Here is a 131,101-nt window from a genome sequence, read left to right as displayed (position 1 = left end):
CAGCTAAGATGCATTAAATTGTTTACAAGTGGCGTAAAGACATTTATAATTTGTTGTGTTAGAAAATGTTTCTATTTCAAGTAAATGCTGTTACGGTTTACACAAAAGTTTTAAGCAGCACAACTGTTTTCATCTCTGATCATAGAAGACTGGAGTAATGATGCTGAAAATACAGTTTTGCCATCTCAGGAATAAATTACATTTTAAAATATATTAAAACAGCTATTTTCAATTGTAATGATATTTCTCAATATTAATGTTTTCACTGTATTTTTGACCAAATAAATGCAGCCTTAGTGAGCATTAGAGACTTCTTTACAGTTTTTTTGTTCGCTTTGGTACTATTTTCACAAGTTAGGTGTACATTTTCCAAACTCTTAGTGCTAATATCACAACAGATCATCAAAAGTGCACTTTTTTCAAACATTTCATTATGTTTTCAATTGTGTTAGTAGTACAATACACAAAATCACAAAGTATCCTTTCCACAACACAAAATAAGTGTTTCATCTACATAAATGTTTCATTCACAGTAACTGCCTTTCATAAAGCTCTTACTACCAAACTTTTGATTTGCATCTCTTCTTGTTCAGTTTAATACATTTGTCTATTATTTAATCCAACTGATCTTAATGGTTAATCAATGAATCATTTGGTACACCTATAGATTTCAATAGATATTGATTCTATATACAGTTTCTATAGAACTTGTTTGCAATTTCTGATATGGAAAACCAAATGTATTGAATTATTTTTACATAAGTGATTTATAGATAATAACCACCATCATGTTCAAAGAGTGTGAACACGCATGTGTGTGTGTGTGTGTGTGTGTGTGTGTGTGTGTGTGTGTGTGTGTGTGTGTGTGTGTGTGTGTGTGTGTGTGTGTGTGTGTGTGTGTGTGTGTGTGTGTGTGTGTGTGTGTGTGTGTGTGTGTGTGTGTGTGTGTGTGTGTGTGTGTGTGTGTGTGTGTGAGAGAGAGAGAGAGAGAAAGATACAGAGAAATTTGCCATTTGTGCAAATACTGTAAAGCAGAATAGAGTATAAGGGAGAGGAGACATTCAATGACTGTAAAACATCAGATTGATCAGAGATGCATCAAATACAGCATTTTACATTACAGTATGTATGCTATGTGATACTGTAAACGTGGTAGAGACATGGTAGTTAGATTACTGTAACTCAACCTTCATCTGTAAAGGTCCACTACAGTATATTCAGTCAAATAGTCAAAATCATTTACTGTATTCATTGCCAGCAAACTCTGTTCTAGCACAGAACATCATGGCTGTGCTTCATCACACCTTTTGATAACACACTGGATAGATACTATTACAAACATTATGGATAAAATTACATAAGTTAGGTTATGCACGTGTATTTTTCTAATGTGGCATAGCCTGTATTACTGTAATTATTTCAGCAACAAGGGTGATTTGAAACATGTATCTTGCATTGTTTGCTGTTGAATGAGCTGATTGTTAAAAGTACTAAATTGAAAGAAGATCATACTGTTGTGTTTCTGTGATTAAACCAAATGTTCTCATTACATATTACAATAATCTTGTGTTTGAAACAATGATTATGTGGACTGAAAACATGTGCAACTGACTGAAAGCATTACATCAGGTTTTGAAAGAATGACCAGCTGTGTTACAAGTGTGATCAGTTTGGATTTTTGTACTAAGAGTTTTGAAAATGTACACCTTACTTGTGAAAATAGTACCAAAGCGAATAAAAAAACTGTAAAAAAAAACATTATACATCACTACTGTTGTAGTATTATAATAGTGTGATATTATGGACTGATATTCTCCAGGTATTACAGACCTTGGATTGTGTGGCATTCATAGTAGAGTTAATGGGTTTGATTGTTGTGGGTGCACTGCTGTCCTCTGCTGGCGGTGAGAATCTGGCTCAGGAGTTGTATGTGATGTGGCATTGTGAGCACTCAGACCATAAGCACACCACACACACAGTCATGTGTGGCGAGCAAACTTGCAGCTATAAAAAGTGGAAATACTGCATAAACAGAATTTCCCAAAATATGTTACATGACCTTTTTGGGAATGTGATTTTGTAACTGACCAGATCCACTTTCTTACTGTACTGAAATATTTCCTTTGATATTTTTAATCCAGCCTTCATTGTTTCAAGTACAAAAATGTGTTGAATGTACTTATTTATGTATGTGAAAACCGAGTAACACTGATTACAGGTTATGTTTTAAAATATGTTGACATGTTTTCAATGAGTTTGTGTTGCAGTATGTGCAATTTTGTGTGGTTTTAATTAGTCCTTCTTAAACTGATTTGTACTGGACAGTTTGGGCTCTCTAAATATGATCTTTCCACAGCTGGGAAAAATTAAAATGAAGAGAAATTTCCTAGAGATGTGGCTATTTTTAGACAGGAAAATACACTCCATAAAGTTCGTTTGTGGTTTTTCCATTTCAAATAAAGAAAAAAATGCAGAACTTTTTTCCCTTAATGGGTACCAGGGATCTCCTCCCTCCCCCACACACACACTAAACTACTTCCCCAGTACGTGACATCTGTAGTTTTGATTGGTGAATCAGTACTTACTGTTGTTTCCTGTCGTTGTGTTTCTCACAGGTGGATAACGCCAAGGTTCTTCACTATGTTGGAGCAGGAGTGGCCTTCCCCACCAGTATGCTGTTTGTGTGTCTGCAGTCTGCACTGACCTACCGCCTGGCAAAGACTCAGGGAGAATATAATATGGGTCATTTGCGCCTCTTTATGACCCTGCTGGCTTTTGTAGCCCTGGTGCTTAGTATCCTTTACATCCATATTGTTTTTATATTATATATTTGGATTAGAGCTGTCAATCAATTAAGATTAGGGCTGTCACAATATTAGATTTTCATGGTAACACTACTCATTTATTAAAATTAATTAATGCATTAAAGGTGCATTGTGTAATATTTAGGAGGATCTGTTGACAGAAATGCAAGATCATATACATAACAATGTTTTCAGTGGTGTATAAAGACCTTACTTAATGAATGTGCCCTTACATTGAACATGTTTCTACAGTAGCCCTAAACGGACAAACGCTTTTCGTCACTATGTTGTTCTTCGTGCAATGAAGCTAGCTAAAGTCGGCGAATAAAACACTGACATGATGAACAAGTAACAATAATATTTGCAATAACAGATTGTTTTTCTGAATAATAGTAAACATAATTTCTTAATTTATCTTTGTAAAGAAACCTTAGTGCTTAACTGGCTACTCTCTGCTGTCTCAGACGACGACATATTTTCCTGTTGGCCACCGTAACTTTTGTTGGTTGCAATTCGCAAGCTCACCACTAGATGCCGCTAAAAATCACACACTGCACCTTTAACTAACATGAATTAACAATGAGCAATACATTTTTCCAGCATTTATTAACCTTTGTTAATATTCAGTCTTGACAACTCTCAGAATCGTTTTAGCATATTATTAAATATGGCGATATTAATGTATTTGGTCTTGACGTGCTACGCTACTGCTCCTGCTGTGCAAGTATGGACATGCTACTACTAATAGATACACAGACACACTGCTGTGAGCACGTAAGAAATGCTGCTGCATAAACATATATAAATCCTGTAGCAGATCTAGGCAGGTGGAGCTGGGGGAGGTGGAGGGTTTCAGAGAAACGCTGAAAGTAGGACTAGCTTACAGTGAAAATTGAGCAAGCAATCTCATTGGCTGCTGGATCAATCAGCTTGTGCCATGTGGTAATGATGTGATTGCTTGCAGATTGCAATCTAATAAAAACGTTCATGTTAGTTCACTGTGCAATAAATATTGTTAACAAATACAACTTTTGATTTGTAGTGCATTAGTAAATGTTGAGATTAACATTAGCTAAGATTAATAAATGCTGTAGAAGTACGTTTACTTTTATATTTAGTCATTTAGCAGACGCTTTTGTCCAAAGCGACTTACAATGTAGGTCTAAATTAAGCGAGTCATCGTGAAGAGGCAAACACAACGCAAGAAGTGCTCAAAATACGAAGTTCAGCCATTGTTCAGAGTAGCATAAGCCCTATAAGGGAGGATTAAAGGAAAAGGAAAGAGATTTTTTTTTCTATTGCTTCTACTAACAAGTATTGTTCATTAGTAGTTCATGTTAACTAATGTAGTTTACAATGTTAACTAATAAAACCTTATTGTAAAGTGTTACCATTTCCACTACACAAATTTACAATAAAGATAATAAATCTAAAGAAATTTTGGAGAAAAAAAATCGTTTTTAACTTTGTTAAAATGCACAAAAAATGCAAACATTGCAAATCTGCAATGTAATTAAATAATTTAACAGTGTTCCCATACTTGAGATGCTTTCATTTTAACAGCTTTAATCTGTATCTGTTATTTTTTTCATTGGTCAGGATTATTGTCACAATATTCTCAGATCTCACATATTCCTAGAATGTTTGAATATCCCATAGTGTTCAGCTTTTAGGTTTTGCTCTACTTTTCTTTCTCAGTCATTGAGTTCCTGCATGTTCTTCCTGTAATGCAGACAGGCCTGAGCATGAGTTTACAGTGTTCTCTATGATTCCTTGATGAAACTTTCCTCAGGCGGGGTGTTTTTTGTCCAGGAAAGTTTTGTCCTGCAACATGCGTCAGCCATTTTCGAGTGGGTCTTCTGCGTCATCATTATGCTGTTCTACGGGACTTTCGCTTTTGAATTCGCTGGGATATCTAGTGACACGATGATGGTGCTGGCCCGAGGGCAATCGCTACAGTCTGCAAGCCGAGACCACAAAATGGAGTCTCTTGGTGGAACCAGTCAGCACCAGCCTGAGAACCTTTCTATACTGTAGCTTCAGTGTCCTCCTCTCTCTCTCTCTCTCTCTCTCTTTCTATGCTAGAAATAAAAAAACACTACAACAGCAGAGGGAAAGGAACAGAAAACTGGACATGGCTCTCGTACAATCGGCTTACCTTTGCCAAAGAATCTTCTTCACTCTCTGGGGAACTTTTCAATCCATCAGCTTCCATGCTGGGAAAAACAAAGCTCATTGCCTGGATGTGTTGGAGTTTCCGTTAGATCTCTTTGGGATTTTTAAGTATCTGTGGAACTACAGACTGCTAGTTGGCTAAAATATCTGCATCCATTGGTGATACAAGAGGAACGCTACACCAGTGCTGTAGTAAACTAAACCCAAGCCTTTTGCAGGCTTTTTAACATGGTGCCTCAAAACAAAAGTTATTGTGTCAATTCCAGACATTGCAAGACAATAAATCCAAAAATGCTGATGTTTTCTGTGCCTTTAGTTGTTTTCAAAGGCAGAGATGGTTAAATCATATATTTTATTGTTGCATATCTCTGCTGTTGCATATCTTTTGCCTTAATCACCAAATGCTGTCTGAAACGTCTTGTTCAGGAGATTGTCATTACCAGCGTGCCTTAATACTGAAAACCAAATACAGATATTTATTAGACCTGTATGTCGATAGCCAAACATAGCATCTGAAAACTGCCTTGTATATATGGGGCATGTATTTTTTCATATGCAGCAAAAGTTGATGCTGACAGCTATAAACAGCTAAGCTGAACGAGATCAGCAAAAACCTCTCGCAAAACCGGCGCATAAGCTTATCAAATTAAGTTCTAGAAGTCATGTTAGAAGCAATGAGTATTGCTGTACATTGTGACCAAATGTAATTGAGAACAGCTCTAGTTTGTCTTGAGCTCGGTGTGTTCATAAGGTTCTCTTGTCACTGTGGAATTGTCAAGGTTTGTTACAAGGAAACGTCTAGTTGTGAAAGAAGATGCCCTTTAAGGTGAAGAATGACTAGTTAATGTGTTCACAGATGTACAGTAGTTCCATGTGAGCTGTTTGCAGACAAAATGACATGCAGCAGGACTGCAAGATCATAATAGTTTTTGTTTGTTTTGAGAGAAGAAAAAAAAAAACAGATAGTTTACATTGGTCAAATGTTTTCATACTACCAGCATGAAAAAAAAAATCATAATTTTATGGTTCCTTAATCATTATCAAGGGAGTTTTGTCATTTCATTTGTCAGGATAAGAGCCATACTTATGCTCATCAACATCTGACGTTGCTAGTGCCGTCCAGAAAACGTCTTTCATGTCATTTCAGTTTACTATTTCTTTACGCTCAGGAATTTCAGATCTGTTTCGTCACATATTTTCCCTCTGTGTTCAAGACTGCGTCGATCAACCAGATATGAGAAAAAGTTGTACCGTTTCAGTTACTTAGATCATTTCCTTCATGTAGCCATTCCATTATCTTGAAAAGGAGGTTTAAGTTGGTTTAATTTGTTGTTTAAACCATTATCTAATGTACCTCAGAAATATCTCTGATATTGCTTAAAAGAATAGTTCATCCTAAGATAAAAAATCATTATACTCATGCTGTTATTTTCCCTGTGGAAGTCAAAAGAAGAAATTCGAAGAATCACTAGGCAGCTCTATTCCACACATGACAATTCAAAGTAGTGACAACCAAGTAGCTCATGTGGTGTATTTCAAGTGTTTTGAAGCCATACAATTGCTATGTGTAAAGAACAGGTTAATTTGAAGTTATTTCACTGTTAATCTTCCCCTTTGCTTAAGCTCTGAAATCTCTGAAATCTGCCATGATGATGCATCATTCCATCAGTGCCATCAAATGAGATTTGCGTGATGTAGAATTAAGGGAAGATTTCCTGTGAATAATGACTTCTATTTCAGTTGGTTCTTCCTGTATCATAAGGCTTCAGAAGACTTGTAATATGGCACATAAGTCGTACTACAGAACATTTTTGTGCTTTTTGGAGCTTAACAGACATGAACTGAATTTTTTAAGTAACAAGCAAAAAAAAAAAAAAAAAAAAAGGCAAACATTCTCATGTTATTTTTCACAGGAAAAAAAGAGGTCACCATGAGGGAGAATACAATTGAAAGAATTGTCATTTTGGACTGTTCTATTAAAAAGGTTCAAAGTGTTACTTTTCTGTGTTACCTTTGGCATAGACTCGTGTTCTTCCATGTATTATCTAACCTGTTTGCTCAAAACGTAATACTGCAAACCGGCTGTCTACATTCAACAAACATTCACAAATCAGCGTTTAGTGGCATGTTGCAAATGAAAAATAAAACCCTTATGTGCCTTTGTTTCAACCAAGGATTGGCTCACTCATTGGAGAAATGTTTTTTTTTTTTTTGACTGAATGCATTTGATTGTGCTGTAAATTTGCCTTAAATGTATGGAAATAAAGCAGAATCAAACATTACTCAAATTTTTTCTCTCTGTGAATGAGCAATGAACTTTGCTTAAGTCATGTAGACAGTGTCACACAATTCCTGTTCGTGGTCACCGTGGCCTTTGAGTTTGCTCAAACATTGAATTTGGTTATTCTTGTTTGACTTGTCAGGTGTTGTGCTTCAGATTTTGGTGACCTATTGTAAAATTGTGAATATAGGCTAGTAAACGTATTCTTTATGCATTTGAAACTTCAATGTGCAACATAATGAAATTGTTTTTCATTGACAATTGACAAAAGAGTCATTCATTGTGTTTAAAGTTGTATCACCGACAGGGGTGGGTGTTGTGAGGTTTTGCGCTCGTGACGGCTGCACGCGAAAACCTCACAACGTGATTGGTTGGAACACTATTTATTTTGGTTTTGAGTGGTGGTGAAAGCTATTGTTTTTGTGGGCAGATCTCAGAGCCTAGGCTGTCTACAGAGACGAGTTTTTTTGACGGCATGCTTATTGGGCGGGCAGCTAGCGGATCGTTAGGAAAGATTAGATGAAAGTATGGCAAGCCTTTTTAACATTTAATCATTTCAACTGACTAGTATCTATTTTCATGCTACTAGTACTTATTTTTTAGATACTAGTATCTATTCCATTAAGTACTAGTACTTATTCATTAGCTACTAGTGCCTATTCTTTAGATACTAGTGCTTATTCTTTAGATACTAGTACTTATTCATACTAGTTCTTATTTATTATATAATAGTACCTATTAATTAGATACTAGTACTTATTCAATAGATACTAGTACATATTTCAGTAGTGACTATTAACTATTCTTTTGTTACTAGTAACAAAAAAAAATGCCATTGGATCTGTAATTCAGATATCAACTATTCGGTTCTGACTAGTATGTATTACACTTGTGACTAGTGCATATATATTAGATACTAGTAGTTATTTATTAGGTACTAGTGCTTATTTTTTACTAATACTTATTCATTCGATACTAGTACCTATTAAATAGATACTAGTTCTTATTAATTAGCTACTAGTACTTATTCAATAGATACTAGTACCTATTTATTAGACACTAGAATATTTTGTAATTGTTACTAGTAACTATTCTTATTTTACTAGTCACAACTGCTATTTTACTAGTCTTATGTTTTGACTAGTCAGAACGGCCACTGTAGAGTTAAATAAAAAATCTTACTAACATTTGGAATAAATACTAGTATCTAATAAATAGGTACTAGTATCTATTGAATAAGTACTAGTATCTAATGAATAAGTACTAGTATCTAATGAATAAGTACTAGTATCAAATGAATAGGTACTAGTATCTAATGAATAGGTACTAGTATCTAATAAGTACTAGTATCTAATGAATAGGTACTAGTAGCTAATGATTAGGTACTAGTAGCTAATGATTAGGTACTAGTATCTATTTAATAGGTACTAGTATCTAATGACTTAGTACTAGTATTTATTGAATAAATACTAGTATCTAGTAATAGGCACTAGTATCTAAAAAATAAGCACTGATACCTAATGAATAACTACTAGTATCTAATATATATGTACTAGTCACAAGTGGAATACATACTAGTCATAACTGAATAGTTGATATCTGAATTACAGATCCCCATAGAAGTCAATGGCAAAAAAATAAATTTGTTACTAGTAACAAAAGAATAGTTACTAGTCACTATTGAAATAAGTACTGGCATCTAATGAATAAGTACTAGTATCTATTGAATAAGTACTAGTACCAATTTAATAGGTACTAGTATCTAATTGTGGCGAGCAGGACGAGGTCGAGGGCCGTGGGAGGACGGCGCGAGGCCGGTGGCGTGATTATGATGAGCCACACCTGTGAGACGCACCGATCTCGCATCTCTCACGGAGGAGCGGAGGCATAAAGGAGGAGCGACGACAGTGAAGAGCGAGAGAGGACAGGCCTGTGTTTAAGTTGATGTTTTGTTTTTGGTTTGTGTTGCCAGCAGTCGTCCGTGAGGGGCTGCTGGCTTGTACTTTTATTTTGTATTTGTGTCATTTTATTTATTAAATATTGTTGAATGTTCGCCGGTTCCCGCCTCCTTCTTCCCATAACATCATACCTTGTTACATTGGTGCCGAAACCCGGGAAGAAGGAGGGACACGCTGTCGGAGAGCCCTTGCTGCTGGGAGGAATCGCGGTGCTGAGGAGGTCGGGTAGCACGAGGGAGCGTCGGCCGCCGATTGCTGCCCGAAGCGATGGTGCTGGATCGAAAGAAGATCAGGTGGGATGGAGAGCTCGCTGCCGTTCTCCTGGGTCGAGGAGGGATGGCTGCCATCCGCGAGGGAGCGGAGGAGTCGCTCCCGTTCGCCGTGGGCCGGAGCCTGTTGCCGTCGGCCATGATGGGGGTGGAGCAGGGGACGGGAGGCTCGCTGCCGGCTGCCCTCGACAGGAGGAGCCATCGCCGTCCGCCAGGAGGCGGAGGAGCGTCGAGCCGTCCCCCAACGGATGTCCAGTACCATCGCATGGCACCGCGAGTGACTCTCAGCTGGTTGAGGACCGAGCGGCAGTGTGTCCGGGAACCGGATCAAGATTTTTTTTTTTTTGTTGTTGTTTTTTTTCCTCTCTCCCCTCTCTCGTCTCTGTCGCTCCTCATGCTTCCGTCTCCTGTACTCTCGCCTCGTCTGTCCATACCCCCAGGTACCGCAGCCGCCGTGATCGGTCCCCCCCGGGGAGGGGGGGGGGGGGGAGTAGGCGCAGCCTCGGTGGTACCCCCCGGCCTGCGAGGGGCGATGGGGGTATGTGGCGAGCAGGACGAGGTCGAGGGCCGTGGGAGGACGGCGCGAGGCCGGTGGCGTGATTATGATGAGCCACACCTGTGAGACGCACCGATCTCGCATCTCTCACGGAGGAGCGGAGGCATAAAGGAGGAGCGACGACAGTGAAGAGCGAGAGAGGACAGGCCTGTGTTTAAGTTGATGTTTTGTTTTTGGTTTGTGTTGCCAGCAGTCGTCCGTGAGGGGCTGCTGGCTTGTACTTTTATTTTGTATTTGTGTCATTTTATTTATTAAATATTGTTGAATGTTCGCCGGTTCCCGCCTCCTTCTTCCCATAACATCATACCTTGTTACACTAATAAATAAGAACTAGTATCTAATGAATAAGTACTAGTATCTAATGGATAAGTACTAGTATCTTTAAAAATGTACTATTACCTAAAGAATAAGCACTAGTACCAAAAGAATAAGCACTAGTAGCTAATGAATAAGTACTAGTAGCTAATGAATAAGTACTAGTAGCTAATGAATAAGTACTAGTACTTAATGGAATAGATACTAGTAGCATGAAAATAGATACTAGTCGATTCAAAGGATTAAATGTTAAAACGGCTTGCCATATGAATGTGATCATTTATGTTTGGGCCTGAAATTGCTGATACAACCTTTAAAAGACATCCATAATGACACTGGACAAATATGAAGAATTTTCCACACTTTAATTATTCACAATTATTTACATGTCAGATCTTAAATTCAAACGCTAAAAATCTGAAAGAAAACTGTAATAATAATATGTTTACAGTGTTTTTAAGGATTAATGCCTCTGTTGAACAAATGAGATTTCACAGTGGCTTCCACACACATCTCAAGTGTACAACATAATCTGGCTTTGTTCATAACAGAAGTACTTACACATACATACACATGCTCACTCTCCAGTGGTGACAATCAATGTAAGACCAGCACAGGATCTGTACATGTAAACATCAATATTCTCATATTAATATCCCCCTGCCATTATCCAACAATAATGAGATGATGCAGTCAAAAATTAGACCCTTTTAAGACTAAGTATATGATGAGAGGAATATGATTCTCGGATCGTAGGACATGTAAAAAGCCTAAAGCTTGTAATGGTCCACAATTTCATGTCTCCTCACAACATGCTACTGAAACGCTAGCAGGTCACAGCCACGATGAAAAAGCTATGAAATAGTTCATTTGGCTCAAGACAGAGAAAAGGAAATTACAATGTAGTAAAAACTGAAAAATTATGATTTAAATAATTTGAGATATAAAGCTGAATTGCGTATGAAAAAAAAACAACTGCTGTGGTATGCTGCCAGGCCAGTAGTTGGCGATTTCACTTTATAAAGAAACTACGCACCTATAAACAAAACAATGCGCATGACGTCACCGTTTTCACAAATTTGCATTTTTGTGATTACACAGAGACAATAACGGTATCGTTTTCAAAAGTTTTGCCCCACACAAGCCCCCGAAACGCTGTAGTTATGTAAATGAACGGCCAAAACACATAATAAGTTGTCCATTTTTAGCTGAAAACAGCCTCTAATTTATGATGTACAAAAAAGAGCCACAGTGGTTTTCCCCCAATTGCAGCAACTTCTATTTTTCCCAGGAAGTGATTATTTTGTTCTCTCGAACACGTGGGATGGAAACAGTGCTTTATTCACTGATGTTTTATGCCATTTTCCAGTTTTTAAGTTAAAAGTGCAGTTATGTAATATTGACAGCTAGTGGTTGAAATGTACCCTGGAAATCCCGAAATCTTGTGAGAGCAAGCAAGCACTCTGGCAGAGTTACTCTGGCATTGAGTAATGATGCTCATTAGCTATGCCCTTGTAGCCGAGCTGCACCAATCACATCGGTGTATCTGATATAGGTGGGCCAGAGGCGAGCTAAACAGATGACGACAGCGCTAGTGACAGCGCTAGTGACAGCGCAATCACAACAGTGATTAGTCGTAGTGTTATCCAATTGCGTGTGCAGTGAGATTTTCAAATGCATGCTTGGTACCGCCCCTCGAGTTGGCCGATTTTCATTACTCAATGCCAGACCCTTAATCTTTCAGATTTGGGTCTGGATTTCCAGGCTAGTTGAAATGGGTATTGTAGTCCAAATTCTAAATATTGGAGAGTTGTTTCCCTGCCCCCTCCTTCTCAGACTCCACACTCTTGCAGGTTGCCAGATTGAGGACACGCAACAGCGTAATTGAAAATGGAAAGCTTTGAGCCTTAACCCCAATCTATACTTCTGCGTCAAGCCCACAGTGTAGCTACGGTGTGTAGAAATACTACTGGGTAAACTGGCAGTGGGTGGGATCACACAGACCAAGACAAAAACAGACATTCCGAAATGGAACGCAATTTCAAAGTAGAATAACATAGCACTGTTTTTCAGAGAAACAAAAATTTAAACTTAGCATGTTTCCTAAATATCTGCAAACGTATTATTGTATTTTCTTTGCTTTAGTACAGTCCAAAAAATGATATGCAGAACCCTTAATTTCACAACTTGGGTACCTTATCAACTCCTAAAAAGTTCACAGTAGTACCTTAAGGTATATATTGCTACTCTAAGGTGCTAGTATGCACCTTTTAGGGGTGAAAAAAATGGTACAAGACGTCCTTTTAAGGGTACTGCCCCAGTGAAAAGCTGTTTTTCACACATTTGTTCTGCTGAAAGATTTGAGTGTTGAGATTAGAGTACCAAAAGGTTTGGTAGCACTACAGATGAGTCACTGTATTTAAATTTTTCAGGTTTACTGATCACTTAAAGTTGTCTCTATATGCCATCCTCGGATAGGAAATAGCCTTTTAACACAAACAAAAAAAAAAAACGACAATTCAGCTTTAAGGAATGATTGATTGTCATGAGTGCTGATGTTGTGAGGGATCTTTTCTCGACAGACTTCTAAATAAATGACTGGATTTTCACGACATTTACAGTATATTTGTCTAATCTGAAATATAGCGTATGCCAGAGGAGAACCAAAATCAGAAGGGAGAGGAGCACAGAAGGAAAAAGCGACTGAATGACTGAAGGTAGGGCTTGCACGCCTCTCTCTTTAAACCTTGAGATTCTTGGCCATCTCCCATGGAAACTCTGATCGGCCAAAGTGACCATAGCAGGCTGTGCTCTGGTAGATCGGCCTCTTCAGGTTCAGGTCCCTGTTAGTGGAAATTAAGTTATTTAGCTTTTTAACAAACAGCCGACACCTCAATCCTACTTGAACCAAAACTGTACCAAATTTAGGTGCAACAGTACTTATTAAATATTATAATACAACTGCACAATTGAATAATTTTAATTAAAGGGATAGTTCACCCAAAAATTAAAAATCTGTATTTTACTCACCCTAAAGTTGTTCCAAACCTGTATGAATTTCTTTCTTCTGCTGAACACAAAAGAAGATATTTTGAAGAATATGGGTAACCAAACTGGCCCCATTGACTTCCATAGTATGGAGGGGCCAATCACCTGTTTGGTTAACGACATTCTTCAAAATATCTTCTTTTGTGTTCGGCAGTAGAAAGAAATTCTCACAGATTTGAAACAACTTGAGGGTGAGTGAATGATAACAATTTTCATTTTTGTGTGAACTATCCCTTCAAGAGAAACTTAACATAAAGTAGTACCAGGCTACATTGATGGTAGCGGTACTCCCTCTGGAGGAAAAATTGGGAAATGCCATGCTTTATATATTTTATATAACTATGAAGATAGAGAACAGGATTGTAATTAAGTTTTTTTTTTACGCTCTTTCCATAACACATTAAAACATAATAAATTACTAAAGTGTAAATAATTCACAATTTGTATTTCCATGCCATGGACTTGTAAATGTATTTTCTTGTTCGTATTTTAATGCTTTTTTACATCTTGGCCAGGGGACTACAGATGAAAAATAGCCTTTTGGCTAATTCTGGCTTTTTTAACCATGTTTGTTCATGTGTTTTATGAAATTGCACTGTCCCCTTTTAAATAAACCAATAAATCAAATCAAATCAAATCAAAATTTCAACAGTGTACTAATTATAGTGTTATTGTAAGAGCTTAAGGTTTCACAAGAACAGTTTCCACATGTTGTTTTTGTTAAATGTTGATATGTTTAAATTAATATACATTTTTAAAATTTGGTTTAAATGGATTTAATATTACATGGCATTTATTGCTCATGGGCAAATGTAATATCTAAGAATTTCCCTTTATTCCCTCTTATTTTAGTAAATCCTAAACTAAATAATGTTAATCATTTGCTTTAATTTGAACCCACCCACACAAAGTACTGAACGTACCGTAACCATTTGGGTTTTTTTTAACTGAAAAACTTGAAATGTTGGTTTACTTTGCCTGAAGTGGAACAATAATAAGAACATATTATCTTATTAATTGTTTACCTAACAATGACACCTGGTCGGAGGTCAAAGTTCTTGTTGACAATGTGTAGCAACTCCTTCTCTGGTTTTGCCGATGAGCCGTAGGTGAAGAGGGAGATTGAAAGAGGGTGGGCGACTCCAATGGCATAAGACACCTACAGAACACATTCATTATTCACGACCCTGCTCCAGACACCAGCTCATCCATTACAGTTTTAATCCAGATCAGATCAAATTGGTCAATAATGTGGCGAGTTGCTTGGATAAACTTTTTTGTCCAGGCACAACCTCATGCGTTTTTCAGTTTTTTTGTGAGATGTTATGGAAGATGTCTAGACTTTCATCTCACCTGAACCAACACTCTTCTGCACAGTTTGGCCTTCACCAGAGACTTAGCCACCCAGCGTGCAGCATAGGCAGCAGAGCGGTCCACCTTGGTGTAGTCCTTTCCAGAGAAGGCCCCACCACCATGAGCACCCCATCCACCATATGTGTCCACTATAATCTTCCTACCTGTAACACCAGCATCTCCCTGAAAGCAAAGATTATGATTTGGTTTAAGCAATAGTTCACCAAAAATGAAAACTCTGCCAATCGATATCTGATCCTCATGTCATTCAAAATAGTTGGCAGTTAGAGAGAAAGAGTTTTGTGAAGAATCATGAAACATCTCTTCACCTCTACTGAAGCTTGTGTCTAGTCTGTGCTTGTGCCTAGATGCAAAATGGCACACCATGGCTACAACAAATGTGAGAACCAGTGACGTTTTAGTGTGAATGACGTTGACACGACAACTTTGACAAATAGCAGGTGCATATTTTTAACGAATAATGATTTAATTCGGCCTGCTCCTCACACAAATCTATCATACTGCTTCAGAAGACTTGGAAGATAGAGCACAAGTAATATTGACTTTTATGATGATTTATTTTTATGATGATCTGTTGTTGCAAGACAAGAGATGCATGAAGATTCGTATAAAAATTCTAAGGTTTGGAATGACATGAGGGTCAATAAGTAATCACTGAATTTTCATTTGAAGTGAACAAATCCTTTTAAACTATTTCCCCATCAGCGTTTTTGAAAAAAGTTGCAAATCAGCGCCCGTATTTTTGATCATTTTCACGTTAAAGTTGAATGGCCCTCAGAATATTTTGTTGTATGAATATCTGAGCATGCAATATATCAAAATGCAATATTTAAACAAACAAACAAACAAACAAATTCTAGCTTCATGCATTCTTTTTTTTATCAACACTTGAATGAAAGTTTAATTTAAAAAAAGCAACATGAAAGAAAATTGCATCTTTTTTGTCAAAGACTACATCTCGATCAGATTCAGAACAATGATCAAACCAGATGGAGTAGATCGAGTCAATCAACACCCCCAAAACTTGCTCAGTCCTATACCTTGTCCTGGGCTGACATTTCATACACTGAAAAAAATTTGGAGTAGGATTTACTTGAAAAAAGCTAGGAAAGTTTTTTCACTCAGAAAATGCTAGTAAATTTACAAAGATTTGCCAAGTAAAAACCTAAACATATTTATCAGTAGCTTTAATTAGAAATCTTTAAGTTAAATTTACTTGGAATATGGAATTAAGTAAACTTTACTTAACCTAGTTAAGTAAAAGTAACAAAGAAAATAAGTAATTTTAACTTGGCTAGTAAAAGGTTGATTAATATCGATTTAGTTGAAATTTCCTTTGCATTACATTTCATTCAAACAATAATATTGAATTATACCAGTCATTTATAGTATATGCTTTACTTAGATTATTTAAGTAATTTATACTACAGCATGTCAGATGTTAAACTTCATGTGAATGCAAAGACCTCAATACTTGGTAGACAATACACAATGACGGTAACATTTGATGGATCGTTTTTGTGTTTGAATGTGTCATTTTGAGCAGAAAATTTACTCGAAATGTCACAAAATGGCAAGTTACTAATCCTGACAACAAAAGCAATGATAAAACAGTAAATACAGCTGGAAACCAGTGAAAAATTAACCTCATTAATTATTCAAGGTCCAGTGCATGATGGGAACCCCAGTATCAGAAAAGTTGAGTAATTTTTACTTAATTTTATTGAGTTGATATTTACGCTTTCATTTCTACTCGCTTGAATTAAGTACTGATATGGAATTTACTTCGTTTTTTTAATTCTTGCCTGAACTAACTTTTTCATGTAAATTACATTGTTTTTTTTCAGTAGTATTTACTTCACCAAAAAATCATTTTTTACTTTGATTCATATGCTGTTTAATTTTGATGATTGCATTATTTTACATAATATGCCTCTGCTTACATATGCTATCACTTGTTTCTGCTTCTTCTTCGCCTGTGTTTTGATCTAAAGATTCTACATACTCTTTCAGAAGATCCCTAATAGCGCCCCCTAACGTATAACAGTGAAAACCGGAAAATTCTGGATATGGCGAGAAAATAGTTAAAGTGCATTATACATACAACATATTAAACCATAGAAAGACAGAGGGTGCTCACCTGAGGCCCTCCGATGACAAAGCGCCCACTCGGCTGCAGATGGTAGACGGTCTGGTCGTCGAGATATTTTGCTGGCACCACAGCTTTGATGACCTTCTCCTTCAGAATACGCTTCTGCTCCTCCAGTGAAATGTAGTCATCATGTTGGACGGAGATGACCACTGTGTGGACACGCAAAGGAATCACAGCGCCATTCTCCTGCTTGTAATGCACTGTGACCTGGAATTGTGGAAAACATATAGGCAAAGTCATCAGAAGTAATAGTTTCAATTGACATGTACAACATAGGGAATGTGACAAACTTTGGACATTTCCTGCTGTATGGTCTGAAAATGGCAGAACTCTAAAATAGACCAGAGGTTTCAACTTCCAGTTGCTGGCATGCTCCTGAGATTGACGGGTGTACAGCCGTGTCCTCTGCCCCACTGGGAAAAGTAAGGATCAGGGGCCCTGGATGTCATGCAGGGGGTCATTTTCTTATAAGTGTTAAAAGAGGCCGCCTCATGGTCACTATCTTGCTCAACAGCCGTCACACCTATTGGCCAATGTACTGGTTCAATGAACACTGATAAGATAGCATGGTCAATGTCAGTCAGGGGCTCTGAAGTCTGAACCTGCACATTGTAGCTCTGAACACTCACAATTATATCAAAAAAAGCTATAGATTTGTGAAAAAAAAGTTGTTTTCCTTCTAAAAGTTTAAACTCTCATATTGCTGACCTGAGTTTTTGAGTCTGGGCGGAGCCATGGGATGGTGCCGTCCCGCCGCAGCTCGGCCATTTTGGCGTTGAGTTTGTGAGCGAGGACAATGGTAAGCGGCATGCACTCCTCCGTCTCATCAGTGGCATAGCCAAACATGAGCCCCTACAACACAACGGAAATGCAACATGAGGATGTTTATCACAAATGATGTGCTCAAACACATTTTTACACTTCCGTTGTGTTCGGACCTGGTCTCCAGCCCCAATATCTTCCTCATGTCTGTCAACATGGACACCCTGCGCTATATCCGGAGACTGCTGCTCGAGAGCCACCAGAACATTGCAGGTTTTATAGTCAAAACCTGAACAGAGGGAAGAGCAAAGCGTGGAAGAATAAAATTTGGTGGATGAGTCAGTAAAGATCTAAAGTACGAATAATTATCCAAATAATGATTCTGACCTTTTTCGGAGTTGTCGTAACCAATGTGTTTAATGGTGTCACGCACAATTTTCTGGTAGTCCACGTTGGCACGAGATGTGATCTCTCCACAGAGAAGTACCATACCAGTCTTACAAACAGTCTCTGATGATTAAATCAATCTTAATTAGTCAAATTATGGTATCATTGCCACTGTATAATTTATTGCGAGCTTGAATTTGGACATGGGGATGTTATCCATTTAAATGCCGTTAAACTTTAGGGATAGAAAGGGTGTAAGAAATTGGTCACTCTATAACCGAACAAGAGTCGAGATAAGTGACCAACTGTTGGACTATGAACTTTCAAACAATATTTTGACAGTCGTGTTTATACAGAAAGTCTTAACATGTTTATTTTGTTTAGGATTACAAAAGTTCACTCACCACAGGCCACTTTAGCATCCGGGTCCTGCTTCAAGTGTGCGTCAAGAACTGCGTCACTGATTTGGTCACAGATTTTATCTATAAAAAAAATTTAAATAATCACACTATTACAAAAACAAAGTTATGTAATGGCTCAGATTAAGGTTCAAGTGTGTGTTTAGTGTTATAACACCAGAAAGTTTCTGTTTAAGAGTTTTGATGTCTTTCCTATAGCAAGACACTCTATAGGACACAGGAATCCCAACAAAGCAAAACCACAGCTGAGCAGCTGGAGAACAATACCAGTGGTCCTCTCCTTTCAGAATCATTCACTCAGTCTATATTTGGGCTGCTAGCTGAGGCAACCGCTTAGGTGAGTTACATCAGAAACTATGCTGTCAAAAACAGCATCTCAGGTGATAATACGAAACAAACAAGTCAAATCTATGAGGTCTGGAACATTATGGAATCAATTTTCTGTGTCTTGAACATTTGCGCCTATTGATTGATCTGCTGAAATATGTGCTGATGGGAGATGTTTAGCAAGACTCAAAACTTGTTCAAGTGAACCAGACAGGTTAGTTTGCAGTGTTGCAAAATCTGTCTAGGAGATTATGTATTTAGAGTCATTAAAAATCATTAAGAGTTTTCTGTAAAGCGGCTTTGTAATATTGGGAAAGTACACTTGACATCTGACATGACTTGATGTTTCACTCTTGAAACTGTCTATAGCACTTTGGCCTTGTATCATGACGTGAGAGAACCTCAATATGGTTGATAAGAAATGTGAGGTCTGGCAAGTTCCCACATGAGACAGAAAAAAACTAAAGCAAAATCTGTTCATTGCATCGGTAAGTTCATTATTAAATAAGTTTCACAATAAATATGTAACTGAGAAAAGCCTCCTAGTGAGTGCAATTGAACACCCCCTGTAAAAGTCATGACCCCAATTGACTATTTTTGTCTACTACACTTTTACTCAATGAAATACCTGCTGAGCACATGGTACTGTGGAAGTATTGTTACTAAGTGTGAATGAACCCTACTGAACTGTTGCTTAACCAGCTTCCCACTTCTACAGTATATGCTCCAATCAATGACTTGTCGAGGCAGGTGAATTACGTTAGTCTGTCGGTGCATGTCTTTTTTTTTTCTCCATGCAAGTACACAGTTATCGAATCAATAAACAGTGCAACAGTTATATAGTAAAAAATTGTTTTACTATATAATAGTTTAAAAGTACATTTCCGAGAGTTTCATTTAAAAGTTCAGGGAAAGATTGAAAAATCACCTGGATGCCCTTCTCCCACAGACTCTGAGGTGAACATGAAGGATCCGTCATCATGAACGTCAATCAGTCCTTCCATGTTTTCCAGCAACTGAACAGATCTTCAAAATCAACAGGACAAAATAATCTATCAAAGGCTCATTAATTTTCCTCCAATTGTGGCAGAAGCAGGCCAAGTATGCAGAGCTGCTTATAGTCCCGAGGGCATAAAAGATAGAAAGAAAGAGAGGTTTGCAGATAGATCACAGACTATATAACACACAACCTCGCCTCGAAGCAAGTTTGCCCCTATATATGGCAGAAAGAAAACACACACACACACACACACACACACACACACACACACACACACACCAAGCTTTACTCACTCTCTCACTCACAAACATACACACATACACACACGTGTCATGTGAACGAGTGGGGCAGACCATTCCATGGGGTGTTATTTGGGGGGAGGAGATTCAAACTTTCAGAAACTCTCTGTTAACCCCTTGTGTGCTCAGCTCTGTCATTGGAAGGTTTTTTTGTGGGGTGGGAGGACTCGACTGCTGGTCATATATTTCTTCTAATCCGAATCAGGGTTAGAGTGCTTACAAATATCAGATCTGAAGAGGTGTGAAGTCTACTGTAGATGTGATTGGGTGATACAGCACTACTCTCATAAAGTGTTTTTGTTGTTGTTATGTAATACACGCATTGCAAAACTCTTTGCAGTTTTGTCTGTAGGCTAGTTGAACATATAACAATTCCAAGATGTGTTGTGGCGATCTTTGTTAAATTTTGAACTGTCTGCTCAGACAGTGCTTATAATGTGTAACGTCTGTCATCTTTTAGGTTTGGATTAATTTGTATCATGATATGCCCCCTTTTTATAATTATTTTTCTTCTGTCAGTTTCAACATTCTCATATAAAAGACCTCCTTCAAGGTAGGCTACCTCATGATTCAGTAATATGGGTCAAGCCCGGATGTAATCAAAGGGTCAAAGTGTCAAATTAGGCAAATAAATGTGAATATTATTTCCCTATATTTTGCTGCTTCGTTCTTTGATCTGGGTTGTGATGAATGTTTCACTCTCAAAATACTTGAGGAGCTCTAATACATAAGGGCTGATAAAGGCAAGTTTAATAGTTAATAGTTTATTGTCATTTAGTAGATGCTTACAAAACGTTTAGTACAGAAATTGCAGGGCCCTCCCCTAAAGTAATAATCGTATTCCTTTCTGTCAAAGGCACTATTGACAGGGCAGGATTGTGATCTTAGTTACTTTTCAGTTCTTTAGGCACCCCCACATGGGGTTAAACCTACAACATTTGTGTTTGAGCAGAAAAGACAAACAAAATCTATAGGAACCTATACAGGAATGACCTATATACCTTTACTGAACTGGCTAAAATGTGATAGTGGATTGCGTAGATGCTGAATAAATGTATTGATGCTAATCTTTGAATAGATTTGTTTAACATAAACATTATAATGTAAAAGTGGAGAAATTTGATGTTTCACATGGCGGATTAATTTTTAGGGGAGAATTTTCCAAGTCAATGAAGTGAGATGGTGAGACAAAAGTCAATTTCTTGTTGAACTCTCAACCTGTGACGTGGCATATGAGATAAACTCTGAGAGGAAAAATCAGATCATTACATCTATTGACAATTTTTTACTAATGAAGTTGAACAATTAAACATTTTTTTTTTTACTTTTTTAAACTATTGTTAAATTACAAAATGATTAATTGCAAAAAAAAAACCAAAAAAAAAACGTATTTTTACTTGAACCTTTTCTGAACAGTAGCATTGATTCCTCGTGTCATGTAAACTACACATGGACAAACAGGTGAGCACGTGAGACCACACTTTTTGGACTATGATCCTTCAGCTGCGAGTAGATGAGTGGTATAGCTGTTCAGCTTTGGCCCAATCCTGTCTGAAAACAAACTTGACCAAACAGGATCAGATACAGAAATTGAACGGATGCAAGCGGGGCAATGAGCTGTTTTAAAAGTTCATGGCTGATAGTAACCAGCCCTGTCATGCATAGTAGGCCTATGTATGTTCCACTGCTCAATACACCTATGACATGTTATTTCATGTCCAAAAATCCACAGCTATAGCTGTTTTTTTAAATCACATGGAGAAAAATATAGATTTAAAGATCTGTTCCTGTTGTCATCTTAAAAATAAAGGTTTCAAATGCGTTTTTTCACAGTGATGCCATAGAAGAACCATTTTTGGTACCCCAAATAACCTTTCAGTGAACAATTCTTAAAATAACTATTTTTTATTAACGTGAATAACATTTAAAAAAACTAAAGAACCGTTTGTGGAATGTAAAGTTTCTATGGATGTTAAAGGTTCTTCATGGAACTAGATGCCAATACAGATTTTTAAAATGAATTCAGGGAGTTCTGAAATGAAAGGTTTACATTTTTCTTATTTTAATGAACCTGGTTTAATTCTGGTATTTCCATCCATTCAAAAAGACACATAGTCCTTCTACTATGAAATGTGATGCCATATTGTAATTAAGACATTTGGGCATTGTTGGATTTTGACTAAGAAGATTTTTTACTTCAAAGCTCTATTTTGGTTATCCGACCACAATGGCTTATCCAGCAATGCTAATGGGCTTTTTGGCAAACTTCAGATTTGGCTTCTTTTGTATCACTCACTCATACAGGCCTCTGTTATGCAAAGCTTTGTTGACTGGTGCACCTTTACAGGGTAGACGGTTTCTGGCTTGTTCAAAGTGAATTCTCTGTGTCTTTGCTTACAAATGTTTTTCTGATTCTTGGAAGAGTTTGGAGGAGAAACCTTTTGTGGGCATTGCGGTGCATTTAGTTTTATTATCCTTTATCCTGAATATGATTTCAGTTTATGTGGGTGAAGTGCATCTCTTTCGTTTCCTCAGGAAGTGAAGGTGTTATTGTTGCTTCTGCTTTAGCAGAAAAGGAAATTAATACTTTTTTTAATCCTAAAAACATATTATGTAGGTTATTGCATAAAATATTAGGTCCCACTTTATATTAAGTGTCTTTGTACCAACATTAAAATGAATAATGTAATACAATGCACTTATTGTGTACATACTGTACATGTTTTTACAATACTTATTTCTGTAATAATTACACTGTTGACCCTTCCCTTACACCTTAATCCACTCTTAAACCTAAACACACCACCAAACCTGTTCCTAACTTTACTCGTAAAGTGTTTTGGGTTGCACTTTATTAAACAGTATGTGCACTTTCAATGTACTCACAGTGTATTTACCCACAAAAGTACTGAGTGGTGTAAGGGTTAAGTTAAGGTTTAGGGGTAGGTTCAGGGTTCAGTGTCATTACTACAATACATAGTATGTTCATGTGAAATTTTGTACCTAACAATACATTTTCTTCATGTAAGTACATTGTAGTTAAAGACACCTAGTATAAAGTGTGACCAAATTATGTTATTTTAAGTGCTTAGAAATAAAATATATAAAACACTTTTAATATGGTATGTTGATTTGTTTGACTTTTTTTACATAAGGCAGGTCAGTTTTTGAATCAAGATTGTGATGTAATTGTGGCAGAAATACAAAGGTTGAAAGGTTGATGTTAGTCAAGGTGACATGCATCTGTTTATATTTTGTAGCAGTTCTCTCTGTATAAATGTACGTGGCTGCTGCTGGTTGGTGTCCAGTGATAAACACAACACAATTAGATACCTGCCCTGCCCCCCCCCCCCCTTTTTTAAGGTAAACTTTTTTGATAAGCATGGAGGAGTGAAGTGCGTCAGCCAATGTCTAACCGAGACTAGAACGTTAAGTAGGTGGGGTACGGATGCTTACTTCTGATTGGGCCGTAACAGACACGCTCACACTAATGAATAAGACAGAAACTCTTGAGAGTGCTCCAGTGAGGTGGACCTAGGTGAACTTTACAGCTGGTGCTACTGGGTTTGAAACCTAAGCGCCAGATGGATGTGAGCCTGTACCTTCTAATTATGACCTTTCACTATGAGCACAATAGATCAATAAACTCATGCAGTCTCCACCCCGACACTCACTGTGATTTCATTGCCAGTTTAGAACCTTCAAACTAAATCTGAAGTACACCAGTTATTTTATTTAAAAATACAATAAACTGTGTTACTACTTAATTGTCATATTTTTCACCATCATTACTGTAATAATCAACTAGACTTACTGCAGCTACGGTTACCACTATCAAATAAAGGAGGTTTCCCACATTGCCTCGGTAGTCGGCTGGAATGCAGCAGCTGCAGGAGAGGGTGGGATGTTGGGACAACTTTCATCTCAGCACATTCCAGCCTACAGCAGCCAGAAGCAACTGGCCTCTGCCCCCCTCCCCTAAAAATAACCATTACCACCAAAACAGAGCTAGCCCAGATCCGCTAACCTAACTGTATCGTCTTACATAATCAAGTTCACTTGTAAGCAAACTCACTCAGGACTGACTATGTAATATGTAAATGGAAAAGAGCTCAGTAACTCATGAAGGGCAAAAAAAAAAAACAAAAAAAAAAAACAGCAACTGTGTCTGTGTGACATTCACTTTAACCTTACTGTCACAAAAGGTTGCAATAAAGGTGAGAAAAGGATCTTTTCGCAACAGTATTGTCCAGTATCGGTTCAGTATTGTATTAATTTAACTCAAAACACTCAGAAAGGCTGTGTTCGAAATCGCCCCATATACACTCATTCACTATTCCCTATACTCCACTAATATAGTCCACTTGAAGGAGTGAATTAAAATGAGTAAGTGAATTCGTACACTGAGTTTGTAGTACTTGCTGTTTAATAATTTGAGCAAACTGGCAGCTCTAGTAGTAATGAAAAGATTTATCTTGACCTCTGTCTTGGAAACTAGCATGTATAAACCTTAATCAAACAATTTAATAATCAATTAAAAAAGAATTTATACAATATTACGCTGTAGCCACATTGGACAAGCGGTTGGGAAAATTGATGGATGGATGATTCAGCTGCAGGCATGACCCTCACAGTGCATTATGGGTATTGTCTAGCCATTGAGCTTACATCGGTAGTACACTTATTATTGCGGTGCTTTTGGGATGATGAAAACCAGGTCCAGGGCCATCTTCCTGCAAGCACTGGAAGTGCACCACACCTTTGTACTGTACCTCACGTAAGTGAATTCAAAAGACATTTAAAAAATACAACAACAACAAAAATAATAACTTTTTTTCTGAAATTATAATTTTGTTTCTTTTTTATAATTTCAGGTTATAACAGCCTGTGCCATCCTCCACAACATGTCTTGGCATGGTTTGGAGACAGCCAGTGGTGCTCTCTGGTGTGACCAGCTCTGCAGAGGAGGAGGTATCCACTGACCACGACTATTTGTAACAGGCAAGTAAGAGAATTGTAAAGCTACAATTTTGCAAGACAAAAATTGAATGGACCTTAGAACGGTTTTGCATGTTGAAATATTTTATGGTTTGATTTGAAGTTAATTTCTTTTATTCTTCCCTCTTATACAATGACACACACAAGCAGCTTCTTCCAGGAGGTTTGTGTCTCTGGCCTGGTGTCTGATGGATGATCCTGACAGAAAGCGAGTCATGATGGACCGCAGTGGGAAATACATCATTCCCATTATGGATGCGTGAGTATACTGTTCTTGGAATTAATGCATGTTCTACTGTTTGTTAAAATCTCACAGTCTGTGCTTTGTGCTTTATCTGCTCAGTGATGCCTATGCCTATTGGGAAGAAAGAGACTGTCCTTCTCTGTCCAGAATGAGCCTTCATCCTCATCCTCCAGTGCCTGACGCGTGTCTGATCTGTATGGATCTGCTGAAATCCATACAACGGAAATACAGCACATTTTTATATTGCTCTGCAAATTCATGCAGGACGTATACCAACCCAGTGCTAGTAGTTTTAATAAAGACTATGCATTTTGTTGTCCATTTTAGAATACTTAAAACGTATAAAGCCTTTCTGACTGCAGCCATTGTAGCCTATGTCTCTGTGGCTAAATTTGTGTTTGAGTGCTCGTGATTAACTTTTTGAGAAAACCAGGCTTGATGCTAACAAGGCACTGTGTCAATCATAAGAATGGTGACAATGAGGACTATGAGGTATGTGAAAATCACTTCAAATAAAAACTATATTTAATCCTTTTTATAGCCTATTAAACTACATGAACGAAGGATGGGTAAAACTGCGCAGACGCAATACAGATTTATTGCTGCCTGTCTCTTTAAGAGATTAGGGTAGACAGGCTAGTCCTCCAACTGAACGGCCGCGTAGTTTGACAACCAACTGACAGAAAGCCGTAGAACTGCAAGCTGTGAGTATTATTCATTTTTGTTGTGTTATCAACCCTTGAAGGCAGAGCTTTAATGCAGATATTAATGTTTATGATAGTTAATATTCTTAAATGGTCAGTGCTTGTATCTTGCATTGTAACAACTCCCTGTCTAGGCAAACAAAGCTAACCAGCAAGTGTTAGCTTCATGGACTTTAGCCTCCTGTGCAATGCAAGCAAAATATAAAATAATGTCTATGCTGGCTCGGCATTACTGTAATAGTTTTCCTTACGTTAATTTACTTAAGCATATGTAACAGTTACACATCTTATTCGATTTTGAAACCGGTAACTTACAAACTTCAGCTAACAATGAATGTTAACAACGAAGTTTTCACGTATTAAATGAAATAGAAGTAATTTCTAATCCTCTAACGTTACACTTCCACGCCAAATGTAGACAGGATATATGTTTTTATAACTCGGTAGCGATGAGTTTGGTCGCTTTTTGTGTGTGTAGCTACATTTCCTGTAACGTTACATGACAGAAATCAGCGCAAATGTGTCCTTCAAATCCTTAAAGGGGAAGTTCAACCAATAATAAAAATTATGTCATCACTTACTCGCCCTCAAATTGTTCCAAACCTGTATGCATTTATTTGTTCTGCTGAACACAATTATGAAGAATATGGGTAACCAAATAGTTGATCCCATCAACTTGATGGGCCCCATAGTATATATTTTTTTCTTTTTCTAAAAAAAAATTATGGAATCAACGGGCCCATCAACTATTTAGTTAACCCTTAATTCTTCAAAATATATTATTTTGTATTCAGCAGAAGAAGAAAAAACTGTAGGCCTACTTGCAGATAATATTTTAATAAAATAAAAGTAAACTGTAGGTGTACTTGGAGTACAATTTCATGACTGTTTCTTAACACACTTAATACTTGCCTAAGGCCTACACTTATTTTAATGTGTTGTTAACTAAGTGCATTTAATAGCCTATAATACATTTTAATTTAATTGCAATTAACATGGTTGAGTGTCAAAAACATTACATTCAGTTCACATGTAATTATATTGTTTTGAAGTAGGCTAGACTATATTCTTTTTTTCTGTATTACAAACTCTTTTGAAAAGTATAGCAAAGTGTACTTCCATTTCACAAGTGTGCACACCCACAGAGTCCCTCATTTTTGTTTTGAGGCTTATTTTAAATATTTTAAAAAAGCCTACATTGAGAGGTAAAGCATTGTTTTCCTTTCCTCTCCAGGGCTTTCCACTGAACTTCACTTTTACCCAATTGGGAAAGGTTGGCTAAACTCACCCTGGACGTTGCAATGGCCCTCATGCGACTACGGCCCATGTGTTTGACCTATTTGTCGCCAAGAGGAAGAATTTCTCTGAGTGTAAATTGCAATGTCAAGTACAGAGTTTCTATGTCCCAATCTCCCCGGCATCTAGCCTTTAATAAGATAGTCGTAACGCATAACCTCCCTCCAAAGTATCTCCCACTGACCATCTCTACATGCCAACCACCATTCAAGACATTAGTGTTTCCCACTTCTGTCAACACTATATGCATTCGTGCTATTTCGACAAACCGGCACTTCTCGAGGGAAAGCCAGAACAGCCAGTCTTCCTTTAGTAAGACAAAAGGTACTGCTCCTGCCCCAGCATGTCTTGGTATATTGGTGTATTAGAGCAATTACATGCTTGCCTTTAGTACAAAAATGTGGGAACTCAATGCGTGCAATGAAAGCTTTTCAATTGGGGTGCTCATGCTCATATATAATAATATAGCTTCAACAAATTACTTTTTGTTATTGAAACAATAGCTGCGTCCCAATTCAGAGGCTGCATCCTTTGAAGGCCGCATTCAAAGGCTGATTGTGTCACAGAGGCGTGACAAAGGCTGTCCTGATTTGAAGACTCCTTCAAATGTGTCCTCCAAATGCGTCCTTCATTTCCCGTGCAATGAAGGATACAATAGATGGATCCTTCATGGCCTTGCCTACCCCAGAATTCATTGTGTGCCAATGACAAATTACACTTTTAAATGTAGCTGTTGGGTTTCAGCTTACTCTAATAATACAAATGTAAAAGTAAAAAAAAAAACCTTTAAATCGATTCAAATGTTGACATCTAGACAGTTTGTGAAGCCCGGTACACACGTTAATGCCACTCGTTAACGGCAGCTGTCCCAGTTGCTAGGCGACAAGAAGCATCCAGCCTCTGAATTGGGAATCAGCTAATGTTTGTAACCTACAATACTGTATATATTTTCACTGCAGTGTCATCATCCGTCCTGGAGGGTGAGACTCTTGCCATGGGGATGTGGTCACTAGGTCTTGGAGCTGTTGGGGCCGCCATCGCCGGCATAATACTTGCAAACACTGACTTCCTGCTGACTAAACCGGCACCTGCTACTGTAGAGTATCTTGGGAACACTGACCTCAAAACCATCGACAGTGGTAAGAAATGAACTGAAATTAAGAAATTACATTTTGGCCAATTGCTGTCATAATTAAGAAAAGCAGTCACTATATTTATTGTAATGTTTTCCCATCTGTATCCGTTCAGATGAGAGGACGTTAAAAGCGAAAATTCTCTGGGAGAGATCTGGTGCTGTGATCATGGCTGTCCGGCGACCTGGATGATTTTTGTGCAGAGAGGTAAAGTGATCATGTTCCTCATAATAAAGTTTAGTCAAAGGCCCTCATTCACTGTCCAAACAAAATCTGAGCTATTTTTATCTGAGTTAAAGGAGCTATGAGTACTACACTCCTATTAATTGCTGAAAACACATTAGTCTTATACCTAGGGATGCACCGATACTGTGCTTGTGTGCTCATACTCATTAAAATGCTGCGTTTACAGTACAGTGCTTGTGACACAGAAACACAGACAACAGAGCAAACAGTGAGCAGAATGGATATATCAGAGAAGGATGTCTATTAAGTAAATTTATCAAATCACTTTTCAAAGACTGTTCTTATAAATCTGAACTTTGGCACAGATTTTTGCATACAAATGTTACAAATTTGTGCTTATGCAAGTTTTATAAATGAGGCCCCAGCACACCAGAATCGAGCATCCCTATAGGGTACCAGCCTGCAGACATACCTTGTGCTGGTGACAGCAATAATGGATTCTTCAGCAGGGTTGCCAAAGCAGTGGTGCAAAATACAACATCAAGAGACCTTTTATGTTATTATGAGAAGTGTAGAAATATTTTCAGTTCAGAGTCTATACATTGAATACATGAAGATGTGATTGTGTATCTGCAGGAGGCCTCTGAGCTGTCCTCTCTGAAGCCCCAGCTGGATGAGCTTGGGGTTCCTCTGTATGCCGTTGTGAAGGAGAATGTAGGTACGGAGATTCAGGGCTTCAAGCCTCAGTTCGCAGGGGAAATTTTCTTGGATGAAAAGGTTAGTAAACATTAAAGGGATTCCATCATTTACCCTTGTGTTGTTCTTAAGACTTTTGTTAATCTTTGGTACATATATTTAAATTTTTGATGAACCTGAGAGATTTCTATTGAAAGTCCACACAACCAAAATTCTGTTGCTTCATAAAGTTTGTAAAAGGATCCATATGAATCAAGCAGTTAAATCCAAGTCTTCTGAAGATACACAATCACTTTATATGATAAACAGATTTAATTTACACTTTTAATCATATATAAACATTGGTCAACGCACATATATAGAGCACATCAAACATGGTAAATGGAAGCTCAAATGTGCTTGCATGAAAAGTTTTACTGAATAATGCAGAAAACTACCAGTAACTCTTTATTCATTCATACATTGTTGTTGCCTGGGTGTCTTATTTGTGCACAGCAAGCATTTTATGGGCCACAACAGAGGAAGATGGGTGGGCTTGGTTTCATTCGCTTGGGAGTTTGGCAAAATTTTATAAGGGCCTGGAAGTCGGGTTACCAGGGCAACATGAATGGAGAAGGTTTCATCTTGGGAGGGGTGTTTGTCATCGGATCTGGCGAACAGGTAATATATATATATATATATATATATATATATATATATATATATATATATATATATATATATATATATATATATATATATATATATATATATATATATATATATATATAGATACTTCATTAAATCATTACAAACCAATTCAGAGTTTTAGCAACTTGACTGTCCTCATATATCCTGTGTTTCCCACTTTCAGGGGGTTCTCCTAGAGCACAGAGAAAAGGAGTTTGGAGATAAAGTCAGCTTAGAGTCTGTTTTGGAAGCCGCTAAGAAAATTGTGGTAGAAAAGTAAATGTTGTCTAAAGTTTGATCAAAGTAGAGTTCTCCCTCATCACAATCCACCTCATCTCACTTAATTCTACTAATGCTGTGAATGTGGAAAAGCTCAGGTTATGTTTAATTGTAAGAACTGACTGGTACACTTTAAGAGCTAAGTGATAATGTCACAGAGTTGCATGTGGCCTCATTTTGATTCAGGTGCTTTAGTACTTACAAATGAGAGTAATGTTGTGTTAAGTAATATTTTTTTTGCACTCAGAAATAGTTTGTCATGAACCATTGTATTGTTGTTTTTCACCTTACTGCGTCCCTTTTGGTTGCCTGCTGCCATGTGCCACGTGGTTTTCGTTGGTATGTGTTTTAATGATAGTCTGACTCCAAACTCCATGTTGAAAGAGCAGATTTGATGCCAACACATGCCTAGATACCCTTTGGTTTTTGGTCAGTGAGCAGCCATAGGTTCAGCTGCGGGTGGACACAATGAACAATAAACATGTCACCTCCAAATATTCAGTTTGTCTGTATTTTACATGCTTTTGAGTATTGATGTTTGAATTCTCATTCATTTACTTGAAAAAAACTATATGCATGTTTGTCTCTATTTGTACTATTGTACAAAAGTTTATGATCAGTAAGTTAAAAAAGAGAAGAAATACATTTATTCAGCAAGGATGCATTAAATTGATCAAGTCAGTGAATACATTGTTACAAAAGATTTCTATTTCAAATAAATGTTTTCTTTTACTTTTTCTATTCATAAAAAACTAAAATATTAGGCATTACAATTGTTTTCAGCATTGATGATGCAAATCTTGAGCAGCAAATCAGCGTATTAGAATCATGAATCATGTGACACTGAAGCTGAAAATTCAGCTTTGCGTCACAGGAATAAATGACATTTTAAACTATATTAAAATAGAAAACAGTTGTTTTAAATTATATTATTTCACATTATTACAAGTTGTTTCTGTATCTTCAATCAAATAAATGCCTTGGTGAGCACAAAAGACTTATTTCAAAAACATTTTAAAACAACTGTACTTACCCAAATCTTCCAATGGCAGTGTATGTACAGTAAACCATTTATTCTCATGAGAAACTGCATGTATCATGTCTTTTGCATTGTATTTCTCCACAACACAACTTGTGTACTACTCTTAAGCCTCTACTGAGACATTCAGCTCTAATCTCTGATTAGTATATATGCATATGTAACAGTTCTTTTCTAAGCCCACCTACTTTTATGCTTGCATTTTAAAGGCAGAAACTGCTCTCATAAAGAATTTAGCTTATTGTTTAAACATGGGTTTCATCTGGGTAAGCCATCCGGTTAGAAAACGTCTGATTAACTGATCAACTATTATAAGCCAAATTTTTTGTTTATTCTAAGTAAGTCTCAAGACAGTTAGTTTAATATCTTTATTACATTGTTCCAGATAAAATACACACAAGGATTAACAAAACAATATAAAATGCTGGAAAAATAAAACACAATGAGCACCAATAATAACTATAATAACTGTGCTAAAGTGGGTCTTCCTGGAGTGACATATATATGCATGACACCACACCATTTATTGTGCTTGCATTTGTCTGCACTTTCCATGCTATGGGAGACCTATCAATAAATATGTGCTCTAAGCATCAAGAATATGTGCAGTAACAGAATTGTTTTCTTTGGTAAGGTCTCATTTTTGTGACATGTCAAATGTATTTTGGTGTGACAATCTTTAATTTTAATTTAATTATGATCCACATATTGATGGGACAACCATAATGTTATAACTGTCAATAGAAAACACAATGACCATTGTATGTTCATTAACAATTTTGTGTGTGTACAATTATAACATAATGGTTTTCTATTTATTAAGTTCACTAAATTAATACATTTGTACACAATAAAACACTTTTTCATGAGATTCCCAATAAACATTGTCAGTGGTCTAGTGCAATTTACAATCATAAAACATCTGAAAGAACTTACTAAGTAACCTGGTGTACCTCTAGTAAAGTGTTACAAACAGTTTTGTGATTAAAGAGGACATGACAGCATAATGTCTGTTGAGAAAGACAGTAACACACTTGTTTAAGTTTGGAACTCTGTGTCTATTATGTTGAGCATCACTGCACATTTTATTATGTGACGTTGGTGCATTATTACACAACCGACTGAACTTGTGCTGGTACACTGCATTATAATAGGAAGAACAAATCTTGACAGCATGTGGTTAAACTTTTCTGTGAGATTTAGTGTAACAGGACATCCCAAAAGGAAATTTAGACATTTTTGTATAAATCACAATCACATAGTCTTATTTGCATAACATATCCGACAGCTCTCTCTATCAATCATAGTAACAGGGAAATTGTGCATTAATTCCTGACTGTTTTCCACAACTCTACTTTTTTTTTTTTTCAACCGCATACTTATGTAACATATAATGTGCTAAGAAATTAGGCTAAATAATATTTGCCTACATGGAGTTCTCAAGTCAAAAACAAACAGATCTCTGTTGCCTCTCAGAGGACATGATGGGAAAAACATCACATCAATGAGCCTTTTTCATCCCCCCAAAAAGCACAGAGTTCTGAGAGTCTGATGGCAAAGAAACACTGTAAAGGTTTGTTAACTTCATCCACAAAAACAATAGGAACCAAGCAACAAAAACTACACACTGTAACATTACCACAATATGTCAGGGAAAACAAGTTTGATCTTACTCGCTCAGATTACAGGAGGTCGTTAACTTACAAAAGGTTAGGTTATAACATACACTACAGACACTATGACTGACATCATATCTATCTATATATATATATATTATTGATACAACATCTCATAGATTCCCCCATGACAACAATAAATAGATTGTTGTTCCCATAACTGTTAATGTCTGAGATGATAGATGATCAAAGCAGGGCATATGAAGCAACTCTTTCTTCATACTCTGAGCATGAGTGAACTCTGTTCGTATAAATTGCTCTTGCTGTCTGAGAGATGTAGTGCTTCTGTCTTTAAGCCCAGACACATTCTGTCCCATTAGGGGGAATTATTTTTACAATCACACAAATGCAAATAATAATAGATATTATTTTGACCTCTTCACAATTCTTCAATAACAACACACAAACTACAATCCACACAACCAAATATCTTGGAGACTTTTGCAATGACTTAAAACCACACAGGCCTGTAAGGCTTAAACAGAAATGATGAAGTATGGCCTGCAGGAAGTAAAGATGTACATCAGAGATAGTCACCTAATAATTAGCATTTTGATGTGCTCATGAAGGAGTGTTAGCACATCTTAGGGCTTCTTTTGCAGTACAGAGAGTAAAGCACACTGCATTTACTGCATAAGTGCACTTAATGGGCACATAATGGAGCACGTAAGGTGGAAATACTCCTGGCAGAATAAAGTTGAAAACCCAATTTCTGGAACTGTCTTCAGTAAGAACGTTCATGTGAGAGAAACCTTTGAGCCACAAACCTGGAAAACTTAGAACACTAACTAAAGAACACTAATGAAACTAAAAATCTTACAATACACATATGGTAATCTAGAATAAATCAAAATGATGAATGTATTGGTAAATAAGTCAATGTGTGTGTGATGGGGTTTAAAACATCAATGCAGCAAGTTAACATTCAAGCTTCTTAACTAAATCCAGCAGCAAATTCTGCCCTTCATTGTACATATAGTCATTAAGGATTGTGCAATAGCATGGGTAAAATTGACAAAAATATATAACTCAGAACAGCAACAACAACAAAAAAAAAATTCTACCTTTCAAGTTGTGCCCACTAACCTCCAGTGCAATGGAAGACATCAGAATGGGCTGCAACCTAGACTGCACTACAGACCCTTGTTGAAATAAACAGTGGTGGTGTGAGGATTGCTTTGTCGTAAACTCTCTTGAAGCTCCGGCTCCAGGCTGCTCACCTTCATAGAACTTCACAGAGACAGAAAGACATCTCAATTCAGCACATCGAACAAACTAGGGGAAAATAGATTATATTAGTAGCACTCACCTTTTCTGTGGGAACAGGGCGCAGCACAACGGAGTGGCAAACACCAGGCTGTGGGGATGGATATTTAAAATAAATCATTCATTCATTGTTTTAAACCAGGATTGCTGTGTATAGCAAATAAACTGACTTAAAAAAATAAAAACTTACCAGAATCCAACAAGTCCAACTTGTACAGGGGCATTGAGAACCGGGAACCGCTGAGAAATGGACAGAAATTTTGCGATGCACTTTAAAAACATCCAATTTGCTTACAGATTCAGAGAAAGGCTTGAAATGAGTCTGTGACTCTTTACCTTCATGAAAGCTTTCTTCTCTAAGGCATTCATAATAACTGGAGGAATAGCTGTTTGAGAAAACCAATGCAAAAAAAAAAAAAAAAATACAAGGGGAACTCTTAATTTCATATTTTACCACTTTTTTTGGCTGTGAATAAGAGGTTATTAAAATCAATCAATCAAAAAAAAAAAAATCTGAAATATAGACAAACTCCATTAATAACATAACATAAAAAAAAAACTCTACAAAAGCTTACCCATGGCTGGCACTGCCATGCCAATACGAGACACCACCACCTGCACGATGGCTTGCTGAGCAGCTTTAGTTGATTCTCCGAGACGTTTACCCTCAGCATCAGTAATAGGGATACCACACTTCAGCTCTCTGTAGAAGTATTAAGAAAAGAGAGAACTCATTCAATGGTCAATTTAACATTTTTAAAGCCAATTAAAGGTGCAGTAAGCAATTTCTGACAAACAAACAAACAAACAAACAAACAAACCCACCCCTCCCTTCTTTGCTCTGCCCCTAAAATGCACTGAAAGAGTGGATGTTTCTGTATCATAGCTGGAGCGAAGTAAAAAAAATTCTTTGCGGAAAATAAAGCTAAGATGACGAACGACAAGGAACAACAACATTTTTACATATAGTACACAAGAGTATATACAAGCAAGAGTTGGTTGTTAGTCCAACTCTTGCACTAACAACCTTAAAAAAAAAAAAAAACCCTTCCCTTTCCCTTTAAAAACCTCGCTTACCGGGCTTATGCTACTCTGAATAATGCCTGAACTTCGTATTTTGAGCACTTTTGTTGTTTTTGTCTCTTCATGATGACTCGCTTAACTAAGTCCTAATCTGTAAGTCGCTTTGGATAAAAGCGTCTGCTAAATGACTAAATGTAAATGTAGTCGCCAGCAGCACTCCAGCTCCAGACAAAAAATAGCACTCAAAACTGTCCTGTTACTATAGCTAACATGACAACAACAGCATATTTTGGTTCCGTGAAACATAGCAAAACCAATGTTCCTCACGTATGGAGCAGAAACAACATAACCTTGGCGTTTGTTTTCAGGCCATCCTGCTCTGGTGTCTCCAGCACTGGAAAGCTGTTCTAATATTACTACAGGTCCTAAAGCTCTTTCCTTCTTTTTCCAGTGATAGTTCTGACTTTCTCTTTTGTAATGTCTTTCAGCCATCTCTCTTTCTACAATCATCTCTCTTTCTACAGTCTTTCTTCAAATCTCCCTCTTGCTCAATCTCTCTCCTCCCCCATCATGAGTGGACACGCCCCCTACTGCTGATTGGCTGGAAGTGTGTTGCGGTTGCTTTGTCCGATCCACTTTCAACAGCGTTTCTTAGAAATCGCATTTCAAATTTTTTTCAATTTTAAGTAATTCAGAATCTGGTGAGCAATCTTTTTTTCACTCACCTTTGTCTCATGAAGGGTATGTTGATACAGTTTGCTGCTGCCACTGCAGCAAATGGAACAAAACGCCCCATAATAGCAGGCAAGTGCTGGAGAGAGATAAGACATTGAGTGACTGCTTCCAAAAACTGTCCACAAAATATAAACCAGCATTTAAAAGTAATTCAAAAGGTACTGACACACAAGATCAACAATTAAGCCTAGAAAGTAGTAAATATTTTAACTATTTTGCGGTATGACAGGTTTGTTTATGTGTCTGAATACAGTGGACAGTATATATATATATATATATATATACACACACATCATTCAAAAGTTTGGGGTTAGTGAGATTTATTAATATATACAGTATAAATTTGAAGAAATGTATACTTTTATTCAGCAACGACACATTGAATTGATAAAGTGACCGTAAATACATTTATAATGTTAGAAAAGATTTCTATTTTAAATAAATACTGCTCTTTTGAATTTTCTATTCATCAAAAAATTCAGAAAAAAAAGACTTTCATGTGCCATCACAGGACAAAAATACATTTTAAAATACATTCAAATAGAAAAGTCATTTTAAATTCTAACATTATTTCACTGTAATTTTTTACTGTAATTTTGATCAAATATATGCAGTCTTGTAAGCATACAGTAATAGACTTGTTTTAAAAACATAATGTTATATATAATAAAAAAAAAAAAAAAAAAAAAAAAAAAAAAAAAAAAAAAAAAAAATATATATATATATATATATATATATATATATATATATATATATATATATATATATATATATATATATATATATATATATATATATATATATATATATATATATATATATATATATATATATATATATATATATATATATATATATATATATATATATATATATATATATATATATATATATATATATATATATATATATATGTAAATGGAAACAATATTGAGTAGTAAACCAATATCTTCAAAAATGTTAAAGAATTTAAAGAAATGTTAAAAAGTCACTCTGTAATAAACTATAAATATTGAGACATTTTAAGGAGAGGACAGACCTTGGTTAGAGACTTCAGGCCAAGGGCTGTTATTACAGCTCCAGTGGTCGCACTGACGTAGGCTGCACCAAGCTGACTGCAGAGGCGAAAATAATTTGCATTAAGTATTATGTATTGTTATGTGTTACTGAGCAGATCACTATATAAATATTTCTCATGAAGCTCATAATTGCCACACTGACATTACAGAATTTCTCCTTTACCAAGACTATAGTTCAGAAAGAGAAATGCTGTTGAGTAGTGATTTCATCCCTAAAGTATGTGTGTACAAACAATATTAAAACAATATAAGCCTCGTTACGTAACTCCTAAATCCAACAACTGATGCTTGGTGAAAGAAAGCTACAGGCATTTATATTGTTAGATGATAAACTGCTAATAAACACATGATCCGGATGGAAACATAAATAAATGAGCATGCTATTTAAATCTGCAAGTATTCAGCATGTGTAGTGACTATGAAGCACTGACATCTCTGCTCCATGGGAAGTTTATGAAGTGCAGGTGGAATAGACTCCACCATTTGTGTCATAAGGCTCATGCAACAGCTTTCAGGACAGTAAAGGCGGGCGTACACTGTGCGAGTTCGGACACTCGGGAGGCGGTGAGCCATTGCACACGTTGCGAGTCAGTTAGCCAGATAATCATGTAAAAGCAGCTGGTACACAGCATGACTGTACTGCACGGCGAGCTGGTGGCAATCGCATGAGCTTTCGCACTAAACAGAGACTGGAGCTTTCAAAATTGATGCTTCGGATAGAAAAAAGAAAGAAAATAAAAAGACGAGTCTTCGAACAGCACAACCATTCCTTTTTAAAAACTAGAGAGTGTATTTGTATGTGTGTGTGTCTGTCAGTGTATGTGCAAGCTGTGGTTGCAGCCACATGGACTATAATAAATAAATAATATTCATAGATCTAGCCTATGTGACATGGTTGGTTTGGCAATAGGGGACAGCCTATGTGCACTGGTCAAAATCGAGTAGACTCCCCAAATTTTTCAAACATGTTTAAAAATTATCGGGAGGTAATTCTTTGTAACTTACTCGATTTGGCTCGTAATTTCTCTCACACAATGCAAGCCGTGACCATACAAGCATCAACGATTTCTACATGATTTCTCCCGAGAAAAAAAGAAAGAAAAGCTTTAACGACATCAAAAATCGTAGCATGTACGCCCGGCTTTAATGGTGCAATATACTAATAAGGTGTGGGCGAAACACACCATCACACCATCAAAAGGTGGGTTGCCATGAGGCCTCCTATAGAAACCTGCAGCTAGACTGTTTCTAGTAGTGATCTTAGCCTTCATACTTCATGGTGAGTGGCGCATCTCCACTGCGGTTAGTGTAGTTGACAACTGCGTTGAAGGACTGGTTAACCCACTGCCAAAACACCACTGCTGGGGTTGTCCTGAAAACAAAGAGAGAAACTTGAATTTAATAAAAAATGCAACGTGTATTTTTTTTTTAAATAAATAAAAGACATTTATTATGAGACTTCTTGGACAATACTGCAGTCATAAGAATCTCCCACACAAGCCTGTAATTTGAGTCACATGTTGATCTTACTAAAAATGACTCATTTGCAGATGACTCACTGATCCAAGTAATTATGTGTCTACAAAACTGGGAAAAATAACTGAATTTTTTTTTTCAAAGTATTCTTTTACTCTCTACGTTTTAAGAGCACAAAATACTACCATAAAACACAGTCAACCTTCTAACCCTGAATCAAACCACCAATATTAGCCATTCAGTAGGAATGCTGTCTTTTCCATGATGACTCATTTAGGAAATATTCCCTGAACTGAGCGGGGATGTTTGTTCCAGCCATGGAAAGATTTACTCCCTTTCCTTTTATAGCTCAAATGTATAACATTTTCAGGTCTAAATACACTTCCTGTCCATATGGTGTTTAGAACGATGAATGATCAAGAGTGACAATGCTCTTCTTACCTGTAAAAGGTGAGCATGCAACCCGTAATGGTCATGTTCATGGGTACTTGTGCAGACATGCGTCCAACTAGCAGCATTTTCTCTCCTGTGTCTGGGTGGAAAGCAGAGTCGTAGATGTATTTGGCCCTCCATAGTTGATCTTCTGTTAGCCCAGGCTTCACGACTCCCAATCTGTGAAAGAGGGCACAGCAGAAAGATATTTTATTCAAGACATGTATAGTAACACATCAAAACAATAATGTAACAGATTGATCCTATGATAAACTGATAACAGCATAGAGAGCTGAAACAATATTTAAGGTAAAGTGTGTTATTTGGGGGATTTTAAATCCCTGCTTAATATGCAGAGACGTATACAAGTAAGCCATTCATAGGTTGATTCCTACGAAAAGCTCTGTGGCGTTTTTAAAACATTGCTATTTTTGTTTGAGCATATCAACCAGCAACACTGGCCAATGGCATTTGGGGTGGGACTGGGATCTGTTTGTCTGACCAATGGGAGAGGGGGGAGTGTTTGAAAACAGCCAATAATAAGACTTCACAGGGCAATCAGAGCTAGTAAAAAAAAAGTTTAAAAGTTTGTGGTCAGTAATTTTTAAAATATTTTTGAAAGAAATCTCTTAGGCTCACCAAGGCTGCATTTATTTAGGTAAAAAATACAGTAAAAATAGTAAAATATTGTAAAATATTATTAGAATTTAAAATAACTTTATTTAAATATATTAAAAAAATTAATGACATTTTCAGCATCACTCCAGTCTTCAGTGCCACATGATGACCTTCATAAAACATTCTAATATGCTGATTTACTGCTTAAGAAACATTTCTTATTATTATCAATGTTGAAAAGAGTTGTGCTGCTTCACATTTTTGTGGAAACAGTGATGCTATATTTCAGGATTCTTTGACGAATACAAAATGAAGAAAAAAAAAAAACAGCATATAGGCTACCTGAAATAGTAATCTTGTTACATTTCATAAATGTCTTTACTGTCACTTTTTATCAATTTAATGTGTCCTTGCTGAATAAAAGTATTTAAAATGCTATTTTACAGTCAGTGTCACTTTAAAATCACTATATAGTAGTAAGGAATCATAAAAATCATAATGTATTCATAAAGGAGCCTACCGCATAGATGTAACAACCCTGTTTGCAAAGATGTGAGGTAGGATAAGCACTTAGTTTCAATCAACAAATCCATGCTGAAATGTTTTAAGGTTCCGTTTAGAAAAGGAAATTAACATTTATTATATATATTGCACCCTAAAACATTTCCAGTGATTGGCAAGGCTACAGTTTCTACATTATCATAAAGGACAGGAATCAGGATTTCACTCCAAAAGTTCATAGACTAGAAACAATTCAGCCCTTTGAGATTACAGACCTGTAGTCCTCCACAGTAACTCTGGCATCCTCCAAAACCTCACTGGACAGCAACACGTTTCTGGGGTCCGTCACCATGAAGAAGTGCTGAGCCCGGCCCATAAATGTGCCCTGGTCCCATCGTGGTTCTTTAATGTTGATATTCAGTGGCAAATCTCCAGACATCCTATTCGCCTTCTGTGAAGATCACAGATAATCAACTGAGAAACAAAATATGGTTTAGAAGCTGTCAAGCCTGATTTGTGTGAACATGGTCATTTTCACACTTAAGAAAAAAATGAAAGTAGTGTGAAAAATGAAAGCAAGTCAAAGGTGAAAGTAAAACTAAGAACATTTATGACTGAAAAAAAAAGACTAACCCTGTTTACTAATAGACCATTTTATTGATGCATACCAGCACGCTTACCGTCATGCACGCCCATAAACAATAATGTCTGACAAATTAACATGCGAGATTATTAATACATGTAAAAAGAGCAAGGACTAGCCGGACTGTTGAATTTACAAAGATGTTTATTTGAGAAATATATAACTAAACTGATTAACAACTAAAGAAAATGTTACCGTTTATCTACCATGGAAAAGCGAGCGACATAAACCGCATAATTACAGCTTTTGTAGCTAATGCTAGCTTGCTATGCTGGTGGGATGTAAACTAACGAGGACATGTAAAATAAAGACATTTCCTATGACATGAGATTCATTTATTTTGACTGAAGCTGTGAATTGTTCCGCTGTTCAGTATGTGCTTTTTGCCCTTAAAAAATAAACAGTGTCATTATAAGCACCCATATCCCCTTCAACCTGCTAAGATAACGTTAGCTAGCTACATATAGCATAATCTCACACTCACATGAACACAACAATCATATCGAAATAGACAAACGTGCATTTTTGTTCAAAGGGTCATTCAGTAAAATATGTGACACAGACCTTGATAAAAGACCACAGGTAACGTTCAGGTACACCTTGAAGCAGATGACCTCAGCGCTGACTGCTTTCCTCTGCGTGATCACGTTATACTGCCCGCACTTCCGGTCTGCTTGACTAGCTAGCCTTGAAAACCTGCGCGAGAAGGTTAAAATGATGAACGTGCGTTTTTTTGTGTGAAAAGGCGGTGTTTGGAGCAGAGAGATCTGCAGTTGGCTCGAGATACTGGGCGTGGATGAGAACAGCGTTATGATTGGCAGATGGTTCTAAACCGGGGCGTGGATAGGAGCTGCGTTATGATTGGTTATCAGCTTCGTGATTTCCTGAGATAGGCCATTCATTGGGAGCGCTAACCTGCACAGTTAATGGGGATTTTTAGCTTTGTGAAAAAAGTGTTTTGCAAACTTCCGCCAGATTTACCCACTGAAAATAAAGCTTCATTCCTTTAACCACACGTAATATATCCTAATTTTGTCCTTGTTTGCATTTTGATTAAAGAACTGTGGGTATATTTGGTGAAAAGATGCAGAAATCTTGACTTTACATATTACGATGGATACATACTCGAAAATAAATTCTCGATTTCTGTGGCGAATTCAGTTTGCTCTGCAATAAAATCTGTAGGTGTTCATACTTTATACCTTCATACCCACTTTCAAATCAAATTTAGAGCTAAGAATTAAAGGGACAGTTCACCCAAAAAATGAAAATTCTGTCATTATTTACTCACCTTCATGACGTTCCAAACCGTTTGACTTTCGTTCTTTTTCAGAACGCAAATGAAGATCTTTTTTGATGAAATCTAAAAGCTTTCTGTCCCTTTGTTGACTTTGTCGACAGCTACACAACAAACACTTTGACGCTTCAAAAAGTTCATAAAGAGGTCGTAAAACTAATCCTAGTTTAGGTTTAGTAACCTAAACTAATGGTTTAGAACAAATTTTCTGAAGAGACTCAATCACTTTATATGATGAACAGATTTAATATAGGCTTTTTTTTTCAACTTGCTTGACTTGTTCGAACAAACCTCATTGGTTCTTGCTGAAGCTCAAACTGCTGTGTAACACAGGATAATGAACCTCATTGGTTCTCGCACCTCAAGCAAACATGCTTGAACTTCCCTTTACCTCAATTGATGTGTGAGTTGAATGTTTATGTGAATAAAAGCCTAAATTCAATATGTTCATCAAATAAAATGATCATGTATCTTCAGAAAATTTGGACTAAACCACTCAATTAATATGAATTAGTTTTATGTTCTCTTTATGAACTTTTTCAATCATCAATGTGGTAGTTGTGTAGCTGTCAATGGAGGGACAGAAAGCTCTCCGATTTCATCAAAAAGATCTTCACTTATGTTCCGAAGATGAACGAAAGTCTTGGAACGACATGAGGATGAGTAATTAATGGCAGAATCTTCATTTTTGGGTGAACTATCCCTTTAAAGCAATGTTGTTAAATGACCACTATATGGCAGTATAGTGTCATGAAAGATGCTCCAATGTCCTTGATGCTATGATGGGGATTCAATTACAGTTTATCCACATTCACAATTTGATCAAAAGACAGTTCTCTGGCAGTAGATCAAACACTCATAATTGCAAACATTTAATCAAGGTAGAAAATTTAATCACAAAAATGAAGAGAAGCATACAACGTGTTGAAATGTGCTTCATTTTATGACTGATGGCAACGCGCGCTAAACTGCAGACCAACGTGATAATTAATTGGATCTTGTTCCACAAGACCACTGTTCATATAATACTATAATGCTATGAGTGACGATTGTAAACCACTGGTCCAAATGAGTTTGTGCAGTGTCCTTCTGAGCTGCTCCATAATCCAATCACCTGCCCTGAGAGGCGGGCTTAAAGAAGGCTAATATTGTCTTTGTCTCAGGTGAGGTCATGCGGCACAACATGGAGACAGGTAACGGCGTTTTACTTCATCGAACTTTGTTTTTGTTGCATTAAGGCATCATATTAACAACATATTAAGTAAATAAAGTAAATCAGTTTTATTAAGAATGAATCTTACTGGTAATGCAAATAATTTCCTGCTAACCTGTTGACTGCATCTGTTGCTTAAGGATTTCACAGAATGATCTTTGTACATTTGTGAGATATTCTCACCCAGAATCATTTAAACTAGGCTATTTACTCTCGAAGAGCAAGTCAAGACTTTATCTCTGTGAATGTTGTCTTATATTGTTCTCGCTTTACGCAACCTGTTGCTTGTCGCTGTCCGAGGTGCTGATGATGACACTGTCAGTCGACAGCAACAAACTCCTGTTAAGAGTAACAACATGACAACATCAGGTTATAATCTTAAACATAGAATGCATGACCCAAACACTTACACAAACGCTTAGGGGGATCAGGATGACGCGTTTTGGATACAGTGGATTTCTTTAAGGAAAATGAATCAATCCTGTTTTTATCGTTACTTCAATGGTTATGGATTAATTTAGGAATTTGATTATACACTTTTCGTTCCCTCAGAGAGAAGCAATAGATCTCACTCAAAAAGTTTGCACTGTCATTTTGGGGATATTCTACACTGCTTTCTTCTGTTCTGAGGGAGATATTTCATACTGGTAACACCTACTGACTCTTTATTATTGGTGTTTTTACACATTTTATAATCCTAAACTATATTTAGAATTTTTAAACTCAACCAACCATTGTCTTGATAATAAGAATCTTTTTATTTTTTCACACTCCGGACATTCTTTTAAATCAACTTTATGAGGTGTTACTTGGGATGCTTATCAAAGTACTCATATATGCTTGTTGGCTGCTTTTCTTTCACTGTTTAGTACAGGCACAGTTCAAAAAACTTTCCATTGCAAGTTTTTTTTTTTTTTAAATCATCATGCAAAACATTCATTCAGTCAGGTGTGTGTGTCTAAACTTTTGACTGGATTATGTGATGTAAATATTCAGTAACATAGAAGTGTCTTTTATTTTCCAAAATATGTAGAAAAATTAAGTAATAATATAATAATAATATAAGCCAAATTTAATTTAATTTTCATGATGAATCCATTAAGTGTATAATATACTGTATATAATATTAATATATATAAAAAATTACCAAAAATTGCTGATGCAACACCCTTATGCATTCTTGGGCTAAAAACAGAACAAAAAACAGGTCCTAATATATATTAGTGTCCCACATAAGCTCAGTATCTCTTGCTGTGGAAACAGTGCAACCCTTAGCTTTCCAGAATGCAATAATTGCTGATATCACTTTACCTCCCATGGGAAATTACTCATTGCGCGGCTGGGTTCTCACAGATCTTTCTCTGTCGTCTTGGATCACTGGCAGGTAAAGGTGAGACACTGAGGCCTGGGAGGACCAGATGACTGACTCCTGCCAAGCAAAGCTCCACTGGCCGTGAGGAGGGACTCCAGCCCGATGCCCCTGTCTAACCAGCAGACTTTCAACTCAACAAAAAGACCAGAGCCACCATTATACATCCTCTGTTTTTGTGAAGCTCTCTTCCGAACAATGCACATATGGATACACTTTGCGTTGCCACTGCTTGGATAATAGAATTTGTTTATCAGCTGGAATTGATTATAATTATGTTGGAGTCCTTCGGATCAAATCACTCATCACAATATGGCTTGTAATCTAAAGTGAACAATGCTGGATCCATCACAGTTTCTTCCTGCATGATTGCAGCAGAGTTTCCTTTTGTGGAACTAATCCTGCGGACTGTAATTCTCCTGACTGGCATTGACCCACCGGACCTCTAGTTTTCTCACTCCACCCGTGTTCCTTTTAGGAGCTCAGACCCTGGATGAGGGTCAGAGGGGAGGTCGGCACTTTGCCATGGCTCATTCGTCTGACACGGCACGCAAAGACATGACGAATGGGGCTCATCCCAGTGCCCAGCCAGGGCCCTCGGGCACCTCTACTCTACCACGCTACCTGCACAAGAAGCAGCAGCGCCAGAGAGGAGTGAGATCTTCCTCCCCTATGGGCAGGGTCATCATCATCAATGCGCCTGTCGATGGTGAGTCTCCAGCAAACATTTGCACCTTCATATGATATAGATCAGGGATAGGCAACTTCGGTCCTGGAGGGCCACTGTCCTACAGAGTTTTGCTCCAACCCTGAAAAAAATCACCTGCCTGTAACTTTCTAGTAATCCTGACAACCTTTTTTAGCTTGTTCAGGTGTGTTTGATTAGGGTTGGAGCTAAACTCTGTAGGACATTGGCCCTCCAGGACCGAAGTTGCCCATCCCTGATATAGATGCAGCTAACCAACACACTGGCAATTCACATTTCTAAGTTTTGGCGAATTGGTGGCAATTTTTTTATTATTTCATATGATATCACTCATATGATTTTGTTCGTCATGAAGGCTTAGTTTTGATCTAAAAATCATGTTTTTGTAAAAATCAAATCATACAAATTCATATGAAATCGCCAACTTTCTCATGAGAACTGGTTTATTTATTCCATTTAAGGATTAACAAGTTACATACTAGTATCATATCGGTTATCTGGTAATATTAGGGTTTTTTTTATTACCGGTAATTGGTATCAGTTAATATTGGATATTTTCAATAGATTTTAGATTAAATAAAAATAAAAAAACACTATATAGTATACAATTTTAATATCTGCCATTTATTGGTTATCGGCCACAGTGCTTGGGGTAACAAGTAACACTATTACGTATGTAATCAGATTACTTTTCTAGCAAAGTGACATTACTTTTTTTCCCATTTATTGACTGACATCTCTTCTGTTCCCATGTTGAGTGAAATCAGGAGTAAGAGGCAGAGGCGTTGTGTGTGCTGTGAAAACATGATGATTATTGTAGTTCTAGACTTTATATTATATTATATTTTATTATATTATATTATATTATATTATATTATATTATATTATATTATATTATATTATAAAACCCTTTTTGCTAAGGAGTGAAAACTTGTGCTTTGAATTAAGAATTTGTTCTCAGAGGTTCCTTCTATTTGTGTTTGATGTCGTGCACTGTAGGTGGGGATGACTGTGAAGACATTCACACAATTACTGTGGACAAAAGTGAGGATGGCAGGCTTGGCTTCAGTGTGCGGGGAGGCTCTGAACACGGCCTTGGAATCTTTGTTAGCAAGGTGGAGGATGACAGCACTGCAGGTACCCCTGACAGCAGAATAATGCATGATGACACAAGACTGAGATTTCCATCCAAAATATTTCTAACATCTTACAACAAAGTATATATGAATAAGCTATCGATGAGTTTCATATCCATCATTTTGTGTCCGCATTCCTCACTTCAGAGTTGGCAGGCTTGTGTGTTGGGGATAAGCTGGTCGAGGTGAATGGCATAAGTCTGGAGAGCATCACCATGAGCAGTGCTGTAAAAGTCCTGACGGGAAACAATCGTCTGCGCATGGTGGTAAGACGCGTGGGGAAGGTGCCTGGTATCCGCTATTCAAAAGAGAAGACTACATGGTAAGTGGTTCGAAATATTATGTCATCATTTGAACTTGATTTGCTATTTTGTATGTTTTTATATCATGCTAAGTACATTCTATCAGGCTGAACATTATAATGTTACTTCTGCACCAGTGGTTCTCAAGACTTTTGTATAACACATTTATTTAAAGACAAAGATATTCCTTCTGATAATATTGCTATAAATATATTAATGTTGCTTTTTATTAACAGTTAAAAAACAAAATTGCATACATTTTGTAGAAGAACATTGTTTTGGCTTTGCTTTGCCTCTGTGTGACTGTGCAGATGAAAATTACCCTTCACAATAGATAATACTTTACAATAAACTCTGTTAGAGAGATACATATTGCAATTTATCTGTTCAATAAAGTACCTTACTCACCTGTTGATTAATAAAAACACCATCTCCGCGACGCTTTTACAACAGTTCAAATTCCTCAGTTTCCTCAAGCCAATGTTGATTCTCGTTTTATTACGAGCTCTGTCATGTTCTCTTTTTGCCAGCAGACTCTCTGTTCTGCTTCTTTTTTTTTATGGGTGATTCCTCAGAGGTTTGAGATTTAATGTCCTCCATGTCCACCTTTCTCGCTCATTGTGACCACTAACCTACAGTATGTCACCCCCAAACCATACACGGGTCAAAAAGTAGCCGGCGCAACTTTTGCTGGAGACATGCACGGGCGAGTGACCCATGTATGTAATTTCTTGCGAAAACCAACCCACCCAGTCTAAAATATAAACAAAATAGTAATATAAATATAAAATATATGTACACTTATAATAAGCTTACCATAGGGATACAGGGTAAAACTAAAATATGTTTTGGAAGAAGTACTGATGACGTATTGAATCATTATTTAAATTTGGTTAATTTTTAACAAAAAAAAGTTACATAGTGTACCTTTAAATTAAGTAGCCATGATTCTTAAATTAAAATTAATTACATTATTTATAAAAAAAAACATGTAATATTATATATACATGTATATATGTATATGTATATATATATATATATATATATATATATATATATATATATATGTCATATTTATACATAATTAATATTATTCAATAATTTAAGTCATCCTGTGACCCCTTTTGAAGTTTACTGAGAAAAAAAAGTAACTTTATTTATTTGTTGCAGATGTGCTGAATTATGGGGTTTAATAAGAATGACTGAACTGAGAAGATAAGGAGAGTGTAGTGATGGGCTGCCGCCCCCCTGCCTTGACTAACGGGGTGGAAACCCTGTGACTCTTGGCCTTTGCTTGTTATCTTTTCCTTGAGCTTCTATTTCAGCATACAGCGGTGGTAGAGTTACCTCAGTGGTCTTCTCAGCCATTTCATTAACTAATAGTAGAGCAAGCAAGTTTATTACAGAAGTATATGTGTGTCCACCTAAATGTTTATGTGTGTGTGCGTGTGCTCTTTTTTCTAACTTATTATCCAGAGACAACTACAGTATAAGTAAACCATTTGTAGGTTGATTTCCCCAAAGTGTAAACACTGTGGTGCTATGCCACATTCAAAACTTGGCTCTGTTTGCTTGAGCATCGTGACAGGGCCGAAACAGAAACATGGAACCAGTAGCGTTTGTTTGGGAGTTTGGGGCAGAGTTATCTGTTTATCTGACCAATGAAAGAGTGGGACAATTCAGACAGTTTGGTCACATTAGTAGTGCAGAACTTATACTGTTCAGTAATATTAAGAAATCTTATAAAAAATAGAATAAAAAATAAATAAATAAATATATGAATGTAATTTATTGTAGTCTTAAGTGTCACATGATGCTTCAGAAATCATTCTAATATGCTGATTTGTTGCTAAAGACACATTTCTTATTATTATCAATGCTGAAAACAGTTGCTGCTGCTTAATATTTTTTGTGGAAACATGATAATTTTTTCCCCAGGATTTTCTATGTATAGGAAGTTCATCAATAACATTTATTTGAAATAGTAGACATTTACATCTTACAAAAGATTTCTGACAACTTTTGATACATTTAATGCATCCTTGGTAAATAAAATAACTAGTTTCTTTCAACAAAAAAAAAAATAAAGAAAAAATAAAATCTTACTGACCCCAAACCTTTGAATGTTTGTTATTTTGTTGTAGTACTGAGAATATTTTGTAACTTACAGGTATTTGTTTATTAAATATATATGTATTCAGGGTAGATCTGATCCACCGAAGGATGGTAGTGGAAGAAAGTGGTCGCACCCCTTCAGAGGCCAGTTCAGATGGAGCGCTGCGCAGAATAGTGCACCTTTACACAACCTCAGATGACTACTGCCTGGGCTTCAACATCCGTGGGGGCAAAGAGTTTGGTCTGGGCATCTATGTCTCAAAGTAAGACATAATGACCAGGCATTTGGGGCATACATTTTCATGTCTAAAATATATATGACAACGGTTGCCTAGATGTTATGGCTAATTGTTTAACTTTTTCATGTGATGATTTGTTTGATTGTGTGATAAGGCTGGACCCTGGTGGCCTGGCGGAGCAAAATGGAATTAAAATGGGCGATCAGATTCTGGCAGCCAATGGAGTGAGTTTTGAGGACATCACACACAGCAATGCAGTTGAAGTGCTAAAGAGTCACACTCACGTGATGCTGACCATCAAGGTGAGAATCTTTCTTTATATATATGTCTATATATATGTCTCTGTACTACCATTCAAAAGTTTGGGCATTTTTTTTGTATTAATACTTTAACTGAGAATGCTTTGAATTAATCAAAAGTGACAGTAAAGACTTTTACATTGTTATAATGATAATAATAAATGTTTCTTGAGCAGCAAATCAGCATATTAAAATGATATCTGAAGGATCATGTGACACTGAAGACTGCTGAAACTTCACCTTGGTCATAATATTAATAAATTACATTTTAAAACCATTATACCCATTATTTTAAATTGTAATAACATTTCACAATACTACTGTATTTACTATAGTTTCCATCCAATTAATCGAGTGAGCAAAAGAGACCAATTTTAAATGCATTTAAAAATCTTATTGACCCCAGAATTTTGCTAGATAGATAGATAGATAGATAGATAGATAGATAGATAGATAGATAGATAGATAGATAGATAGATAGATAGATAGATAGATAGATAGATAGATAGATAGACAGACAGATAAAATAAATAAAAATAAATAAAAGAAAATATTGAAAATAAAAATGGAGAAATAATGTAATGCCATATTTCAGCATCTTCTGAATCTTCTGATGCTCTATCTGTGGAAAACTTATAAAACATCTTAGTTTATCAAGACAAATGATTTCCAAAGTGCTTTGGCATATTAATTGCCTCCACAGCATGTTAAACAACACAGCCTCTTATTGCGTCTGGGAGTGAGAAAGCATAGCAAAGCAGACAGCTGGCATTTAGCCGTCACATTCCTGGTTGCTCGCTTTACTCAGGCAGAGCTCAGGTTCCACCTGTGAAAAACAGCCAGCGGGTGTGCATTATTCACCAGGCCTTAGGGATCAAGTTATAATCAGCAAAAAGCCTCGTTTTATAGCCTTTTCTCATTGCTCCCATGGCAAGGCTCTATTAAACCTGCGGCGGCGCTATAAGTATATAGGGCTGCTAAATGCCTACTTTGTTAGCTATTGATGCCACTCCGTGGTGGTAAGTGTGAGCTCTTCTGCTGGTAAATTAAGTGACAATGTGAGAAAATGTCTGACAAGGATCAACACAAAAGGAGCAAGGGATGTGTTTTAAACTGTGCTGCAGTCTGTTTGAATGTCCTCACAGTGACTTATTTTCCCACAAGGCAGATGAGGCTGCCACCTACCATCATCTTAATGGTGTCCAAGTTTGTTTATGTTTATAGAGGAACAAACTTACTGTGACCTCATGAGAACCCATAGTGAGGTCAGCGTACACCTTGGGCATCAAAAATGAGGTCATATCCTCCTAGTGGAAAATGCTTTTTTAAGTAATTTTTTAGGCTGTTTATACTTTGCATGTAATTTGCACAATGAATTATATCCAACACAGGACATTTGAACTTGTATGCATGTAATTAAGGCTGTATATCCTTTTCTGACTGTGATTATGTCTTGTGTAATATCCTGTCCTAGGAGGCTGGCCGATATCCTGCTTACAAGGAGATGGTGGCGGAGTACAGTTGGCTCAATAAATGTATGTAAGCTTTACCCTCCAAACTGACTATTTAATATCTAATTACTTAATGTTACATATATTAAAGGATAGGTTGCATGCTTTGTGTGACCCACTCATTTGCACTTGTATCTTATGTTAGAAACACAATTTTCATAATTAAATTGATGGTGTGCACTGGGATGCTCCATCTCCAGATTAAAGCTGAACACCAAGCGGCCACATGTCAAGCCAGATTTTCATTGCCCTCTGATTCTCCGTTTTCCATTTAATATGGGCGGTTTATAAAAATAGCCACGGATTAGACCGTAATGTTCACATTTGGATAAGTCATCTGGGATTGTGCTTGTTAGTAGCATCAGGGTGTTTCAGGAGTATTTAGGTTGCAGGACAGAAGCTCATGTAATTCTGCTCCATATTTAATACTAGTGACATTGATATAATGTTCATTCAGATGCGAAAGTGCATTAGGACTTTCTTTAATATTTATGAGGCTTTTAGACTCCATGTCTCTTGCTTATTTTGTTATGCTTTTATTGATTTATCTATCTATTTTAAATGTATTTTTTTATAAGGGGTACCACTCATTTGGTGCCCTGCACACTGTAAAAAGTGATTGCAATTGTTACCTTAAAGAACTCTTTCTACCTGATTTAACACATAAAATGTGTTTTGTTGTTATAAATCAATGTATTTAGGTGGATTAAATTATGTTAAATAATGATGTTACCAGTTTTTTTTTTTTTTCGGTTTAGGGTGAGATAAATAAAATAAAAAGAAGAGAAATCAAACTTTTGAACAACTTAGTGGTTCATTGTTATATGTCAGATGGTCATTTTGATGATTTTCACAGCTTTTTATACAGGCCCTTTTCCCCCCATCAATTACTGTGTAACTTAATTATCAAAGATACAAATAATTGTGTATGCTTTGAAGATATATGGAAGCTGTTGCATTCAAAATCTGAGTGTGCTGAATGGGCATGACTGGTGTTGAACTGTAATGTACATCTAAGTTCTCAAGTGTACAACAGATTTCCAGTCTCTAAAAATGTTACATGAAAGTCTCTCTTTTTCCCCATTAGTGTCTAATGGAGGGCAGCCCTCTTCCTCCCAGGGTTCAGACTCCTACTCCTCCACTTCCTCTCTCTCTTCCGGAACGCCGGTCAGCTCTCTCAGCGGCCTCTCGCAGGTCATGTTCCCTCCTGTATTTGGCTCAGAGATGGTGGATGTCTGTATCTCCACTGAGGACCGCTCACGCAGGCCCAGCTCTGAACGGATAGAGACTGCCATGCAGACTGACCCACAGGAGTTTGACACCACATCAAGATCTAGCAGGGTCATAACCACAGAAACCAGCCGAACAGTTGGCGAAACTGTCCTGTTGAAAGACACCGCGATCCGGAGTGGGACCAGCCACTCTCGGACAAGGACCTTCTCTGCTGGGGACAAAGAGACTCTGGAATCCCCTAAAACAGCAGTCCTGATGGCTCTCAGCAAGCCTCGGAAACCCATCCGCAGATCCCAGAGTCACATCACTGTGTCAGGTATAGTAAGGCTGTTTTGAAGAGATAAAAAAAGAGGTTGTGAATCAAAATGAGGTGAGCTACACAAGGCCGTCCTCTGTTTGTGTCACTGATGTAACTCATATCTCAGTTGTAGAGCCCGGACCCAAGGTCACAACCAGATCAGTGATGAGGATCTTGGGTTATTTGATACACACACCATGCTGTGGAAGCTCTGCTCAGAATAGAAAACGCATTGTCGAAAACCAGCAATTGACCTTTAGAGCCACGCTGCTACGCCTGTTTGTCAAATATATAGCAGTGTGCTGCCATTGTATCTCTGAATTTAAATGAACTTGGTGGAATGCATAATACATCAGCATTACTGCATGGGATCTCCCCGTGAAAGATTAACGGTTCAGACTGAAGAATCTGATGCCATGAGAAATGTACGCTCAAAATCCACACAGCAAAGTGTATATCATCCTGTTTTATTTGCCAGGCTTAATACCTCACACTGAGATAAATGACTGGAGGGTTTGTGGCCTTTAACAAATACATTCAATCACAAATTCACATAACAGGCTCTTCCTGGGAGAATCTCACCGAAACATGTCCAAGGTCGTATTTCAATAAGAAAATAAGAACTAAAGCCTATTTTAGCTCCATTAACTTTTTTGCATGACTTGCATGGCACATTTCTACGGAACCCGGCATAATCCGGTAACGTGAGAAAAAAGATAATGTGGCCATAAATTTAAAATTTGTTCCTACAACTTATTAAAGGGATACTCCACCCAAAAATCATTGACTCACCCTCATGCCATCCCAGATTTCAGATGAACACAAAATAATCCATCTTTGAATCCATATAATAGCTTGCATGCATTATCTGGACCTCCAAAGTTGACACTTCAAAAACCACACAAAGTAAATATGATGGTAATCCATACAACCATGGTTGATGTCTTTCAATGTGAAACGATAGGTGTGTGAGAAAAATAAACACTAATATCACTTCCGGCCAACTGAACAAATTCTTATATCTTGTTTTTTCCCCCAAGTGTGATGTGTTGGGCTCTTTAAATTTTCCAAAATTTGCATTAATGTATCTGGATAAAATATAATGAATTTAAAAAAGCTAACACTTTATTTCAGCAGTCCATTTTAGACATTTTACTAACAATAAGCAACTTTGCAACTACATGAAAACTCCCAGTCATGAAAGTATTAGTAGATTGTCTGCTTATTATCTGCTAACACTTTTATTTTGATGGAACCCCAACAGACATTCTACTGACTATAAGTAACTTTGCTTCAACTAAATTCAACTAACTAACCCTTACCCTAACATAACAGCCTATTAATACTCCAATGAGAGTTAGTTGACGTGTAGTTGCAAATCAATAAAAAATCTTTATTACTACCTTGATGTGTAAATACTATACCATTGAAACAAGTCAGATGATAGCAATAAGAAATGGCTTTAAATTATGCAATTAATCAATGCACAGTAGCAATGAAACAGAAACTCCAGTTTCTGGGTCACAATCACTCAGGACTGAACTTGCAAACTTTGCTACCTATAATACATGTGTTTTATCACTTTGGTGCTTTCCATATAATGTTTATTTATTCAATATAGTTAAAATTTCTAATTTAACTCCTTTGCCTGGAGGCTTTTTTTTTACACGTTTCTGTTTGAATGTTAATCAGAGGACAAGCAGAAGAAAAGGAAACATCAGAAGGACAAGGTAGACAAGGAGGGAAGCACCCTGCAGCGCTCCAAAACCTTTGTCAGCTTGCTCTTTAAGAGTGGACGCAGGAGGGAAAGGTCGTCTTCTAGAGACAGGAAGGACACCGGCACAGGGGATGGACACAGAGGAAGATCCAAATCCCCCAAAAATTTAGATAACGAACCGGGTGAGTCCACACATGGTTTAACAGACTTTGATGAGGACCACGTTCTGTGGAAACCATAGCTGAGGAAGAGCTGAGACCAAGGGCAGAGATGGATTTTTTTGGAAAAGCCAGAAAGCAGTATAATAAGTTTTTTAAGAGGCTAAATCAGAGAGCTGCGTTATTTACACGGATCTGCATTAATTTCCTTGGAGTGGCCTTGAGTCTGACCCCTATTGTTTTGCTCAGCTAATGATGGATTGCATTGCTGTCTTCTATATAGTGCCTGAGAACACATTGAAAGAACACATTGAAAATTCCAAGCTAATCACAGCTTGTCAGCCAGTCAGATTTGCCAGTTCAAAGCACATAGTAACAAAGCTTAGTGGTCTTTTTGTAACGTTGTAACCTTGTAACACTACAATATAGTGTACATATTTGGAGTTGGTTACATAAAATGGCTATTTTAACTACTGTTATGTTTATGAAGGCAGCTAATAAGATCAGACAGAATTATTTTTATTATGCAAATAAAACTTTTACTTGCGGTCAGAGCTTGTAGACTGACTCTAGCACTTGTGTCCTCAGGTAAAGAGCGAGGTCGACCTATAATTAACCTGTTGAGTTCTCCCAGAGAGACTCGTGCTGGGATGAGGGAGCACAGCGCCTTCCTCAGCCCGGAGACCTTGGCCATGTTGGAGGACATGGCTCACAAGCTTCTCAATGAGGATGAGGTGGCCGCTGTCATGAGACACTGTAAAAGGGTGAGTCAGCTAAAAGTCTGCTGAGTTGGAAAATGTCTCATTTATGACTTTATACAGATGCTTTATCCATATTCCAAATGTTTCTGGCAAATCAATGTGGCTGCTGGTCATGCTTATAAAATGTGAATTTGCCTTGCCATTTATGATTGAGATCAAGTGTTTTAAATCATCCAAGCTCTATTAACAGTGCCACACTTGGTCAACACATATATAAATTCAGGAGTCATCCTGACATTAGCTGAGGTTTAAACCTGCTGTGTAGTGCTTTATTGATAGCGTGTGAGCCCTAAATTGCAAGAATGTTTCATGCTTTAGACAAATTTGGTGAGACTGTCTGATCCCAGTGCTTGTGATTGGTACACATTATCTAAATCGCTTGACTCCAAATGTTCACAATGTAACTAGGGCATCTCCTCTACCTGTTCTTTAGTTTCTAGTTGAGCGTGTGGTTGAGGATCTGGTGCGCCCCCTGCTGGCCATCTTGGACAAGCCTGAGAAGCTTCTGCTGCTGAGAGAGATCAGGTGAGGAGTGTTACATTGTCAGCCTATGTAATAGTTCACTCACATAACTCATGTCACATGTGTTTACACCATTCATGCAGTCACTTGCTTTGTGAGCAATGTTTGCATCTAACATCCAACTTTCTTTTATGCAGAATGATCATCCCTCCCACAGATCAGGGTCGTTTTGACAGTATGGTTTTGCCCTTTGAGCTTGAAGCCTATGACATACTAAAAAGCCGTTCTGGTAAGAAAACCTTTAGCTTTTTACATTTTAGCTGCCACAATATAGTACTTGCAGTCAAAAGTTTAGAGACCTACTCATTTTGTATTATTAAAGTTTTCTCTCTTTTAGAGTACAACTGTATATATGTCAAGCATTTACAGTTTTTACTGTATATTAATATATCATATAATATATATCATATATACGTCTTGTTTTTTCAGTGAGGTCTCCTGTCCTGAGATCTCCCCGTCATGGTGGAACACCCCGTCGCCATCTAATAACGCCCATCCCAGGTAACATCCCTGCTGGTGTGAACTAGAATGTCTCATTCTTTTTTCCCTCGCTTGTTTTCACTGTTTTCAGTGCTGAGTCATGTCCTTAGATTGATCCCCATAGGAAATTAAATAACCAGAAGACACAAACTCTCCTCTGCACTAGCCATTTCATATCCTGAAAATCATTCACATACTACAAATTTCCTGTTGCTGATATTTAATCCGCACCCAAAAAACACACACAATCCCTCTCAGCCCTTGTTACCTGTACCCTACCATCACTTTTTTTGATAAGGAGTGTGAAGTTTTGATCATTGTAAGCTGCCATTTGGGACACCAGTGCATCATTTGTGTCATCAACATGCATCAATGCCAAAAGAAGATAATCTGTGTCTTATTGTCAAATAGCCTGCCTGTTTCTTTCTGCTGCTGCTGACACTGCATGACCTCCTGACCTCTAACCCAAGGAGCGCACAGTACTGGCTGTGATTGTGCACAGTTTCGGACTGCATGTGCCTCTGACTTTTGAATGGAAGTCGTTTCTGAAATGCAAGAAAGGCGCCTTGCATTGTTTAACCTTCAAGCGTCCACCCACGCAGGTCTGAAGCTTAATGCAGCCCCTTTGTACCGTCCACAGAGGAGAAATTCAAAACTCTCTGTGCTAGAGGCCCCTGAAATCTGAGCGAGATGTGCGTGTATGCAACGCCACACCGTTGCTTACTCAATGGATATGAATGTGTGATTGTCGCTCACATTTCTGGATGAAAGGGAAAGTGTGTGTGCGAGGTTTTGTAACATCTGCACTGATTTAAGGAGATGCAAATGAATTTGAATGCTGCTGAACCATTTGTACATAATGTTTGTGGGAGGAAGATCTTGTGTGTGAACGTGATGAATTCTAAAAAAAAAACATTTAGATATAGATATGATTAGTGCTGGGCAATGATTAATCACGATTAATCGCATCCAAAATAAAAGTTTGTGTTTACTTAATGTGTACTGTGAATAATTATTTTGTATATATAAATAAACACACATGCATGTGTATATTTAAGAAATATTTGCATGTATATATTGTATATATTTATTTATACATAATTTATATTATATATAAATATAAATATTTTATATATAAATAACACATTTTCTTAAATATAAACATGCATTTGTGTGTATTTACAAAATAATCATACACAGTACACACACATATAATATGTAAACACAAACTTTTATTTTGGATCCGATTAATCGCGATTAATCGTTGCCCAGCACTGGATATAAAATATAAAATAATTATATTAATACATCCAAACAACCATGGTACATATTAAATAAATCAATAAATTACTTTATTGATTAAAATCACGTTATATATTTTGTAACTTGTGTAAGAGTGTATGGGAAATGGTTTTAATATCCTCTTGTATCTTCTCATAGATTATAGGGGTGGGTTCCACCTTCAGCCAGTGCAGGATCTAGAGAGAGAACGGCAGCTCATTGAAGATATGGAACGACTGCGTTTGGCAGGTTTACCGACTGGACGACTTCCTCCACCTCGGGCTTTCACACCTCTCTTGGATGTACCGGTGGACACCTACATCACAGACTCGCTTCGTAATCGCTCCTTGAGTCCTGCTCGATCCGGATGGCCGCAACCAGAGTCCCCTCACAGCACAGAACGCCATGGACGCTCCCCCCAGAGAAGAGACAATAGTTTTCCCCAGACATCACACCATGACTCTTTATCCAGCAGGGGTGATTCTGTCCCAGAGCGAGGAAGATCCCCTTATAGGAATGGACATAGAAAGAAAACAGACAAATCTCAGAATGGTAAAGAGGTCAAATATACCGTAATGAGTGCACGTCACCGAAGCAGGACACCATTGACCCAGGTGTTTACGCCCAGCTCAGATCAGGACTGGAAAGAACCAGTCAATGGACACTCAGAAAGCCAAGCAGAGCAGGAGTTTGAACTAACCAAGGTTTCCATCTCTAAGACCAAGCAGTCCCTGGGTGAGTTACTTGGATTCACTGTATCCTTGCTATATGGAAATGTTTCTCAAATGAACTAATATTTGTAAGAAAAAGTTAATGCAGTTTGTCCATGCAAATGTTCCAGCCAGAATGCTATGGTGTTTTGGTGGATTCCAAGTTATTCTTTTTTGCTTTATGCTTGTTGCTATGTGGTTTATATGGTGTTCTGGGTTGTTGCTACACGTAGGTGGTTTCTTACTGGCCCAACTCAAGTTTCTGTTATATTCTGATCTATAGACATAGTTTGAGTCCTTCCTTTATTGTGAGTCATGACATTTTTATCATTCACCAGGCATGAATTATAAGTTTGATCACTTAGAAAAGTAATCCCTTCCCAGAAAGCCAATTTTAGATGTCATTTATGTCGGTAACATAAACAGAGTTGGATGAGTTATGTGTAAGTTAAATACTTAGGGTTAGTGGTTTGTGGAGATCTCTAATTCTGAGTAATAGTATGACTAAAGCCTATTAATACAGTAGATTTGCAAAGCATGTGATTCATTCTTGACACACAATGACTTAGTGTACACTGACAGAATTAAAAATTATTTGTGGAAATAAAGAAGTTTTTATAATCACTGATAAATTAGTATTAAAGAAGAGATTATCCCTCAGTTCCTCCTCTCTCCTCGCCAGAAGATGGCAGTGAATTGCCCAGTGCAAAGATTAAGCCAACAGTTATACAGTGCGCACCCTTTTTAAGACAGTATATTATGGAGTTGGAGAAAACTAAACATTATAATTTCCATTAATTTCAATGACAGTTGTTCTGCTGGCAGACATCTGTTTAGTTTGAACTGGAATCAGAATCTGTTACTTTTATGGAAAAATCATAAGATCAGTTATTTTTTACAAGCATTAAAGTAAACAGTATAAACAATACAAGAACATCTAACATGTAGATGGATTGGTAATACACTGTTTATTTCATGCACATTCTTAAGAGAACTGAAGTCATTGGTTAACATTTGTATAGCTAGATGATTTCTACTCTTTTTTTGTGCAGGAATAAGCATCTCAGGTGGCATTGAGTCAAAGGTACAGCCAATGGTGAAGATTGAGAAGATCTTTCCAGGAGGAGCGGCCTCTACCAGTGATGTTCTTAAGGTAACTCCTCCTCATAAAGCCTCAGCTACAGTAGGCTAAGCAGTGTTGTAGTTGAGACCAGCTTATTTGAGATCGAGACAAGGAGAGGGTTGAGGCTGACTTAACCAGAAGACGGTCAAGTTCACATGTTTCCAAGTCCACTACAATACCAAGACCATGAAAATATGGTCTTTGACTCAGACTCGGGAGCACATGGACTCTGTCTTGATTTGGACAAGACCCTGTTCTTTCCACTGGTCTTGACTCGGACTTGAATGAGCTGGTCTCGAATACAACATGGACTAAACAATCTTCAGTCTTGTATTGTGTGCTTCGCTTAATGACACAATCAGGATATGTTGTGCACCAAAACTTCCAACATCATCCTGTCAGTCATCTCTCATAACCTTCTTCACGTGATAATTGAAATCTGATGTACTGTAATGTAACCGACTACCCCATCAAGCCTAACCATGTCCCTTTCGGGACTAAATGCCGTATTCATCTTCCGTGCCTTTCCGAATTCGGAATTAGGCTTTGCCACATCCCTACTAAACAACATCCAGGTTGCATTGCATCTGTACTAAGTGAGGCAGAATAAGGGATAAAGGTCAAAGCAGGTGAGGGCACAATACCAATGGCACCTCTGTGACCTCGCATGCAAGGTTAAAACCCTGGAATCCCATGTGTGTGTGTGTGTGTGTGTGTGTTTGTGTATTTGTCAAAGGAAGACGTATCTTTGTAGATCACAGCCTATCAGGTGACAGCACTTCCCTGGCCTGCTCTGAGAGGCTTGTGTTGCCACACTCAGGAGATCTGGTGTCAGGCTCAAAACCCTTCAGTTGCCAAGAACATCCACTCATCTCTGGCCTCCATCTGGGCTTGGTGTGAAAGACTAGTGGGTATTCCCATTCATTCCAAAGACTGGCTAATTCACATTCCACTCAATTCACTTGTTGTCACACCCTGAAGCCGCGACTATCTTGACTGAGCTCTCCAGATTATCAGGCCTGCAGAGGAAAGTGTGGAGAGCCCTGTTGACATACTTCCTGTTCCTGTTGTCTAACTGATAACTGAAATATCTGAGCAGCAAGTATGCTCCAGTGGCATGGAGGTCAGGTTTCTATCACACAACGTCTGCAGTCACGTTCCTCTTATCAAACATTGTTGATACGCATGGCAGACGGAGGTCAGGTGTTGTGTATGTGTTGGGGCTCCACAGAGTCTGCTCATTCAGCTCATGTGTAATTAGTCCGGCACTTTTTCATCTTGATTATAGTCTGTTGTCTTCATCTTTGCAGCCATTCTTCAGCTTATAAATACAGAGGACAGTTTAATTACTACATTTTGCCTATGCAAAACTTGCCACCATGAGGTAGCTTGACAACTTTCCCAGTATTTGCTAAGGCATGGCTAGCTTAGAGTGTTGCTAGGATAATGCCTGTTGGTTGCTAAGACGTTCTGAGTGTTGTTTTTTTATCACATTACTCTATGGTTGCTAAAGTGTTCTGTGTTGTTGCTAAGATAATGCTTGTTGGTTGCTAAGACGTTCTGAGTGTTTTTTTTTTATCGCATTACTCTATGGTTGCTAGAGTGTTCTGTGTTGTTGCTAAGATAATGCTTGTTGGTTGCTAAGACGTTCTGAGTGTTGTTTTTTTATCACATTACTCTATGGTTGCTAGAGTGTTCTGTGTTGTTGCTAGGGTGATGCTTGGTGGTTGCTAAGACTAAGGCCATGTACACACTTTAAAGTTTTGTGACAATCACATTTAAACGCGGGAGTGAGTCCCCTTAATTATCGTTTCATGTGTGTACGGTACATGACTTAGCACAGAATTATTACAGTTTAGCACAGTTTAGGAGGCGTCGCATTTATGCTTGTTAAGGCTGCTTCAAGGGCCATTTACATGACACAGTTTTCAACTAAAAACGGAAAAGATTTTATGTGTTTTATTTACATGACAAAAGCATTTTGGGGGCCTGAAAACAGGATTCAAAGTGCAAGTTTTTGAAAACGAGAGAGTTATCATCTCCATGTAAACTAAAACTACAAAAACATGAATTTGTGAAAACGTTGACGACATGCGTATTATGTGTTCTGTCTATAGGCGGGTAGTGCTTCTTTACTAAGTGACATCGCCAACTACTGGCCTGGCAGCAGAATACATAGCTTTTAGTCGTTTTCGTGGATCTGTGTGAACAGGTATCGTTTTGACAACGTTGTCGTCCGTACTGTCCGTATTGTTTAAGCTTGGCTCATAAAGTGATTGCGATTAAAGAGTTATTAAAGTGAGCAGGTGCGGGTTGCGATATTTTGGTCTTATTGTCAGCATAAAGCATTTGGGTTTATAATTTGGATTATTGTGGGCCTGTTCTTGTTCGCTGTTTTTCTAGACAGATCTGGCAACTCGAATGAGTCAAGGCTCATACCGCTTTCCCTGTGATTGTTTGCATCGCCCATACAGAAGAGAGACACGTCTCTGATGCACGTCATTAACAACTAGTTGTTCAGTTCGGTTTCCGTACTGTACACATTAGAAATGCGGTTGTCACTACCTGCATTTTCAGGCGTTAATTTGCTTGTAGAATGTAGTTGTTGCTCACATAATTACTGAACTGTGTGTGTGCAGAACGGGATTAACCACGAAAAGGTGATTGACAACGTGGTCTATGTGGTTATTCTCAGTGGTTGCTTACTGGCCTAAGTAAAAAGAGCTCATCCTCAAGTCATTATAATATTCTGGTCCTGTGGCTCTGTTTTATCTTATGTCTAACTGCTAAGAAAAGTAATAACAAAGATCTCCTCAAGCCACATGATTTAAGATATCAATACTGTAGGACTGTATGAGTTACGCACCATAACGTTACAGTATTTTGCTTCAAAATTCAAAATGGCCAATGGGCAATTTGGTGAAATCTAAAGATCAACAGTCAAAAGACAGTTTCATTATTTTAACCAAGCTACAATTTTCAAAAGCTATAAGCATTCAAAGCATTTGGCTTTGAAGATTCAAAATCTGAAAATATTTGAAAATCTGTTCACTGTTCATTCACTAATAATTGTGTACACTGTTCGTTTTTATATGCACATTTGAACTTCTCATAAATTTGTTCTTAACCTCGTTCTAACGTTGATGAATTCGGAGTATTCTAAATGAGCGTCAGCGTGCCTGAGGTAAGTCATTTACATAAAACACACCCAAACCATGTCCATAAGGGCATTCAGCACACCCTTTCTTTCGTCACTCTCAGCAAACATGACACTCAAGATGCTCAGCAAGATCCGCGAGCAGTGCCGAGAGTGCCATTCTCAAATCAAGTTCAAACTCAATTAACACCTTTTATACAGACATTACAGACCTCTGATTAGCCAGCTGGACATACGCGTATGTACATACGGATTTCATGCACAAATTCGTGCGTAGGCCTACGCATGCTTAGTGAATGAGACCCATTGATTTCTACTCCTCCCTGAGTCATCATCTTTCTCTTCACACACACAGTGAAGTACACTGCTATCCACTGATAAATGACTCCGCTTGTCCTCTATAACCATAGAATGCTTTGGTGATTTGTTTTTAGTCAAAAAGGCAGATGGCATACAGAAAAGACTGATGATGTCCCTGCGGTCTCCTTAATATAAGTGCTATTTGAAGGAGAATGTCAGCTTAAACAAATCTTAGGCCCCTTAATGGCCATAAAGGGACAAAAACAGACTAAGTGTAATGTTTTGAAATACTCTTCATAATGCCTCTTAAGTAGCTCTGGTCTTCTGTTCTACTTTTGGGTTCACTTACCATCACTGGAATAATATTTTGTGTGCTATATTGTAAGAATACTTGTGAAAGTACCTTTAATTTTAGTGTGAATTGATGCCATCAACCCATTTTACATCCTTTTATAACATGGTATATTAATGGGCATTACATACTAAAACAAAGTAAGACCAAATGCAATGATTTAAGGGGATAAAAATTCAAATCTGTCATCATTTTCTCACCTACAGTACATGTCATTCCAAACCTGTATGACTTTCTTCTGTGAATCACAAAGAAAGATATTTTAAGATCTTTTTTTTGTCCATACATCGGAAGTAAGTGGTCACCAACATTTTCTTTCGATCTTCTTTCAGTCTTCTTTGTTTCACAGAGGAAAGAAAGTCATACAGATTTAGAGCAACATGAGGGTGAGAATTTACATTTTTTGACGAACTATTCCTTTATTTATTTTTGCATGAACTATCCCTTTAAGAACAACGTTTATTTCAACATGAACTCTACAATGTTCTGTCCTTATGGGACATCCCAAATGGATTTTTTAATGGAAAATATATTTAAACATTGGGTACATTCTTAACTGAAAGCTTTATCAGTTTAGCCCAACTAAGAAATGTTTTCCATTTTTATTTTTGCTTGAATGCACAGAGAAATACAATGTCTATATAAGGGGACAATAGTGTTAGATCTGACTGATGGAGAGCGTGAAAACAGACCCTAACCTCTAAGGATGGGTGTAGAGAGAGTTCAGTAAACAGGTGCATCCTGGTAAGAGATCGTGACTGAGGAAATGTGCCTACTTTGAACTAAACTTGCGTTTGTGAGCTCAGCTGCACTTTGTACTTTTTTCCTGGCAGGAAAGCCTTAATTCCAAAGACACACTCCTGCATCTGTGAGAGTGTTTAACTTCTGGGTTATGCACACCTAGAGAATGGTGTATATAATTTGGTCCTGCTCACTCTAAGTTGACTGTTCCCCCTGATTTGTAACTTTGTTTAGCGGTGTCAGAGATAAGAGAATGAGTTTAGAAAAGAGCTGTCGTGTGTTTTTGACCGGTGAGACCCAAACATCTGTGCTTCAGGTCTGCCAGTGGTTACAATCAGAGAGAAAAAACATCCATTTCTGAAGTATAATAAGCTGATGTCATTCACTGGCAGGGCTTTGACACACACACACACACACACACATGCGTGCAGTGTCTGAAGCAGACCAGATGAGATCATTCACAGGTATTAACGAAGGAGAACAAAGGAAATGAGAGGCATACTGTGCCTGCAGCATCTGCTTTTTCCTGCCATTCAGACCACGTTCTGTCTGCACTCCGCCAGGAATACTCAGGGATGTGTCAGAAAAACAGACATCTGCATTAATGATCAAGTCTGACATCTGAACTTTTCTAGAAATCTCTCTCTCTCTCTCTCTCTGTGTGTGTAGGCTGGATTCGAGCTGATGTCAGTAGATGGAGAGTCCCTCAAAGGTGTCACGCATCAGCACGCGGTGGACGCCATTCGGAGGGCTTTCAGTAACAAGGCCAAAGACCCCATGGAGTTCATCGTCAAAGTTCCCAAGAACCCAAGAGACGGACTGAAAGCAGCCTGATACCAAATGCGTTTGCGCTAAAGGCCCTGATATACTCACGGCAAAGTTCTTTTTCATTCTTCACTCGGTGGGAAAATACCTTTGTAGCGGTGTACTGTTAGCGAACATCCCTACGCTGCTGGGAACGGCTTTTAGATGAATATGTTAAGATGTTTGATGAATAAGCTGCACGCTTCCCTCTAAATATGTTTGATTCAGCTCTGCGATTCGGCACTCCAGTCAAGTCACATTTATTTATAGCACTTTATACAACAGATTGCTTTAAAGCAAGCAGCTTTACAGTATTAAACATGGAAAGTGTTACTTTCAGTTAGAACTGCAACTTCAATTTCTACTATAAAGTCACTCTTCAGTGCGTTCATGTTTTTACTCGACGGACTGTCACTGAACAGAAGAAATGGACCAGAGAAGACTTCCATGTCAAAGAAGGCGGAGCCACAGAGCCACACCTACCTATTACATAATCGTAATGGTAGTTCGAATGCGTTTACCAGCCAAAGCTAACTTTTCCGGAAAGTTCACTTTGGCAAGCTGTTTCAAACTCCAGAAACAAAATCAAAACAAACTTCGTTTTCGGCCTGATTTTGTTTGAAGTTACGTCACACCAGTCCGTTCTTTGATTTCGCTAGAAGTATATTGGGGCCTTGATGCTGCTGGGTATAAACAGAGGGTGCATGCTTGGTTTGGAAGAGAAATCATGCCATGATGTGCAGTGGGGGTTGAGGCAGACCCCTGAGAAAGAGTTCAAAAATGGGCTTCCACAGAGTGCTATTGGCCATTCACAATTCCTATCCCTATTTCCTGTCCCTTTTCTAATTCGCATCTATTCTGTTTTCAAGAATTCTAATAAGTCAGTCATAACAGTTTCACATTTAAAGGATCCGAAACCCTGGATAAACATGAGATATTGTGGGTTTCTATTTTTGGTTGCGGTTTAAGCCTGAGTACACTGACATGACATGCCGATAATCATAAATCATATCACTATCCATCCGGGCTACAGTCTCTACAGTCATGCCTGAAAGAGATTACGCACGATCGCAGCATGGATTGAGATTGAGATTAGGTCTTCTTTTTTTCTTTTAAATTGCTGGTTTGGTTTAGTGAATGTCTGGGGGATTATTACAAATGAAGACCCCTGTCTCACTTTACATCCTATGCAAGTTCATGTCTATTTTTGGCAATTAATGTGTACACTTGCATTTTTTATATTTGTGCCTTAATGCTGCACATATGGACTGTGCAATTGAAATATAAACGTTGTGATGATTGTAGGATCAGTGTTATATACTGAACGTATTACTCTGTAAGCATATAAAAAGCATCTGGTCTGCATTTTTTGCAATTCGTTTTATTACAAAAGGCATTGTGTGAATATAAATAAAAAAGTTAAATATTGCCCGTTTCCATCGTGTAAGCTCTTTTTACTCTGATTCTGACCTCTAATGATAATGCACAAATTACTGAAGCTACTTGGCTACATTCAAACTGCAGGTAAATGTGGCCCAATTTTTTTTTTGTAAAAAGTAAAAACTGTAGGTAAATTTGAAAAAACACCATACTTAGCTTGAGGTGACTTTCTTTAATTAAAAACACATTTTTACAAGAAATATACAACATGAAAATATACATACATGACTAAAAATACTACAGATTGACAAAGGAAACATACACAAGCACATACACTAGGGAAAAAAAGATTAAATGTTAATTTGCTTTGGTCTATTCACAGTGGTTACAACTTCAAAATAGATATTTTGCGTGTGTAAAAACAAACAAAATGATTGAATGTGTCAATAATATTACAATATGAGGAATATTTACATGTTTTCATCAGGGGTGTGATTGACATGTCAGGGAGGGATGCACAGGACAACGTCCAGGGGTGAAACGAGTTTTCTTACACTCATATAACATATCTGTGATACAGAGATGATGACAACAAGAGGGATGATAATCTGAGCAAGGTGATAAATTGCCAAATTCATATTTTTGATTCTCAGGTAGTCAAAAAAGAGCAGAAGTGATACAAGACCAGACTAACCACAAACAGTAATCCTTTCTGACCGATACTGAAATTAATAATTTGGCCTTGAATGAAAAAATACAAAAATGATTATCACATAAATAAAGTGTCTGTTTTACTGTAGAAGCATGAAGAGTATATCACATAGTTTTATATAAAAAAGGAAGCACTGAGTAAAGTGTAAATGTATTAACTATATGCTGTTTAAAAGAATCTGGAAAATATGTAACAGATTATCTTTGGTTGAGATGGCTAAAATGTGATTTTGCAGTCAGAGTTCCTCATTTCATTTTTTGTATCGGTCTTCCCTGATGTGAAAAAAGTTAGTGTCCCAAACATTGCCTTGTTGTCGGGCAATGTTCTTGCCAATTTTCTACAACATGCACAAAAATCCTTATGTGATAATGCTGTATATTATTAACAGAGAAGGACATGATAAATACATGTGCGGTTGACTCCATGAGAATATAAAAGCACCAACTACTGTATGAAATACTATCAGAGCTGATGGCAAATGATCCTTCTGGACAACAGTGTGTGAAATATGCTATTCAAATTTAATAAACCCACAAAGTTACCTGTGTTACCACAAAATAGCTTGATGTGCTATACAGTATATAAAAATATACATCACATATATATTTAATTTTTCATATCTATTTTGTTTTAAAGGATCTGTTCTGTAAAAACAACAAAGTTTATATTGTATATATCCCTTTAACAAAATGACCACAAAAATTTGATTAGTATTTCTCAGATTGTATGTAAATCTATTATGATATATATCTATGCATTCATCAACTATGTCATTACTTCGCAGAATTGGTTGGAAAAACCAACCCACTGACCTGTGTGAAGCCATAACGTGACTCGACGCCAGACTGTCTGGCCACAGAAATGCTACGGTGTCATGCACACATGCTATTCACTCTGTACAGTGTGCAAGGCAATACTCAGAAAAAGAAAAGAAAAAATATATTTGCCTCTATATTTGCTAGGTATGTCTACTAATATATCATCTAATTATAAAAATAACACTTCTACATCAGTAATTAGTATCAAATGTAGTGTAAGCAGCGGGGCTGTGAGATGAGCGGTGACAGTTCTTGCTGCATAGTGCCGTAAATGGCTAAGAAATGACACAATGTTACTGAATACTTAACACCAGCACAGCTAGAACACCAAGAATGAATTCAACAAAACTGCAGCTTCGGTGGCCTAACATGATATGCTCAATAGAGTGCCTTCAAGGCTACGTTCACACTGCAAGTCTTAGTGCTCAATTCCGATTTATTGCTCAGATCCGATTTTGGATAGCTGTTCACGTTGTTGTTTTAAATGAGTCCAGTATCAGATTCCAGCGTGAACAGATTGATCCTGAACTGAACCGCACGCGCAAAAGAATGATAAAAAGATGTCACGCAGCATGCTGTCATACAGAAGTAAACACCGAGAACATTAAAGTAAGTGATTATCTGTTTATTAATAGTGTGATCTGACTCGGAAGCCTGTGGATTTATGTGCAGGCGATATTAAAAACAAAGACGTAGGATGCGGGAAAAAAAGAAAGCAGAGATTTTAAACATTTATGATGTTTTGCTTGTATATAGAGCTGTCACATAATACTTATGAGCTCTGACACATCACTGTTCTTCAGTATGTGACTCCCATGAGCGCAGAATTGTGACGAATGTCGATCTAGAGTTACATAAAAGTTGCATTTATTCCGATAAAACTGTTCAGACTGTGGTAGTATTGTAAAACATCTGACCTGTATCGGATTTAGGACCACATATGGAAGTGGCACAAATCGGAATTGAAAATATCAGATTCCATGTGGTTTGTTCTGTTCACACTGTCATGACACAAACAGATGAGGGTCACATGTGAGCAAAAAAATCGGATTTGGGGCTTCATTTACTTGCAGTCTGAACGTATCCCAAGTCTCTTCCCATCAGTCTTAATGCTGGTACAATGGGCGAGGCGAAGATTGTGCTCTTTCCATTATAGGATATGATAAACTCCATGAAACCCTTACCCTACATGCTGTATTTCTTCCTATCAGTTCTTCAATCTCATAGCCATTTCAGTATATTTCTTTGCTGAGACAGTCTTTTCTGATTATGTGTAAGGTATTCAGCTGAACTAATGAAAATATTGTAATTAAGGCTGCGAAGTGCCAATCAATTTTAATTATGTAATCAAATGAATCGCAAATAACTGCATACATCAATATTTGCTAAGAAAAATTTCCACATGAAATGTTACATAATTGTAGCAAGCGAGTAAAGTATTGAATAGACAGTTTCATATACTGTATGTTTGATTTGTTTCTTCATATAATTGAACATAAGCCAATCCTTGGTCTACAGTCCACAGCAACCCGTTTAGCAAATGGGTTTGTCAATCTGTCCAAGGTAGTTCACAAAGGACGCATTCTAGTGTTCTCTCTACACTACAAACATCTTTGGCCGTTACGTCTCATCTTGCTGCTCATTTCAATTTCTTGTAGTTCAAAGTATTAAAATAAACTTGGGGGGGGGGGCATTAAGAGCTCTGTATTCTGTTCAAATGTGTAGTTACGTTTTTCAACAGAAAAACACGTCTTTTGTGAACTTCCTATGTGATTTTTCTTTTAATTCATTGAACTTAATTACAGCCCTAGTTGTACTATAAGGGTTTGTCAGCAACAAAGCACCATTTTTTAGGACATCCTTCCCTTCATCAATGGCATCATTTAACTGCTGTTCACAGTCATTTTACATTCATCTGTAGTCCCTCACAGGTTTCTGAGGCAGGAAGTGATAATAAAGATGTCTAAATACAAACATTCCCTGTTTTATTGGCCTCTGCGGACATCACAACAATAACTTGCCTTGAACACAAGTCTTTTTGAAATAGTGTAGAGAAGCATGCCAAATGACACGGCAGAAAGACTGGTGCTCCTCACACAAGCACAGTGGAGATGTATTTTTGGAGGGCAGAGTAAGATGTGGGTTAGATTTCAGTGGCAGTGATCTCCTCAAAATGGATCTCGTTGCTGCGCATGTCAAACTCCTCCATGTCCCTGTTCTCCAGCTCCAGACTAAGTTCCCTCATCACACGCTCCAGGTCACGGTTTCTGCGGTACATCTGGATGTAGTTCTGCTGCAGCTGCTTCTGGTAACGGATCACCTTGTCTTTCTCCTCTTGCCACACCCTGCGTTCCTCGTCAAAGCCCTCCAGCTGGTCCTCGCTCCGCCTCCTCTCGTACATCAGCTCTGCGCGCAGTCGGTCCACCTGCTGACGGAGACCGTGAAGCATGTCCACGCTCTGGCGCTGCACCTTCGCTTCATCACTATCATATGCTAGAAGCTGCTCTTCGCTGTTGTTGTCCCGGAAAGCAGGGCTGATCCCGTGACTGATCACCCCACGGCTTTGGGGCAGGGGCAAGCTCATGCATTGGCCTTTAGAAGGAAGAGCTTGGGACGTGGGCGCCGCCAAAGCCTCTTTAAGACGGATGGACTCTTCCTCCAATCGGCCCATCTTCTCCCGCAGGAGCTCAGCTTCGCTCTTACGGCGCTGTAGCTCATTCTCGCAAACCTCGAGTTCGAGTGTGCGATTGCGGGCTGTGGCGTGGGCCTCCTGTGAGCGAGTCTGGCTAGCCTGAAGCTCAGAACGAGCCTCTCTCAACTGGGCCTTCAAAGCAACAATCTCGCTGGCCTTCTGACCAAGATCCGCCTGTAAGTCCTTCAGCTGCTGCTTCAGCAGAGAAATCTCACCTGACTTCTGACACACCTGTGAGACAGAAACATTCAATTTCATTGAATGTAGTAATTACTCATTGCTAGATCCACATGGCTAAAAAGGTCTCACCTCCCACTTTGTCTCTTCTAGACGAGGACCTAGTTGAGTCTGCTCCCTCTCAAAAGAGGCACATCTCTTCTCCAATGCCTCCCGTTCTTGTAGCAGTTGAGAGAAGTCCTCCTGTAATTTCTTCTTCTCCTGTTGCAGCTGAAACACCTGCAACTGCAGAACCTGTTGCGCCCGTTGTGCCTTCAGCTGCACCTGCTTCATCTTCGATGCACAGCTCTGCCGAAGGTCCTCCAACTCTTGCTCGCAGCGCTTCTGTTTCTCCTCATACACCTGCATGGAGAAGACGCATGATTTGACTTAGGTTGTATACACTGTATCTGACAATTCCCTGTCAAATGACACTAATAAATGGTAGAAAACAGTGATTGTCACCTGACAGATGGCTGCCTCATTCTCATCCAGGTTGTCCCTAAGTTGCTGCAGCTCCAGGTCTCTTTCCCTCAGCTTCTCCTCAAGATCCCGAATGACGCCTTCATAACCTTCTCCTGGAGCCGGGGAGCGGCCACATGATCCGCTGTCTGAGAGGGGCTGGCCACGCCCACTTAAAGACCCTGTACTCTTACTGGATGATGACCGCCCGCTGTCGGAGTTAGAGTGTCCGTGGCCACCACCGGAGCGTGCGGTTTCCATGTGCCCAGTGGGTACTTCACTCGGTGCCAGGCTGTACCCCGTGCTGCTGTAAGTGGGTAGGCTAGAAAGGGAGTTGCGGCCTGAGTCGGACATGGTGACGGACTGGCTACTCCGTGCGTTGCGTCCCCCACTGTAAGAGTTGCGCTTTTCCTGACAACCTAACCCTGCTCCATTGCCAGGAAGTAAGAGGTTGAGGCTTCCCTGGCTTTCAGACAGACTGCCCCCTGACCGCGGAGGCAGGTACTGCACAGAGTTGCGATTTTTGGGCACGACAGGCTTAAAGGCAGTGGGACGGATCAGTATCTTTTCCATACTCTGTAATCAAAAGTAAATGGTTAATGTAAAACAGTGTTTTCTTATACATATATTAACATTTTATTTTATTCCTGTGATAGCAATGCTGAATTTTTCAGCAGCTATTACTCTCTTCTCGTGTCACATGATCTTTCAGAAATTATTCTAATATGCTGATTTGGTTCTCAAGAAACATTATTATAATCATCAATGTTGAAAACAATTGTGCTGCTTAATATTTTTGTGGAAACAGTAAATTATTTTCAAAATCTTTGATGAATAGAAAGTTCAAAAGAAATACAGAATTCTTTTGTAACATTGGAAATGCCTTTACTTTCACTTTTGATCAATTTAATGTCTTTGGTTTAATAATTATTAATTTATTTAAAAATGAATTAACCCATAAATGAATGAACTTACTGACCCCAAACTTTTGAACGGCATCTGCACAATAAATAGCTAAAGAGTGAAGCCACCAACATAACATGAGTGTAAATGAGATGTTAAATGTGTACAGTGAGTGATGGGCATATTGATGTATTGCAGTGATTAAAGGCTCTCCTCGGTCAATAAAAAATAATAGGCAATTAGATGTACTACTACCCACTGTGTGAAATGAGCATCAGCAAAACCTTCCTTCATTTCTTCTAAAACAAATGAATGAGACCTTGACAATGATATGATGGACAGCATTTTGAAGGAGTAATTTAAAGAAATGGTTCAAAGACTGTTGTATTAACATTAATGCACTTTCAATGGACATCTATATCCCTTGTGTTATGTTGCGGGTCAATTTGACCCGTTTAGATTTTCTAGTTGTTGGAAATACTGGTTAACCTATGTTTTTTTTCTTGATATTTTGTGACTTTTTCTCATTTATCATCATGAACATGCATGCAAAGTTTCAACATGCTGGTGTTTTTTGACATATACAAACAAAATTACTGTTCCTTTCGTGATGTTCGCGGGTCAATTTGACCCGCATATTTTAACGCTCTAAGGCAACTGTACGGACCCAAAATAATAACATTTCTTGGTTATATTTTGTTATTTTATTTTTTACTACCTTATGAAGCTAAAAAAATTGTTTTACACACTTATTTCAATACAGAAAAATATTTTGTCAGCCACAGATGGTAAAAATGACCTATCATTTATTTTTTCAAGCTACCTGAAATAACATTAAACCTTTTTTTTTTTCTTGATATTTTGTGACTTTTTCTTATTTATCATCATGAACATGCATGCAAAGTTTCAACATGCTGGTGTTTTTTGACATATACAAACAAAATAAATGTTCCTTTCGTGATGTTCGCGGGTCAATTTGACCCGCATATTTTAACGCTCTAAGGCAACTGTACGGAACCAAAATAATAACATTTCTTGGTTATATTTTGTTATTTTATTTTTGATCATGAACATGCATGCAAAGTTTCAACATACTGGTGTTTTTTTTTTTTGACAAATACAAACAAAATTACTATTACGTTTGTGATGTCCATCATAGGCAGCTATTCAAAAGCAACTGTACAGACACAGAATAAAAACATTTATTTTATGTATGTCAGGGCATCAACTCCAGTTCTAAAGTGTAAGTGTATCTAAAAGTGCTCTAACCCAAACCATACACACTTGAAAAAGCTAAATCATGGTGTTCAGAATTAATCGCAAATTACAAATGAACATCTTTGACAGACACAGATAGTAAAATAAGCTCTCATTATATATTCAAGATATCTGAAATATCTTGAGACTTCGACATAGACAGCAGGAAAAATTTGCTCAGATTAACTGATTAATTGTTCAGTTATGATGTTCTAAGCAAAAAAAAAAAAAAAAAAAAAAGTAAAAAAAATGTATATGCAAATATATATAAATATAACGTATATTCAAATTTTAAATAGTTTTAAAAAATGGTTAAAAAACATTTTCATTAAATCATATCTTCAGATATATATTTTTTGGAATATTTGACAAATGCTGATATTAAAAGTTTACAGTTTGAACCTGAATCTTTGTTGTTTTTCATAGTGTGATTTTTGAGGAATTGTATTGAATCCAATGCGGGTCAATTTGACCCGGACCATAAGGGGAGTGCACAGAATTCCAACATAACACGAGGGATATGGTACCCAGCATGTGTCAGAAAAGTAAAGCCCCTTACCATAATTGCGAGCTTAAGCTTCCAAGGCTTTAAGCAATTGTAAACAGTTAATAATGTCAGAGGTTTTACTGGTTTTTCAGTTCGAGCCAGAGTCGGATTCTGAAAATGCGGATAATCAAGCCGATAGATTGGAACCAACTTTGCAAGCATGACTTGAGAAGAATGTTTCTCATTGGTAAGAAGTCTTTGTATATAGCTGATGTGCACTGTACTCTCCCAGGTTCAGGAAGCTGTCCTCTGTAAAAATTACGCCATTTGACGCCACGAAAAGGCAACAGCACTACAATTCACAGAAGCCTCGTCTTCTCACTTTGCATATGCCTTTGGATCGGCATTATGCTAATATTTCACATTGTGACTCTAGACGTTTGAAGAAGTAATATCTTAACTTCGGTCAAGGTATTTTAAACAGTGTTCTCTGTTAGATAGAATAAATCTTTTTGCGGGCAACTATGAGCTTTGTACCTTTGCAGATCGTATACATGCACAAACAGATACATTACACACTAAGGGAAAAGTAAAACATTAAAAAAGCATCATATGACCCCTTTAAGCACTTGTGTTCATTATTTTTCAAGTCATCCTTTGTTAGCCAGATGGTTATGCGGAACAGATGTCATTTCTGTGAGTTGAGACTATTTCTCTATGGGAGTAGTCCCTTTATAATACCCTTGCATGTGTCATGAAAGTTACTGCCTTTACAGATGAACAACTTGATAAGCAGTAGTAAGTGATTATGTCACACTATATGGGAACATATATGTTTAAAACAGTGTTTTATGTTTATTTTCGTAAGCCTTAGCCATAGACTTCTTCCATAAGTGTAATACTCTAATGGCACAAGTTTACATTTATTATAAATATAAAAAGATGTCGTGTCATTAATTTAAAAATGTTTATTGTATTTTTTTAATGTTTACCTCCCAAGCACCACCAGACTCACCTTTTCCAGTCTGCCTGACACTGGGACGAGTTTGGGCGGAGGACCACCAATATTACCATTCATGCCTCTGTTATCAGGAGGCTCTTCAGTATCACTGGATGGGCTGCACGTGGTCACATGGTTATCATTCCAGTCGCCCACTGGCTCGTCACACAAATAGCCATAGTTGCCATTGCCAGCAGAGATGAGGGCAGAGGATTTGTTCTTAGCAGGTAGAGGAGGCTGGCTGGTGAGAAGCTGCTCCTGTGAGCTGGCGCTGCGCAGTGTGCCCTCTTGCTGTCGGAAACAACTTATAGCGGGTGTGGGTTTGCGATACTTGGCACCAAAGTCGCTGGCGGCTCGGCAGTGGCGCTCCTGGTAGGTACGTCCAGAGATCAGGCTGCTGACGGAACCCATGGTGCCTGCCTCAGCTATGGAGGGGGAGTGAGACACTGAGCAGCACTGCTGGATGTCAGCGCTGGACTTTGGGTGATCAGTGGGCACAGGCAGCGCCTGAACTAGAGCCATGGCGAACACACGCCCAGGATACACACTCTGTAGAGAGAAAAGCAGGAAGATGAGGAAAAAAATCACCTAAATGGGCTGATTGTCATGTAACCTGTAAAATGAAGTTTATAACAACAGTTTTCTGTTTTTGAACACAAAAGAATCACACATTTTTAGACGTCGCCACACAAATAAAATGAAATTTCTCCTTGCACTTTCAGAAAAAAGGTATAAAAGCTGTCACTGGGGCGGTACCTTTATAGGTATACATTTGTACCTTATTTACCCATAAAGGATGCATATTACTAGAACCTGATCTGGATGTAGTCTTTGACAAAAAAAAACAAAAAAAAAAAACGAATACAATCTGTTCCTGCTTTTGATATATTGCATGTTCAAGATATTCATACAACAATATATTCTGGGGGGCATGACATTTTTGTGAAAATTATTGAGTTAAAGGTACATTTCACTACCTAAAGTGTACATATTAGTACCTTTTGAAAGGGTACCACCCCAGCTTTTATACCTTTTTTCTAAGAATGTGTAACTTTTACACAATGTTGCTACAGAATGAGATCATGGTCTTATTCCAGGTTGTTCACATTAAGTGCTTTGAGTTATTACAGCAACTTGGGGTTAAGACCACATAAGTTTAGTCCATGTCTGTTAGCTTTGAGGCTATCTATATAGTACACTTTAACTCTTGTGTGCTGTTTGGGTCATTCGTGACCTTAATAAAAACTTAAACTTAAATAAATTTAAAAAAAAGAAGAAAAGTTCCCTTCATCAAAATGGCATCATCTTGATGACTTTTCTCAGACTTACTATATCTACACACTTAAAACTAAACTGGAATGATATCTGGTTGTATGTTAGTGTGGGAATAAAGTCACTTTTTAGGGGTCTTTTTTGACCCCATATAGAAAATAAATTGGGTTACAATGTATAACGCTCATGCTCATCTTAAGATAGAGCGATCTGCATCTTAAGATAGGATATCCATCTTCATTTTATGTGTGGTTTTTAAAAAAAATGAATAAGTAATTAAAAAAAAATTCTAATCATCATAATGGGAAAACAAATGGGCAAAATGATGGTGGTCAATTAAATAGAGATAAGCAAGCATTAGCAGTTATTGGTTATGTGTCTGTGAATCAGTGTGTCAGGGTTTAATTTGCGGATGGACATTGAGTATATATATAGCCTGCTGCTGTGTGCTAAGAGCAGTCTCACCATGTGGAATAATCTGCAAAAAGCCTGCCAGTCCAATCAATTACACACACCCCCAGTGCATTTCAGAAAACACTCCCAATGCACTTCAAAGAGCCACATGCAGGAGAAACACACAGTCTGAGTCGCCAGGAGAGATCAGACCGCCCTGACTGCACTGGCATCCCAATGACCTCTTTACCACAGGGACAGACAGGCTATGAGAAAGCCAGTCCCATTCTGACTCAAACTTCTCATAAGACATTCCCTGTTCTGCTCACTCATCCACATGCAGCCCCCCACATGCCATTTTAGCTGAGGTTTGAATTCTGATGAAGTCAAAGTAGCAGACTTCAGCACAGGAGGACAGCGTTTTTGTTGTCCCAAACATCCCGTCCGTCACAATGTTCTTGGGCATAGACAAGTTTCGCTCTGTGAGGAAGATTTAATTTTTGGGTGAATACTTGATGGTCAATTCATTATCAACCTCTTATATTAACTACAAGTCAAATGTTTTCATATTGTATGGATATCTTAGGGCTGTCCCAAGCATTGTTCAGGGACAAGTGTAAGTTAGAGGAAGCGGGACCTCCATTGGTCGGTCCATTTGCGTTTGTACTTCGGGGGGGGGGGGTCCCCTCGTTCCGTTCACGATCGTCTTTTTCACCAGTTGCGCCACCCTAAGGATGGCCCTAGTGTATTCGAGCTTCTTCAAAAATCACCACCCTTCGACTAGATTTCAAATATTCCTCATTTTAGACATTCACTCAACCAGCTTCATGAGGTGCAGCCTGGGATGCTTTTTAAATTATTGAAGGAGTTCACTTGTTTGCTGGACACTTGTTGGCTGCTTTTCCTTTAGTAATTGACCCAAATAAAAAAAAGTATAATATCATATAATATAATGTTAGACTTGTAAATAATAAATTTAGTAAATTCAGCCAAGTGTGCCCAAATTTTTGATATGTTCTTAATCAACGTGATTTATTAATGGGAACAATACAAGCAAAAGCAAATAATCCAAGGCAGACATCAATACAAGTAGTGCTACCATACCAAATTTCCAACTGATCATTTAATCATTAAGTTATGAAGAAAAAAATGTGCTAATAGTTCAAATTAATTTAAAAAGTCACATTTTTATTCTTGGTTACATACAGTAACATGGACCTCATTGGAATAAACCTTTAGGGAAAATTATGAATCTAGATGATTAAACACCTATTGTCAAGAGGTTGGGTCGGAGGGGAGATTCTGCTCTATTCCTCTTTGTATCCTCTAAATAAATCCAGGTGCATATTGACACAGCAAAAGGAATCTTTCTGTCGCAGCCGCGAATGTGGATATTAATAGCAGAATACTTGGATAAAACAGTGCTGTGAAGGAGATGAAACAGAAAGTTTGAGAGAGGGGAGAAAGGAGGATAGCGTGACTCGCTGAGAGTAACAGTTTCCAGGGCGGTTCTCGGCGAGTACTTACGCACATGGTTCCACTAACGTGGCTATCAGGTATTTCTGCCTCAGCGCTTCTTATGAAGTACGTTCCCGATGCCAATCCAGCTGACTGCTCTGTGGCTCTGCTGCAGTGCACAACAATCAGTCCTTAAATGCTAATAAACCTCAACTACGACAAAGTAATAACATTTAATAAAACTTACAAAAGGGGTTTATATAGGACAAGGTGCATCATGAAGTGTGTGAAGATATTCAGGCCCAGTTAAACTGCGAGAGTTAAACTGCACAACTATATGTCACTTAGATAAATACGCATAAAATTGCAAACTGACTCTTCACACTGAAGGCACATTGCCAATAAATAAATAATCAAAATCAAGATACAGATCCATTTCCATTTTCAAATTTAATCTGAATTCAGTCTGTGAGTTTAGCTGTTCAAACAAAAATAAATCTGTCACGTGTGGGGAAAATGATTTAGCCCAAATCAGATTCTTGAGAAAGTCCAAGACCACAAAAAGACAATGTCAAGACAATCGTGCTGACTGATATCATCATGGATCACTTCACTCTTTCTGAACTCACTGAACTAATTCCACCCCCTCCTCAAAGCCAGTCCTCACCCTTTGTTAACCCCAACCTACATCATTCCCAACCAGATTACAACTGTTACCCTAAAGTTACCCTAAAATGAGCTGCATAGCCTCCAAACCACTCACAGAGCCTCAGTACATTCTGCACCTCATACAAACAAACTAACCCAATCATAACCCTGAACATTCTCCCACAGACTGTGATAAAATAATGAGAGGATCCCCTTAGGACCGGCCCCGTACAACCCTGCAAACTTCAAAACCTGCCGGAGAGACCCGACCTCCAGATCTCACTCCTCTCTGATCCTCCTCATCGCAGTCTGAGATCTCAAAAGTATTCACTTTGGTTTTGTTTTGCTGAGGTGAATAGGTCTTAATACCCTTAAATGTTATGTACAAATGCCCTATTATATAATATGTAATCATTTGAAACATCTTTTTGTGAAACAATTTGATTACAGAGTATACTAGATATTTTATGCATTTCAATAACAAATATAATTTACCACATAACCCCTTTCTAAAATATATATTAGGCACACGCAGCTATACAAAATTTATACTGTGATAAAACAGTGTGTGTAGAGAATATTATCTGAAAAATATTTGGTTGACATTAATTGTGGAAAGAAATAATACAAAGTACTGTTAGAAACATAAAAAATGGCTGTCAATAGACTTAAATCATTTTGATTAATATCATGATTTCAGACCAGTCTTTAGAAAGTAGCATGACACTATGCTAAATATTTTTTATTATATTATCTATTGTGTATTTTTTTTTAACCAGACACCATGCAGACAGCAATAGTTTAGCATTATTTATATACTAATACAATAGTTAAACTGTCTAATGTGCTTTTGTCATTTTGGTTTTGCTGACATTTTTTAAGTTTATAATATAATAATGATCTATTTTTGCACTTTTCATTTCCCCCCCATTATTTGTAAACCTTTCCACAGACCCCCTAGCACTCCCTTGCTGTTTGAAAGTCCCTGTATTACACATTTGACACATGTCAGGCTGTTCTGCCCTGCACTAACTGGTGGTTAAAACGCACAGCTCTCTAACTCTTGCTCAGTCTTTGATCTTGACAGTGAGAGAATAGTGCATCTCTCTTCTGCAGGTGTTTCTAATCAAATTCCACAGCGAGGTGGCTGGTGGCTGAAATCTTGTTATGATAAGTCTTAATAGCGCCACCGGAAAGGATTAGCGGCGAGGTGTGAATCCCCTGGGAATCACAGAGCTTCTCGGTGGAGTCTGGAGCAGAATAGGATGGAATGCCAGCATTGAGCCTGGAACCCAGCAGAGCTCCAAATCTCCGGGCAGAAATCCCTAAACCCTTAATCACATTTGGTCTCTCTGTTTGGTTCAAGTGCAGTTGCAGTTGCAGGGGCAGGATATTTGATGTGTGTGATGATCCCGATCAAAGCCTCTTTCCACGGAGAAGTTAGACATGACATTGTGGCATCCAACGACAAAGCCTTTGTTCTGATAAAAGCAAGATTTTTCCCTTAACTGCGCATACCTCCTTTTAGAATCAACTAATTTAAGCTTTTAGGTCATGCAAATCTGCCAAAACAAGAGCATTTTCAAAATACCCGATAATAAACTTGCGTTACATCACACAACCCCCTCACAGGCACACACAGATCCACAGAAACACAGGAAACAGCACAAAGGAAATGCTGACCTCATCTACTACCTCATCTGCAACCACACATCCTCATTAACACAGTGTGCTTGTTCCACAAAAATAGAGTGGACAAAAGTACATGCTTGGATAAATGTGGCCCATGGAAAGCAGACAATTAATCCACAAGAATGACTCCTTGTGCACTAAATAGGGAAAAGCGAGAGCTGCATAGTCTCAGTGCGCTCAAGTGAAAATGATAAAGCAATCAGTGAAACTTATGGTATTGTGTTTAACGATTATGAAGCTTTTGGCGGAGCAGGAGCATGGACTGAAGCGGCTATCAGGTATTTCTGCCTCAGCGCTTCTTATGGCAGGACTGAAGCGGTCAGCTGTGTGTATTTACATTCTTAAGGGATCTCTACGCCCTGATGACCTTCTAGTCTTTCTCATTAGTCACTCTATCCATTCCTTTAGTTTCTTTTAATCACTCTTCTTCCTTCCTGCTCTCCTTTGAGTCACTCATTTTCATTCCTTAACGGAATGTCCCAGGTACACTGCAACTTATCTGCAGCATTTGTTGCATAATGTTGCCTGTAAACCTGGTCATTTTTGCACATTTTTAATTTGCTTTATATTTTCAGGCTTCCTTTTTTTATATAATTTTGTTGTGCTTTTATTAGTTTAGTAAATATTTCTTTATTTTTTTTTTATTTTAGAACTTCAACTTAAATTTATTTTAGTTATTTGCAAATGCAACATTTTTCATTTTCGTTCATGTTTTTTCATCTAATTTTTATTTTTTTATTTCAGTGACTGAAAATTATTTTTGATAGTTTTAGTTTAAGTTAACAATAAAAACGTATATCTGTGATGAATAATTCGATGTTTGCCCACAAAACTAGTCTCACCACAAAAATTTAGACAACTTCGCAGCTCTAAAAATATACTTTTTTAATAAAATTAAAAAAAGCTTTTCCTTTTACACCGTCCTCTCATCATCTAGCACTAATGTACATCTCTATCAGATATAGATATGAATCAGTGTCCTGCTTCAGTCACACGTCCAAACCCCCCCAGAGATCTCCAGACGGCCGCTCTGCAACCTGCGCCCCGCTCCGCTGCTTCCTGCCAGCTGCACTCGTATTGTCCCCTCCATCAGATAACATACACAATGATACAAAAACACTCACGGTTACATTCACAAACACACCGAAAAAAGATCATGGTCACATGACCGCAGCAGAAAACTAAACATACTGTTAGTGATCTGAAGGACCTACTTTGGAAAACACAAAACAGCTCTAATTAGGTTGCTGCAATTACAAGGTGTGTGTGTGCTCATGAATTATTCATATATGCCATGGAGAGTAATTGTAGCGGTAATTAAACTTAATTAGCATAGTATTTGTTATTTAGGAAGAGGGAAATTAGCAATTTACAGTTACTACAAAAAGCCAAACAACACAATTAATTAGACTGCTCTAAATTAGTTTAGAAAAGAATGCCACAACAACTACAACTAATGAGACCTAAAAATAAAAAGGTCATATAGTGTTAAGATAGTGAGTTTTGTTTTTATCTATTGTGCTGATGATTATAGGAATGGTCTACATTCAGAAGATTATAAATTATAAAAAATTCCATGGCCCTTTATGCTAGTATAGTGTTACTAATGCTAAATCTCAATTTGCATACTACTGTGTTTGTCTTATTCAGTTTTCTGGATTAGGATTAGTGTGTCCAAAATTGTAATGAAACTATGTCAAAGGACCCTGAAATGGCATTTCCTTTACAGTGTATTTTTGAAGTGTGGATCCATGCTTTTAACATTCACAACCCCACTAAAGAGTTGGTGACAGATCTCTTATATTTTCAGCTAGGGAACAAATGCTAATAGCAAATAGCTAATTGAACTAGGGCTATCAAAATTAACACGTTTAACGCAGCATCTGTTTTTTTCTGACAAGGGTCGTAACACACCAAGCCTGCTATGTTTTAGGACTGTATATCTGCAATCCTAGTTTTGGTTTCCCTTTGTGAATGATGAAATCAGACTATTGATACCTGCTGATATAGACCGTTATTTCCTTACACACAGGTACAAAATGCACATGCTAGCTGGCAGTCACCTGTAGTCTTTGCAGTGTGTTAAGGTGCAGCTTTTTGGACCAAACATAACCAATGTGAGGTGACAACACAGTCTGCTTTCACCACCGTAGTTCTCTGACGTCAGCTTGGTGTGTCATTGCCTTAAGATGCAAAAGAGAACTCAATTCAGTACTATGAAGTGGCTCTCTGTGTTCACTGATAGGGAGTCTACTCCAGAAGAGTGGATTCCTCAACTCTGATTAGCCCTGTAGAGTTGGGGTTGACTACAGCACAGGAAACAACCTTTGTTGTTGGCTCTGTTGCTTTGTCCGAAGTCGGTGACTTGTTCACTCATTCTCAAATTCCTATATAGAGCATGGCAGTTTAGTGTACTATATCAGCAAGGAGTGAATGAGATTAAATATAGAAAAATGTGTGATTAATAGTATTCTTATAATCTACTATGACAGCACTAAAATGAACACTCAATTGTACATGCTTGTCTACACAATACTGGTGTACGGTACAGTGTTTCTGCATACTCAGAAGTATGTACTTTGTCATCACCAGCTAAGTACATACTTTTAGTGCATAGAAGTATACAATATAGGATACAGCTTCAGGAATGTGGATGTCAGTCACTTTTTACATACTGTATATCTCCACTGTCCTTGTCAGCTAATGCGCAAGACTGGCTAAAATAAATTAGCTAAAGACTTGATAAATTGAATTATGCTGTTGGCCAGTCTGAAAAGTCCACCGGCGCCCAAGTCTAGAGAAACAGAGTTTAGTCATGAATGACGCATTTGCAATAATAGAGTCAATGGAGCAAGAGAGAGGGAGTCATTACCATCAGTGGACCCAAATATCCTCCTCCTCGAGTGTACTGAAGTGATCTGACGGACTGAATAAAACAGATGCAGTATCTTCTTTTATACCTTCATTTCTCAGTCAGGAGTTTTTTTCTGAAGGATGACAATGAGTCACTGATCACACTTTCACAGCCTTGCTGTCTGAGAACAAGGATTATTCTTTCTGGCACATGTACAAAAGCACTGAGTGTGTTGCCATTAATTATGTGTGTAAAATTCTCTGTGTCAGGAAAACAAAGCAGAATGGGAACAGGGAGTGTGTGTATGGTTTACTGATAAGGAAGATGAGAGTCTTCTTAAGTCCTTTATGAGGTCTTTAAAATACTTGTTTAGATGTGTTAGGGTTCTCATGGTAATAGAAATAAAAATATACCTGGTCACTTCATGCGTTTTATTGATCGGATAGCTGTCCAATTAGTTAAAACTGTTAAATTTACTCTTGGCCACATAAATGCATCTCTCCAAAACGAATATAAATCCGATCTTCAAGTCCCGTGCTATATACATTCTTGTCGAATTTATGAAAAAATTTTGATAAAAATTACTGAAGTATAAAGTTTGTTTTATAGAGGGAATAGTAAAAAAATAAGGCAAGCCATTATCTATTTATGACTTTTTTATGTACGTAATTGGGAATGATAAAACAAAACACAACACATTAAAGGCCCGTTCACACCAAGGACGATAGCTATAACAATATAGTTCTAAACATCGTTCTAAATATAAAAGAACAGCAGAGTCCACACCTCAACTATAACGGCACAGAGAAACAATATCGTTGGAATCACTTCCAGAACGATTTTTTCCAGCTGATGAACAATAAAAACACTGGCAGCCAATCAGAATCCATCCTGATTTAAAGAGCACAAGCATTTGACGCAGACGACGACAAAACTGCAAGCGCACCCTTAATAAACAGAACGATATCGTAACACTAATATAGTTATCGTAACAGTCATTTTTATAGTTATCGTTATAAGTGTGAACAGGCTTTAAAGCTACACTGTGTAGGATTTTCTCCCATCTGGCGGTGAAATTGTTTATGACTACCAAATGAATATTACTTTCTAGCTCCTCCCATTCCGAGGGCGTTTTAACTCCTACAGTGGCCGTATTATTTCAAATCTGCCGGCAGTTGCGAGTAATCTCCCCCTCGCATTCGTCGCGGTGCCACTGAGTGTAAAAACGCGAAAGGCGAATCTTGAATTTCCAGGTATGTCCCTCTTTGGCACATGTATTTTCAAGATGGAGGCGCAACATGGCTGCCGCCATTCGAGCGACTCGCTCGTATGTATTCTAAATGGCAGATTCTACGCTTACGAGAATACTTGATTAGTTGGTAGAAATAATTACACATTAATGAGCACATATCATTTTGAAAGAACAAAGTGTTTTTTGCTAAGAACCAACTTAAAAAATTACACAGTGTAGCTTTAAGAGTTTCAAACTTTGAAAATTAATTTTGGCACTAGTGAATTCACTCAAAATTCAAATCTCTTATAAAATGGCATTACAACAGCGATTCCCAGAGACCACATGGCTGCTCTTAAATTCTGTGTAAAGCAACTCATTTTTCATGGTAAATCCCTGTAGATCTTTGTATATTTCTTTGTTGAAATGCTGGATCGAATTAAAAGCGGAAGGGAAACACTGCCTGTAGAACAAGCATTATTGGCCCTGCTTGTTTCACTGCCAACCTGTTGCTGTTACAGGCTTTTGGCTTTTGGTTCTGTTTGGGGCTGTTGCCATGACACTTGAGGCCTACATGTGCACTGCCTGGGGTGAAAGAGAGCGAGAGGGGGAGGGAGCCAGAGTCTGTAACAAAAACAGAGGGAGAACTCCACAGAGAAGAGAGGAAAGAAAGGGACAATGAATGATAGATAGACCATAAAAGAAAGACAAATTAAAACCTGAGCAGGTGGAGTGTTCGTGAACATGCATAAATAAGTCGCAGGAAGGGGAAGGCCTGAGTGAAGTAGAGGAATCCATAAAAGAATGAGTGAGAGAGGGGAAACTCAACGTTTGATAAGACAAGGGGCTGGTCGGCTCTTTAGCATCTCAAAGCATATGGGCTCTATTAAAGGCCCCCCCCGAACAGGGGCCCCGAACCGCCTCACAAACCTTCCGAAGACAATCTCTCCTGTCTCACTGTCCGAGCGTCCCTGGGCATCTCATCCAGCGAGAGCCTTTCAGAAAAGAGCCGGCTGCCTCAAACTCCGCAATGAGATGCAGCAGGCGACCGTATTTGCACAATACCACACAGGAGCTGCTGCCAGCTGCTGCCACACTACCTGCCAATCAACTGTGGACATTTTGTTTTACCCAGTGAGCAGTGCTAGACTCACTGGCACAGGCCCAGACGCCAACCGTAGTGCCCATTACAAAGCATCTGCCAGCAGGAACAATCTCCCATGGTCTGACTGGTATAAAGTAGATTGAGTGCAAGCATCTAGGTAATCTATAAAAAAAAAAAAAAAAAAAAGAATCACCTTCATTATTACACTAAGTTCACACAAAACATGCAATTGAGATGTAAATATGAAAGTATTTCAAGTTATTAAACAGTTGTTTATGGTTCTGAGTAAAGTATAACTTGATTTGTCTATTGGAACTAAATAAGGTTCTGTAAATACAACTTGACTTCTTTAGTTTAATCGTGTGTAAAAACTTGATTTAAAGTTCCCCATATTATGCTTTTTCAGATGTTACCTTTGAAGTAGTGTATAATATAGCTGTTTGTGAATGTAAAAGGTCTGCACAGTTTCAAAGATGAAACTTTCTGCGGTGCGAAAGCAAATCCACTTTGCATACTGTACACTTCCAGAGGATGAGGAGACCAATCAGGCTCTCGAAAAGTAGGGGTTTAGAGAAACCGAATCCTTTATCGAATTGGTTTAGGCACTGTGAGAAAAGAGGTGATGCTGTAATGTATATAATGAAATAAATAAAGTGTTTTCTGGCCTTTCTATACCGTTTTAAAAGTATCGATTTGGCACCGGTATCGTAAAAAAAACTAAAAACGATAACCAACCCTAGTTGTGATGCATACAAAAAGAGTTTTTAAAGAAGAACTAATCACTGGACTTGTTAGAGACAACATTTTCTCAGAGTTGAGGCACTTTGTAGAAGGTAAACTAGACAACCACAAGCAAAATTGTATATTCTACTTTGAGTTATGGCTGTGCGATAATAAGTAGCCTACTTATTATGGTACTTTTTAGGTTTGAAAAGATTCTGATGTACACACATTTTGCACTATTTTTCTTATGGTCTTATACTGTGCCAAATTTTTCTAAGCTGGTTTTTGCAGCAAAATGGATCAGGCCTTATGCTGAGAGTCAGGCTACGCGAGACTAGTCAGACGACCACTGTGTGGTCAACAATACTTGGTCAATCTGACCCATTGCAATTCTGGGCATTTGCAAGCAGAAAAGCGTCCAGCGTGGGAATGGCCATGTAACATCCAGGAGCCAGTTGTTTCTGAGTCAGCTGCTCTATGCCACGGTAGGAATTTCCAACCACTAATGATTATTCAGTTCAATCCAGTGGTCAGAAACAGACACTTGGAATAACAGCAGAACGGAGAGGAGCTGTGGCTCTACCTCATTGTTATTACTTTGAGAGTGGCCATTTTGAGGAGATGCCACTGATAGGATGGTAATAAAGTGATGGAGTTTTTTAAAATGTACAGAGTACGGTCTGAGAAAACAATACTGATCCATCAGAGTGAAATCCAGACCTTCAGTTATGAACAGGGGAGAGGACAGACAGTTTGTTTTTTATAGAAAAGAACATAATGACGAGATACTGTCCAGCAGAAATGACTGTGAGCTAATGTTTATTCAAATTCAAAAGGTTTTGATATATAAAAATAATCTCAAATACTTATCCAGATTAGTTGAATAATCACAGTATATAATGTAGCCCGATTGAGAAATTAGTGTCCAAAAATCGTTGAAAATACCACGCTATTTTTTGATCTGATATTGTGGAAAACAAAACAAAACATACACTGTAAAATTGCATTATTTTATAGGAAAAGACAGTAAAATGCTACAGTAAAATCTTTTTAAAGAACTGTAAAATACTTTACCATACAGAAAAAATTGTAAATGGTTTAACATCACATTAAATGTACTGTAAATTTTACTGTAATTTTTACCATATAATTTCGATGAAAAACAGTTATATTATAACATATGTTTTGTTTTCAGTTTTGTTATCAGTATACATTAGGGTGCTCTGCGTTACATTTTCTATTATTTAGTGAATTTGTATTGCATTATTTTAGTGTAATTTTACCTTGATGGTGTTGATTCTCTTCGTGTATATGGACCTGTGCACTGTATATATATATAAATATGTATATATATAACACACACACACACAATATTGACCATTTTTATGGAGACTTACGGAGTCTGATTCATGAAGTCTGATTATATGAAGTCTGATTCATGATGTGGCTTTTTTTTTTACCACCAATATTATTATGACAGTCATCAGTACATTTTAAGGTAAAAAGTATTTTAGTATTAGCATTATATTACTTGTTTAATATTTCAATTATAACCTGTAAACTATACAGGCACCGATATACCATCCAGTAATACCAGAAATACTATCACTGTATATTTTACCGTGAGTCTCTGGCAACCACAGCTGCCACTTTACCCGTCACTTTACCATACATTTATCAAGATATTTTTTACAGTGAAGGAAAATAAATGAAAATGAACTGTTAGTGTGATAGAAAGTTGTGTTTTGCCCCTGTTTCGTGAGGTAAAAATTGGTTCTTTGGTTTTTAATTGGACAATAGATACGTTTTTATGTGCAGCCTATCCGAGTAAGTCAAAGTATTTCTTTACTGGCTGTGGTTATTGATTTCCTCAAAATGGCTTCTCTACCTCCTCTCAAAGCTTTCTGAACCAAACATCAGCAGAAAGAGAGAAATAAATAATCTTGCGGTGTTTCTGACAAACCATAATCATCAGTCTTATGATCAAATTGAAATCCCAGCGCAGATATGCACTGCAGTCGGAGGGAAAAGTGGCACAGCGCACATAACAGTAAATTAATTCCACACCAGCGCTTACATAACCAGCGTGGCCTCAGACAAACTATGCCAGCATGAATATGTAATTCATCTCAAAAGTGCAGAGATGGTGAACCACGCAGGAGCCGCAAACAGAAAAAAAAAGACAACCTTGGAGCTGGTCGTGAAACTTGCAAACACGCCACAGCGAGACCAGCCGCAAGAGGATGTGGACATACACACACTGTCCCAACAGATTCCAGCCAAGCTCAGACGGAGAGGAAAAGAGTGGCATGGAAAGTTGTGATTCAGTGAAGTCAGCTGAGACTGACTCGACGGTAATGAGCTCTCCCTCTGTATATACGTCTGCAGGAAGCTATAGCCTTATATAAATACTTGGCACATAAAGGCATCTCATAAATGGAAACAGTAAAGTGATGAGAGGAGATGGTACGAGGTGTTTTTGGAGAACCTAAACCTGTGAGGCACAGCTAGACAGTGAGGCACATTCTGTCCTTACAGAGACAGTGAGCTGACCGCATTTACTAAGGCTGTATTTCAGAGCCCTGTAACATATGAGAGTGATTTAACTCATCTATTATTTTCCGACTCACTGACGCAAGCACCTTTCCACCCCCCTAGGTGATCTCATCTGGAGTGGAGTCTGGACGCTGCTGACACGCAGTAACAGGCCGCTCTATTTCAGGCTTTTTCAGCAAGAATGTGCCACGAGCTGAGTCACATCCACTTTAAACACAAACGGGAATCTCAATATACTTGGGGGCGCTTCAATCTAAACTTCATCTCATTCGAAAAACGAAATGTCAATAGATCAGGCTGCGTGCTGTGCAAGAAGCTTAGTGGTGTTTGACTAGTTTGAAGAAGCTTTGTATAAGCACTCGGCAAGGAGTGATTGGAGTGGGTGTGTGTTTGTGTGTGTGTGCGTGCGTATGTTGGACGTTCCAATCTAGGCCAGTTGCTCATACATCAACTTTTTACTTCACAATTCACAATAAAGCAAACAAAAAACTCCAAAAGGGAGTTTTCTCCATTATTCCAGAAGAACCATTTTGGGTTCCCCAAATAACCTTTCAGTGCACAGTTCTGAAAAGAACCATTTTTTCTTAGTGTAAAGAAACTTTGGCACTTTTTCCACTTCATGGAACAATATATGCGAATGAAGAACCTTTATGTTTAAGGGTGTACTTCCAAAACACTGCTTTTCAACAACGGCCACAAAACAAAGATAAAACAGCTTAACCAAGTTCTGTAAATCAATTCACAAGGCCTCTCTCTTTCTCTCTCTCTCTCTCTATCACACACACACACACACACACACAACAGCTCAACAAACTCTCTTTACAACAGACATAAATACCTATAGAAAACAACAAAACACAAAAGATATCTCACTTGTCTCCTGGACAAGAATGACATTAAAATGAGAGCAAATGGAGACTTTTGTTTAAGCCTCATGCTTCTTAGACATTTCTCCTGTAAGAAAAAGCCCCCAAATAATCTCACATGTGAACTGAGTCCCAGATACGGTCTCAATAAAAAAGACTTAAAAAAAACAAGATCTAAAAAACAAGATACCAAAGTCTGCAATAGTTATAAATCTCAACATAAACTCACACATTTGTCAAATTCTTCCAGCATCAATGATGTAAGCTTTTGTTGTCCACATTCCCATATAGCTCTTTATTCTAACTGCATATAGAAGGAATTTCAGCAGAAACATGTATAGAAAAAGTTGATCCTTAAATGAAACATAACTGAGATCTCTATTATGCTCTGAGAGAACGATAAAAATCCCTTCGAGCAGTAGAGCCAACTTGCTCTACCCTCAAAACAACAGATTATGATTAACTTTGTGCCATGCAGTCGTTCTCACACAGATCTCTCTTCAGAAGAAAGCACTTACACTGCTCCATAACTTCAAAGAGCTTCTTCTCACCCCAGTGTGATCAGCTTTAAGAAAGTTAATCATTCATTTCACATCACTTCAAAGCTCTTGTGAGCTGCAGTGGTAATCTGAACTCTCGTGCATTCAGAGTGTAATAAATACAGTCGTGTTGCTGACATACCCATAGTGCTCTGCATGGCTGCCTCCTCGCGTCTTCCCCCAGTCTGTCCTGGAGGTACAATCCCAGTCTGCTGCTTCTCTTTCTCTAGCTTTCTTTCTCTCTGCTCCTTCTCCTCATGCCAAAGTTTCCTCTCTTTTCTCTGGTAGAAACCCCCTTCTCCTCTGTCCTGTCCTGTCCTCTCTTTCCCTGCTGTTTGCCGCCACAGCACCGCCCCCTTCTCCTGCAACCCTCCTCCCTCTCTCACTTTGTCTGTGGCCCTTTCCTCCTCCACTACCCCCATCCTCACACACATTTAATCCCTCCTCATGCTCACTCCCTCTCTTTTTCCTCAACCTTTTCCTTTTCTTCATATCTGTCAACTATTTTCTGTGGAAAATGGAAGGACTGTCATCCTGTTTTCAAATCTGACCCTCAGCAGCTGCTTTAATCCTATTTCTAAGCTCTCTAAATTATCAACATGATCAAAACTTTGCTGGAAAAAAAAACAGTTACACAATATTCTGCATGCCTTCTGGTATCTGATTGATACTTCATATTCTTTTAGTAGGTAAAAAAGCATTTTAGTAAATCTAAAATTTAAGGCCGTAAGTCACGCCTTTTTGCTGTGAAATCTTTAATGATTTTTTAGAATATAAAGAATTTAGACTAAGAATATATTGTTAATATAATATATTGTTAGTAATATTTCAAGGTGAACACTACCTGGACTGAAACCACTTAGGTTTAGTTAATGACATTTTTTTTAGAAGAATCATGTTAAAATGTAAGTGTAAAATATGATAAATAAGGTTTTTGAGGAACGTTTGTTTGTATATCTCTCAGTCATCATAGTAGTGAACTGCATTATATACATTTTGCCCCTACACTTAAGACTACAGAGCTTTGATCATAAAACTAAGCATTTTAATATCATCTTACTAAGACATATTATTGGGAGATACATAAAATGCCTGTAAATATCAGCTGTCACTCTGTAAGTAGTTTGTTATACTGTTATACAGATCTCTTTACAAGTTGAATCTCATCTTACATTTTGACCATATACATATCAGCAACAGCAACAAATTGCATGTGTTTTGCTCAGTGTGGGCTTCTGAATAAAACTGAGGTGTTTATTCCTTCTCAAATATGAGCTCCATATTCTCCAATATCATACTATAAGAGCATCTATGTGGGGACATTTTGACCCCATAATGCACACACACACAGACACACACACACACACACACACACACACACGTAAATGCATCTTTGTGGGGACATTTTGACCTCATAGGGAATACCTGAACCACACACACACACACACACACACACACACACACACACACACACACACACACACACACACACACACACACACACACACACAGGTAAATGCTGTGCATAAACAGTTTGTTGTCCACTAACTGGATTAGGGTAAAATCTCTCCAATCTAGTCAAACTCTTCGTCTGTTTAGGGGATATACGTTAATCTCAAGGCATGCTGGGACATCAATGCATGACTCACTCTAAACATTGACTCATCACATGCCCACATGCCTTGGTAATGCTTTAATATAGGAAAGAGCATAGTAAACACACTCTGTCACCACAACTACACACACCAAGCACACCACAAAGGGTCTGTTGTCCCATATGATATCACAATGAAAATTTCAAGCAAAGTGATCAAAAGAACACTTGGTAAAGAACAGAAAACCACATTTGGGTGTGTGTGTTTTTTTTCCTTTCTTCTAACTATATGGACACATTTGGCTCTGTGTACTTACATGTACTTGTCACATTTTTACTAGTTTAATTTGTCTATTAACAATGTCCATGAGAGGTCAACCATGATTGTTGGTTTGGTTTTCCATTCCATTCAGGAATAAATGACCTTTTCTTAAAATATATTAAAACAGAAAACTGTAAATTGTAATAATATTTCACAATATTACGGTTTTACTGTATTTTTTTAGCCTTGGTGAGTATTAAGTACTTCTTAAAAAAACATAAAAAAAATGTGCACAGCCCCAAACTTTTACTGTAGTGTATATATGCTGTACATAAAAGACATCTGAAAAGTAGCAAAAATATCCCAAAATAGTTTCAGTGTAACCTAAAAGTAAAATCATTCTAATGCAAATCAATCCTTGGGACACAGAAATGCTGTATTTGAAGAATCAGCCATTTATCTAAAGGGTTGCCTTTCAATGAAACCTATTCACTGGTTCTTCCCTTTCAATCGTTTACCACTTCACTCCCTCATTTACTGGCCATTCCCAAACAAAAGCAAGGAAGCATGACGTGTTACTCCTAACCTGCATGCGCAGAGAACAGTAAATACAGGGAGTGTGGGACTCTCGAGTGAAGTGAAAAGGAGAAAAGGAGGAATGAGAGAGGCAGAGAAAAAGGCAGAGAGAGGCAGGGAGGAAGGAGAGCAAATGAAGCGTTAGGAACAGATGAGCATCTGAGTGATTAATGGACACTTGCCCTCCAGGGGAGTTATCATATGAACATACACTCCACATATACTCACTGGGGAGGCTTAACTTGATACTCTCAACTACAGTGCACACACATATCTCAAAGTACATCCGGTCCACAGTATTCTCCATACTGGAGCGACAGCACATGCACGAATGCTTACAGACCTTGCTTGGTAGTAACGGATTATTTCGTCGTTGTAAGGCGGAAATCTCCACATTTTCTTTTTGGGGACCCTTTACATCTGTCTGTGGGTTTTGCGAATATTGAACTGATGAAAAGTATTAAAAACAGCTTGTAACTAAACCTTGTAACTCCACTGGATCTCCATTGCACTTCATATTTTATAACATGAGATTTTGGCCAATTTAGAGAATAAAACTGAGTGCCCATATAGAATAAACTTTATAAGCTGTAAATTGTGTAAAATGTAACTGCCTCAGTTGGGCCGTTCTAATGACGGAAAAAACACACATGTCTGGCAAACTCCATTTGAGCTTGATTTTGGTAAAATGTTAATAATGTAATGACACATCAAGACCATACATAAAGCCACAATATAAACTTTGACAACACAGTGTTTAATTATTTCCTGAAAAGTAGTGTTTTTTCACCCTACAGTGACAATATGTAATCTGGATTATGTAATCAGATTCCAAAAATTAAATACTTGTAATTAGGTAACTTATTTTCAGTTTTCATAATCAGACTACAGTTTTATATTAATTACTTAATATTAAAAAATGGCAGTAAATTATTCAGAATTCATTGGCTCTCACTAATTCTTCTTTTCTAACTTTTACATATTCCTTTCAAAAAAAAAAAATGCTTATATCTGGAAAGTTTTGTGGAATTGCACACACAAACCAGCCAATAGTCAGGTGTCTATAATTAAACAGAAGATTGAGAGGCCACAGAGCATGAACAAACAAAATATTTCATATTTTTTAGTAAGTGTTTTATTTTTCTGTATTTATTCCTTTTAATTGAACACTTTTAAGATTTAATTAATTATTAACTTTTTATCAATTTACGAAACCCCTGCATTTCCTAATGCCTATTCCTGCTGAATATTAAGCATATTTTGTTTAATTTACTTCATGTTGTTGATAACAAAGAATTCTCTTTTATATCAATATTGGACAAGATTATCCTAACGTAATCTAAAAGTAATCTAAAAGTAGCCTGATTACAGTATATTAGCTGAAATGTGTAATGTAAAAGATTACTCTTACAAACTAAAATTTGTATCATGTCATTTTTGGACTGCTTACAAAACACCCTGGACATGAACTAGGGAGTAAACTTTGTTTCTTCCAGTACTCTACTGGTTAAAGCTGTTGTTAGCGGGGTAATGAACAGCCTTGATTAAGTATGAATGGGGGCAAGGGGAATTCTCAATCCCCCCCAAACTTCCCAGTCCCGCTGTCTCTTTTCAATTCAGAGGGGAAGAACTGGAACGGAATGGAGTTGGTTAGGAAAGGGAGAGAAAATTAATGATAGTGAAGGACAAAAGACTGAACATGAACCTAATCCCCTTTCCATCCCCCACATACACACACACACACACACACACACACATTGATTTGATCAAGCATGCACATACACACATGCAGATGGAAACACAAAATGAGAGGTCCTCAAAACCTCCAACAAAACACTTGACCCTTCATCTACTAAGAGAGGGAGAGACATAGAGAAAAGAAGGGGCAAAAACACAAAACAACTGTTGAGTGCCAGACATGGGGTTGTGGTGGGGGCTCTGTGAGATTCATTGCTAAAATGAGTAGAACTCAACTGATATCTGCAGATTCAGATACCGGTCACTCAGAAAATTTGACATTTTAATTGTTTTCAGTTGCAATAATACTGCTCTGGAAAAAAACACATTTTACAATGTTTAAAGTCAGCCTGAACCTTTCTAAATGCATTTACTGGGCATGATTCATCAGTTAGTGCACTTTATTCCTAAAAAAGTCTCTCTTTGTAATCTTTGATCATGATGTAATAACATTCTTTGCCTCTAAACCATAGTTGGCATCAGTTTTTGAAACCGACCACTCCACCCACTTGTCACATTTAAACAATGTTTCACAACCCAATTAAATTTCCAGAGTACTGTCGAAGACTCACAGTAAGTTTGTTTATGATCAAGTTACTCTTACAAAAAAGAAGTATACTTTTATACTGTAGTATACTGTAGTTCATATTAAGTATACTTAAGTAATGTTCAAGTATATTTTAAGTATACTTCATGTAGTAAGTATATTAAAATCAATGTACTGGTAGTAAACTTGTGAATGTATTTCAATACTGCTTGGGACTAAATTGGCCCACTTTATATAAAATTATACATTTAAGTGTACTATAAGTGTAACAGTAGTAAACTTTAAGTGCACAACTACGTTTCTCATTTGTACTGCATCTGTACTACAAGTGAACTTATAAGTATACTAGTAGTTTACTATTACTACTACTAATACTTGTAGCACTTTTTTATAGAAGTACACTTAGAAGTATACTCTCAGTAAACAAGTACTTCAGTAGTTTTTTATTGCAAGTATACTTGTAAGTTTTCTTTAAGTGAACATAAAATCATACCTATAGTTAACTATTTACATATATGTGCACTTTAAGTATACTTACAAAAACAAAACTTAAAAGGTATAACATTATATGAAGAGTTCAGATGCAAAAGCCTCTAAGTGCCATCTGAAATTTTCTTCTAGAATGATCATTTTTATAAAGCTTGTATATTAAGGTTAAGTAATTTCACTTAAATGTCAATTAATAGGCAATTTGCATTGCCATTTAAGTGAAATTATTGAACTTAAATATACAAGCTTGATAAAAATGATCATTCTAGAAGAAAATTTCAGATGGCACTTAGAGGCTTTTGTATCTGAACTCTTCATATATATATATATATATATATATATATATATATATATATATATATATATATATATATATATATATATATATATATATTGTAGACACCAAACTTTTGAACTGTATTTTGTTTGTTTGTTTGTTTCAAATATGTGTTACTTTTGGAAGCAAACTCGGTTTCCAATGAAGTTTCACGTTCATAATCCTACAGATTTTTGAAAATCAGCCTGAAAATGTATTTTAATGGATTGCACCTGGGCCTCCTAATGTGGAACAAATGACAAAATGCATGTTGGTCCAGTGCATGGATCCCATTGAATCTTTGCTATTCCTGATGAGGTCTAAGACTCTGATGGCATGAGAGGAGCATGTTGACACCATCAACACTTTTAAGCAGAGGGAAAATGTGTTTTATCATCTAAATGATCAAAGATCGCAGTGTGGAATGCACACTAATCTTTGATTACCTGCTGCTGGAGGCAGATTACATAAGAACATCATGGGTTCAGAGAAGTATATCAAATCTGGGATTGTGTATATAGACCAAGCCCTGAGCTCAGACCCCCCAGGATCACAGGGCTCCATCACAAAGCATTGAGCTTATGCCAAACACATCTGCTTTCATTACACATCCCATACACTCTCCACATGTACAGTACACACCATCAGTGACAGAAACACACATTCATAGTCAGTGCTGGGTAGTACTAGATTATATATAATCTGATTACATTATCAGATTCCACAATTTACATACTTTTTTTAAAATACTCATAATCAGACTAGTTACAGTTTTATTGATTACATGATTTTCTTAACGTTCACAAAATGGTGGTAAATTATTCATTATTTATTTATTCTCACTAATTATAATTTTTTATCTTTTAAATGGTCCTTTCTAAAACAGCCTATTGGTTCGATATGTACAGAAAGTCTCTTAGTTTTGTGGCATTACAAAAGTCAGAGGCCACGAAGCATAACAAATAAAATATTTAATCTTTTATGTGTTTTGTGATGATTGTTTTTATTTAAAAAAAATGTATGGTTTAAATAATTATTACCTTTTCATCAAACCCCTTGCAGTTCCTTTGCAAAACCCAGTTAGGGAAACCCTGACCTAATATAATGTTTAATGCACTTCATTTTTGTTGATGACAAATTTTCAACATCATTTTTTGTTCTATTTGTATTTTTATATCACTGTAGTACAAGATTATCCAATTCAAATCTGTGATAAACAAGTTAAGGCTAAAAGTTAGGCCAAAAGTAATCTAAAAGTAGTCCGATTACATTCGATTAATGTTTATGTTTATGTTATGATTATGTTAATAACTACAGTTTTCATCATGTAATTTGTATTCAGTAATGGACTACAAATTGTAAGTAATCTACCCAGCACTTAATTTAGTACATCAACACTTACAGTGCCAGAAATGTCACAGACACACAAAGAGATTTCATAAGCAAATACAGAGGCCTGGCCTGAACACTGTAATGAATGGAGTGTAATGAAACTGTATGTGTGAAGCTGCCAGCAGGTTTGAGCATTGCAAACCAATCTACTTTTACTGCTCTGCTCCCTGCCATGGAAAAGCAATAAGAGCACTGAGGTGATGTGGGGAGGGGAGAAGGATGAGGAACTGAGGGAGCTCTGTGTCCATTTTGTGCTCTGTTGAGTGGGATTGCAGAACGCTTCATGTAAAAAAAAAAAAAGATGGGCATTGAGTGGAGGACATGTGGGCATGATGCACCTCTACTCTTCTGCACAATCTGCTGAGAGTTCACAGGTTATTTGGAACATTGACTATTCTTTCGTTTTCCATTCAGAGAGTTTCCATTCTTGGAATTCCCCCATTAATGAACAGCCAGCCCTCCAGCCTATTAAATGCATTTGGATAATATCTAAAATATCTGGAGTATGTTATCCATCCATCATCATTATCATTATCATTATACAATTATTATTTAAAAATATATATTATTTTATTTAAACTTTATAATTAATACAAATTTAAAAATGATTATTGTTATCATCATTATTATTATGCATTATTATTATTTTATCCCCAAGTCAAAATTCAATGATTTCAATATGAACTCAAATATTTATCTTCTGGAAGATCAAATAATATTAATAATAATAATAATAATAATAATAAATGTTGTTGTTGTTATTGTTATTAATAATACAAATATATTTTTTTATTTTGTAAAAAAAGATTTTTGTTGTTTTCATTATTATTAAAGTTAATGCATTATTATTATTATTATCTTTATTATTATCATTACTTTTTTATTATTACACAAAGTTGATTTGTAAATGACACATAACTGAGTCTGAGAACTCCATTAAGGCTCCTTAGCTATGAGAGAGCAACCTTGGAGTTGCTCAAATAAAAAAAAAAACATATTTTTCTTTTGGGCACTGGCATCAAAGAAAATGAAATAATGAGAGAAAAATTAAGAGAGAGATATCTGAAACACACCTGTTCCTAACACCAGCCGTGAAACACTATTAATGGTGTTTTATGAGTGTCAAGGGTCAAGTGAGGTTAAAGGTCGAAAGACCAGTGTTTTAAAATAGTGCAGGGGGTTGTGGTCTCAGTCACGACGTGAACACCGGTGGAAACATTAAATATAACATCACAATTAGCAAAGATCACATGGACAACGAAGATAATGTCTTCAAATCAGTGGCCATAGCAAAATGAAAACATTTTTACAGTGTTTTACATAAGCTTTGATCTGAAGATCATTGCTGTGAGTCCATATGGGGTTAGACATGCCTCAGCACACTTTAACAGAGAATAGAAAGAATAATAGATTTCTACAAAAGAATTTAACAGCTACAGGCTGTATATTGCAGAGTTAGTCGTTTTTGCTATGGGAGAGTTGCTAACATAAGCATTGAAAGATGTTTCACACAGACAGTTATTTCCCATAACTAAACAAAAGTGATTCATCAGTCTTTGGAGGGGGAGGGGGGGGGGGTGTTCAGAGGGCAGTGGGACATCTGAAGAATTCTTCGTGCCATTCAGGAGAAAAAGGTTACAAATCACAGAGGGACACAATCACTGCTCTGGTTTAATAGGACAGAGGAAAAGGGGTAACGTGTGGCGTCTGTTAAACTGTGAACACACAAATCTCAGGGCTGGCCTATACTCTTCCACAGTAAATCTTAGCAGGAGAGAGGTGGGAGCAGGCAATGTGTCAGAGACGCTTTACTTGGCCTGTCTTCTCATTCATTTCCCATTAACTCACAGCATGCTCGCTGTTTATGTTCCACTGGCATCAAGAGAGGGCCATGAGAACGACATGGTTTGATGAGACTCATAAACACAAATAACAGCCTGTCTGAGAAAATCCATGTCCATGTAACATTTCACCCCAAAATTAAATTAAATAACTTCAAGATATGGACAATATTGACAGTAAAGGATTTTTCTCATTACTGGAAAATGTTGCTATATATATTTGTCTTTTACATATCACTGTTTCCACTGAAATATTAAGCAGCACAACAGTGTTCAACATTGATAATAATAAGAAATATTTCTTGAGCACCAAATCAGCATATTAGATTTAGGATGATTTCTGATGGATCATGTTACACCGAAGACTGGAGTGATGGCTAATGAATATTCAGATTTGCAATCAAAGGAATAAATTACATTTGGAAATCTATTCAAATAGAAAACAGTTATTATAAATTGTAGTAATATTTCACAATATTACTGTTTTTACTGTATTTTAAAAAACATTTAAATATCTTACTGACATGGAAATAATGTCATAACGTTTTTATCGTTAGAATCAAATCACCTCAGTTCTAATAAGAAACCCTTCTAGTATCTCTGGATATTATCCTTACAAAAGTCTGTTCAGTAACTAGGCCTCAGATGCCATTTCCACCACAGAGAGGAAGAGATAGAGCAGGGGTCGATCTCCTGAAGAAAACAGACAGCTGCTAAGATGAGTGTGAGCATAGATTGAGAGCTGCAGGGTCAGAGCAGCTGCTAGACCACACACACACACACACACACACACATACACACACACACACACACACACACACACACGAAACAAAGTCTTGAAGAACTGCCAGTCATGTGCTCTAGCTCTACTGCAAACTAACCAGATGAGTCAGGCCAAAGGGGCCAAATCTGCAATCAAATGAACAGCATGCTCCTGTAAACACTTGCAAAGGAACCAAAAATGTTGTCTAGTAAGGGCGGGGTAATCAGATTTGAACCATTTTAACCACCACTACCATGATACCATGGTTTAAAAAACATGGCATTTTTGTTAATCTGTTCATTACCTCTGTAATCAGTTTTTCCTCCATGAAAACAATAAATCCCATCCTAATAATTCCCTGCCCTCTGACTCAGGTCGGCCAGTATCCATCCCACTGTCACACTCCGCATTGGTCATCCATCAAGAACCTGACCCCCTTACAAAATACACTTCAAAGTGCTGGATGGAACCTTTATTGAAATGTCCCTGTGGGGTAAAAAACTCCGCCAGACACATATTCACACCATTAATCAATGTCCAGACTCCTGCAGATGCGATAATCAGCCGTGACAGCGAGGAAATGCTTGTTCCCACTGAGTACAACTCTGCTGATGCTTGTACAATTTTCACTAACACAATTTTTTGCACGTTTTTGTTATGTTTATCTTAGATGCTTTCACCAGATTTAAAGCAGTCACTCTTTTTTTTTTCATACTGCAGATTTGCTGCTACCAGGGTTCACCTGACAAAATTCCAACAAGCTGCAATTTTTCTATACACACTGAAAAGCTGTGCGACAAGATCCATCCGTCACAAAACACTAGTGAAGAGTGTGTTCGAAACACAAAGCTTTGACACCTTTACAAATCACTTGTTTAGAATCAGACAAAGTCATGTGATTTCAGCAAACAAGGCTTCCTTACATACAGTATCCAGTATATATATATATATATATATATATATATATATATATATATATATATATATATATTCCTAAATATCTAATGAATTTACTAACAACACTTGCTATTGTTTTCAAAGAATGTGTCATTGAACATGTTTTTGCAGTGTTCTCATTGTATTTATATGGCTTTAAAGGGGTCATATAATGGTACATGCACTTTTACAAGTTGATTGTACTGAAATGTGTGTTGGCAGTGCCTGTACACAACCATCATAAAATTATAAAAATCCATCCAGTGGTTTTTTTTTATCTCCTTATATGTTTTCCAATCTCTAAAATCAAGCCGTTCGACCTAGTGACGTCACACGGTCGGACGCCCCTCCCACGATTTGTGATTGACAGCAGCGTTTCAACACAGTCCCGCCCTCGCTCGTGAGCGAGCTGTCTGTCATCATAGTCCGCACGTCATTTTTGATACTCACTGGAGCACTGTCTATTAGCAGAATGGCTTCTAAGCGATTGTGGTGTTCTGTTCTTGGGTGTAATAAGGAACACAGCAGTCATTTTGATGTTTCTAAAAACTCAGCAGTGGCTGAGTTTGTTTTCGAAGGGAATATTCCCCACGATCAACGTCAATGCTTTCATGTTTGCACGAATCATTTCACACACCAGACTGCTTTATAAACGAGGATCAGTATAAAGCTGGTTTTGCTGAGAAGCTGCTCCTGAAAAAAGGATCAGTACCAACTATTCGTGTTCCTGCTGCACCTCCAGAAGAACTGAAGTGAGTGTAACGTTTTATTAACCTTTATATTAATATTTATATTAATCTTTGCAAATCGCTTGCTGCACGCTTCACGATGAATGCGGCTATTTTTACACTCAGGGTACATTATGGCATGTTTTCTATGTACGACGTTATCAATATAATTCATAATCCCACGTTTATAATGAACAACGCGTTATGGTTATTGTGTTACAAACGGTGTACGCACAGAACAGAGGGGCGGGGTGAGCAAAGCTCATTATCATTTAAAGACACATGCACTTAAACGGCGTGCTGAAAACAGAGCTGTTTTTGACCAGGTAAAATGAGTGTTTTCTTACAATACTAATGAGAATTTTTAATTAAAGTATATTACAAACTTTTAATTTAGACCCTAAAGAATCATATTAGCTTGTACAAAAATGGCATTATATGACCCCTTTAAATCACTCCCATCGCTGCAAATCACGGCTAAACCTTAAAGTCCAACTGAAAGCAAAATTGACCCTATTTACTTTGTTAGCGCATATTACTAGTCTTGTGGTGAAAAATTATTCTGTGCAAGTTAATACACAGAAAAAAATTGTTTGCCGTCGTAATCTTTAATCAAAGTCTGAAAAGTTACTTCCGGTCTGGAATGGCTGATGATGTAGGTTTGAAGGCTTGGGTTGGGAAACGCTTAACCATCCCCTCAAACCGTTAGTCTGCTATGAGTGAGAGATGGAGAGGAGGAGCGCTAGAGTAAAACCCTGCCCTCTGTTCAATATTCCTTTTCACTGGGAAATACATCACAACACTGGAGTAAAGTCATTTGCAACTTCGGGTTCACGCGGACTTTAATAGATTGTAGAGACCATTGTGCTGATAACAGTTTGTGGACAAGTGGTCTTTTGCACGCTTCTTCTACTCACCCTAGATGCCACATGACTTGGAAAAAAATAGATATTGTGACGATGAATTAAGAATTCCTTCCCACGACTTGTAATTTTGTTAAATCGTAGCCAGAATGTAACTAAAACGAGGAAACAAACTGTAGGTGACTAATTCGCCAGATTGTACAAATTCATTCCTCCATTTTAATTTAGTTAAATCGTGGCCACAATTTAACCAAAAGGAGTAAGCAAACTAAGAAACGAATTAACACAAGTAGTATTTGATAAACATGAGGAGAGGTACTCCATTCCAAGGAGATTTCTGTGTGGGCAGGGCTACCTAGTATGACTACTGTCACCTAATTAATATTCATGAGCAAGGCGGATCAGATTTACAATGCATTCCTTTCACTTTTCAGATCCTTCAACCTTGATTTAAGAAATCCTGAGTGCATTTTCATCATGCTTTACAGATCATTAGCTTTTAGTGTCTTTAATTAACTGAGTCTAATTAAAACTAACACAGTGAGGGGTAAAAGTTATGACACTAATGGCCGAGTACATTAAAGCCTGCTTGTTCTGAATGCCTAGGCTAAATGAATGATGGAAATCAATTCCATGTGTCATGTCTGTTTCTCCAGTACTGACAGGGAGGATAGAGAGACGTACAGGGACTCATCACATGTCTTACCTTGCACAGAGGCCCAGAGAGGGGCTCCTAAAAGATGCAGAGATCCAGAACTGATGGAGACTTTACACATGCCCAGAGTCCCACCGCAGCGTCCACCTCCACTCACACACACACACACCTGCAGGGATAGCCACACATACTGGGGTTAGGTGAAATTCAGAAAAATGCAAAACATGGAAAAATTCACAATTATTATTAGAAAAGTTCCAAAAGTCTATTTAATACAATAAGAAAGTAGAGAATGCCACGAGAGCCTCTACCATCTTTACCGTCAAGACGAAAGAGTTCAAGTATGCATACTGTACGTCACACACCTGCTATGGAGTATTAGTTGCAGGGTGTAAAGGTGAAAAGCCTGTTATTATGTTACCATGAAAGCATGATAAGGTCATGGCTTTCTTTCTCTTTGGCCCATCAGTGAGTTCACATGGGTCTCGATGGACATAGAGCCAGGAGAGATCATAATTTGCCAGGTACATTATAATCTGTGAAAGTTTTAAGTTCCTAAAAATAAAATATCTACTCAGCACGTTATTTCTGACGAGTGGAAGAGCACACTGCCCCCCACTGGATACCAACCAACATTACCTCTGTGTGAGAAACCATAAAAAACAACTAAAAACTTAACAGCCATTTTGACTCAGTACTTTATAGACATCCTGAATTTGGAAGTAAATGAATACATTAGTTTCAGTGTCTGTGTGGATCATATGTGAATGTACATATTCTTATGTTTCCACTCTGCCATGTTCAGAAGTGCATGAATGAAACAAAGTTTAATGTAACCTTTTTAAAGTGTGCAAAATCTGCAGGGTCTTTCCTCTCTCCATTCCCTTATACACTTAGTCAGGAATGCTAGTCACTATTTACTCTGCGTTTAATAAAACCAGTGAAGAATGAAGAGGAGATTCGAGAGGAATGTGTCTGTGGTTATCTCTTCTCTTCGGTTATCAGTCTCATCTAGTGTGTGCTACCACTTTTAAATTGGGTCACATCTACACACACTCACACACACACACACACACACGTGGAGAGGAGAGGGGAAACGGAGGTTCACACGTGCCTGATCCTGTCTGCTTCACAGAAAGGGGGAGCGACTGGGAAAATAAAGGGGGTGAATGGAGGTCTACGACATTTAGCATAACACACACAACACTAGTGTTCTGGAAAATCTTTCTGAGCTACATGTTTTTACTACAAGTTACTAATAAAAGTTGTAGCAAAATGAAGTTAGAAGAGGGCAAAATCTTCTAAGAAATACATTAAACAACTGTGGACTTCCGTGTCACTAAATAAATAAATAAAATTTTGAGTCGGTAAGATTTTTTAATGTCTCTAATGCTTATTGAGGCTGCATTTAGTATATACAGTAGTTAAACCGTGAAATTCGATTACAATTAAAAATAACTTCTTATAATATACTTTAAAATGTCATTTATTCTTGTGATGCAAAACTGAATTTTCAGCAACATTACTCCAGTCTTCAGTGTCACATGATCCTTCAGAAATCTGCTGCTCAAGAAACATTTCTTATTATTAATAATGTTGAAAACAGTTCATATTTTTGTGGGAAACGTGATGCATTTTTTTCAGGAATCTTTGAAAGTCCAAACGTTTGAACGGTATAGTGTATACCTATAATTTAGATAATTATCGATTATCTTAAAAACATGAATGAATGACAACATATAACTAAATATTTTTCTGTAAAAAAGAAGACCAAAGCAAACCCCTTCTCTGAGAGACAGAACAGTTCAGGAGAGTCTGCATGATTATTTGTGTGTGCAACACAATGAGACTTTTGAAAACTACTGTCATGCTACTGAAAATTGAATAGCGCCATTACTTCTATTTAGTTACTCCCAAACCCTGTACAACACAATAAGTTTTATTCTGACTCATATGCTCCTCCTCTCCCTTATCGGCCACACAGAAACATAAAAACGTTGTGCAGTAATTAATCACTGAGCCACTGTCTGCAAACTGATACAATATGGCCCATTGATTTTGCCATGACCTCAACTGGCCTGTCGGAGATAAACATAAGCCTGTTAATTGGCACAGCTCTTTGGTTTCAAGTTGCTGTACTACCATTCAAGCTGATATAGCTTTCATTTCCGTCTGAAAAACAGGCTCTAGTTCTTGACAATAAAGGCGCTGATTACTTTCAGAACTCAATTACATTTGATACAAGATACAGAGGATCAGACAGCAGAACATCTGCCTGACTGGAGATAGTTGATTACAATGAGACTGTCACAATGTGTCATGATGTTCATTCCTTGTGAAAAAAAGCGTGCATGATTATAGTGAATGTGCATTTTTAGTGTACTTTAAATATTCAAAAAAGCTGTACTTGTAGATAATACAGTAATTAAATAAAAGGCCTCTTAAGTGTACTTAAAGAAAGTATAGTTTAAGGACACTTAAGTAAAAATCCTTTATGTGCTGACCTCTAATGGCTCGTTTCCACTGAGCGGTACGGTACGGTACGGTACGGTACGGAACGGTACGCATTTATTTGCGTTTCCACTATCAAGAGTTGTGAATGGTACCAAAATGCCGAACCGTACCGTACCACTTTTTAGGTACCCTTCCATTGGGGTACCTAGCACAGTGGTACGGTACTAAAAGGTGGAGCTAGACTCACTGCAGGACGTTGACTGGTTGACAGAGAATCGTCACTTGCGCATGCTACAAGGGGAATGACAACATAAGAAGCGCCATTTTTTTTATATAGTTTAATATAATACTACTGTTACTGTGTCACGAAATGTAATTTTAAGAGTTTTTCAGGCGAGAATGTAGTTGTTTAAAGCTCAAATCTGTGGTTTATTTATAAAGATTTTTTTTTTTTCCCCGGTTGTGAGATCCATGCGATCAGCGGGCGCTCGGCGCTCATGTTTCCCGGGACGTCGATCGAAACACCACGCCTATCAAGTAAGGGTACTGTTGGCAGTGGAAACGCTAGCCAGATCATGGTTAACAGACCCGAACCGTACCGTACCGTACCGTACCGCTCAGTGGAAACGAGCCATAAATTACTAAAGTACTTGAGTACTTTAGTAAAGTTCTTTAAAGTACTATAATATTAACTGTATTGTGTTATTAGTTATTACATTTAAAAGTAATGTAATTAATACATTTAAAATTATTATTTTAAATGTACTAAAAGTGCAACTTCATCATTACAAAAGTATAAAGTATATTTTAGTTGACCATAAATGCTTGTCAGAACATTCGGCAATGAATTCATTATATAAAAATGTACTCTATGAAATTTAGGATATTATTAACTAAAAATCTTGCCTTCTGCACTACTTTAAGATGCAGATCTCCATTTTCCTGTGTACTGAATATTAAGTGTCCTACTTCCTGCTTCATGTAAATACTGTTAACGAATTGCAAATGCACCAGGAGTGCTAGAGCAGATGGTACAAGGGCATTTGACCTTTTTGGAGCTTGAGAGCTACTGGTCACCATCCACTTTCATTATACGTAAAAGTGGATATTTTGCTACTGTAGAGAATTTTTAAGTTCTATGCTAATAAAAAAAAAAGTGTTTCACTATGAGGTTTAGTAAATGATGACAATTTTTGGTTACACTTTATTTTAATGTGTCCCTGTTACAGTGTAATTATAGATTTAAGTACTGAGTAATAATAATTAACTACATGTACTTACTATAAGGTTAGGGTAGGATCAGGATTTGGTTGAGGGTTAATTGCATGTAATTATGCATAATTTAGAGTTATTACTATAGTAAATACATGTAACGTGTGTAACAAGGACACATTAAAATAAAGTGTTACCCTGTTTTTATTTGTAGGCAAACTATCCAGTAAAGACATTTACTATTAACCTTACACTGTCTGTTCTGCACCTGCTCCCGTATGCAACTGTTAGCTGAGGTAAATGTGTATCTGACCCATTCTGCGCTCAGCGAGAAAAAGAGAGCGCCTGCAGGGTGACAGATGGCGAGGGCCAAGCGTCAGGGACTCAATCAATCCACTTTTCTCCTCCACCTCCTCTCTGACCCCATCATCCCTCCTTCCAGACGGGAACGCAGCTCAATGTCTCTCATCATTTTCCCATCCCTGAGAACCATGCGTATGGATACACAGCAGGACAATACAACGCCAGCCGCGCACCATAACACAGATGCTGATGATTCTGAACTTGTAATACATGGACTGGGAGTTATGAGGCATCCACACATGGAGCGAAGCGGCCTGGGGTCACAGATTGGCCTTAATTAAAGTGACCTGAGGGATTTAAACTTCAATGAGTCCAGACTGCTACTAGTCATAACTTTCAATTCTATGTCTTTAGTTAGGCTATAGGATATGAAAAGAGGAAAAACATGATTATACAGCGAGGTATTAATAACTTTTGAGAACCATAAGGTGGCCATGAGATCATTTTGTTGAGGTAACATCCTTATGTCATTGTGATTCAATTGTCAGATAATGCGTTGTTCATTAGGTAATGAGAAATATAAAACGAAGGGTAAAATAACCATATAAAATGTACAAATATTAAACAAAAAAAGACAATCAGTGAATGGCTTTAAAAGACTTTGGTATGGGATGAATAATTTTAACATATAGGCTACTATATGAATACTATCACAAGGTATCTATACATTATAATATAAAATAATAATTATAATATCCGATATAATCCATTTTTGATCATCACAGGTTATCCCAGATCACACAGGTTAAATTATTTGCCACAATAAACAGATCTCGTTCCCCTTAACTTGGGATCTTGAGGCCACAACTTCACATCACATGGATATGGCATAAAGATGTCATTACCTTGACAAAATAAACTTGTGGCCACAAAATATCATCACTTTGCCACAGGTTCAAATATTGTGGCCTCAACATGTGATATTAAGTTAATGTTGTGGGCACAACAAAACTAAGTAAACTAAACTGGAACCTTTTACAGTGACTTTTCATGAAATAGTTATGCTTATTAAATAACTTTATAATTAATAATTTTGTACTCATTTGGAAAGGAAAGCAAAACAGGCATTTTTACTAGGGTTTTTAGACTTTAGGACACAACTGTATATGTGATAAATACAATAAGAAATGTGGGTGCTAAAAGTCTAGAACCTGTTTCAGGTATTAGGAAAAATTGGACTGTGGATTTGTGCTGTTATTTATTTCTGTCATGGAAGATCGGATTACTGTCGAGCTCGCTCTGCTTCTGAGATTTGGGATGGCATTAGCGTTTTAATTTTACTAACAACTAACAAAAAAAAAAAAAAACAACTGAGCCACATTTGCTGACCTCTGACTGCAGCCTTGTGATTTGGTTCAGAGACAGGATACTCTCATGGGCTTAAAAGAGCCTGAACTCATAATTCACCTGCTTTGCTCCCCGTCTGTATCGTCCTATATTCTCTAATCAAGATCTCATCTCAAAGCCCTTTCATAAGAACCCTCTTCTGATCCGAACACAAGTCAGTCTTAGGTTCAGTGTGTCAGTACCATAATCCAAGGTCATGGGTTTGATTCACTTTGGATAAAAGCATCTGACAAATGTGTAAATGCAGATGCACTCCAGCAGAAAGTGGATTCATAATGCAGGCCTACAAATCACACATGAAGGTTTGTCTGGAAACCCAATAGGGTACAACAATTTGACAACAACACTGAGCGCGGTAGCTCTTTGGCCGACCTGAGTTTGCTGACTGTTTTCAACAACAAGAAATAGTTCTTGAGTATATTAGAATGATTTCTGAAGGATCATGTGACACTGAAGACTGGAGTAATGGTGCAAATGCATGATACATATGATGCAATTATGCAAATACACATGATTTTAAAATTATCTTTTAATTTACTATATTTTAGATGAAATAAATGCAGCTTTGGTTTTAGGGGCCGTTTACATTTCACCATTTTCAACTAAAAACTGAAAACTTTTTATGCGTTTTGGTCATTCCTTTACATGACAATGGCGTTTTGGGGGCCTGAAAACGCAATTTTTTTATAACGGGTTTCAAAACGTTTTGAAAACGTTACTTTTATTGCCTCCGTGTAAACTACAAAAACAAGAATTTGAGAAAACAGTCATGATGTCATGCGCACGCGTATTACGTGTTCAGTCTACAGGAGCGTCGTGTTTCTTTAGAAAGGGACATCGCCATCTACTGGCCTGGCAGCATAATACAGCGGTTTAGGTCGTTTTCTCGGATCAGTGTGAACGGGGATCGTTTTGACAACATTCTCGTCTGTACGTGAAAAACGCGAAGGAAAAACGTTTCCGTTTTTAGTTCATCGTTGTCACGCACTTAGGCCCTGTTTACACGAGAACGCTCGCGGGTGAAAACGTAAAAATATTTTATCAGATGTGCCTTTCGTTTAGACGGCGACGGCGTTTTTGGGGCTTAAAACCGCAAAAAAGTGAACCCACCCTCCAGAGTGGAAATCTTAAAAACGCTCCACCGTCGCGTTCCCGTCTAAACAGTAAAAACGCAAAAGTCTGCTAGACAGTGAAGGCACCGATCAGTGCTTCACATTGCCACCTAGCCGCCTGGAGTGCATACTACATTGAATTTCACACACTTTTGCGTCACCATATGCACGCAGATTTCCCCCCCATAACGCTCGTCTAAACGCAGAATAAAAAGTGATCACTTTTGCGTTTTCTCTTCAGATCGTTTCCGTGTAAACGTAGCCTTAGAAAGGAAGGCTTAAAGAAACAAAAACTTCTGGCCAGTTTTGTAAATGTTACACTATAAGAGCACAGGCCTAACTAATTGAGAATGAAATGGGGGGGGAGGGGGGAGGGGATCCTGAAACTCTGGATTATGACCGTAGCAAGCTGTATCAGTAACCAAACGCCCCTCTGCAGTTGATGAATGTTGTTAATCTCCATGACTGTCATTAGGCGGGTGTAATGGGTCTAACAACAGTGCCAGTGACGTCAAAGTCACACAGCGTCTTCAATCATCTCAGAGACACCTCAAGGTCACGAGAGCTCAGCTCTGATGTGAGTGATGCTCATCTGCCGCTTCTGTGTTTAAGACGCATACAAACCTCCAACAAAGACTCTAAATGTCAGGATCCTGACAACTAAACACAGTTTTTCTCACTGCTGTACATCTGCTGTTATACTTTAGTTCCTAATGGACTGGATATAGTATTGTGACCATGGAGGCATCCACCAGCATAGCTCTCTCTGTCCTTTCATATTCAACATCATCACTGCAGAGACACCTCACAAGACAACTGCGATTTAAGCATGAAGGACGCAGCTGCCTGAGAGAGAGAGTTACATAACACCAACCGAGAGATTTCTCATCTCGGTCCTGCTCACTCAGGACTATTTGTGGTCTCAAAACAACTAGAATAAAAATATTGCAGTAATTCGTAATGCAATTCTTGCCCTATATCCTGTTTGATAAGTGAAAGCAGTAAATCTCTTCATTTTCTGTCAGTGCTAGCATTGTTTTCCAGGAAAATAAAAGCAGCTTTGTTGTCCTAATGCTCTGCTGACTGTCCTAGTTTCCACTATGTTCACTGTGCAAGCACACATGCATAAAAGATGATTTGCTGCTTCAATTTATGACTTTTTCAGTTTGATTTGTTGGCAGACAACACTCAAGCTAGAACAACCCCAGAGAGGACACAGTTTAGCGTTCACTCTGTGAGGGAAGAAGGAGTTTTGAGAGACTGTAAAAGGATGGTACAGATCAAATATGTAACAGCAAGAAAAAACACTAAGTGACTATGTTTTATGCATCCTAAAGTGCTCATTTTCACAAGCAAAAAAAGGCAAATATCCGCACAAGACAACAGGACACAAGAGAACAGAAAAAAAATAATAATATTGATTATAAAAAGTGTTGACAATATATTCAATTGTCAAATATTATAATCATACCATAGAGGAGAAAGAATATATGCAAAATCATCCAAATTTTAGTTACAAATCAAAGCATTTTAATTGTTATTTAAGTTCATCAAGATAAAATTATAGTTTTAATTAATATTAATATGATTTTTTTTTAAGTTTTACTAATTTAGTTTTTTGTCATTTTATTAGTTTTTTATTATGTCTATATAGTTTTTATTATTTTAATTTAATTTATAAAATTTTAGTTTTTATTATTTTAGTACATCAAGTTAAAAATGTTTTTTATATTTTATTTTAGTTGGTTTATTTCAGTTGGTTTATTTTTAAACAATTTTTTAATAATATTTTTAGTTTTAGTTAAATATAATAACCCTGGCTGAAACAAGGTAAGCATATAATTATTCAGATAAGTACAAATTCCCACATATTTTTACAATCACTCAGCACATCTAAATCTTCCAAAGGATTCAGATTCTGAAATAGAAGTAAAAATAGCAGTTCAGCCTCAGACCACCAGAGGGAACACAACTGGGAATGAGAGACTATAACTGTAGGGGCATCTCAGTGCAGACTGTTTTTATTAGTGGCAAAGTTTAATTAATAATAATAACTAGCTGCATCATACCATCATGTGACACCAAACAACTCCATTGTAAGAAGTTGGAGCGCTAAAGACAGCTCTAAAGGAAGGACACGAGAGCAATGAAGTTTTATAACAATTGTGTGGAAAAACTGTGAAGGGTCTAGGAGGATTTTTTTTTTCTTCTCTATGCTACTCCAGAAATTCCTCAGTTAGCCTTCAACATCATTCTTGATGAGGCAGAAAGACTCAAAAATGCTTTAAAAAAAACTTCAAAAGAGAGGAGCTTCTCATAGCGTCTCTGCCTGTCGGATAACCCTAGGATAAATTTCTCTCAAATTCCATCTTCCCTCTCCATTCTTACTCTCTCCATCCAGCACTCTCAAATTCCTTCTTTCTCTCAACTCATTCTGAGAATCAGAGGGAGTGAGCAAACAGGCCCAAACCCATCAGTTACACAGATCTTTTATTGATATTTTCTGTAGCCGTTTAATAGTTTGCTGGAACTGAAATCTGGAATAAAATGTGTTGAGTCACACAGAAACAAATGGGGACAGACGAGGACAGCCTGCAGAACATATATTAGTAGGGCTGCACAATATATTGTTTTAGCATCGACATCGCGATGTGCGCGTTCACATCGCAGGATGTGCAATGTCAAGTGATCGTAGTTGATCGGCTCCAGTTCAGAACGCATGTGATTGGTGGATTAACTGCAAAGTTTAACCATCATTGAGTGAAAGCTGATCATTTGCATGTGTTTTTAAGCCCTGTCAGTTTAAACATCAAGCGCAAGACGACTGTAACTCGCACGCTGTTTTCTGTGCGCGCACGAGCCTCTTTAGACCTCTTTCTCTTCTTTTGAGCTTGAACGGGCACGTGCACGGTCGGTTGTGTGTTGTAAACAACTGAGAAAGAAAACGGATGCGTATCATTATATTGGATCCGTGCATTCATCTTAAAGTGACAGCAGCCTAATATACTTGCAGCTGTGTGTCACCAATGTTAATCAAACAAGAAAAGAGAAAGAGAAAATCGCTTTAACAAAGATAAATTATATTAATTAATTAGATGTCATTAATACAGTGAATACTATGAAGTGTTATTTTACATTTGATTATTCAAATGTGGCTAAATACAGTTAGATTTACCTGAAAAACATAAAGCACTACTTATTTTATTTTTGTCTTTGTTCTAGTTAATATTAAAGTTGTATTAATCTATGCTTATAATTTTATTATTTTCTATGCAGATGCACTCCCCTACAAAATCACCCCAATCATCCTAGAATGATTAATTATTTACAAATAGAGCTATTCAAAATATCATCTGGTGAAATTTTTTTCATATCACAATATTTATTGCACAAAAACAAAATATCGCAATGTCATTTTTTTCCAATATCATGCAGGCCTAACATATACTATAACAGTTCACATATGCTCTGTATGCACTGAATACCTGGGATGGCTTTCTACATTTTGCCAAAATGTGCATTATAAAACAGAACATCCTGCACAAAAAACTGTATCCCATAATGCAATGTGCTCAACATGACCTTACATTGCCAAATGTGACATCTCATTCTTGCCCATTAAAACTGTTTTTAAAATGCCAAATTATAATTCAATGTGTTACTTGCCATTTTTTGCAATTATGAAATGCACTAGTTTTTTTTTAGGGAAAAGTAAGTCCTATACCAAATTGTTTTTCACATAGTTAAACTCTTTGTATTTCAAGTGTTCAAACTCCATACTCTATATTCACAGAAATAGTAAAAGTATTCATATTCTCTTTCTGCATCACCCTTGGTTTACATTAGAGCATCACAATTCAAGATAAACTGAGAATCACATAAAATAGGCATCACGACTCTCCCACGATTTTGAAACGAAAAAAAAAAAAAAAAATTATTTGCTAGAGGTTCTGACAAAATGTAAATTGTTGCATTTTTTTATAAAAAAAATATATATATATATATATATATATTTTTTTTTTTTAAATCAGTTTGAATGAACGATTCACTGACTAACTCGTAAAGACTTCACTTGTTTCATTACTGGATGAATCAGTGTTTTTTGAACGAATCTCTTGAATGATTAAATGAAAAAATGGCCACCTATTGGTGTAAAAATGTAATTTATATCTTTATTTGAAGCATCAATTCACTTTCAAAAGGTGATTTACTCCATTTTGATCGCTACTGTAGACATCAGTTTAGACATCAACACAGGTCTAAATGTTCCCTATGATCGTACTTGTTAAAGGTTTAGCAGTCATAATCGAATTGTTGTCATTTAGGAACAAAATTGCGAGGGTGTTTGAACCGAGATGGCGATCTTTTTACGATTAATCGTGCCGCTCTGGTTTCCCCTGAGATCACACCAGAGAGGACATTGAGAGCAGGCATTAGCATTAGTCTTGACTTCTCATCTGGAGCAGAAAATGAGAAGTATTTGTCTGGGCATAAAGTGGAAGAACAGACAGGACAGGACTGCTGAATTTAACTGGGCTCTCGGTTGTTTGGGCTTTGTACATGACTACAGTGGGTTTGTTATTCTAGCTTTCCCTTCCAAAACTGAACAATCATAGCCTTATATAATCAACTTTCACTTCAATGTATCTTCCAAGACTTCATAACCACCCAACTGACTCAGTTCAGTGTTAATGGACATTTGATTGGAGTGACCACAATTTGGCAGCTTTCACAGCCAAGTGTCTTATATAATTGGGCGTTTTATTGGAAATGCAGTCTATCAGACCTCTCGCTTAGTGACCTTAGTGTTCATTTGAATAACACATTCTAGATCCAAGTACCTCTAAGAGCCAAATAAGCATCACATCCTCCAACCAGAAAGCAGAACCACACAGCAGCCAAAACTGAAACAAGATTACAGAACATTACAGAGATTTTTAACCAAGTATCTGTGGACAAACTCCTGAAAAATGACTTCCATTGGACTATGATGCAACACAATGTGCAGACAATGTAGAAACATGTCCAAACATTCAGTCCATAAACACAAAGACACAAACTGCATGTTATTAACACTCAACAGATTTGAGGTAAAAAAAAAAAAAAAAAAAAAAAAATTCAAACAAAAACATGCATTAGCTTTCATTAAAATATATTAAGTTTATTAACAAAAATGTGCTGTGAATATTCAAAATGCATTCCTCTGAATATATTCTAAAAAAAAAAAAAAAAAAAAGTCCGGTGAATTGGCCCTTGTATTACTACATTGCGTAGTACAATAATTGATCGTTTGGTTACTATCTAATCAACCCAGACATTGCAGAAAAATGTGGAGCTATCTTGGACTAAAGGCATTTCGTTTCACTTTTTCGTTTTGTTTGCGGTGTGAAGGGGCCTTATGTGCCATGTTTTTGAGAACCTTTTTTCTTCCACATAAAAGAGGCATCTACACTTCCAGTGCACAGTGGCACAGAGGGTGACAGTACGTTTACCTACATGAAACCAGATGTTAGGAAAGGCAGACAGCAGAGGAATGCCGCTTCCAAAGGGCTCTTTCAGCGTCTGTTCCCAGCCCGGACTAGACTGTTTCCTGTGCTGAAGTGTCAGGATGAGCGCGCTCTCTCTCTCTCTCTCTCTTCCAGCCCCAAGGGCAGAAAACAAACAAGGCCAATGAAGTCATCAGCCTGAGTGCCCTCAGGGAGGCCTACAGTTTCCCTGACAGAGCAGGGCAGCAGGAAAACATGCGTGTTTCTGTGTGTGTGTTTTGAGAGAGTGAGCCACACAAAGGCCAAAGGTTAAAAAAGACTGCTCTAGTAAGCATTAGAGGACCAGAGTCTGTGTGTCTCAACTACATGAATGTAGGAGCAGCACTGATGAAACTTCAGAGATACAGCTCAGCTGAACGCAATCTCCCTCAGTGCATAATCTCTGTAACAGATGGGGAGCTGTGCGAGATCAAAGCTATGATGACATTGCTATGTTACTGCTGTCAAACAGGATTTGACATGTGTATAAACATGCAACGATGTGCAGCCATCCAGACTGGTCACAGACTCAAATGTAACAGCTTCTTGAGAAGATACAAGAATATGTATCTTGTTGTATGTATCTTTCTTACATATGAGAAGGACAGCATATTACAACAGAAATGAAGCAACACAAAAAATATCACTCTTTTGAGCAAGTCTTTGTACTTACACCTAGGTAAATCCCTTCAGAAAGCTTTAAATGTGGTGAGAAAGGGAAGACCTGGAGAAATAGAATTGCCAAAGAGCATTTATTGCTATCTAATCCCTTTGGGACACTGGATAAGGATGTGCAAGGTTGCACGATAAGGATTTGTTAACTCAGACAAGATAGATGGATTACACATGTGTGTTTAGTGTCATTTATGGAAGGATGAGTTAGTGATAAAGAGCTTTTGTTTCATGTTATCATCCACATTCATAACACAAGGAAGCTTAATGTATTAAGGAAGTGTTTGTATGTGTGTATGTGCCTCAGGCAACAACATTTGTTTGCATTTACATGTTTGCATTTATTTGCATTTTGGAGATGTTTATTACCTGATGCACTTGGAGAGTTTTGTTTCAAGCCATACATACATTTATTTATTTATTTATTTATTTATTCGGGACAGTGCACATTAATGAACAATCTAACATTTCTGTACATACTGTAAATGAGCCAGGTTATAGCATAAATGCTAATTTTCACCTGTAGTCCCGAGGCAGGAAGACAACAACATAAAAAATAATGCAACACAAAAGAATATGACAATATACAGTATCAAGCAAGAAACACATTAGCACACATTCAGGCAGATTACATTACATCAATCAAATTAGTCAAAATGAGGACATAACTGGGAACTTTTAAGAAGCTGTTTAAGGTGCTTTTTAAATGTGCATTTCTAATGTTTGTTGGGAGGCTGTTCCAAAAATGACCTCCTCTGATAGACAGAACAGTTTGTCCAAAGGTAGTTTTTCTGTGCGGGATCTCTTTATCTCCTCTAAATGAGGCTCTGGTGCAAAAACCTCTGTCAGACCTTGGTTTAATGTATGGAGAAAGTGAAGGTGGGGCCACTCCGTGAAAAACTTTAGAAATTAAACAGCTATTTTTAAAATGAATTTTTTTTTTTTTCAAAATTGAGTATATTGTATTTTCCCAAAATATTACACGGATGGAATGACAGAGGCTTTTGATCAAGTATTTTTATAGATTTTTTGAATAACATTTCTATGGGTTTTAAAATTGTATTTCCAGTGAGTGGCCAGGTTGTGATACAGTAATCTATATGTGAAAATATCATTGAATGTAGGAACATTTTAGCAGAAGTAATTGTCATTGATGGTCTGATTTGTTTAAAGTTATGTAAATTAAATTTGATTCTGTTCGCCATAATTTTGATGTGTTTTTTGAATGAAAGTGTTGGGTCCAGTGTGACCCCGAGTTACTTGAACTCTTCTACAATGTCAAGTTCCACTCCACCCAGGAACACGTTGGACCGCTCCAGTTTTATGGATTTTTTTGTGAAAATCATAGCAACAGTTTTCTTTTTGTTCAATAGTAGGCAGGATTTAAGCAGCCAATGCTGTATATTCTCCAGTGCTGATGTAAGAATGGATGATGCTTCCTGTGTGCTTTTAGCAGGTGTAAAAATAACCGCATCATCAGCATACATTTGGAAATTGCCTTTTTGACAAACGTTTGGCAGATCATTTATATATACAGAGAACAGTACTGGTCCCAAAATAGAGCCTTGTGGGACTCCTGCTGAACATTCAAGGTAAGATGGCATAGTGCCACCAACATTCACAGCTTGTCTTCTATTGGACAAGTAAGATTGAAACCAAACTAGCGCATCTTCTGCAAAGTTGAAGTGAGTCAGTTTAGACAGAAGGGCTAACAACAACAACAGCGTTTTGGGGGCCTGAAAATAAACTGTTGAAAACTGGCTTCAAAGTGCAAGTTTTAGAATACGATACCGTTACTGTCTCTGTGTAAACTACAAAAACGTGAATTGTGAAAATGGTGACGTCATGAGTATTATGTGTTTAGTTTATAGGCGTGTAGCATTTCTTAACAAAGTGACATCGCCACCTACAGGCCTGGCAGCATAATACAGCGTTTTTAGTCGTTTTCGCAGATCCGTGTGAACGGGGATCGTTTTGACAACGTTGTCGTCTGTACGCAAAAAAACGCAAAGATTTATTGCATTGTTGTGGTCAAAATTATGTTTTTATTGTAAAAATGCTGAATGTCTTATTGGGAGTGAGTAGTTGTAGTACTCTGTGTGTGCGTGAGCTCGAGTCCATATGGAGATCTGATGGGGTCTGACAGGACGCAATGCTTCAGTGAGACAGACCGGCCAGTCCCACAGCAGGACACTCTATAAATACCCCATCACTCCCTCTTTTCTCCTCTCTCCTCTCTCATTTAGCTCATCAAACATGAAAAGAAGGCAGATGCATTAATAAACAGAGGATTGTGCAAATTAAGCATAAATAAACCTCAAAATCATTATTTAGAGGTTCTGTTCCAGACGGCCATGCATGAGGAGAGGCTCTGGAGGGAGTTACATAACTGACTCAAATCCCCAACAGAAGAAGCAGCTTCACCATTAAAAGAGTCAGGACAGCTTCTATATCTAAAAGCTTCTAGTTTATGTCTCGCAATTCTGACATTATAACCCTGTTTTTCACAGAATTATGATAAAAACTTGCAATTGCGTGGAAAAAAAGTCAGAATTGTAAGATATAAACTCGCAATTACCTTTTTAATTTTTTTATTCTCTGGCGGAAACAATCTTCCATAGCTCTGACAAATATACAACGTGATGTTTTGACTGATACATTCTTATTTACCACATAAATCATAAAGAATCATAAGACTAAAATGTCAAGCAAATGAGCTGATCTCAGTACTGTGATATTGGGATCTATATTCTTTCTGTACTTGGGTTCAGTAGGGAAATGCTGAGTCACCAAATAAACCGAAGTCCTCTCAAATCAATACTGACACAGCTTCAGTATTCTGCACTAATCTGGCAGCAATTCACAAAGTGGCCTGTAGTGGCTGGTAAACATCAAGCACATTCTCACTGGCTGCTCTCCCAGCTGTGCTGTCCTGGTTTTGTTCTCCTCTCCATGCTGCTGCCTCAATGACAAGAGATGTAATGCTCAATTAAACCTGACTCACTTTCTTACAATTCCCCACCGAGAGGCTAAGGTTAAAGATCACACATTCAGGACAGACTCCCGCTTTAGGCATAGGACCTAGATGAAGAGGAGGTCATACTCAAAGGTCAACCAATGTATCGCTTTGACTATCACTAGGTTCTGATAAAAAAAATTAAATGAATGCTGATAATGATTGAATGCAAAATACAATTATCATCAAAAGCAGCTATTTAAAGTGATAATTCACTCAAAAAAATTTAATTCTGCATGATTTACTGACCCTCATGCCGTTCCAAGCCTAGAAGACTTTTGTTTGTCTTTGAAACAAATGAAGATTTGTTTTTTAATGAAACCTGAGAATTCTGTCCCTCCATTGAAAAGTCATACCACTAAAATTTGACACGTTGACAAGTTCATTAAAGTCATTAAAAAAGAAATTCACATGAACCGAGTGAACAGACATGATTGCTTTATATGATGAACGGATATCACCTTACCTTTTGTGGGGTTTTGTTTATTAGGTGTCGTTACCAAAATGAGAAAAAAGCCTTGCATTTATCTGCCCACTGTGATCATGACATTGATAAACTGTTGTAGTGCAAGAATAAAGTGTTGGCTGACTGTTGAGAAAATTAAATGTCTCAAAATATTTATGTATGCAATCCATATGTGCCTTTATGTATGTTAAGTTAGACTCCTATTTCTTTCTACAAGGACCAGAGGAAATCCATCCTGCTCTATTAGTCCCACAAAAATGTTAATGGATGTAAAATAAACTACTCAGTCAGATTACTCAAATGGTCCCATTCGGATAATAGCTTATGGCTTCATGAACTGACTTTAAAATATTTTTCGGTTTGAGCAGGACTTAGGTTGCACCCAGGCCACAAATCTTCCCGTGAGTGGTATGAACTTACACTACTTTTAAAATATTTGGGGTCAGTAGAAAGAAAGAAAAAAAGAAAGTAAAGTAGCAAGGATGCAATAAATTGATGCTGTTGTTTTGAACCTTCTATTCAAAGAATCTTGAAAAAAAAGTGTATTACAGTTTCCAAAAAAAATTAAGCAGCACAACAGTTTCCAACATTGATAATAATAATAATAATAATAATAATAATAAATGTTTCTTGAGCAGCAAATCAGCATATTAGAATTATTTCTGAAGGATCATGTGACACTGAAGACTGGAGTGATGATGCTGAAAATTCTGTCTTGCCATGAGAGGAATAAATTTCATTAAAAAATTTATGATAAATTACATAGAATAATTTAATGTGATATGACATTAAAAAAATATATTTTAAGTTGTAATAATATTTCACAATATTATGTTTTTTTACTGTATTTTGATCAAATAAATGTAGCTTCGGTGCGCATAAGAGACTTTTTAAAAACTTCTTTAAAATATGAAACCCCACTATTTATCATTATTGGTCGATTAATTATATATTACTATGTTTCCATGTGGATTAAAGTACTAAACGTGAGACTGTTCGGCTCTAAAACAAATACACACACACACATTACTGATTCCTCCATTAACAGAGCAGCAGCATCAGACCTGTCCCTAAAATTAAGTTAAGAAGACAGAGCGCCCAAACAGCATGAGGGAAAAAATATATATAATCAACCTTACCATGCATTTAAATCAAGAGTATTGAGTGGAAATCTGTCTGCCCCCATCACAGCTTTATATGACAGCTCGTCTCACCCATGAATGCTGTGATTCAGAAAGTCTCCTGGAAATGTCAGGGAAGTTTTTTGGACAAGGTGCTTGTAGTGACAGTAGGTTTAGTGTTTGCGTTGTTGGGGAGAGGGGTAATAAAATTACTGTGGGGCTTGAACTGAACCCCAGAGCTTACAGGCGGAGCTGCGAAAACATCAGCAGCCAAACAGACCATTCCTCATCTCCTGGCTCCAATGATGGGGTATGAGGACACAGCCAGAGGGTGGACGCCACACCACGGAGAGAGGAAAAACAACTATTTATCTTCTTTTTCCAACTGTCTGCACTTATGGTAAAATGTGAATAGCGGCAACTTTCATAGAGACAATTTATGGAACACCCCTACTTTCTTTTCATTTTGGAATGGGAAAACACGAGAGAGAGAGAGAGAGAGAGAGAGAGAGAGAGAGAGAGAGAGAGAGAGAGAGAGAGAGAGAGAGAGAGAGAGAGAGAGAGAGAGAGAGAGAGAGAGAGAGAGAGAGAGAGAGAGAGAGAGAGAGAGAGAGAGAGAGAGAGAGAGAGAGAGAGAGAGAGAGAGAGAGGATGAAAATCAGCTGATGGAGGGGGCTAAAGAGAGAACAGCACCACAGGCGATCTGGCAGAGTCATTCACTAAACTCCATCCACATGGAGCTCACAGTAACTCAACTTCCCACAATTACACTAAGTGCAAAATTTCCCACATGTGCGCGCACACACACACACACACACACAGATCAATTCTTTATATGGTGATGCTGTAAAAGTTCATTTGATTTTATGGGCTATGAAGAACTTTACCTTTGGGAAATGGATCCTATGAACCACAAGGTCCTGAGTTTGCTGCTTTTTAGGACTAAAGCTTCAGAGAAGTATGGAGAGTTATGTATAGAGTGCCACAGGGATGACATCATTTTGTAGGCCAATCCGGAAATTATCATCACCCTGGTTCCTTCGACAAAAACCCAACAGGAGTTTTACATTGGCTTTTGGATAATTGCAGAAATAAGCTCTGTGACCAAGTTTAATATTCTTGCATGTTTTGTTCATCAAGATGTTTTTAACAATTTACACAACAATTCCAAACAATTGTGTGCTGGCAAGAATGTCACTCTTAACTAAAAGTTACTGTGTGAAAGTGAATTGTCCAATACCGATATCTAGAGAGCAATCACAGGTGCGACACTTTTTGGAGAAACATCATTGGACCACACTGACTTTCTAAAATACTGAAGTAATGTTGATATAAAGGTGAGTAAAATCTGACCGAAATTTCATTTTTGCATTTAGCCAACCCTTATCTAAAGTGACTTACAATATAGAAACATAAGCAATTCATCAAAGAGCCAATAATATCTGTAGTATACATTGCTAAGTTTATTAGAAAGCTAGATTAGGAAATGAGTTGAAGCAAAGGAGAAGAGAAGAGGATTTGCGTGTGTATGTGTGTGTGCGTGTGTGTAGGTGTGCGTGTGCATTGGTTTAAGCTTGTGGCGTGGTTGATTGCTTGCAGTATACATTTAATAATGGTAAATGGTACAAAGACAAAGAGTTCAAGAACATATTTTAATTTTATTTTAATTATTAAAAACTCTTTAACACAATATTTAGTAAAATGTTAAAAATTAAAATGGTTAATTATACCCTGAAAAAGGGCTAATGCTTCTGTTAAAATAAAGTGGGCATGACCAATGCCATTATAAATGGGCAAATATTGGCATATTAATCAGCCTGGCTAATAAATCACAGCAAATTAGTTTAGTTATTAGTAGAGTAACGGTGGATATATAGCATTTATAAAGTAATGGCAATTACAGAGAATGATAAAGGCAAATGTAAATGTACAGATTCCAAAAATTATTTGTCGCTTAGAATCTCATATAAATTCACTTCAGAAAGCAAACCGAAGAACGAGCAAATCAAGATTTCAAACTTTAATTGTGTGACAATATAGGACTTCTCAGATAAGTCTTTTACACAATGCATCAGTGCAACCCAATGGAATGTCAGAAAAATGTGTGCTTAATTTAATGGGACCTCAACATTCAGATCTGCTCGTTACTCTTAAACATTGCCATCCTTCCAAATGCTTGCTCCATCGGTCAACACATTCCAAGCTGAATACTTGCCTGTTATGGATGCTTCTGGCTCAACATGTCCTGTCTGGATGAAGTGGTCATAATGGACAGCACTGAGACAGTATTGTGTCTGCTGGACCATCTCCTGACACTCTGACCTCATCTCATTACCTTCACGTAATTCACAATTGCCTCTCAACATGGGATCAGCAGCAAAACGGCCACTGAGAGAGGTCAACAACATTGCAAAGTCAATCAGGGCTTTTGCAGATTAAGTGTCTCTATATCACAGACGCTAATAAGTCTGTCTGTCCACCATGTGAGATGGGGGTGGTTAAGGACACAAAATGAGGGCTGTTGAAGTTGCATTGCTATGCTGTGTGGACATAATCCCCTCACAAAACGGGGCAATCTAAGCCTACACGGCTCTTTGGAGATTCCTGAGACTGCCGTCATGGTTCAGCATGACTGGGCTGAGCATAAGCCCTCTGGTTTATGTAGCATGCTGTGTCAAAGACAGAGACGCATTATTCCAAACTATCTGCAATTTATTAACCTGAGGTTCGGATGCATGGATCAATAACACAAGTGACAAATTCCACTAAAGATTGATTTCAGGATTATCTTACATAGCTGGTAAGAACCTTCAAAGAGGACATCAATATTAGCCTAGAAATCTAGACGCACCCTAGCGGCAGCAAAATGTATTTCGCAGCCAGGGTAGTCTAGACACTCTCAATAAACCTTCTAGCTACAAAAACCCAAATTGGGTCAGGCCAATCACGTCGTGTATAGAGTAGGCGGGGCGGGCTCAACATATGACGACAGAGTTGCGACGGTTACCTGGCTGCCACTTGAAAACAAAGAATGACGGCTGCTGATGGAGAACAACGGTCTTTCGAATCGGCTTTGGTCGCGACTCTGGACGACTTGGAGTTAAGTTTTTCTTTGAGAAAAGAGCAAAGAACGGCACTTAAGTCATTCTTAAAAAAAGGAAGATGTGTTCGTCGGTTTGCCGGCCAGATATATGGCAAAAGTTCAAGTTGAATCTATCAACTAGCTCCGCTGTAGGGAAAACGCTCTGGTTGGTTGAAGCGCTGTCCTATTGCGTGCAGAGGGAATTTGAAAGACAGCCGTTTATCCCGCCCCTCGGATTGAGCCGTGACTATGGTGAGTTTCCAGACCTAACATCTTGATGTAGGTCTGGCTTGCCAGGCTACATCAATATATGATTTCTTCATCTTCATCGTACTAGACAAAGTCCGATACAATTTTCATTGATAAACATACTTTTAGAATAAGTGTTCTGTTAAAAGCCTGTGATAGCCTGTCGATTTGACTCTCTGTGGTCAGGGATACAAACACTTTGAAGTATAATCTGTAGTTTTCACGCATGCCCTGAAGCTGTCAAAAGGTGTTTTGCATTATCCAGTGGACTTTTGCTGACAAGTAAACACAAATTTCTCGGTCCAGGTAACACAGAGAACGAGTAAACACTGTTAATTTTTCAAATACTACCAACATTCAATACAAAGCAGGTTAAAAATCATCTAAATTACAATTTAAGATATTAGGATTGGTAAATTTTACTTCATTTTTCTTCAGTGTAGGAATTAAAAACATGTTCATCATAGGGATATACTGAAAGAAAATGGCAACAAATGTTATTATTGTTGAATGCGAACTAAAATGTGTAGCATTACGTTCATTCAGCCTCCTCCCCTCCCTGTTGGATTGGTCTTGTGAGAGGTAGGTGCTGACCACACACACAAACACACACACACGCAAGAGAGGATTAGAGAGTCAGTCTGTATAAATGGTGAGGACATACTGGTTAAACAGCTTCTTTGCCTCCAAACACAAATCTCAGCCTTTCTTCCTTGCTAAATCAAACTGCAAACTTGGCATTCCTCTACCCTATTCCGCTCTTGAACTAATGTTTACACACCTAATTACAGATCAGAGGTTAAAATGCAGGCAAGGTTAACAGTTGTAAAGCAGGAAACTCTGGCATGTCACACAGTTTGCTTGCTTGTAGTCAGTGGGAGTTGCACTGGACAAGCCAGCAGCACAGCAGAAAGAGGCGAGAGTCAGAGCGGCTTGTCTCCTATAATAACTCACATCACTATGGGACGCACTGTGCAGTGAAAACAGTCGTGAGCTGAGGACCCCTGTGTCGCATCGGCTTGGAGACTTAGATGGAGAGAAAGTGCTGCATGCTTTACATCTCTGGCAGGCCAAAGATCATAAATCAGGGGACGTACAAAAAGGACAGTGTTTTCATAATATTTCTTTCTCAGTGTGGGGGTGTACAGATTTGCAGAGTCCTTTGACGGGGCAGATTCCTGACTAATGGAAAGCAGGCTAAGCAAAAGATGCTGCGCTAGTTCAGCAAGCCCTTGGTGCACCATATATTGGTGGCAAAAATATTATTCTTTTTAACATGGGATTCTTTATTTTATTTGTCATGGTATTCACCTTATTTTTAACGTAAGAGTGGGTGCGGCCATTTGTAACTTGAATGTGCGAGGCTTCAGGTGTCAACCTCTTTAATCCAACTGTACATAAAATTGCAGTTCATCCCTATTTCTCTCATCATACAAATGGCCAAAGTACGTAAAGTATCATACTGGACACTGGGAATCATGTCTTGCTGCTCCACAGACCTCCACGGGTAATGAAGGGGCATCTTTGTGGGAAGAGCTAACAGACTGTCACCATCATTGTGCTAACTTCACTCTCTGAGTTCAGTAGTAGTGAAGCTTGGGTACTTTGCTTGTCCTCAACATCACAGCGACCAGCACTACACTGACATCTTGACTGTGGATTTAGCAGAATAATGGCTCCTCACAGCTCTCATTACCCCAACCCATTCAATCACTGCGTTGGATTAATTTATTCTGTGTAAACGAATCTGTATATGAACAGCGTTTCTGCCTAAATTAAAATATGTCAGTGCTCTGTGATAGATTGAAAATGAGGAATCCAATCAACAGCCACAGAGAGGCCTATTGACCAGAGCAATGCAGATAATACCGTTTCTATTTGTAAAGAAACTTTATCCATGCGACATATTAGTAGAAATAGAAAGACAACACCAAGAAAACAGAGCTGCACACATTGATTTACTCTCAGGAATATTAATGGTTGGCTCCACCCCCAGCATGATACAGATCAACTGCTTCCATAATCCACACACACACACAGAGACCCATAAATAGACACATACACTTATGCATATCTCAGCAAATGAGCCTTGAGAACACTTGATCTACTCTCAGGACTCCAATCACATAAAAATACTATTCTTCATTTAAAACATAGACAGCAAAGTCTTGGTGAATTTAATAAATGGCTATGTAAGAGCAACTAAATCAAAGATTTATGGTATTGTCTGAGCCAGCACTGAATTTTTCCCACATTGAACATATCAGAGATAACCTCATAAATTTGGTGCTGCTAGCATGTTGGAGAATCGATGTGCACTTCCAATCAAGACAAACACGGCAGGCAAGGTTATAGAGCGATGCCTGCCAAAAGCCATCCAACGTCCTATGAAATTACAAACTCTATCTCCATTGATACAGTATGATGCCAAATTCATTAAAACAGGTGCTTTGTTCATTTTATACCTCTATATTTGTCAAATTAAACACCATGGTGGGAGTTAAAATGAAAACTGATTCAGTGAGGCTGTCAATGCAGTTGGTTCAAAGTTCTATGATCTACATGTAATATCATTTGATCTAGTGATCAGTGATTCCCACACACTGTCAGCAACAGCTGGGCATTCATGCTTTAAGCCTTCCAGCACACTGACTTGCCTCTCTTCACACTATAAACACTCTGACAGCTCCTGAGAGTGATTCCACTCCGCTTGACTCATAAAAGCAGTCTGTTGATATTAAACTGCCTGCACTTGTGAAATTATAAAACTTTGTGCAATACAACTACAGAAATGTACAGCATGCAAAACTCTTTTCTCTTGGGAAGAAAACCATTTTGGCAGAGAGATTTTGGAAATTTCAAAAACTTTACATTTCATCTTTCTCTGTGGAAAGGGTTTATATTATTCAAAAATAACTTTTAAATTGACCCCTGTAGCTAACTTCAAGGCCTAAAATTAAATACAGCTGCCAGGATAGTGTGTCACATTTATGTGAAATATTTAGGATGGAACTGGGTGGGTGAAATGGTTATGAAATATAACTTATTCACCCACCCACTTCTATCCTAAATATTTCCAGTGGGATGCCAGAAAGCAGCTGGGTATGGTACGGACCATGTGAAGTGCCAGGATTCAGAGCTTCAGTATGTAGGCATTGCTGGAGCAGTTAAGACCCTCCAAATCACAAAGATGGCTACAAGCAGTGCATGAATGCAGCATATCCTGTTTCACATAGACTATTAAAGCCCTCAAAAATAAAGATAAACTGGCTAAATATGTTTCACAATAAGACTGAAAGTCCAGAGAGAGGCTTTGTTGACAGTGTGAAGAATGTCTTTATTACAGCAGAATCGTATCTAGTCTAATATTTGATCTTCTAAAGATGAGTGGTGGTGGCACAGGTAGGTTCCTAGAGTCTTACATTAAGGGACTTTGTGTTTTCAGTTAATACAATCTCAGAGAATGTCTGTATTATATGTTGAGAAGAAACAGAACTCGTTTGCTGAGTGTGTTGAGCACGACAGGTAAGTTGGTCAGAGATAAGACTGATTCTTTTAAAGAACTGACTGATGTTCTTGTAGTGTGTTTAGGCACTTCAGTGTTGTGGATCGTTACATTAAAATATTGGGTATTTTATGTCTTTGTCTTCAGTTTTAAGTTGTTCCAATGATTTGCAAAATAGAACGTTTTACTGATTTACAATTTGACTAAGAATAAAAAACATTGCTTTACAATTAACACAACATGTACCATAACTCTTGTCATACAGCGCAGCACATAAAACAAAGGCTGTTTTAAACAACAACAGCTGGCTGTGAGAAGCTGCTACTAACTAACATACTGAAGTAATAGTAAGGGGGTGAATGTCACAACACTTTCTAGAATATCACTGAAAATCAAAAAAATCTAATTGAGAATAATTGAAAAATATTACAAAGATAACACCGGCAAAACCTTTTAAAGCAAACTGTTATGTGAAAAACACACAGTGAATTTATTCTCATATAACATTAAGGGTAATTAACAAGGTAGAATTATCATACAGTGCACTAGTCAAAGGTTAGATCTGAACCTAACTGCAGGGATTGTGTTAAACACAAAACTCAGAGCTATTCAGACTATTCAGACAATGTGTCTCCAGGAGGGACGCTCCATATGCTGTAATTAAAAAAAAACACTGGGATGCCATAATTACTTTTGCAGGGATAAATCGGTGTCTGTCTGAATTTAACATAATTATGACCTTTATAAAGAATTCAGTCACTTCACTCTCACAGCCAAATAAACAGCGAAAACAACATGCATAAGCACAAATGAAGATGAACAGTGATGAACTTTATATTCTAGAAATCAGTAAGAGGGCAAATCTACAAATGTTGCACTTTGCAGAAAACTGAAAAGGTCAATAATGAAGTTTAACTTTTAATCTTACTTAATTTTTAGTGAGATGCTATAGCATCAGTTGTTACTATTAAAATATTATGGGTATCTCATAAATATGTAGGCTATAGGCTATATGTTTTTAAATCTGCAATAAGAACAAGCAACAAAAATAGTTTAAATTAATAGGTGATATCTAAGCAAGTTTCCCATAGAATTTCAATGCCATTTTTACAGTAACGTTAGCCTAGCCTACTAATGAATAGGCTAATATCTAGTGAATTGTTAAGTAAAAAAAAAAAAAAAAACACGGTCATCAGTAGCCTAGTAACTAAAAGTACTAGCCTACTACAGTGATATACAAATAGCCTATAGTATGGTTAGTTATAAGCAATGCATGTTAAAACAAAACTTGCAAAATAGACAAAGCATGTATCGCTGTGAGCTCAAACTTTTTAAAGCAGATTTAAGTCACTCACCGTTGACTACGTGAAGAGCGCTTGAGCAATACCGTCCATAAAGAAGCTTCTGAAGAAACAGCGTCCTGCTATTTTCAATGCCTCCAAAGGCTGGTGAAGTTCACGCAGATCTGAGCCGCCGTTTCTCTTCTCTAAAGTAGGACAAACTCCCGTAGCTGAAGGTTAATACACGGAGCCACTGCATATCTCAGCGTCCATCCTGCTGGAAGTGACTGCTGCAAACTGCCTTGAATCCCGCTGCTCCCTTTCCCTGTCCCTGCCCCCCTCGCTCCGAGTCCGCACTGGCCCGCCGCTGGCAGAAGCGCGAGAGTGCCTCGCATTCGGTCCCGACCGCTGATCTGGAGCGACAAGCTGTAAGGCTATGGGAGAGTGGCCATGTGCGGGGGGCTCGCGACGGACGACACGTTCAAGTTCACGAAGCAACTTGAGCTGTCTTGTAATTGATGGTGAATGTCAAACCAACCGTAAACAGGCACTGCTGAGTGCTGAATGGATTTAATACTGACGCTAAAATGTGTCGAGTCGACTACAATCATTTCGTAGGCTATAAAAATGTGTCATCATGATCAACTGAAAATGTAGAGGGAACCCCACTCCCCACTTTGTCAGAATTGTTGTATTGTTATATAACTATAATATTTTGGCAAGGTCAGATTAAGTTCACATAAGGCAAGTTGTAAGTCCAATATGTCCAACCATTAGTTACAATATTTGTTAACCAAAACAATTGTTTGATATTTTCGTTATCTTTTACATGTGCAGCTTCATAATTGTTTTACTGAGTAAATTTGCTGAAAAATAAAGGCTACTGTAGGCTGTAAAAAATTATTTTCATGATTTATCACAACATGTTTTTCTTTTGTCAAATAAACTTGGCAACCAAGTTACTTTTTTAAGCTAAACCAACAATATTTTTTTTACAGTGAGGTTCCACCGTGACAACATACCCCATATAGTATGTGACAGCATGCATCGCAATAATAAGTGAAGTTCACAACGTAATTTCGGGAGGAGTAAACCCATCTAATCTTTCAATTAACTGCTGGAGCGTATAAGCAGGCGCTCACCTTGCTCTGGCATCAGCTGTTCTGGCATCCCTCCAGCTCATATAATTCAGGCATCTTGCTACCATACTCATCATCCAAGCATTAGTAGTCCCACTTGGGGGTATATCTAAGCTCGAGTTGAAGCTGCTCCCTCGAGTCCCTCCACTGCGGACAGTAAGACAAATACGCTTAACCTTATAGCTTAAAGATTATACAGGCAAAGGAACTCGTGAACTGTTTAATATCTTTCTTTTTTTTTTGTAATCAAGAATTTTGCCCATGTGTCTTGATTTTCAAAAACATACACCCTGTAAAATATTTACTGGACAACAAAGTGTGGCAATCATATTCCATAGTCATTTCTGAAACAGTCTATTCAAAGTGCCCTGGCCAGGAAGGGTCTTTGAAATATGATTCATTATTGTTTGAGGTAAAGGACTAAATAAGCACAGAGGGTGAGACACAAAGAGCAAAGGACTGGTATTTGTTATATCATCAAGGTACAAGTTTCTTGTTTAGTGACTCTGCTCAGGGCAAAACATAAATTGTCTGATCTTTCAACAAAATGTTATATCTGACAGAACATCATCAAAGAAGGACTTTGATCTGCACGCACGTCACAACTATTCCGTTAATAGATTTGATATAAATGTCTAAATATGATGTAAATATAAAGGCTGTAGGGGGCTCACCGGGGTTCTCAGCAGGACAACAAAAGTGTCCCATCATTCATTGTTTATAACCTGACTTCAAAGCCAGTAACATTGCTAAAGAAACCATGACTGATGGCAGTAATCATAAACAAAACCAAAATTGAAAGAGGCATCAAATGGCATGTGAATAAGTATATGATCTTAAAAGATTATTTCAGCAACAACACTGTTACTGTAGATCAACTTTTTTTTACTATATATTGATCATAACTTGCACATCAGTATACACAGAATTCCACAAAGGTATTCAAAGGTTCTAGAAAATATATGTCTACATAAATCAAGTTCATATTCATTTTGACTATTAGCCAACACTTAATTATGTGAGTTATCAAGACTCTAATTTGCAGTCACTATGGATGTTTTCTTTGTTGTCCCCATTATTCCATCTGATCATATTGTTAAGTGGTGTAATGATGCACTGTGAAGGGAGCGTGAGATGAGTCCAATGAACGTTTATCTCTGACGGCCGCTCGTGCATTTTAATGCATGTTTTCATGCTTCTGGATACTCATATGCATTTATTTAAAAGCATATACAGTTAATGCACAATATATCATGATTGACTCTTATAACTGACTCAAATGTGAAAAAGTTATTTACCATTTGCAGTTTAATAAAATGCAACTGCAGTCCTGGTTTTGAGCCACGGATTGCCATAAAACAAAAATAAAGGCTCTTAGTTCATATGAGTTCATTAAACTAAAATGTCTTGGGGCTCAATTAGACATTCAGTTTCAGAGCAACATAGCAAGCCTGAAGGGATACATTTGCATAATTCAAAACCTGTTAAATCAGCGGAGCGCACTGCAGCATAAACATTCTCACATGTACTGTACACTCTTGTACTGTACGACCTCTCACACAAAGCTCATCTCTTTGTCCACAAGCTTCCCCGTAACTGTGTAGAGTAGACAAAGACAAAACTAGGCCAATAACAGTCTATGTCCCCCTCGGCTTGTTTGAAGCTCTGTTAATTGTTGTGTTGTCCTTTTATTATTTAAGACTTGCTTGCTAAAAATGAGTAACAAAGTCAGTTATTTCACACATTAAAAAATTCAGAATAATTTAAATAAGCTATGTTTAAATAAGCACTTTTTTTTACCAGAAAGTGAATTAACAATAACTGAAGCTGTTTTTTGTCTTCTTCCGCTTGGGAAAATCGCATTGGATCTGGGCTGTTGAAAGAGGATGACCATTATTATTCAGACACTCCAGAAGTGTCACACATTATACAGCAGCAAAGTACTTTGAGAT

General features: G+C 37.6%; 6 protein-coding genes across 11 annotated transcripts in view; 3 read left to right on the top strand and 3 right to left on the bottom strand.

Moving 5' to 3' along the window:
* LOC308682245 (transmembrane protein 150A) overlaps positions 1–7,261 on the top strand; it is a 37,773-nt gene extending 30,512 nt beyond the window's left edge. Inside the window, exons 7-8 of the mRNA XM_081351808.1 lie at positions 2,616–2,793; positions 4,597–7,261. Of these exons, the coding sequence (XP_081207934.1) occupies positions 2,616–2,793; positions 4,597–4,841 (423 nt within the window). The 3' untranslated portion in view covers positions 4,842–7,261. The remainder of the gene's footprint in view (positions 1–2,615; positions 2,794–4,596) is intronic.
* A 3,445-nt stretch (positions 7,262–10,706) lies between these two features.
* mat1a (methionine adenosyltransferase 1A) lies at positions 10,707–20,207 on the bottom strand (the record flags this gene model as incomplete). Of its 2 annotated transcripts, XM_081351801.1 has the most annotated exons (9): positions 19,756–20,207; positions 18,486–18,563; positions 18,082–18,204; positions 17,871–17,983; positions 17,641–17,784; positions 16,921–17,139; positions 14,760–14,942; positions 14,432–14,565; positions 10,707–13,201 (listed from the first exon to the last, which is right to left on the bottom strand). In XM_081351801.1, exons 1-9 carry the CDS (start codon positions 19,829–19,831, stop codon positions 13,099–13,101), a joined length of 1,173 nt encoding a protein of 390 aa, XP_081207927.1. In that variant the 5' UTR covers positions 19,832–20,207. The 2 variants fall into 2 exon arrangements, with proteins under 2 accessions (XP_081207927.1, XP_081207928.1); XM_081351802.1 differs by lacking the exon at positions 10,707–13,201 and having other exon boundaries at positions 14,428–14,565.
* Positions 20,208–25,949: 5,742 nt separating this feature from the next.
* On the top strand, positions 25,950–30,828 carry selenou1a (selenoprotein U 1a). Of its 2 annotated transcripts, XM_081351803.1 has the most exons (7): positions 25,979–26,072; positions 27,307–27,692; positions 28,328–28,507; positions 28,617–28,708; positions 29,324–29,464; positions 29,879–30,043; positions 30,237–30,828. In XM_081351803.1, exons 2-7 carry the CDS (start codon positions 27,374–27,376, stop codon positions 30,330–30,332), a joined length of 993 nt encoding a protein of 330 aa, XP_081207929.1. In that variant the 5' UTR covers positions 25,979–26,072; positions 27,307–27,373; the 3' UTR covers positions 30,333–30,828. The 2 variants fall into 2 exon arrangements, with proteins under 2 accessions (XP_081207930.1, XP_081207929.1); XM_081351804.1 differs by lacking the exon at positions 27,307–27,692 and having other exon boundaries at positions 25,950–26,072.
* An 898-nt stretch (positions 30,829–31,726) lies between these two features.
* sfxn3 (sideroflexin 3) lies at positions 31,727–41,608 on the bottom strand. 3 transcript variants are annotated; one of them, XM_081351807.1, is made up of 12 exons: positions 41,384–41,516; positions 40,452–40,627; positions 39,067–39,237; positions 38,423–38,521; positions 37,110–37,185; positions 36,061–36,146; positions 34,888–35,015; positions 34,649–34,698; positions 34,503–34,552; positions 34,356–34,403; positions 34,133–34,276; positions 31,727–33,547 (listed from the first exon to the last, which is right to left on the bottom strand). In XM_081351807.1, exons 2-11 carry the CDS (start codon positions 40,613–40,615, stop codon positions 34,180–34,182), a joined length of 969 nt encoding a protein of 322 aa, XP_081207933.1. In that variant the 5' UTR covers positions 40,616–40,627; positions 41,384–41,516; the 3' UTR covers positions 31,727–33,547; positions 34,133–34,179. The 3 variants fall into 3 exon arrangements, with proteins under 3 accessions (XP_081207933.1, XP_081207931.1, XP_081207932.1); XM_081351805.1 differs by having other exon boundaries at positions 31,727–34,276; positions 41,384–41,608; XM_081351806.1 differs by having other exon boundaries at positions 31,727–34,276; positions 40,452–40,650; positions 41,384–41,491.
* A 3,615-nt stretch (positions 41,609–45,223) lies between these two features.
* Positions 45,224–64,673, top strand: pdzd7a (PDZ domain containing 7a; the record flags this gene model as incomplete). The annotated part of the gene is made up of 15 exons (XM_081351622.1): positions 45,224–45,407; positions 46,404–46,541; positions 46,688–46,862; positions 49,044–49,220; positions 49,351–49,498; positions 50,970–51,030; positions 52,094–52,555; positions 54,230–54,436; positions 55,001–55,176; positions 55,607–55,698; positions 55,833–55,924; positions 56,125–56,196; positions 57,616–58,191; positions 59,219–59,319; positions 64,509–64,673. The coding sequence occupies 15 exons, from the start codon at positions 45,224–45,226 to the stop codon at positions 64,671–64,673; spliced, it is 2,826 nt and encodes a 941-aa protein (XP_081207748.1).
* Positions 64,674–66,243: 1,570 nt separating this feature from the next.
* lzts2a (leucine zipper, putative tumor suppressor 2a) lies at positions 66,244–128,214 on the bottom strand. 2 transcript variants are annotated; one of them, XM_081350831.1, is made up of 6 exons: positions 128,086–128,214; positions 102,658–102,775; positions 74,586–75,119; positions 70,927–71,499; positions 70,555–70,824; positions 66,244–70,476 (listed from the first exon to the last, which is right to left on the bottom strand). In XM_081350831.1, the coding sequence occupies exons 3-6, from the start codon at positions 75,090–75,092 to the stop codon at positions 69,697–69,699; spliced, it is 2,130 nt and encodes a 709-aa protein (XP_081206957.1). In that variant the 5' UTR covers positions 75,093–75,119; positions 102,658–102,775; positions 128,086–128,214; the 3' UTR covers positions 66,244–69,696. The 2 variants fall into 2 exon arrangements, with proteins under 2 accessions (XP_081206957.1, XP_081206958.1); XM_081350832.1 differs by lacking the exons at positions 102,658–102,775; positions 128,086–128,214 and adding an exon at positions 90,050–90,186.
* Between the last annotated feature and the right edge of the window lie 2,887 nt (positions 128,215–131,101).

This window comes from Scardinius erythrophthalmus, assembly GCF_964197995.2.
Source record: "Scardinius erythrophthalmus genome assembly, chromosome: 21".
NCBI lineage: Eukaryota > Metazoa > Chordata > Actinopteri > Cypriniformes > Leuciscidae > Scardinius > Scardinius erythrophthalmus.
The sequence above is the reverse complement of the archived record's forward strand: the minus strand, read 5'-3'. Positions and strand labels throughout refer to the sequence as shown.

Bases quoted from the DNA above. Each gene is read 5' to 3' on its own strand.
- sfxn3 (XM_081351805.1), bottom strand. From the start codon at position 40,615: ATGTCTGGAGATTTGCCACTGAATATCAACATTAAAGAACCACGATGG. The intron at 34,699-34,887 runs GTAAGCTTTTGT...TTTCTCAAACAG, and splicing joins CATGGCAGTGCCAGCCATGG to CTATTCCTCCAGTTATTATG. The intron at 34,553-34,648 runs GTAAAGAGTCAC...TCCATTTCTCAG, and splicing joins AGAAGAAAGCTTTCATGAAG to CGGTTCCCGGTTCTCAATGC.
- lzts2a (XM_081350831.1), bottom strand. From the start codon at position 75,092: ATGGCTCTAGTTCAGGCGCTGCCTGTGCCCACTGATCACCCAAAGTCC. The intron at 70,825-70,926 runs GTGACAATCACT...TTCTCCATGCAG, and splicing joins ATGAGGCAGCCATCTGTCAG to GTGTATGAGGAGAAACAGAA. The intron at 70,477-70,554 runs GTGAGACCTTTT...TCTGTCTCACAG, and splicing joins TAGAAGAGACAAAGTGGGAG to GTGTGTCAGAAGTCAGGTGA.